This window comes from Oryzias latipes, chromosome 20 (genome assembly GCF_053564925.1).
Source record: "Oryzias latipes strain Hd-rR chromosome 20, Olatipes_Hd-rR_3.1".
In the NCBI taxonomy this organism is placed as follows: Eukaryota; Metazoa; Chordata; class Actinopteri; order Beloniformes; family Adrianichthyidae; genus Oryzias; species Oryzias latipes.
In genome coordinates this window covers 16,297,056-16,418,951 of record NC_136256.1, presented here as the reverse complement: position 1 = coordinate 16,418,951, position 121,896 = coordinate 16,297,056, and the positions used below count along the sequence as shown (strand labels likewise).

General features: G+C 40.0%; 3 protein-coding genes and 1 non-coding gene across 6 annotated transcripts; 3 read left to right on the top strand and 1 right to left on the bottom strand.

Moving 5' to 3' along the window:
- Positions 1–359: 359 nt before the first annotated feature.
- On the top strand, positions 360–18,139 carry slc22a17 (solute carrier family 22 member 17). Of its 2 annotated transcripts, none has more exons than XM_004081209.5 (10): positions 360–861; positions 3,782–4,282; positions 9,535–9,638; positions 10,813–10,967; positions 11,457–11,622; positions 12,937–13,061; positions 13,397–13,502; positions 13,639–13,862; positions 14,979–15,090; positions 16,497–18,139. In XM_004081209.5, the coding sequence occupies exons 2-10, from the start codon at positions 3,812–3,814 to the stop codon at positions 16,771–16,773; spliced, it is 1,740 nt and encodes a 579-aa protein (XP_004081257.1). In that variant the 5' UTR covers positions 360–861; positions 3,782–3,811; the 3' UTR covers positions 16,774–18,139. The 2 variants fall into 2 exon arrangements, with proteins under 2 accessions (XP_004081257.1, XP_011487099.1); XM_011488797.4 differs by having other exon boundaries at positions 390–861; positions 3,779–4,282.
- Positions 18,140–29,833: 11,694 nt separating this feature from the next.
- LOC101156287 (myosin-7) lies at positions 29,834–41,725 on the top strand. Of its 2 annotated transcripts, XM_023950243.2 has the most exons (39): positions 29,834–29,852; positions 29,931–29,977; positions 30,399–30,610; positions 30,682–30,825; positions 30,909–31,065; positions 31,147–31,174; positions 31,252–31,357; positions 31,438–31,530; positions 31,873–31,936; positions 32,041–32,139; positions 32,219–32,322; positions 32,398–32,536; positions 32,622–32,740; positions 33,429–33,578; positions 33,653–33,823; positions 34,011–34,320; positions 34,411–34,487; positions 34,558–34,763; positions 34,848–34,971; positions 35,050–35,186; positions 35,267–35,522; positions 35,602–35,844; positions 35,930–36,106; positions 36,182–36,327; positions 36,425–36,515; positions 36,590–36,979; positions 38,104–38,230; positions 38,742–38,860; positions 38,949–39,145; positions 39,259–39,442; positions 39,536–39,701; positions 39,795–39,919; positions 40,002–40,310; positions 40,383–40,586; positions 40,656–40,952; positions 41,024–41,128; positions 41,210–41,305; positions 41,386–41,520; positions 41,605–41,725. In XM_023950243.2, exons 3-39 carry the CDS (start codon positions 30,407–30,409, stop codon positions 41,623–41,625), a joined length of 5,820 nt encoding a protein of 1,939 aa, XP_023806011.1. In that variant the 5' UTR covers positions 29,834–29,852; positions 29,931–29,977; positions 30,399–30,406; the 3' UTR covers positions 41,626–41,725. The 2 variants fall into 2 exon arrangements, with proteins under 2 accessions (XP_023806011.1, XP_078794308.1); XM_078938182.1 differs by having other exon boundaries at positions 41,024–41,305.
- A 1,304-nt stretch (positions 41,726–43,029) lies between these two features.
- On the bottom strand, positions 43,030–56,992 carry zmp:0000000991 (uncharacterized). The gene is made up of 5 exons (XR_013652033.1): positions 56,844–56,992; positions 52,228–52,340; positions 51,933–52,110; positions 50,190–50,235; positions 43,030–49,610 (listed from the first exon to the last, which is right to left on the bottom strand). It is a non-coding gene; the product is annotated as an uncharacterized zmp:0000000991 (transcript).
- A 2,466-nt stretch (positions 56,993–59,458) lies between these two features.
- Positions 59,459–93,720, top strand: LOC101156047 (receptor activity-modifying protein 3). Its single transcript, XM_004080950.5, has 4 exons — positions 59,459–59,825; positions 87,095–87,124; positions 87,391–87,550; positions 91,910–93,720. Exons 1-4 carry the CDS (start codon positions 59,774–59,776, stop codon positions 92,163–92,165), a joined length of 498 nt encoding a protein of 165 aa, XP_004080998.1. The 5' UTR covers positions 59,459–59,773; the 3' UTR covers positions 92,166–93,720.
- The last annotated feature ends 28,176 nt before the right edge of the window (positions 93,721–121,896 follow it).

Genomic DNA, 121,896 nt, shown 5'->3' with positions numbered 1-121,896 from the left:
TAGACCACTTTCCGTTTGTGGCAATAACAAAAAGGAAACAAAACCAAACCTGTTCACCAAGTAATTACTACATAAGCAAATTTTCCATATTTACTCTACATTACTTTACAATAGATACAAATAAAACACACCTAATTGCTGGTTCAAGTTACTTAATTTTCTCTCTGTTTTTTTTTTATTGACCTTATAACAGGTGAATTATTAGCTCCATGAAAAGCCTCCGACTTAAAAAAAAATATTCTCTGAAGTCTATCTAGCAAAATGTGCTTAAAAGCTTATTTTAAATATGATATTTTGGTCGAGAAGACGATTAATTATTTCTCGCAGAGTGATTAGTGGAACTTTCCCACACGATCTTTGTCAGCAGCCGTTTTTTTACGACTCCTTCCGATGTTTCCCGAAGTGCTCCGCCGTCGCCGCTGTCGAGCTGCTCCCAATAAACACGCAGCAGTTTTCTCAGCCGGTCTTTGTCCACGAACCGCCTCCTTACGACGCGTTTCTTTTCCGCGTAGTGCTGGACGCAGACATGGGTGACTTTGCCGCTTTGCGTCATAGCGGAAGTCAAAACTTGGACTAAAACTGTGACATTGACGAGGTGTTGAGTCCGGGCAAAGCATCCCTTCCCAGCGCGCGGGCAGCATCACATGTGTGGCGGAGGGCTAGCTACGCTCGAGAAGTCCTTTACGAAAACAGCGTCCGGCGGAGACCGCAGCTCTTCCTCGAGCTAAAGATGCTATTCGGTGTGTCACACCGCGCAGGGGCTGAGGTGACCCGGTAACCGCGGCGGAACCACTACAATGTTCTGGACGTTTGGAACTAACGCGCCGGCTCACATCTAACCACGCAAACAAACGAAGAAGGGTGAGTTCCTGTTTTATTTTCTTAAATAACTCAACAGTTATTTTAAGACCCCCCCCCATGTCTCTATACCGCCGCTGGTCTCGCGCTCCCTCCCCGGCGTCTGTTCCCATTCCTCACACGTCCTTTCCTCCTTCATGTTCTTATGTAACCCGGCTGTGAACCCCCCCCCCCGCCCTGAAAACAAACCCTTATAAGTGTACAGGCAGACCACTACACTCCAGCCCAAAACTCGACCTGATTCCTTCAGTGTTCAGACTATTTCAGATGTCTCTGTTTTGATGACCGCAACCGGATGTGGAGAAATCCGATTTCCACCTTAATAATCGGACTTCTTCCTACCTGTATGATATTATTTTACACCTGAATAAAATAAAGAAAAAAAAACCACAGTAAAAGTAATGTAATAAATCTACTAAATTTAGTCATAGAAGACCACAAAAAAAAAAACAAGAAAAAGTTTATTATTTTGTATTTGTTTATTGAGGAAAAACCAGCAACAGGGGGGATTCAATGCTCAGACGCTGCTGACCTTTCTGCGTTACAGGTCATGATGTTTGCAGACGATATTGTGATTTTAGCGAGAGCAGGGAACAGGTGGAGAAGAAGCTAGAGAGGTGGAAGTTTGCCCCGGAAGCTGCAGGAAGACTGAGTACACGAGTGAGAGGGACCTCAGTGGAAGAGCGAGGTTACAGGCAAAAGAGATAAAGACAGTGGAGGATTGTAGGCATCTCGGGTCAACCACTCCAGAGAAATGGAGAGTGAGTAAAAGAAGTGAAGAAGCGAGTGCAGGCAGGTTGGAATGGGTGGAGAAAAGTGTCAGGAGTGATAGAGTTTCAGCTCAAATAAAAGGAAAGTTGTAGAAAACTGTGGTGAGAACAGCCATGATGTTGGACCTAGAGACACTCAGGAAAAGACAGGAGGCAGCAGAGAAGAAGATGCTGCCGTTCTCTTTGGGAGGGACCAGGATGGATAGGGTCAGGAATGAGGACATCAGAGGGACAGAACATGTTAGAGGGTTTGGAGATAAAGGGCTGAGATGGTTCGGACACGTCCAGAGAGACGGTAGTGGAGGAAGACCAAAAAGGAGGCTTATGGATGCAAAAAAAAAAAAAAGTTCTCCGAAACCTTTTTTCCCCAAGATTCCTCAGAGTCTTAACGGTAACCTCAGATATTTTTACAGTTTTCAGAGAAGGGGGCAGTTTAAAGTTTAAGGCAGATGATGAAAATCCTTCGTTCCTTGATGCCATTATTAATTTCTTTGCTTTGCTATAAACCTCCTTCTTTTCCCTCCAGGTATAATGATCAGGTTAGTTATAGTCTTGAAAGGCCAGCAGTGAGATTTATCATAAAGATTTAAGATCAGAAATGTATGGAAGTCCTGATGTCTAAGCACTTATGCAAGAAAAATGCATCATGGGAAATGTAGGAATACATGTTTTGAGTTAAAACCATCCAGAACAGCAGATGTCATCAGTATTTACATTATTATACATTAATACAGATCTGAAAATACATTCAAGTCATATATATTTCTCCCTTTATTCATACGAAAATATTAATACAATATTTTACAAGAATAAAGTCAGAATTATGAGCAAAAAGACAATATTTTACGAGAATAAAGTCATAGAATTATTTCATTTATTCGTTTATTTAACAGGTACAGTGCACATTAAAAGCATGGCTGCAATGTGCCAGAATAAGCCCAAAGGCTATTTTTTATCTGTAGTCCCCGGTAAAAAAGTCAGTATTTTACTGCAGTAAAATTATAAATTAAGAATTTATGAGATTAAAGTCATAAATTTATAAGGCTAAAGGCTGTTTGCTAAGAAAATTGCAAAAGGCAACAACCAAAAAACAAACTAATGTCATGTTTCAGTATAAGCTTATTGCCGTCACTTTAGCTTTGGTTTCTTAAATAAAGAAATACTAAATCTTTTAGCAAGCATATATCATATTATTATAAGGACACTAAAAAGAATTAGCAGGAAACCGGGCCTCTTCAGAAGATTCTTGACCCTCCAGTAGTGGATTTGTGGCGGCTGCACCGTTTACGTCGTTGGCAGTAGAGGTCCAAATGCGTTATGGCTCAAAGATTCCTATGATAGACTAAAACCTCAGAGCATTGCTATGAATGGCTGTGTTGATGGATTTAGTCAGTATGTAATGTGGATGGAGGTTTACACCAACAACTTAATAAAAAGGCCTTTTCTTTGTAAAATTACGACTTTATTTCTGTATAATAATTTCATTTTTTCCTTTTATAGTGGCCCTAATAGTCTGGCGTAATATAAAGATATTTCTAATTTACAGTCTGCTTATTTTAGATGGAGAGAAAATTAATTTATTCATCTTCCCAGGTCTTCAGAGTCAAATAAACGTTCAGATATTCTTTCCTATTCTCTGAATGACTTGCTGGAGGCTGGAGATGTAAATACATGTTTATAAAGTAAAAGTTATAAAGAAGCTAATTTTAATGTAAGATTAAAAAAACCCCAAAATCTTATGGTTTTTGTTAACTAATGTAAGGTAAAGGCTGTGGGAGATGATGCTCTTATTTTTTTGTTCTGTCTACCATCACTGATGAGAACAGTTAGCGGAGGAGCTGCGAAAACCGAGCTGGTCTACAAAATAATAATAATAATAATAATAATAATAACTATTATTTATAATCATGGCTCATAGTGAAAAGCAATTCTAAGTCTAACATTTAAATATAGTATTATTAAAAGTTATGAATCAAAAGACTATTTTTGAAATCTGGTTTGTTTTGGTAAGAAATAGAGAAACAGAAATCATTGTATTTTGGGGGGGGGGGGGGGGTTAAATGGGGGGTTAGTGTAGCCCCCCTCCATCATGAATATGATAACATGCGTGTTCCACGTTTGCATTGATTCATGTTGTGTTTGATTCCCAGCAGCTCTCCTTCTGTCAGGAGCTCAAACCAGCGATGACGTCCCCAGACTCGCCCCCTTTGGTCTCTCCATCGCCATGCCCCCCTCCCCCTCCATCGATCCCCTCCTCACCCATGCGGTCCTCCCCGGCCCCGTCCTCCTCCTCCATCCCCGGCCCGCCCTCGCTGCCTCCAACGGGGGAGGTGATGGTGCTGGCTCTGGGCAGGAAGAAGCAGAGGGTGCTGATTGCGCTTTCCATCCTTCCCAACCTCTTTCTGGCCTTCCTGCTGTCCTCCGACCCCCTACTTACCCTCTCTCCTAAACACCACTGCCACCTGCCCGGGCCCCCGCCTTCCCTGGAGATGCTGAATGCCACCCTGCCCTGGGAGAAGGGGCAGAAGTCCAAAGAAGGAGGCGTGTCCCAGTGTAAGCAGTACACCAACCGCAGCCAGACAGCTGTGACGGACTGTGAGGGGGGGTGGGACTACAACGTCACGGAGGGCCTGAAGAACAACATTGTTACTGAGGTAACGCAGCACGTGCACACACGAAACTGCACCTTTCACTGTCCGTCATACATTCAGGTCCACGTAGCAGCAGCTTCATGCCACCTTGGGTTTGTGGTGTTGCAGAAGATTGTTCAGATGGTGATGCCTGTTTGAATGAGCGGCCCCCACATTCTGCATGTGTGCGTCCCCTGATCATCAGCAAACCTGAATAATTCAGGATGAAGGCTGCGCATGACTCCCCCACCCCGATGCTCACACGTTTGGTGTTTTATTTAACCATTTCTTGACCTACTCCAAATCAATCCACTTCTCATTTTAAGTCCCACACACTTTCCCTGTGGTTTTTTATTTCTGGTTAACCCGTTTTTACTGTTTTGAGAAATTCACCTCTGAGTTGTGGGCAGGACTGTTGGCGCCCCCTTCCCCACCATTAATCTGTTTATACCCTCTCCCGCTAGCTTACAGCCCCTCAACCTAATATTAGCGGTGTAACAAAAATGGCGTGCAATATAAGGATTATCCCGACGTACAGTTTTGAGCCAGATTCCAGCTGAGACGAGGAAAACAAGGACGTACAAGTATCTATTTGTCTGCAAGTGGTTTAGGGAGCTTGAGGCCCGTCTTCTACGTCAGTGTTTTTCAACCTTTTCTGAGCCACGGCACACTTTAACCTTAAAAAAAATCCCGCGGCACACCAGCATCCAAAAAGTAAAAAAAAAAAGGAGAAACTCATAGTCTGTATTGATCCACAGCCCCTCCACAATCTCACATGCATTTTTGAGATATTGTTTGATTGTTGCAGAAAAAGCTGGAAACTGCAGCTGTTTTTTTTCTAAAAGATGCCATGAAAGTTAAGTTAGAAGATTTAAAAGCAGTTTGATGTGTGTTCGTTGGTGTCAAGACGTTTAACAACAGATCTCCTTGTGCGCTGTCACTCTCACAACCCAATGCATCATGGGAGATGTAGTGCATAAATCGGCCGGAGATCGGTTTTCGGAGCTTCATTGTTTTGTTCACTTGTTCCACGGTCTGATACCGGATTCTGTGGAAATCTACACCGCTAAAGACGAGCTTTAGCTGCTATTTTTGGTAGAACTGAGAGACTTAAATCGGGACAAGGAAGTGAAGACTTTAACCACTTCTGATTGGTCAGACTGATGACATGTGATTAAGCCCCCCAAGAATGATTGGTGGAGACAGTTAAAGGGACGGGACTTTTCCAAAATACAGCCGAAGGTGCAGCTGAATCGCGGTACCGTCATTCTTATCAAAATGTCTTTAATAAAATAAAATAAATGCAAAGAAAAAGTATTTTACGATCTTTTATATTCCTAACTCCTCAGTGTTTTATCAGGGTCTGTTTGGATGAACACAGAGCTGAAATCCTGGAGATGGGAAATGTTTTTAGATCAGTTAATGAGGGCAATTTCCCACGGCACACTAGTGTGCCACGGCACACTGGTTGAAAAACACTTTTCTACGTCACACAAGCTTGTTCAAACAGCATTTCATTTGCTCCTGAGTCACAACGGTTTAATTAAAGAAATACTCAGAAATGCAGTTTTAAGATTAAGTTTCTTTATAATATATATCAGGAAAATGCCACAAGAGCATGTTAAAAAAACACCTCTCATCAAAATAGGTCTTTAAGAACTAAATTATTCATTCATTTTTCTTCCGTTTATCCCTTTCGGGGTCACGGGGCTGCTGGAGCCTATCCCGGCCACTTATGGGCAAAGGCAGGGGACACCCTGGGCAGGTCGCCAGTCTGTCGCAGGGTCACACATATCACACACCCATGCACACTCACATTCACACCTATAGACAATTTGGAGTGACCAATTAACCTATGAAGCATGTTTTTGGACGGTGGGAGCCGGAGACCCCAGAGACAACCCATGCATACACGGAGAGAACATGCAGACTCCACACAGAAAGGTCCCCCATTGTTGTTCTGTTTCAGGTCCCCCAGCCGGGACTTGAACTTGAACCAGGGTCCTTCTTGCTGTGAGGCAGGAGCGCTAACCACTGCGCCGACTACTAAATTAATTAAATTATTAAATTAACTAAATTAATAAGCAAAATATTTTCTACACTTCTAACCCTTTCCTTTTTTAAAATGAACTTCTGCATCCCTCTGTTGCTGATTATAACTAATATATTATCCCAAATGCTTCCATAAGTTGGCGTTCTATCTCTACGACCCTCTGGTACTTTTTGCTTTGTTTTTTTTTTTAAATCCTGCATCTGCAGTGGATTCTTGCTGAGCACACAGTCTCGTTTGTGAAGCACGACTCTAAAGCGTGACTCAGCTGGATGTTCCTCAGAATGAACAAATAATCTCCTGGTGGCCACTTAGCAGCTCCTCTGTGCCTTTTTCTAACGCTTTCATATTCCACAATCCAAATATTAACCCTTAGCTGTACAATCATGGCTGTTCATTCATCTGTGAATGAGGAAGAAATGGTCACCTGAGGACGGAGTTGTCTTTATGTTTGACTTTAGTGATGATGGAAGAATCAAAGGCTGAAGTGGTGACTGAGCATCAGTTTCCCTTTTTATATGTTGAACATGAGTGAAATGACATTCTGTCACAATAAAAGCACCGGTTAGATGTTAGGCTCCAATGCTGCTTCACACACATTCCTCCAGAACAACAGTGATGCTCACAACATTGTTGACATTCATTTCTTATCTGCTTTAGTATACGGAACAGGTAATCTGGTGGATCACCTTGGTTAAGGAGCCTTTTTTATTTACTGTGAAAAAGTTGTAAAGACAGATTTATTTATCCTCCTTGAGTCGTGTAAAAATAACACTCCGCCTTCTATTTATTCTGAAATGATGTGCCTCAGGTGACATGAATGAAATCAGCCAGTTTGGCTTGATCTTTACTTGCTTCTCTTTGATTTATGGTTGTGCCTAATTAGCAGTTTGCTGCTTAGTTTAAGAACATTTTAGAAATGTTCATCAGGGGGTTGAGCCCAATGTAAAGATCCTGGAGTCGGGGTGAACAGTGAGTCTTTCTGAAAGGACTCTTTCTGAACGTCAGCGTGTCGGCCTGAAAGACAGGAAGTTCAGAGAGGAATGTTTGGAATGTTGAGAGTTTCCTTCAACTGAAAAACTTCAACAGTCTCTGCCCAAAATCAAGATCACATTAGTGACAGAAGGAGAAAACGTGGAAATGACGCAACAGCTGTCTGGTCTGTCAGCTAGTTCTGTTTTGACTTCAGGAGCACAGATTTAAAACTGTGTTCATTAAATCCAACTGCATGTTTACCTGCTGCAGAGGAGGTGAAGATTAGCCACTCTTATATACCCACAATGACAAAAACAGTATTTCTGGTGTTTTTAACATGTTTTTTGTGGTATTTTTATGATGATGGAGGACATATGTAGAGAAAATTATGCATAAAATTCATTTTCTGGGTATTTTTATATTCAAATTGTTGGGAATCAGGAGCATATTTGTTATTTAAAAAAATACAAGCTCCCTGCTCCGCTCCATTCTGCTGCATCCACTCGCAGACAAATGGATCCATGAACGTCTTTGTTTTCCTCGTCTGAGCTGGAATCTGGATCCAAACTGTACGCATAGATAGCTTTGATATTGCTCGCCATTTTTGTTGCACTGGTAATGTTAGATTGAGGTGAGAGAGTAAACGGAGAACTGAGAGGAAGGGGGCGGTCTTAGTCGTCCCGCCCACAACTCAGAGGTGAATATCTGCTGTTGGTCTGCAGAAACTATGTCCTGAAAACCAACTGAGTTTTTTTTTTTATTTCGGTTTAAATCAGCATTATCATAATTAAAGACCACTGGGGGACATTTTTACAATAGATCTAAAGATGATTGTAATTAGGCCTGCACAATATACCGCAAATTTATCGTTATCGCAATATCCAGCTCTGCAATATGCATATCGCAAAAGACGGCGAATATCGCAATAAATCGCAAACCCAAAATGTGTTAAAACAATCTTCTAGCAGCTTGAAGCATTTAACGAATCAAATAAATCCCTTTATGCTTTGACCAATCAGATGGACGCCTTCCCATTGTTGACCAATCAGATGGAGGCCTATTATGTTAACCCTGGTCCTGAAGAGTCTCAACCCTGCCTGTTTTCCAGCTCTCCTTAACCAGCTTGCTGTTGATTGGCTGACTCGAGTGATTTCACATCCTGATTGACTGAACACACCGGATTTTGGTTATCATTATCGAGCAGTCTAGGGAGAATTGGAAAACAGACAGGGTTGAGGCTCTTGAGGACCAGGGTTAGCCACCCTGACGTTTGTCCCCCATGTCGATGAGGGTCATTTGGAGTATAATTTTTAAACTGTTGCAATGAAATGGGAATTATGTTTTTGTTTATTTTTCTATTTGTTTATTTACCGCAAATTTATCGTTATCGCAATATTGATCACTAATATCGCATATCGCAAGTTTTCCTCATATCGTGCAGCCCTAACTGTAATGGAAATTTAAGAGAAACGCTTCTTGTCATAACACCCTTTTGTGAACACGCTTCAGTGTGGAGCCTTTCTTTCTTCCTGAGGATGCTCGTCTTGGGTGGGGGGAACAACTTTGCGCTAATCCACCTGCAGCGCTGCATCGAGCTGACGGCGCTCGGGAACTGCCAGGGAAGCATTTAGGCAGAGCCTGTTTGAAAAATGCATCAGTGTTGTGAAAGCACCTCATCAGCATGAACAGTGCAGAGATGCATGAGCGTGCACGCTTGACTGTGTCAGGTAGCAACAGAGATCCCATCTCAGCAACACGCTATTAAAAAAAAGATCCTGTTTGTTTGACTGTAGGAAGTTTGTGCTAAAGCCTCTCTTTATAAAACTTTGTTTTTCTGAAATCATCACTTATCAAACCAGTTTGACCACTTTTAGCAACTTGTTTGTGTTCATTCCTGCTTAGTGCCTGCAGGGACTGCTGGGACATTGTCTCCAACCAGTGGGACGGCTGGTATTGTTTGACGGCGTTTCAACTCTTCCTGCACACCTACCGTCATGCTTTTTTTTTTCTAGCTGCCGTCCCGCTTCACATGGGTTCTTTAAAACTAATTTCTGTTGATCTAACACACCCAGGAGATCAGCTTGAAACTCTGATCTAACAGCAGTTATAGTTTTTCTAGGTGCTTTTGCAACCTGTCACAGATATTTGACTCTTTAATCCAAGTAATTACTTATCAGTAGAGCAAATTGCAGCCTGGACTCATCTGTCACATGTTGAGTGACAGACTCTCTCTCTGCTTGTGTGTGTCCAGTGGGATCTGGTGTGTGCTCGGTACTGGCTGGTCCCGGTGGAGGAGGTGTGCTTCATCCTGGGTGTCCTCACCGGCTGCCTGGCCTTGGGCTTCACAGCTGACCGGTAACACACCCACACACACACACACACACACACATTGTGCTACGTATACACTCCGGGCAGGTGATGCCTGTTCAAGAACGCACCCTTGAAAACGCATCACATGCGTATTGTGCACAGCCTACAGTTGGAAGAGGGTTAGTGCGAAATGTCAAAGTGGTGCAAATGTGGTGAATTTTGCCCCAGGCTTTTTCTTTCACAGCTCGATTCCGATAAATTAAAGACTTTGTGTCATAGAATTCCATCCGGGAACAAGCCGGAATTATTAACTTCTCCTCCATGATCAGTTTTTAAACGGCCATGCGTCATTAGCAAAGCCTAGTCCCTGATTGGTCAAAGTTCAAATGGTTTCGCTTTCAATATGTGTTCAATGGACGCACATTTCATACTAGAGCCTGAAAAGGGGACTTGAAAACTGGCATCGCTATGCGTAGACGTGAGAGTTTTGAATGTGGAAGCCCCAAACACACATTTACATCCATTTGTGTTCAATAGAAGTGGTCGATCGAACGTGTGTTGCAGAGGGCGTTGTGAACGTAGCATAAGGCTCCTGCGTTTTACAATTTCCAGTTATTTTTACAATCCCAGAAACATGACAGAGATGAGGATTAAAAAAGCGAGGATGAAGATTGGAGTTTGCAGTCTGCTGCTGCTGCTGTGCACTTCAGGGAGCAGCTGGCGTTTTGGGGTAACAGTCAGGGAGAGGATGCCGTTGTAATCAGCTAACAGCACTCTGCTGACCAATTGAGCGTAGAGTCTGTTTGTGAACACCAGCGAGTTAATGCCGCCTCCCAGGGTTTCACGATGAAGAAACTGCAGGGAAAGAGAGGAAAAGAAGCACTGCTATGCCTACATGCAGCTAAGAGGGGCTAATTATTCCTGGCGTTAACTGTAATTATTGATCAGTAATGCTTTAAGCAGTTCCCAAGATTCATTTTTCATTTTCTGTTAGGCTTCGGGGAAGCAGATTGTCTTTTTTAGACCTTATAATAGTCAGCATTAGCATGGGGTTTTTGAAATAAAGAGGAAAAAAGGCAGGATTGTATTTCTTTGTAATTCTTTCCTATCCTGCTAATCCTCCTATCCTATGCAGCTACTTTTTATGAAACATACAAAAAGGTTAAAGTATTGTGTGTTCTCTGCCTCTGTGTTTTAAGCTGGTTGTGTTTCCCGGCAGGTTGGGCAGGTCCAAGGCCCTGCTGATCTCCCTGACTCTGTCGGTGGTGTTTGGAGTGCTGGTGTGCGTCTCCCCCTACCCCTCTGTCTTCATTGTGATGCGTTTCTGCCTGGCAGCTACAAGTGCCGGAGTTTATGTTACTCTTTATGTCTCCCGTAAGTATTGAACAGGTCACACACAAAAGGAAAAGAGATCAATTAAGTCTGTTTTTGTCTGAGTACTTTGCTGCATCTCACTTCATTCACATCAGGTTCTGAGTGTGAGAGTTGATTTATTGTAGAAAAAGACTTTATGCATTGGTCAAACTTGTTCATCAGGGTGCAGCTAAGGTAAACAGCAGCACACTTGTATGCACACTCACTATGGACACTTCTAGTTATCAATTCTTTGCTCTGAGTCTTGAGGAAAACCAGGTTTCTTCTTTGCTATCACATTAGAAGCAAAAGCACAACATGTATGCATTGTTTCTGTTTTTCAGTGCATCTTTATTATTTTGCTTTGAAAGTTGACACTTTGTTTTTTTACACTTGAAAATGCTCTAAATGTGTGGATATATCCACACAGAAATATGAGAACTATTTGTTTTTCTGTTTTCGTTTAGGTTTTGAGTTACAGGCTTGAATGATGATGTACTTGTGTGTCAGGTCTGGAGCTGTGTGAGCCGTCTGCCCGGCTCGTGGCCACCATGCTAGCTGGACTGATGACGTGGGCTGGAGAGCTGCTGCTGCTGGCTGTGGCCCTCGGCTGTCGGTCCTGGAGGGGCCTGCTTGGAGTCGGAGTCGCCCCCTTAACACTGTTTCTCAGCTACGGGTACAAACATGTGCTTTTTGCTGTACATACATTTTGTTTATGACTTCAACAAGTTTTTTAAATATGCCACTTAGTTTAGTTTAATAGTTTAGTTTATTCCCCAAAAATGATATATAACTTGATTCATTATATCTATGTGGGAAATAAATGCTATGTTGCTAAAAATGTTTGTGCTCATCTTAAAAATGCTGCAAAGTCAGTGAAAGAATTTGCAGATGCGGAACAAACTGTTAGAAACCCAATCAAACCAAAATGCTAAGAAAAAGTTTAAATGCTTGAATAGATAAACAGTGGTAAAAAAAAAGTCAGATTTTACTCCATAACTTGAAATGACGAAAACTGGAAAACAGGGAAAACGCCAAAATGACTCAAATTAGCCTAATGCTAAGTTTAAAATCTATGGAAATGCTGAATTAGCTTAATTACCTTGAACAGTGCTAACGTAAAGACTAAATCCCAAAAAAAGAGTCCAAAATAAATTCAGTTCATGTGGACGATGCTAATGTAGAAAAATGCAAACAACAATTAGCTTTAAGAAATGTGTAAATAAAAAAAATATTTAAATAACCTTAGAAAATACTAACATAAAAGATAAATGTTAAAATTACTTAGAAACCAGAAGTAATGCTAGCTTAAACGGCTCAATGGTAAATTGTTGTTAAAATGCTGATTTGGCCTGATGACACTGAATAAAACAAATACAAAAGGTAAATGCTAAATCGCCCTAAAATCTGCAAAAGTTATTTAAATAATGTCAAGCAGGAATGGTAAATTGGATTGACAAACCTGTAAGATGAACTTCTCCCTTTGAGCAAAACCGTCTGGGCTGATTAGTATTTCAACCTCAAGATTCAGAGTTGAAGATTTACAGACTTACAGAGTAATCCCTACAGGTCTGTAAAAAACATTTATCACGGTTTCCCACAGACCTGAACTTCATCTTGATTTGAATATGCCTCATAATGCCTGATTGGTCATTGAACGGCCTGTCAGATCGCATTGATCCAGTGTTTTCTAACACCTTCAGTCAGCTGTGTTACAAACTCCCTGCCATATCTTCAAGCCTTCATTAATGTTGCAAAACCAAATTAAAGGAGATTTTAGGCAGATTACTCTCAGTAAACTGGAGTCTTAAATAAAAGGATTAGAGAATTCTTTTACTTTGTGGTCCAAATTGCTTATTTTCATGCTGAAGGGGCAAATCTGGGCCACAGCAGGTAAATCGTCTTAATAACCGAGGTTCTCGGTAAAGGTTACCTCAGATCAAAGTGCGACTCTAAGCTGGCTTTACGTTTTGCTTCCCTCCTCCTGCAGCGTTCCTGGTGTATTTCCAGAGTCTCCTCGCTGGCTCCTCCTATCAGAAAGGTCTGCAGACATGAACTCCTTCAGCGAGAGAAGAAACTCCAGTAGAGACGTGAGGGAGGATGAGAGCTTCACAGGTGCGCTCAGGCGGTCGGATGTTCACATTACCATCCCTGCATTATTAATGTCTTTTGTACTGCAGGGGAAGAAAAAAAGCACAAAAAGACTAGATTTGAGTTCTAGTTGATTAAAAAACAGGATCGCAGCGTGCTAGATTAGAGAACAATGTTTTTGGAGACTGTTTAGGTGCAAATGAACTAAATTCCGAGACTGAACGACATGTATGGCTTTAGGACAACTCAAAAACATGCTGGGTCTGCACAAAGATCTGCTTGAACACACGTTTTATTCTTTGTTTTTGTGTTTTGGAACCTTCTTCTAAGTCTTTGCCACTCTTATTTGTCCACTGCAGAGCTGGATTCAGAGCCCGCCCCCTTAGCGCGCCCTCACCTGTCCCTCCCCGAGCTCTTCCACAGCAGGAACATCTGGAAAAACTTATGTGTGCTTGGCTTCACCTCGTAAGTCAGCCCTCACTTTTGGCACCAATGCCGTCCTTTTCTCCGCATACTTGCCGCATCTTTCGTCTTCTGGAATGACGTTCACCTTTACCGTCAAACCTGCTTAAAGGATCTCTGTGTGCCTTTTTCCCTCCAGATTCATCTCTCACGGCATTAGTCACTGTTACAGCTCATTCCGAGGTGATGTCAGAGGCACTGCCTCCAGCTTCTACTGGACCTACCTGCTGTCTGTGTGTGCAGGGGGAGGGGCTTGGCTGTTGCTCTGGGCGACCGTAGACAGGTGCGGTCGCCGTGGCATCTTGCTGCTGTCCATGACGATGACGGGTTTGGCTTCTTTGATCCTCCTCGGCCTCATGGAGTGTGAGTGTTTTCACAGCACGGATCAGGGATGAAATGGGCAAAGTCTGCTTGTTTTCTCAAACACCCCTACAGTGAAAGAAGATATTTGGTGACGGTTAAGCTGGGGTTGGATGAGCCGGTCTGCCGGTTTTTCATGCATTATTAAGTGGGTCAAATGTAAGCACAGCAGCTGTGTTTATGGAAAAATCCACCGGCCTTTTTGTTTTCTGAAGCATTGTCTCCTCAAACACATCCGCTCTTTCCCCGGCCTACGGCTCCCCCTTGTGGCCGAAAAAGATCTGTGTTAATGTAGGCCACTGCAGTGACGGAGGAGTCTGAGCTCATCGATGGTCTCCAACCTTTTTTAGGCCACGGACCGGTTTAATGTCTGACAATATTTGTCATGGACCGGCCTGTTCGAGGCTGAAGTGGGCGTTGGAATTTTTTGTCCAGTTTCCCTTAAGTTTTGAGGGTAAAGTTAATCTTCATTAAACATCTGCATAGGTTTAAGGTTTATATGTACACTAGATTTCTTGTAGGAAGCATTAAATGTGATCTACATTTTCCCTTAACTTATGCCTGTAAAGTAGATGCTAAAAAACAAGCAATCACTAAAACTCATATTTTATAAATACAATAATAAACAGGAATCTACCATTTGAACAACTTTATTAGCAGCAGCATCTTAACATTAGGCAGCCAGTTGCCCCATATTTTGCATTATTATCATTGGATGTCGAAACAATTACTGCAATAAATCCATATCTGGAGTAAAGGCTCCTGGTTTTTGTTTTTTAAATACAGATGTCTTTTATTTTGAAGTCAAATGCTCTAATTCTGTGAAAAGAAACTTTACTAATATACTTATAGCTTTGGGGTTTAAATTTCAAGTCGCTTTAAGAAAGTAGCAGATGGATTTTCACAACTTGACTGAGCGTCGAGAATGAGTCGGATGAGGCGGAGAGAAGTTGTTTTCCAATTTAAAACTTCTTTCAGAATCAGATTATAAAGAAAACTGAAAAAATGTGTGTTTTTTTATCCCCTCTATTTATTATTATCACTGTCCCACAGATGGGTGCTGGTCCGCGGCCCACAGATCCTATTGAGGTTAACCTACTTTTGTTTTGTTTTTTTTAGATCTGAGTGAGATGGCCATCACCATCTTCTCGGTGCTGGGGCTCTTCTCTTCACAAGCCACAGCCTCTGTGTGCATCCTCTTCACTGCAGAGATCATGCCCACCATCATCAGGTATCCCAACAACACTCCCCACTCTGAGGTTCCTTAGAAGGTCAGGTCAGGTGAGGAGCCTCTGGAGGCCCTTAAGTCAGTCATCTCACTACAGAGACCTATCCACATCAAAAATAAAGACACTTCCATCTGTGGCTGCTAGTTAACCAGAGGATCAGATTCAGAAAAATCCACAAATAAGTGAAGCTGCTTTAAAACAGCTGAATACTTTCCTGATGCTGTATGTCAGAATTAAAATGATGCTGATTTACCTGCACAGTTTATATGGATGCACAGTAAAGCAATTACTGAAAATAAAAATGAAAATAAACACACCAAATCCTTACATATTTATTCTCAGATGCAACCAGTTGGTTTAAACACAGAGCAAAACTATAAGCTAAAAAGAAAGTTAAGAGTTATAAACTATAATTTTGTTGTTGTATACCCCTTTAAGGCACAGTGCTTGCACAAATAAAGTTGGATGTTTTTAATTAAAATAACTTTATTAAAACGGATTGAACATTAATTTATTCATGTGTTTATTTTGGCAGTGTCAGAGTAAACATCTCCTTGCCCTAAAGACCTTGGCTCTTTTTTTCTTCAATGCGTTTTTCTGATGCAAGGCTTTTTTTGGGTTTTTTAACCTTTTTAAGGAACAGCGTGTTTGTAGCTTCACAGTTTGTTTTTAATGATAAACAAATTAAGATGGAATTATTTGACTTAAAAACGAAATAATTTGGTTACTCTTTTTATTAATAGAGACACTGTTTATATAAAACACCTTTTAACTTGAACTTGAAAGAAAGCAGACAAAATGGCACCACCTAGTGGTCAAATATAATAACAGCACCCCCTAACAGAGCAGCTGTTTTTCATGTGCGTCATTGTAAATTAACCTGATATAAAGATGTTTTTGCTTTGTTTTATATAGGAAAGCTTTAGGATTTTTAAGTATATATGTTATGCCGATTTAAATAACTATTGGGAATGTGAGCAATATTAAAGCCTAGTTGTTTTTAGTATTCATAAATTATTGTATTAATTTTCTAATTATTTAGAGTTTAATAATAATTGGTACTTTATTGATCCCACAACGGGGAAATTCTTCTCCGCATTTGACCCATCCCCTGGGGGAGCGGTGAGCTGCAGCCTAACTGCGCTCGGGAGGCAGTAGCGCTAAGGGTCTTGCCTAAGGACCCTCACTGGGTGATGTTCATTGCTCAATTGATATGGTAATTGACTCAGTACCATTGTTTATTCCCCTACGGGAATCGAACCCTGGATTCCTGCGTAGGTAGCCGCTCACCTTACCAACCGAGCCACCCAGCCGCCGTATTAGTTGTAATTTTAACACTACAGACATATTAGTTGATGTTGCTTTAACAACAAAAACAAGGTGAAAGTAACAAACGGTGTGTTTGCAGGGGCAGCGGCGTCGGCGTCGTCCTGGCTCTGGGTTGCGTGGGCCGCCTGAGCTCACCCATCATGGACCTGCGAAACCACTACGGCTACTTCCTGCATCACGTCATCTACTCCTCTCTGGCACTGCTGGCCGTGCTCTCCATCCTGCTCCTGCCCGAGAGCAAAAGGAAGCCGCTGCCCCAGACGCTGGCCGACGGGGAGCAGTACAGGCGGCCGCCGCTGGGCAGGAGGCGGAGGGACAATGTGCCGCTGCTGGCCACCCCGAACCCGGAGACCTGAAGGAGCCTGCGGCGCTGCGACGGCACAGGTCGTCCTCTGCCTGAACCTGCAACATCTTCATGCCGGGAGAGACTTAAAACAGAAGAAAAGGGCTCAGACAAACGCCAAGCTTCTTACATATCATCCTCCAGTCTTTCCAGAGGCAGATTGCGCCACTGATGAACAGACTAGTCTAACTTTCACAAAACCTTCATCTCACTGTGGTCTCTTGTTACGACACCAGCATCCTCTGCTGCCCTCCATCCTGTCTGCTGTGGAGATTAGAGATCCCGGAGTTTCTTAGCATTTGTCTTGACTTACATTAGAGCATATTTTGCTGTTCTACTGTGGGCATCTACTCAAAAAGTGCTACGACAAGAGCAAACTAGAATTTTTGTATAGTTTTCTGTACCTTTTAGTAACAACTTGTTGTGCACAGGCAGGAGGAAGCATTTCACTGACATGTAACTCTGGAGCTAATCATCAGATGTCCTATAAGTGACGTAAACTCTAGTTTCTTTTATTTTTTTTAGCATCTGAGGTTTATTTAAGCAGACGTCGAGGCTCAACCCACATAGACAAGTATGCTAAGCAGTTTGGGGAGGGGGTGTAAGGCCCTTTTTCATTTTCTCTTGACGGTAGAAGCATGTTTGACCAAAGGCTTAAAATTAAAGGGAAATAATTTTAAACTTTAATCAGTCAGAAAAGCTCAACATTTTAGCATTTCCACTGTGTCAGTCCAGTTCCCTGAAGCTGGCCTGGAGTCAGCAGTATTTATAATCCTATTTATGTTGTTATTAATCACTAATTTATCCCGAGTGCTGACGTTTTTAAGATCGACTTAGATTAGAGGGTTTTGTCTCCGTTCTCCATGTCTCTGTAGATCAGGAGTGTCAAACTCCATGTTGGACAGCATGGCCTGGATTCTGACACCCCTGCTGTGGATGCAGTCTCGTAAAACCCCGCGGGTTGTGCTAAAGAGCAGATTTCAGACATATTTGTGCTTAATGTTGGTGGGCGGGGCCTGATGAGTTTGCTCTCTAACCATGAGCTAAAGAGGGGCCCCGAGCTCCTCTGCCTCACACTACAATATTTGCTTTATTGATCCAGATCTTTTATGTTTCAAAATAAAAGCATGGGTGAGTTGGAATGTGTTGCAGCCATTGGGTTGTGTTCACTACTTTTTTAATGCTAATAGGAAACGTCTGATGGAAGCTAACATGAAAGATGATCATCTTTGCTGACGACTTTAGTTTATTCTGGATAAATGTAATCACTGATTACGTCTTATTATTGTCTGATAACACCAAGCATCTGTTGAATGACGAGTTCAATGCAGTTGAATGTTATAGCCTGATTTCTTGTACAATAAAAGTGGGACACTTAAGAGGAGGTAAGTGTTTTTATTTGGGGAAAATTATGGGATGGATCATGTCAGAATTAATTAAAAGACAGCCGTTTTTGCAGTAACAAATAGGGATATGTTGCCATTTATCAGGTTTATTGTTATTTGTAATTTAAAGGTAATTTTTTAAAGAAAAATGTAAGCAAATTTCATGTCTAAAACATGTTTATGAAGAAAAGCTTAGATTATCTGGAGCGTTTGACCAAACTAAAGACCAGAAAAGATATTCAGTAGAATCACTAGAGTTTATTTCTGTTGCTGCTCAGCTCTTCTGTCAAACATCCATCAATCTCAATAGTGATGTTTCCTGTTAGAACCCTAAAAACTCAATAACATGTTTGTGCTCAATCATTAGTACATTAACTGATAGTTATGATCATAACCAGGTCAGAAGAACGTAAAACATCCTGATTAGGAAAAATCTAGCAGCAGGAACGGCTTTAAAAAATGGACCTGCAGGGGATTCAGGACACATTTAGTGATGAAATGAAGCGTCTCATCTTTATTACATCATTTCTAGACCCTCTAGAAATGTAATGTAAAAATGTAAATGTAAAAATGTAAATGTAAGAGAAGTGTAACAAACTGGGGGCTCGTCCGGGATGAATTTGGTTTTTGTGATGGATTGTTTTTGGTGGGTAGTTTTCATTTTTGTTTTATGACATATAGCTTGCAAGTTGGCTCTTTGTCAGGGTTCTATGAGTAATATGGTTGATAGTTTTTGTTTTGAGAGTCCTTGTTGTTATGGCTTTTGATTTGGAGGATTTGGTTTTGGCTCTGTCTTTGGAGAAATAAAAGCTGACTAAATAAATAAAGCCGACTATAATAAAATGCTGCCCTGGAGGTCCTCGCCCATTCTGGTGCTCTGAATAATCTGTAAACAAAGATGGCAGAAGAAAAGAAAGAGACAGAAAAACCTCCCATTCCAGTGGAAAATATAAAAAAAAGACAGAAAATATAATTCAGAAGTAGAAAAAACACTAAATTACAGTCTCAGCCTTAATAGTTGTGGAAACCTGCTTTCAAGTTATAAATCTGCCAAAATAAAAGAATTTAGATTGAATTTTAAACCAAAAGATTTTTTCATAGAGTTGGATAAAATAAAAGTTTTTTTTTTGGTAAAGTTTCTACTAAGAATAGGCTATAGAAACCCTTTAAAGTGTTACTTTTTAAAATCTGTTACGTTCATCTTCAAAGTAAAAAAAGGAGATCAAATCTTCCTGCACTCCTTAGCTGAGTCCAGCCATCCATTAGTCTGCAGAGCATAAAAACTGCATGAACCATCTTCTTAGATTAGTTAGTATTTCTGGGAAGGTACTGGGCCATAAACTTCCAGGAATCATTATATAAAACATTGAACAGGTGTGCAACGTCTGAGTTCATTAGAGGACAGAAAGTATTCATGTTTGGGATTTTCTGCTTTGGGAAAATCCCAAAGATATCACAGAGAAAAGGTCTTTCCTAACAGCAAACATCAGGTTTCTTCTTGGTGAGTTGCATATGTGATTCAATTTTACTGCCTGGAAACGAAAAGACTTTCAAATCAGAGATTCAGTCTGTCAGATCAGTATTTCGGGCCTCATATATGATCACTTTGTGAGCCTCAATTTTAAGCTGCTTAATGTCATTTTTTCCACCTGAACAGTTATTCTTGCTGTTATTCATCATAAATGAGTTACTCTATTAATCAGAGGTTTTTAAGATATTTTAGAAACTGATGCCAGCCTGTCACCTAATGCCCAACTAACTACGACTAACTAGTCAAACACATATTGTATGTTTAGAACATTTGTGTGAGAAATCAGGGAAACTTTTGTTTTCTTGTTACAGTTAAGTCTAGTTTTATAGTATTTATTTTATTTCAATGGCCCAACCATTATCCCTACCTCCCCTCCTCTGCTTGAATATCTTGAATTGAATTATAATATGATCTTTTTACGTTTGACAGCAGCACATCCAAGTCCTTTTCAAAATAAAACACATCCTGTAAAAAAAAGATCATTCTGCTGCAGCAGATTTGATTGATTTAAAAAGGTACCTTCATCCTTTTTCTATTTTTACCATCAAATATGAATATGACATTATGACATACTGAATAGTTTTAAGAGACTGTTGTGCAGCAAAGGATGAAAACTACCAGCTTTTAGCTTATTCTAATAGAAATACTAAACCACTCGAATCCATCATTTAACTGACATGATAAAAATCTAAACATAGAATGAACTAAAACTACATATCTATAATTTATTTAGTATTTTTCTTCATAGCCAAAGAGCCACAATGGAGGGATAAAGGAGCCCCATGTGGCTCCAAAACCTCCACAGACCCTCTACAGATGATTTTTGATTTCTCAAAGGAAAATCAAATTCTTTGGATGTGAACTTCTGCTGTAACCTTTCCCAGGTTTCAGGCTTTCGAGAGTTACTGTGACCATACACCTGACGGAGTTCATCACAAAAAGGTGGACAAGATGAAAATTTAAAATCTGTGAAACCTTAAAAATGCTGCTTTTTTTCACAGTTTTACAACAAAAACTGAACCTCAAGAAAGTCAAATAAAAAAGAATCTTATCAAGTAAGTTGTTCAATAACAAAATAATCTTAGTATGACAAAACATGTCTTACTGACTAAAAGGCTTTTTGTTAAAATCAGAATTCTTGGTAAGACCATTGTCCAGACTTTTTTTGCTTATTTAAAGAAACTCTGCTAATTGGATAAGAACGTTTTACTTATTTCCGGTCATTTCTGTCTTTGCGATGCAAAAACCTTCATTTTGTAAATAATTTGGTGCTGATTTGAACTCCCTGCTCATGCGCTGCAGCTCATCATCCTGCAGTGATCACGCCTTGACGTGTGGAGGAGCTGCAGCAGAGCGGACAGCTGAGCATGGCGGTGGGCCTCCTGCGAGGTGACAGCCCAAGCCGAGGTGTGAATACCTGACATAAGGAGCTTCTCAAGTGGCGCGTGGAGACCCCTCCAGAGGAATCCCCCCAACATGAATCACAATTAGCACCTTGAAGTGAAAACGGTCTTCAGACAGCAGAGGCCTGACAGCTATCTTAACCTGCTCAAAGGTTACTCAGCAGCTGGTTTCACCTCCGGGATCAGTTTCAGTCTCGTCTATAATTTAATCACTTTATGCTGTAATAAACAATAATTTGATCATCCTATGTAGACAGTTATTTATAAGAAGACTGAAGTTTATTAAAAATGACTGATTCTGAAGTGGATCAAGTAAAAACTTTAATTGTAATTAAACTTAAAAGTAACCCTTGTGCTATCCTTGGCACTTTAACATTGGGAGTTGGGTCATCTAGACCCACTAGACAGTGCGCTGAACCTTTTTTCTTCAATGATTTGTGATCTTCACTGGTGTCCATGGATTACATGAAATCTTTCCACCTTTATCCACCTTTGTCATGGTAGGGAGAACACGTCAATGTAAGGGTGGGGTCATAGGATAGCACAAGGTGCAAGATGCACTCGGTTCCCAAAAGGAGCTACAAGTTGGCACTGATACAATCAACACAACCACTTCTCAGAATGGTATGAAGTAAACATCCATCCATTTTCCTAACTTGTTATCTCCCTTTTGGGGTCACAGGGATGCTGTTGGGTGAAGGCAGGGAACACCCTGGATGGGTCATCAGTCTGTCGCAGGGCACTCTATCACGCCCACACACACTTTAGAGAAGCGATCACCAAGCTGAGGGCTATTTTATGGGGTCTGAGCCGGACGATGGGAACAAAACCACAAACTAGTATAGCAATAGTGATGATTAATTATAGTAATCATAATTAGCAGCAGTTATTTATACACTATGAATTGATTGTCAAAAGTAATTATTTACGACAATCCTAATCAATGATTTACGCAAGAGTAACAACAAGAAAAACATGAATCATTGATTTATTTCTGTTTATCTGCTCAAACATTTGTAAGTCAGGAGGGACACTACGAAATAATAAATGTTTTTTGAACAGTTAATAATTGAAAATCTAACATTTTGGGCAACAATTTCAGCTTAGTAGTGTTTATATTTTCAATAGATTTGTCTGCTCATTTACTATGTCGGTGGAAGGCCTGCATTAGAGGCCTGACTGACTGTCTTTCTTGTTCTTTATCGGTGCAGCTCTAGACGAAGCTTCAGCTGCTTTCTGGGATTCTTTCTTTCTCAGGCCTTGTGAAAAAAGGCCGTAATGCAATGAGACATGGCATCTTGAAAAAAAACAACAACAAAATACTAATTTAAAAAGTAAGAGAATCAGGGAATGTTAGAATTTACTACCTTACAGTCTTTTACTGTGTCCCCTGCTGACAGAAAGCCCTTCCCACTAGTTAAAGAGGAGCAGCAGCTAAATAAACCGAGTCTCTCATCTTTTGCGTCCTCTGTGATGACGTGGAGGAAAGCTTTTAACTAACTTTGGGTTGAGACACTTTTGAGCAAGCATCAAGCAGCAACTTAGATGTACGTTAAAACAAAGACAGTGAATGGGAATTTGACGCGCAAATTGCGCTTGGTGTGAACAGTGAGTTCATTTAACCCTTGTGCTATCCTAGGCACTTTACCATTGGGAGTAGGGTCATCTAGACCCACTAGACAGTGCGCTGAACCTTTTTTCTTCAATGATTTGTGATCTTCACTGGTGTCCATGGATGACATGAAATCCTCTTCATCTTTATCCACCTTTGTCATGGTAGGAAGAACACGTCAATGTAAGGGTGGGGTCATAGGATGGCACAAGGGTTAAGTAATAAACGTGCGAGTCGTGGGTAATTCGCGGTACTCGTGTGCCTGAACTGTGGCTAGTGATCCGTTGCACTCCAAATTTGTTCCAAACAAGAATAAAACTTTAAAAAATTTGATTAAATTCCATTGTGATCTGTGATTATTTTAGAGCATCCCTTTAAGTGGTGCTCGTGGGTCACCTTGCGCCTGCGGGCACTGCGTTGGTGACCCCTGCTTTAGAGTAACCAATTAACCCATCAAGCATTTTTTTTTTTTGACTGTGGGAAGAAGCCAGCATGCCCAGAGAAAATCCCCACATGTACAGGAAAAACAAACTCTGCACCGAAACATTCCAGCTGGGATTTGAACCAGTGAATTCTGGTTTGTAGCAAGAGCGCTAACCACTAAAAAAACATATTTATGATTAACATCAAGCTAAAACAGTGCAGCATCGAAACGGGACATCTTTTCTTCTTTCCTTTTGTTTCTGTTTCAAAAAGTTTGAAATATATCCATGTTTCATGGCGTTCATCACAAAATCTGGGCCGGGGGGGTGGACGGTGGGGTTGGGGGGGGGTAACCGCTGGACGTTGCAGTACAGACCAGCTAACCTGCTCTGTCTTTTAAGACAAGAGATGTGTGATGACAGCTGAGAATGAGGTCGCTGTGGTTCATGAGGTGTGAAGTCAGAAGGAACGCAGGGCAAGAAGGTGATCGTACTTTTTCCAGCAACACTGGATCCCGTCATCACCTCCTGGAGAGACTGCCGGGTCTGAAGTCTAACTGCTAATAGCTCCTCCATCTCAACTGTATGTCTCCACATTCTGGACTAAATGTCATCCAATTTTTTTACCATTTCCACAACTCCCCCCCATCTTCCCTTGAGTTCAACCATCTGCCAGTGGAAGCTGATGGAAGTTGCTCACTGCAGACAATCATCGTGAAGCTGTCAAAAGCTGTGCTTTTTTGGTTCACAGTGGGTGCAAGACGGCTGAGGACGACAGTGAGGAAGTGAGAAAAAAATAAGAGGAATCTTGGAGTTGACAAGTGCTGCAAGAGCCTTCAGGGACAAGATCCTTCCCAATAGTCAGCTGGCAGGAGCCCAATATTTGACAGATTTTTTACGCTTGACACATTTTTTAAACGATGAAATGGGTTAAATTTAGCAGTTATTTATGGTTTAGCTTGTTTTTTTTCAAAAGTACAATTTGGAACTATTTATACTATGTTTGTGATTTAATTTTGTAAAACTGCATAAATAACAAAACAAAAAAACCAACATTAGTTTTGTGACTTAGATCAAGATAAATGTAAAATCATCCTTTGTGTTTCTCTCCTATAATAGTTTTAATTTTCAAAGATGGGACCCGCTCTGCTGTCCATGCACACAGTCTTACGCAGGTAGAAATTTGTAAGATACAGAAGGAAACTGCTTTGCAGCTTCAGGTGAAACTATTCAATCTTTGTGAACCCTGTAATCACATTTACAGTAAAGAAAGCTCTCGGCCCACTGCCCCACATCAGCGTTACAAAAGAAAAACTGAAAGCCAGCGTTTATCGTGTTTATTTGTCTGTTGTGATACATCGGGAATATCAAGCAACGGTGGCTTTGTGGAATTGAAGAGACTGTTTTGTTTGAGCTTATTGTAACTTTAGTAACTCGTCAAAATGTAAATATGTGTTAAGATACAATCTAGTATGGACGTAGAACATTTGTGATCCGACACACAATTGTTTCCTCAAAACAAACTCTTGTTACACCCAAAACTCTGCTCACACATCATGAAAGCAAATTCATTATTTTCAGCAGACTGCTGGCCAATTTAACCCTTTAACATCAGAGATAAATCCTTCCAACCAACACTCACTGCGCATGTGCAGACTGAAACGATGTCTTGGATCTCGTGGTTACTATACTGTTCTTTGCCGTTTTTGTGACTTGAGATTACTTGTAACCCTTGTGCTCTCTTAGATGACCCCACCCTTACATTGACGTGTTCTCCCTACCATGACAAAGGTGGATAAAGGTGGAAAGATTTCATGTAATCCATGGACACCAGTGAAGATCACAAATCATTGAAGAAAAAAGGTGCAGAGCACTGTCTAGTGGGTCTAGATGACCCAACTCCCAATGTTAAAGTGCCTAGGATAGCACAAGGGTTAATTGTATGCTTTATGCGACTAATGCAATGCTACACTTGTCAACTTTGCTCTGAATTTTTCGGCTAGCTCCCTACTTCAAATCTGGGTCTCATAAATTGTTTTCACACAGCATCATAATTCTGAGGCAAATCCCCTGTATACTAAATGAGTTGCATTGAATTTTGATCTAGAGCCTTTGTGCCACCCCTTGTTTCTATCTAGGATTAAATGTGCAGCCTGAAAAAAAATTCTTTTTTTCTTTTTTTTTCTTAACTTGTCCTGTCCAACAGCTAGGCAAACAGATGAGAGCTGAGGGCCTCTTGTGTTGGACATATTTTATTTTAACAAGAGGGGTTATTCATCTTCAGACAAACCAAAGGTATGTCTGAATAAACCCCTTTTGTAATTGAGGCCAAACTTTATTAATTTCAATCATGTTTGAAAATCTTTGGTTTTGGACCGGACGGAAAAGGAAAGAGGGGAAGAAGAGAGAGGGACGTTAGAGAGAGGGGGGGGTAGGAGGGTGATAATAGGAGGGGAAGGGGGGGTAAGACCATGAAGCAGCATAGAGCAGACAGGTTTACTGGTTGTTTATCACCACAGTGCGGTTCAAATGTAGTACAAAAAGGGCGGGGCCTGTTCACACACACTCAAATATTATCAACACACCTGCTAGCTGAAAAATGTCCACATGTCAACATGTACACAAAACAGATAGTGTTCACGAACGCATACCTATGCCTTTAAACCAACTAGTGTGAAATCTTTCATTCATTCAATCATGCAAACTATTAGTGCAAAGGTGAGCTAACACCTGTGCTCAAGTGAGTGTTTATGTTCTTCTAAAATGGATGGTGGAATGTGAAAAGAAGGAGGAGGAGCGCCCAGCCACCCCCACACCCAGACCCCCGCCGCAGCAGCAGCGGCAGCCGAAATTCCCCCAACGCCACACGGGAACAGGCAGGGAACAACCGCCCCCCGGGCGACCAAGACCGGCACCCAGGCCAGGGCCAGCAGGACCGCCGCGAGGCCCCCAGAGCCAGAGAGCAGGGAGGCGCAGAGGGAAAGAGAGCGCCGCCCCAGCCCAGCCAGGAAAGCAGCCCCCCGCCGCACCGGAAGAGCCCAACGCAGGGGCCCACCGGAGAGGGACGCCCACAGCCCCAGACGAGCACCCCACCACCACCCAGGAGTTCCGGGCATCCCCCCGCCCCGACCCCAGGTACGAGCCAGGACCCCCCAAGGGAGACCCGCTCCGCACTCCAGGCAGCCACTCACCCGGCCCACGGTTGGTCCAGGTAGGAGCAAGGCAGGGGCCCGCCGCCCCCGCCCAGGAGGGGGGAACCCCGGGGAAAAAAGGGCGGCCCACAAGGGGTGTTATAAATATGGCCCGACCAGGCTCGGCCATGTTGGAAGTTTGGCGGGGCCCAGCGCCCAGGGGCAAGGACCAGGACCCACCCCCAAGGGACACGAACACCCCCGGCTCAGGTGTAATATGAACCCCCCCACCGTGCGGAGAGAGCACCGCCGGGCCCAGGGAGCCGGCACCCAAGGGACACGGCCGCCATCGCCAAGGGGCCCACACCCCCCACCAGGGAAGGGGTAGGGGACAGATGGACCCAGGTCCCACCTTCCTTGTAAAATGTGTGTGCGTGTATGGGTGTTTGAGAGGGTGTTTGTGTGCATGTGTGTGTGTTTATGTTTGAATGTATATATTGAAGGGGGAGGGGTGTGTGTACTAAGGGGGGTGCAGTTAAAATTGGCGAGTAGGGCACTAAGGGGACATCTCCTGATTACTCACAGTGATGTCCCCTCACCCTCCACACCAAGGGACCCTAAATGTCTAAGGTGCGGTTAAAATTGGCGGGTAGGGTGCCAGGAGGACATCCGCTGCTTGCTGGCAGTGATGTCCAAGCACCCCCCCCTACCAAGGACCCTACATGTCTAAGGTGCAAATAAAACCGAAAGAGGGGGGGCCCACTCCATACGGCAACCATAGGAGGGGGGCCACTCCCAAGTAGCCCCCCCCCAAGGCGCATCGCAGGCTAGACCCCCCACCCCCTCACCCTAATATGAGGTTATATGAGGAAGGGGGTAAGTTGGGGACAGCTGGTAGACTGTCCCCCGGTGGTCAAACAGCCGTCCCCCAGCCCACCACCAGCAAAGGGGCCAGGGCCACCCAGCCCAGGGGCCCCACCCCTGGAGGCGCCGACACCCCAGGCCCGGCACCACCCACCCCACACAGAGAGAGAGGAGCCAGAAAGCGCCGCCCCCCCCGGAGCAAGCCCAGGCCCCCACCCCCAGACGCCGGCCCTAGATGAGCTCTGGTCAGGCCTCGACGGGACCGAGGAGGCCAACCGGCCGAGGCAACCACTGATTGCCTCAGCGGAGACTGAAAAAAAATTCTTTTTATGGCAATAAAATGATTCCAGGTTTGTTTAAATCAAAGACACAAATGAGCCTAAAGACCCACTGTTTGCAGGAGAGGTGACACAGCATGAAGCCTTTGTCCGCTTAAGCCCAGCAGAAGGAATCCAAAAAGAATTTCACAGGTTTATCTTTGTCCTCAAGGGTAAATGGAAGGGAAACAATGCTGGGGCAACAAGATGTGCAGTATGAAGTTACAGTGTGAGGCAGAATATACCGCGGTGACCTAACAACAGCTGCAGACATGGTCGTACCCTAGAGAAATGGATGTGCTTAGGAAGATTTACCATGAAAACAAGACTGTAAATCAAGGTCTGACTCTCAGTAAAGTGTGGTTTATTCAATTTCAACTGGATTCCCAATAAATCAAGGAATAAATAAGAGAAAAAGTCAATGGGATTTTGTGGGAGTGGTGTAAATAAATAAATATAGTTTGACTTGACCTTTGCCGTCAGTGACATTTAAAGTGGCATTATTGAAGTCACGTGGCTCGGCTCAGAGCTTAAGAACACAAGATCGTGTTGTAAAAACCTCCAGTCCTCCGTTTTCATGGCATGCTCAGGAATCTGGGCAAACACCCAGAACTGAAGAAGAACAGTGTAGAACAGCTGGTCTGGAGAAAACATCCATCTGATGCCTCAATGGGAAGTTTGATCAAAAGTCTGTCAAAATGTATGCTCTTAGGACATCAAGTATTGTAAAAAACTCAGAAATACCTTACTGGAGCAACAGAATGTTTTTTTTTTTTTTTTATTTAACACCACAAAAAAAGTATCTCTTCAATATATTATCTTAAAAAAACATTCTTATACTGTTATTTGCAACATGTGTAAAAAATGACAATGATTTTTTTGTAATCATACAATTGCCATTTAGGGTTCCATATTAATTCAGAAGTAAACATTTTAAAGACTGTTATAACTGCGTTTGTATTGAAGCATATTGCTATGAATGAAAATTCAGTAACACTTTCTTTTACAGTACAGTATTTACAGTGTACTTAAGTGGTATTTACTTGGTACTTATTGTGTAACTACTGGGTACTTTCCTTGTGTCCTGCTTGGCCTACTGTATTCAGGGACTTCCTGTCATTATCAGGGGTTCAGACATGATGAAATGACACAAAGTTATTTATTGATGCAAAATCTGAAAAACACAGAAAACTCGATTTTCAAACCATATTTATTACTCACAGAGAGATACTTGGCTTCAAAAGATTTTAAGAGGTTTCCTTCTGACTTTACTGACATATCAGGAAATAGTTGATATCTCTTGTTTTATTATTTCAACACTAATTGGGGTGTTTATTTACAACACGTGACTTGTTGAACTATTGTTTTTTTGGTTCAGCTCAGGTTTAACTCCGAAAGATTTGTGGTCTAAACAAGAAGCCTCCACATGACATGATGCAGACGGGCAGAAGACAGCTGAGAATGAGAGCCTCTGGCACCGACTTGATGTGCTGAGGAGCGGCATACAGGGTGCAGACAGCCCCCCATCATGAAGTTAGGGCCAACCTGAAAGTGTTAGGCTGTTAATCTCAGCAGAGCCTTGTGTGCTTCTTGAGTAGGTCTTCAGGTTGTGCACCCAATAAAAACAAGGCTTATGGATCTCCTCTTGTTAATGTGACACTTGTTACAAATAGTGACCCTGCTGTTGGTAAAAAATTTAAACAGGGGAAGGGTGACAACTGCTATGTATGTACTGTTTATTTACAGACAGGGCGCTGAAACCTTTCAAAGGAGGCAGCTGTCGTACTTTTGTTGCAGATTAAGGGGCGGTCAGCTGAGGTCTGCCGGGACGCAAGGAACAAGGCGGAAAAAGAATCTAGGTCAGAAATTCACGAGGTTATCTTTGTCATCCAGAACAATGGAAAAGGACAATGGGGGGGCAGAAGTTATGCAAGCGGGAGTATCAGAGGGTCTTTAAACTCAGAAATCAAGAAAATACATGTAATAACAGCGTTTATAGTAGATAATTTTATCACAATATGCACAATATTACCTAATTAAAGGACAAAAATGGCAAATAAAATGACACATTGTTGGTGTTTACGAGCTTAGATTTAAATGATTCCCAACACAAATACCAATAGTCTACCAAAAATGCTTAATATTAACCTAATCGAAAAAAAATTCTGTTAGAGTTATATTACTAAAGTCGACTCTGATGCCCAATCAGCTAATAATAGGCTTCAACATCAATATGCAGTCTAGCTGCTGGATAGTCATACTTGTTGTCAACAAGTATAACTATCTGTTTCCAAACACAGATGTCACCTTCTTTGTGTTTTGGCTCTGTCCATGTAGGGCAGCTGAATGTGCCAAGCTCTGCCTCCTGGATGTATAAAAAGGGGAGTTCTAAAAAGTGAGGCAAGGACAAGACAGCGGTACCTGCAGGTAAGCATCCAAACATGACTTCACATCACATCACATCACTGATCACATCTAAAAACTGTCTGTCTTTTGTCCTCACAGAGACCAACTGAAGAGAATCTGTCATAGAGGAGAGAAAAGAAAAACAGGTAAAGAGATGTATGATACCTCCCCCCTCAACACTGAAAAAACATTTATATTCAAAACTAAAGTTAAACCCAGTTGCATACAAATCTAATTATCTGCTCTATTATGCTCATGGTATTCATATTATTATTATTCCTTGTATTATTATTGTTGTTCTTTTGTTGTTTGAAAGCCCAAAAAGGCTTCAGATTTAAACACATTGATGCATTTTATGAATACCATTTCTAGGGAAAAGTACTAAAAAGTCAATGTATAGAGACTACAGATAATAAACATTATATCTTTTAATGATTTTGAACTTTAAAATATTCAATTCATAATTATTCTTCATAGTCGAAAGGCCTTTGAAAGCACAAGTTAATATGCTTAAAAGTGATTTTAGTAAACTTATATCACATTTAATTGCTACATTTTGCTCCACAGCTTTTAAGATGGCAGGAGAAGCCCTCATGGCGGAGTTTGGGTCTGCAGCCCCCTTCCTGAGGAAATCAGAGATGGAGCGCCTGGAGGCTCAGACACGCCCCTTTGACATGAAGAGGGCTTGCTTCGTACCCGACCCGGAGGTGGAGTTCGTCAAAGCCACCATCGCCAGCAGAGATGGTGACAAAGTCACCGTCGAGACTGCAGATGGAAAAGTACGTTTGAGCACTTGTGGTTTCAGATTAGAGGTATCTAGAAAGGTAACCATGGCGGTAAATCTTCCCAGACTGTCACTGTTAAGGAGGTTGATGTCCACCCCCAAAACCCGCCAAAGTTTGATAAAATCGAAGACATGGCGATGTTCACGTTCCTCCATGAGCCCGCTGTGCTGTTTAACCTCAAAGAGCGTTATGCAACATGGATGATCTACGTGAGTGCGGACCCTTTCATTTAATGACACATCTTCCTTCACTCTGGTTCAAATAAAGCCATCCTGTGTGTTTCCATCTGCAGACCTACTCAGGGCTGTTCTGTGTGACCGTCAACCCCTACAAGTGGCTGCCAGTGTACGACAAGTTGGTGGTCGCTGCTTACAGAGGGAAGAAGAGGAGTGAAGCTCCTCCTCACATCTTCTCCATCTCTGACAATGCTTACCAGTATATGCTGTCAGGTGGGTTCAGCTTGGATGCAGCAGTTTGTGGTGCAACCAAAGCATGAAAGCTAACACCAATCTTTGTCTTCAACTTTACAGACAGGGAGAACCAGTCAATCCTCATCACGTGAGTCCATCTCTATCCTGTTAGGAACCATTTTTGATCTCCAATGTGTTCATGCCATTTGTCTTCCCTTTTCTCAGTGGAGAATCTGGTGCAGGAAAGACTGTAAACACCAAGAGAGTCATCCAGTACTTTGCCAGCATTGCAGCTGCTTCTGGCAAGAAGGATCCCAGTCAGGAGAAAAAGGTAAGTGCATTTGACTTAATCCTGCAGTATATTCAAAACCACTTTAGACAATGAAATAGGACACATCTTGATGTGTGCAGGGTACTCTGGAAGATCAAATCATCCAAGCCAACCCTGCTCTGGAGGCTTTTGGAAACGCCAAAACCATCAGAAATGACAACTCCTCCAGATTTGTGAGTTTCCTCATCATTTTTATTCAGAAAACAGAATTTTTTAAGTAAATTTGCTTTGTTCATAATTGAACCAATTATAACCCGAGGTGGTGTCATGGTGCTGAGTAAGAAAGTAAAACTGGTTCTGATAGAAAAACTTTGGAAAAAATTAAGATTGTTCAAACAAAAATGAAGAATAACCCCTCCAATGGGGCAAATTATTACTATATTACAATAAAGTATTTTGGTGAAGTCATTCAAAAAACTGGACAAACAACCAAAAATATATACCGGTAACATTTTTTAATTCAAAACATGAACATTGGACAAAATCTTTCATGTTCAAATAAATTGTGTTTACAGGGTAAATTCATCCGAATCCACTTTGGCGTAAGTGGGAAGTTGTCCTCTGCTGACATTGAGACATGTGAGTAGAGCGCTGCACCAACTCACCATCAGTTATGTTTTTTCTATCCTTGACATATAAATAGTTTGAGAATTTATACGATTCTTTGATTTTTCTATTTTTAGATCTGCTGGAAAAATCTCGTGTCACCTATCAGCTGAAGGCTGAGAGGGACTACCACATCTTCTACCAGATTCTGTCCCAGCAGAAGCCTGAACTTCTTGGTGAGAGAAAGTTAGATAATTGTCAAAGTGCAACAAAGATGCTGATGCAACACAAAACCATAAACTTTATCTTTAACAGAAATGCTGTTGATCACAAACAACCCATACGACTATGCCTACATTTCCCAAGGAGAGACAACGGTTGCGTCCATCAGTGACTCAGAAGAGCTTATGGCTACTGATGTGAGAAAAGTTGGTTGAATGAGAGGAAGACCACACATGCAGATTTGCTATTAACTTTCGATTCTGTTACTTTAGGAAGCTTTTGATGTTCTGGGCTTCACCCAAGAGGAGAAGAATGGCATTTATAAGCTAACTGGGGCCATCATGCATTATGGAAACCTGAAGTTCAAACAGAAGCAGAGGGAGGAGCAAGCAGAACCTGATGGCACAGAGGGTAAAAGCTCATCAGATCTCCTTGTTTGTGTCTGTCAACAGGATATTGTATAAAAATTCCTAAATGAGACAATATTTTACTACAGATGTCGACAAAGCGGCATATCTCATGGGTCTGAACTCGGCTGACATCATTAAGGGCCTATGCCACCCAAGAGTGAAAGTAGGCAATGAGTGGGTCACAAAAGGTCAAAGTGTACAACAGGTAAACTGACAAAAAAGCCATTGACTGGGAATGGGAACTCGACTTAGTGACCCCACCCCCCAAACAGGAAGTACCTACTGGTTCAAACAAGCCAAAATCCCATAGACTTTGTTTTAAACAAAGAGTAAAATACGTTAAGAACCTTTACACGTTTATGAGAAATAAACTATTTATCAGAATAACCATTCTTACCCTTCTACCTTTTTTAACATGTTCTTGCTAAACCTAATTTTTTTTCATAATAATTATTCTGTAGTGAGATTTATTTTAGTTATAAACTGGCCAATCAGATGCCTCAATGAAAGTATGGGAGCTCAGATGAAATGTTCAAAGACTTTGATTGACAGAACATTCTGATCCCACTTCAAGTGTTAGGGGTGTGGCTTTCCAACAAACTCACAACTGATTGGTAAGAGTGGTTGTCATAGTAGTTGACTCATATAGACTTGAACCAATCACTGCTTACTGAAGATTCTGGTTTCAACGTGGTGACGTGTTTTATGGAAAAATGGTGACAGAATTGACTTCATTTCGTTGGAACTGGAAGCAAACCATTTTCTATGGGTGACAGCACACTCACTCAGTCCAGGTCTCATATACAGCCAATGCAAAACACACAGAATGTACGTTTTGTGAGGTAAAAATCCACCCTCTGCACTGTGAATGAGTTTGCGGTCTCTGTTTTTAGGTGTACTACTCTGTTGGCGCTCTGGCCAAGTCAGTGTATGAGAAGATGTTCTTGTGGATGGTGGTGAGAATCAACCAGTCGCTGGATACCAAACAGCCACGTCAGCACTTCATTGGCGTGTTGGACATTGCTGGATTTGAGATATTTGAAGTATGTTCATGTTTGCTGGACATCAGTTTCTCATTGAGACTTTGCATCCAATCCTCTTTGCTTTTGGTTTCTAGTTAAACACCTTTGAGCAGCTGTGCATCAACTACACTAATGAGAAGCTCCAGCAGTTCTTCAACCACCACATGTTTGTGTTGGAACAAGAAGAGTACAAGAAAGAGGGTATCGTGTGGGAGTTCATTGACTTTGGCATGGACTTGGCTGCCTGCATTGAACTTATTGAAAAGGTTGGTGTCTTCCAGACTTTGAGATTCTTGGCATTTGAAAAACTATATCTTCATGTTTGCAGTAAACTGTCTTACAACTGCTTTTTAATGTCAATAAATGGGATAAATATTTTAAAAGTCATTGATTGGTGAAAATATGATTTAATTGATACCTCATTTCAACTGTATGTATCACCTGTTCCTTCAGCCCATGGGTATCATGTCCATCCTTGAAGAGGAGTGCATGTTCCCAAAAGCCAGTGAGGCGACGTTCAAAGCCAAACTTTATGACAACCATCTGGGGAAAAGTCCCAACTTCCAAAAACCCAGGGCTGTCAAAGGGAAAGCAGAAGCTCATTTCTCCCTGGTCCACTATGCTGGTATTGTTGATTACAACATTTCTAACTGGCTTGAGAAGAACAAAGATCCACTGAATGAGACAGTGGTTGGACTTTATCAGAAGTCCAATCTGAAGCTGCTGTCCATGCTTTTTGTTGGCTATGCGGGAGCTGACGCAGGTAAAGTGTCTTTAAACCTTCGGATCCAAATGATTATCTTCCAGCTGATGAACAAGAAGCAAAATCTGAATATTAAATTCTCTCTCACAGCCCAGGATGCAGGAGGAAAAGGAAAAGGAGCAAAGAAGAAAGGCTCTTCCTTTCAGACTGTGTCTGCTCTGCACAGGGTAAAGCATCTATAAGTGTCGGCACATGTCGTAGGTTGAATATTTAACTTATTTTGGAATATGTTCACAGGAAAATCTCAATAAACTAATGACAAATCTCAGATCTACTCATCCTCATTTCGTGCGGTGCATCATCCCCAATGAGACAAAGACTCCTGGGGCGATGGAGAATCCTCTTGTCATGCACCAGCTCCGCTGTAACGGCGTGCTGGAAGGCATCAGGATCTGCAGGAAGGGATTCCCCAACAGGATCCAGTATGGGGACTTCAAGCAAAGGCAAGACAATACATTACAATGCTTTAGCTCACTTTGCACTGTCCTTGAACTGCTTGTAATGATGTTGGGCTCGTGTCATTTAAGATACCGCATCTTGAACCCCAGCTCCATCCCTGAAGGTCAGTTCATGGACAACAAAAAAGCCACAGAGAAACTTTTGGGCTCTTTGGACATTGATCATGAACAGTACAGGCTTGGACACACAAAGGTTGGTTCAGTTCCAGGTTGAAGTGCCTTTATGTGTCCGTGTTTTTAAGAAATTACGATTAACCCTCTGCAATATCAGGTGTTCTTTAAAGCTGGCCTGCTTGGTCTTCTTGAGGAAATGAGAGACGATCGTCTCGCTCTCATCATCACTAGATTTCAAGCGAGATCCAGAGGTCTTCTTGCCAGGATTGAGTTTCAGAAAATTGTTGAGAGAAGGTAGGTGTTAAATTTTCCCAATAAACATGAACTTTTTTTTTACTAAAAACGTGACTCAAAGTCCCTGGTGTCATCCAAAGGGATTCCTTACTCGTGATCCAGTGGAACATTCGTGCCTTCATGGGAGTCAAAAATTGGCCCTGGATGAAGATGTACTTCAAGATTAAGCCTCTGCTGAAATCAGCTGAGACTGTAAAAGAGATGGCGAACATGAAAGAGGAGTTTACAAAGCTCAAAGATGCATTTGCAAAGTCTGAAGCCCGCAAGAAAGAGCTGGAGGAAAAAATGGTTACCTTTCTCCAAGAGAAGAATGACTTACAGATTCAAGTCCAGTCTGTAAGAGTAATCACACATCACACCATGCAACACATACACGCTGTTGAGACCTAAAACAGGTTTGACTTCCCCTTTCCAGGAGCAAGACAGTCTTAATGATGCTGAGGAACGTTGTGAAGGTCTCATCAAAAGCAAGATCCAGCTGGAGGCCAAAGTCAAAGAGCTGACAGAGAGAGTGGAAGATGAAGAAGAGATGAATGCAGAGTTGGCCGCAAAGAAGAGGAAGTTGGAGGATGAGTGCTCAGAGCTCAAGAAGGACATTGACGATCTGGAGCTCACTCTGGCTAAAGTGGAGAAGGAAAAACATGCCACTGAGAATAAGGTATGAGACATAATATTTGAATTTGCTTCTCTGGAGACACCAGATTCAGAAATGAATGGCAGTTGGTGTATATGTACTGGTATAGGTTAAAAACCTGACTGAAGAGATGGCAGCTTTGGATGAAATCATTGCCAAGCTGACTAAAGAGAAGAAAGCTCTTCAGGAGGCCCACCAGCAGACGCTGGATGACCTTCAGAGTGAGGAGGACAAAGTCAACTCTCTCACCAAGGCCAAAGCCAAGCTGGAACAGCAAGTTGATGATGTGAGTTTCATTAAGGTTCAGTATGTGAAAGGTCAAGATGGAGAAGGAGTAGACAGAGTAAATGTTGTTTTTCAGCTTGAAGGATCGTTGGAGCAGGAGAAAAAAATCAGAATGGATCTGGAGAGAGCCAAGAGAAAACTGGAGGGGGACTTGAAACTTACCCTAGAAAGTGTCATGGATCTGGAGAACGACAAGCAGCAGCTGGAGGAGAAACTCAAAAAGTAACATTTTCTTCATCTTTCTCAAACATAAAAAATTAAAAGGAAAACTTCATACTGGAAATGTTTTTTACTTGAATCTTTTTGTCTTTGAATGCAGGAAAGAATTTGAGCTAAGTCAACAGCTCAGTAAAATTGAGGATGAACAGGCAATGGCTGCTCAACTCCAGAAGAAACTCAAAGAGTTACAGGTAAAAATAGATTTGCACTCACTGTATTTTGTGACAATATTTTTATAATATATAGCAATTTTGCGAACTCCAAGGCCCGCATTGAGGAGCTGGAAGAAGAGCTGGAGGCAGAACGAGCTGCTCGGGCCAAAGTGGAGAAGCAAAGGGCCGACCTGAGCAGGGAGCTGGAAGAGATCAGCGAGAGACTGGAGGAGGCTGGAGGAGCCACCTCTGCCCAGATTGAGATGAACAAGAAACGGGAGGCCGAGTTCCAGAAGATGCGCAGGGACCTCGAAGAGGCAACTCTGCAGTATGAAGCCACGGCTGCGTCTCTGAGAAAGAAGAACGCAGACAGCAATGCTGACCTGGGCGAGCAGATCGACAACCTGCAGAGGGTCAAACAGAAACTTGAGAAGGAGAAGAGTGAGCTCAAACTGGAGCTGGACGATGTGGTTTCCAACATGGAGCATATCGCCAAAGCCAAGGTAAGCCCTTCCTTACAAATGTGTCAACAAATCTTACAGACTGCTTTTTGGTTTGGGATTTATCATGAGATTCATGGTTAATGGAGCAAAAGATTCTTGCAACTTCCATATAAAACCCAAACTATTAAAATGTAATTTCCCAAAATTATGTTTACCAGTTTGAGCCCTTATTTCCATAGACTTCTGTGTCAAGAAATGTCTCTATATAATTTTATAAATATGCTAGAATTCCAGATTTACACCAAGTGGCTTGAAAATGTTACATAATAATTACCGTAGATTTACCTTTTCATTTTACGTCTTTCACCGTTTTTCATAGTTTTGTTGCATATCAGCTTAACATGAACAACAAAATCACAGGTTTTCTTAACAAAAACAGAAATGTTTGGTCCTAGCCTTTAACCCCAATGTTTCTTAAATTTTAACTTACAATTTTATCATAAACATTGACAACCCTGATATTTCTCATCCATAAACGTTAACATTTTACCATAAATGTACTGTGTTTCTAATATCCACATTTTCGTAACATGTTTTTAAGCATTGTTAGCTGTTAACCCATTTACCCACACTGATGCAAATATGAACCAAACCACTCCAAATGAACCAAACCATTCCAAAATAACCTTAATTTAGCATCTACTTGAAACCAAAACATAAGTGACATTTTTACTATAGCTGGAAATACATTGAGGCCTCAACAGCTTAAGACGTCTATTAGAATTCCGAAGAGTTTCTATTATTAGCATGCAACTTATTGTTTTGTTTTTTAACTATCATTCTAGCTTAATATATTTTTTTTGGCATGAAAGTGCATTATTCTCAACATGAACTATAAAAGTAGCCTGACATTTCCATCATAAATACCCTGAATAATTTAAACATTAGAATTTAGCATCACTGCATACATCATTTCCTTCTTCTTCCACACAGATATCCCATCCTTTTGCATTTTTGTTGTACATTTCATCCACTTTTCATATATTAATTTTCACTACTTTGTTTGAATCCGTTATTAGAATTTCCAAAATACATTTCTCCAATCATTGAGAAATATGGGGAAAATACTAAGAACTGTGGATATTTTTTTGTTCGAAGCTGTAACTTGAAATCATTTCCTTCAGACCAACTTAGAGAAAATGTGTCGCACTCTGGAGGACCAAGTTTCTGAATATCGGTCTAAGTCTGATGAGGCCCAGCGAGCAATCAATGACTTCACCATGCAAAAGGCAAAGCTTCAAACTGAAAATGGTAACATTGTATTATTTCATCTAATAGTTTAGCCATCACCAGGCAGAAGCTCCGCTGTCATCTGCTCTCTCGCAGCTCCCAAAGCAGCAGCTTTTTGTTTATTATCCAACAGAGCAACACGAAAACATGTAAAATACGTCATAAGATAGATTCTGTGTCAAGCAAGGAGATATTACCGCACCAGTCAAGGACGACCACGCCTGCAAGTCTAGTCTGCAATCCAAAGGTGTCTCTTCTTCCATAAACAACTCAGCACAGAAAAGAAAACATGACCCCAGCACTTCTTATCCGGTGATGCATGCAGGTTTCACTGTTCACTTTGCAGCAAGCAAGCACAGGTGTTATTACAAGACACCTGAATATAAAGAATCAAGTAAATGCATTTAAAAAAAAAAAGCATAAAAATATTATGGAATCCCTGATCACCTCCACAACACTATGCAGTTCAGAAATCGGTTTCTAGGAGCTTGGAGATAAATTGCCACTTGGAAACTATAAAGGTTTCTTGCAGGTGAGCTTATCAGGCTGATGGAGGAAAAGGCCTCATTGGTGTCCCAGTTGACCAGAGGAAAGCTATCCTCCACCCAGCAGGTTGAAGATCTCAAGAGACAGTTAGAGGAAGAAGTGAAGGTACGTTTCATTTCAATTTTTGAAATTTTTAAAAAGGAAATTTCAGTGTTCTCAAGAAGAAAATCAAACAAATCTATTGTACTTTAAGGCCAAGAATGCACTAGCTCATGCAGTGCAGTCTTCTCGCCACGACTGTGATTTGTTGAGGGAGCAGTTTGAGGAGGAGCAGGAGGCCAAAGCCGAGCTCCAGCGCAGCATGTCCAAGGCCAACTCAGAAGTGGCTCAGTGGAGGACCAAGTATGAAACAGACGCCATCCAGAGGACAGAGGAGCTGGAAGAAGCAAAGTAGGGCCTTGCTGGAATATAATTACAGATAATAAAATGCAATTTTATTTCGATTCGCCATTTGATGCGGGGAGAAGCTATTAACAGTTTCTTTTGTATGATTTTGCTGTTAGAAAGAAATTAGCTCTGCGCTTACAGGATGCTGAGGAAGCAGTTGAAGCTGCAAATGCCAAATGCTCCTCCCTGGAGAAAACCAAACACAGGCTTCAGGGTGAGATTGAGGATCTGATGGGGGATGTGGAGAGGTCTAATGCTGCTGCTGCAGCCCTGGACAAAAAACAAAGGAACTTTGATAAGGTAATTCTACAGACTACAGAAAATTAACCTTTTGAGTTTGCTTGGGAGTCTTAAATGAAATAAATCTGATAATATAAACGGATGCTTGACCAGGTCCTTGCCGAGTGGAAGCAGAAGTTTGAAGAGTCCCAGTCTGAACTGGAGGCTGCCCAGAAAGAGGCTCGATCCCTCAGCACGGAACTTTTTAAACTGAAAAACTCCTACGAGGAGTCTCTGGATCATCTGGAAACCATGAAGCGAGAAAACAAGAACCTCCAGGGTGAGCAAATGACCCTCACAGGACTTTTTCACCGATTAAATTCTATAAAAGAGGTTTGTAAGACAGAAAAATCAATGAGTTTGTTTCAAACAGAGGAAATTTCTGACCTCACCGAGCAACTTGGTGCGGGAGGAAAAAGCATCCACGAGCTGGAGAAAATCCGTAAACAGTTGGAGCAGGAAAAGGCCGAAATTCAAACTGCTCTGGAGGAAGCAGAGGTACAAAATACTCGCAAGGATTGAGCTGCGTTTGAAAGGTATCCACGAAAAGTGTACATTTTTAAAACTGTTTCATCAAAAGGGTTCCCTTGAGCACGAGGAGACCAAGATCCTTCGAGCTCAGCTGGAGTTTAACCAGGTGAAGGCAGACATTGAGCGGAAGATGGCGGAGAGAGATGAGGAGATGGATCAGGCCAAGCGCAACCACCAGAGAGTGGTGGAAACTCTGCAGAGCTCCCTGGAGGCGGAGACCCGCAGCAGGAACGAGTCTCTCAGACTGAAGAAGAAGATGGAGGGAGATCTCAATGAAATGGAGATCCAGCTGAGCCAGGCCAACCGGCAGGCAGCAGAGGCTCAGAAGCAGCTGAAAGGAGTCCACGCCCACCTCAAGGTGATGAGCGGAGGATGCACTGTGACTGGAAGGGTCAGAAAGTTGCATCATTGAGAAATGTTGCTGTTACAGGACTGTCAGCTGCAGCTGGACGACGCTCTCAGAGGAAATGACGATTTGAAAGAAAACATCGCCATCGTTGAGAGACGCAACAACCTGCTGCAGGCTGAGCTGGATGAGCTGAGGTCTCTGGTGGAGCAAACCGAAAGGTGCCGCAAACTGGCCGAACAGGAACTGCTGGACATCAGCGAAAGAGTCCAGCTGCTTCACTCACAGGTACATCCCCACCCCTCCAACCGTAGATGCATCCTCACTCCCCGCTGATGCTTCACAGTTCCTCCACAGAATACCAGCCTTCTGAACCAGAAGAAGAAGCTGGAGACTGATGTGGCTCAGCTCCAGAACGAGGTGGAGGAGGCTGTGCAAGAGTGCCGAAACGCTGAGGAGAAGGCAAAGAAGGCCATCACTGATGCGGCCATGATGGCGGAGGAGCTCAAGAAGGAGCAGGATACCAGCTCTCACCTGGAGCGCATGAAGAAAAACATGGAGCAAACCATCAAGGATCTGCAGCACCGCTTGGATGAAGCTGAGCAAATCGCCATGAAAGGTGGCAAAAAGCAGATCCAGAAGCTGGAGACCAGGGTAAACGCTTCAGTCTTTAGAGTTCAGACATCCGAGCCACTCAAATCTATAAAAGATTTTACCTTATCCAGGTGAGGGAGCTGGAAAATGAGGTGGACATGGAGCAAAAGAAAAGCAGCGACTCCGTGAAGGGAATTCGCAAGTATGAGAGGCGTCTCAAAGAGTTAACCTACCAGGTAAATTCCACAGCTCCTCTGCAGCAGATACCACATGATAAAAAAAGTCATGCCTTAATGAGCAATGACACTTCTGAACAGGTGGAGGAGGATAAGAAGAACCTGAGCCGCCTGCAGGACCTGGTGGATAAACTGCAGATGAAAGTGAAGTCCTACAAGAGGACTGCAGAGGAGGCGGTGAGGAAAAAATCCTTAGTGCTGAGCTTTGATTTGGGGCTTCAACAGACTTTGAATTGCTCCCTAACTGTTATTTTCAGGAGGAACAATCGAATGGAAATCTAGCTAAGCTGCGGAAGATGCAGCATGAGCTGGAGGAAGCAGAGGAGAGGGCAGACATAGCAGAGTCTCAGGTCAACAAGCTGAGAGCACGGAGCAGAGATGTTGGAGCCAAGGTGGGGAACTATAGATCATGGTGACATTTTCAGAAAAAAACAAAACATCAGTAGTAAGTCTAAACTCTTCTCTTTTTTTGACAGAAATCCCGTGAGGAAGAGTAAAGTTATGTGCCAGGCTGACATAAGCACAACTGTAGAGTAGTCCATGTTCTTTTTTTCTTCGTGCAACACGAGTGGAATAAAGAACAGAGTTGCAAATGTACCATTTTTGTAGAGTTATTTCTTTCAAAACACTTATCTGAAAGACAGCATATGGTTTGACCAATGGTGTATTCCCCCATAAAATCCCAGGGCAGCTCCCTCCACATAAACATGAGGAGAAATCTCTCAAACTCTAACTATACCAATAATTTGCTGATTTTATAACATTCATGGTTATTAATGCCAAACAGATTGGTTAAATATTTCACAAATAGCTGATTGTCTGGAATCTCCAAACTCAACAACTTCTAAAGTTTATTGTGAATAATCCAAATATCTAAAAATACAGAGCGCGAAGATTGTGTGGCCAAAAATATGTCGTTGGTGTCAAAGGTCAAATTTTAAAAAGCTGCGCTATAATAACTAAAAAGGAGCAATTACTTAGACTACTAACCCCCCCTAAAACAAATCCTAAAGTACCAAGTTATAGACTTCAACCTAATATGACCCCAACTACCTCACATAATTTTTTCATCTAAAAAGTCGTTAATGTGTTTAAATCAGTTGCAGGTTTGAATTTTTTTCTTGCAGTAATTCTGCACCTGATGAGCATGCACACATGATACCCCAGTGATGTTTGAAGCCACTCTAATTAAAAAACAAACTTTTTTTAATTCAAGAAACCGCAGCAACCTTATGACTTCAAAAGAAAATATTTAAACAAGGTGGGTTTCTCTGATTTCAACAGCAAACCAAGTTTCCTGTTTGGTATGCAGGTTTTTTGATAGCCCACTTCCTAATCAACAGCACACAGTGTATCAGCGTTTAAATATTGACATTTTTGATCTTTATCCGGTCGGGAAACAAAAGCCAACTCCACAAAGTTTCCTGCAGGCCTTTATACCAGCCGCCCATTGACTGACTCATATGCCAATAATCACCATGGCTACTTTTTAGGATGTGTGTTCACAGGGCTGGGCTGCACCACATCTGTACATGTTATCAGTGCTCTCTTTTCCTTTGGTGAGTTAAAATGGAAAAAGTGCTGCTAGTGTCTTTCTCTGATAACGTCAAGCTTAACAAGACAAAGCGGAATGTGCTGCCTCAATGTGAAAGTCTCACGCAAGGTTAAAAAAACCGGAGTTTACTGCCAGTAAACATGACACACTGATTACACTCGCAGGGCAAAAGGAGGGTTTATCCTGCCGTCTCCATAGCAGGTCATCGGTTGCTAGTAATGCAAACACACAGTTGTAACTCCAGAAAAGCTGCATCAAATTGTCGCCTTAAGCAGCTTTGTTTTCCATTCCAACTGACATTTTAAAAACAAAATGGAGTAAAAAAGAAAAAGAAAGCACAAGGAAAGTCATTAGAAACATCACTTTTATTATAAAACAGATATATTAAGATTTGAGATCATCTCTACACATAAGATTAGGCACCAGCATTTTATATTTTAGCAAATATTTAATTATGTTGTCATTTCATCCCAATGTACAATTTCTACAACAATATTCCAAAGAAGGAGTTTAGAAAATATTTGAGTGGCTATGCAATATTTGGAGACAGATTCTGAAATGGCAGAAAAAACAAACCTAAAGGTGACGGGGGTTGAGTTGAACAAATCTTTGCTTTTCAAAATAACTACACATATATTAATATTTATATGTACATACATGTGGGCAAAGAAGTACACCCTCTTTAATTTCTGAAGTTAAATACATCAGAGCTTAACATCTTGTCCTCACTAGGTCTTTAAATTAAACAAATAAAAATATCATTAACAATCTTTAAATAAAATAGACAACTAAGCAGATGTAAAAAAAAAGTTTTGATTTTATTTTTCAAAAACACCTCTTGAAAAAATATTTTTGTTTATTTATCTCTCGCATGATTTTGGAGAACTATGATCCACTTCTCTGTTCAAGCCCTAGGTCAATCTGTGTGAACTTTTTCCATCAAAGTTCACCGAAGTGCTGTAGACTGACCTCAAGTCAGGTCTGGAGTTTGAAAAGGGCAACACCCTGTTGAGCTGCTAGATACAGTTATTGTTAAACTCCCAGTCAGATGTGACTGTTTTTTTAAACAAAATACTTTGAATCTAGAATATCTAAAATAACTTAATCCAAGTTTTTTATATTGTGTAGCTTTAAATAAATAAAATCCCTATCCCAAATCATCAGCACTCCACTACTGTGCTTAACAACTGGTAAGAGGTGCACACTATCTAGTTTTCAACAAATGCATCCAACAAAAATGGACACAAATTGATATTGAATCAACTGGGTTGCATCCAAATTCAAAACAAATTGTCTTTCAAAACTTAAATGAGTTCGGTGTTCTGGTAGTGATACAGTGGGAGTGTTTGTTTGTCTGGGAACACAAACATGAGTAGACTAAGGAGAACTCTGCAGTAACCAACAATTTTGACCAGATTGTTCTGAATGTTCTTCAGATGTTTCTCACAAGTTTATCCTCGATTTAACTATTCATAAGGTCTGCATTATTTTCAGAACTAAAATATGATGCAGTCATATTAGATACCTAAAAAAACAACCTTAAAACGATTTAAAAAAAGTTTTACACCCAGCAATCTTAGCATCAAATCAGCAGAGTCTAAAAGTGATGACACTTGTGCCATTTATGCTACTGTAGGATCCGGAAAACCTGGATCAAATCTTGCCCTGTTATATTCCAACAAATTAAATCTTAATACCTCTTTTGCATAGTGCCATGCAACCAAACCTAATTTGTCAATTATAAAAAGCACAAATACAATCATACACAAGTACAGTGTACATACATAAGCCCGTCCAACCAAGAATCTTGCTGAGCTTATATCATGCTTTTTACTACAGTAGGACTATAAGGAAAGTAAGAGCATAATTAAACAGTAACCAAAATTTCCAGTTATTAATTTAGATATTTTACTTAACCAAGACAAAATAAAAGGACAGAGGTAATTACTGACAAAAATTAATACCATCTTTCATGCCATGCCATCGCTTATTTGAGCATAAAGTCTTCTTCTATCACAGCTCTGTCTCCTTCTCTCCATCATCATCTGGTTCTAAGTAATATTCATCATCTGTTGTGGTGTCGGAGCTGCTGTCAGAGGATTCGTCAAAAGTGCCCAGGCTTGCCATGTAACCTTTGGAGGGCAAATTTACTCTAGAAGGTTGGCCATCTGGCTGCTGCAGGACTCCAGATGTGCAAGGTAATGTAGGAGAAGGAAGGTTGAAAGCTTTGGACATGCATTTGGAGACTGGTGAGAGGGGAGGGGTTGGAGGAGGAGTAGGGGGACCCTCTGTATCCCATGCAAAATGACATGTGTTAATGCTAGGACCCCGAAGGCGAGCTAGTTTCGAGGTGGTAGCGGGTTGAGAAGAAGGTGCTGCCATGTTACAGCTTGATAAACATTGGGTCCAAGATCTAGGCAGGGACCTAGATCGCATTTTGTCTGGATCACTGTAAAACTTTGACATCTGACGGTAATGCTTTGTACCCAATTCTTCAGTCCAGTTTGGAGTTGAAGGTCCCTGATCCAAGCCTGTGCCACTAGTTCCACAAGACAACCCAGACTGAGAAAGATCTCCCACACTCATAAACCTGGAACGAGTAGAATTCCTTTCAGACTTTGAGGGACGATTGGAAAGAACTGAGCTAACAGAAAAGCTTCTTCCGGGCTCAATCCCGTATTTCAGGTCTGCATAAGAAGAAGTCAAAAGGCTGCTGTCCAGGACTGAATTTCTTGGAGGGCCAGTGGAAGCCCGTCTCCTTGGACCTAAGCTCATTCCTTCCCCTGGTTCACAAGTTGACTCCCTGTGACGTTGCAATTTTGGGCTGTAAAAGACATTGTCATCCATTACATCAGATGGGGAAAATGGTGAGAGAGGAGTAAGAGTTGTAAAGGGGGAGAAAGGACTCCTGGGGCTTCTGGGACTGGGAGTTGACTTGCCACACTGAGAAGCAGCAGTGGTTATGGAGGCCATACCAGCACTAAGGTCTGAGTCAGACTGGATATTTTCTGGATTTTGGACTGTCAAATGAACTTTAGGTTTAGAAGTTTGCTCTGTGCTAAAGTTATGTTCATTTTCAATAGAAGATTTTTCTGACTGAATGGCAAACTGGCCTCCAGCTGATTTTCTATCATTTGGGACAAGTGAAGCAAATCTTTTTTGTGACTTCTTACTTGTGGCCTCTGTACTGTTAGGTACCATCTCTGTTTGCTGGACCTGCTCCTCAAGTGTTTTAGTACTGTCGGTACTGTTGTCACTGACAGCGCTCACATCACTTAATCCACTGACAGAAAGGGTTTGAGAGGCTCGCCTCCATTTCCATGGAAAGGATAAATCCTCATCAGACCGTTTAGAACTGAATCTTTGCTTCAGTTTGTTTAACATCTGATCTACTTTGTTTGAATTTTTGCTGGTCCTCTCTGACTCTGAATTTGATGAGTTAGGGTTTGGTAAAGTGAGACTTTTTTTCATGCCCGAGTGGGTTTTTCTAGGGCTCTGCTCATTGTTGACTTCCATAGAAATGCTTTTACCAAACGTGCTGTCCTTCACATTTTGATGGCTACATTCACTAACAGGCGTTTGACTAGCTTTTGAGCTGTGAAACAAATTACTTGATTGATCAACTACTTCTTCACACTGGACTGTCTGGGTCTGTTTACTAAATCTGGGCTCCACATAAACTCCTGTATTTTGTGTGTAGTTCAAAGGTTTGGGTTTGGCGTTTCTTGGGACAGCTCCATCTTTATCGACTTTGGGCTTAACCTTATAAACCAATGTCTCAGTTACACATGTTGAAGAGGTGCCGTCAGCTTCATCACCTGGTGCTGAATGTAAGGTGATGTGAACTCTGTTGTCCAGGAGTTGTAACTGGCTGTGTGGTCTCGAGTCTTGAGTGTTGTCTTTGCTATGGTTGTTGTTGATATGATCAATATTTGACAGTCTACTTGTTGAGCTTTCTTTCAAGGTAGTTAAGTTTTGGGGGGGTAAGGAGAGAGGCAGACTTGGCCTTACGGGTGACATGGGGCGGTTAGACATTTTTGTTGTTGTAGAGTGCTCATGTTCTAATGCATGTTGTTGCATAAAATTTGAATGAGTAGGTGGAGAAAAAAGTGGGAATCGGTTGCGTTTGGCTTTGGGTCTTATTTCTTCCTGTACCTGTCTGCTAGACATGAGAGTGGAGTAAGGTGTGGTACTGTAACGAAGGTTATAACCATTTGAAAAGTCATAAGATTGGGAAGAAGAGGAAAGTTGACTCTGAGTTATGCCTGACTCTGCCGACAGTGTCCGTTCTTGCCTATAAGTCTTTAAATCTTGTCTTTCCTGCTCAAAGGTCACAGAGTCTCCACATCTGTATTTGCCACTGGCTGCCAAGTCAGCACAATCAGATGATAGAGAACGATACTTTCCCCCAACTTTATCCTGTATGCTGGACATTTTAGAGCTGGGAGAAATGACAGGAGATGATTCTTTTTCTGAATCAGCTGATTGAGCAAATGGAAAAAGGGTTTGATTTGACATTGAGTGAGATGGTAGCTTTGGATTTAGCATATTTTCAGAATCTAAAGAGTGTACATCCACTGGGTCCCCCCATGTTACTCGTCTCACTCTTTTACCCCCCATCTCTGCAGTTGATTTCTTAGGTTCTTGTTCTCGGATTTTGCAAGAAACACTTTCTCCCTTGGAGATGGAGGCTTCTGAGTTGGGGCTTAGAATGACTGGGGTTAAAGGTGGAGTCAGTAAAGTGGATGTGGTAGAAGTGGGTGATGTGGCTGCATGAGAGAAAGAAGGAGATTTGGGAACACTGTACAATGTGATGGAACTGACAGATACAGAGCTACCATTCATTTTTGAGGGAAAGCTGAATGTCGGAGTATAGCTGGATGGATTTTTAGAAGAATAAAGTTTGGGGATGCGAGCATAACTTCGTTCAAATCCAATAGGAGTGGGATTGCTTGTAACTTTGGGTGCTTGTGGTGAAGAGGGTTGGGCAGGAGTCTCAACTGTGTACAAATGGAAAGAACATATTTTTCTGTTTGGAGAGGAAGCCTTAGAAGCAGCAACTTGGCTATTAACAGTAGTGGGGAAACCATAAGACTTGGCAAACTTTTGTGAGTCCATGTTTGGAGACTGTAGAGTTGAGGTGTTGGACAGACAATCACCAGTTTTGTGTCTGGGATTGGTTTCTGGCATGGTATCAGACCACTTGGGGGTCATCAATGTCGGTGGAATTTTAATCACATTTGCTTTAAAGGAACTATTACTTACTTCAAGCTTCGGGAAATCTTTAGTGTTCTTTGGCATCAGTGGCACAGTTGGTCTGCTTATTCTACAGCTCAATACATCTGGCATGCTGTAAGATTTATGTGGTTCTTTGTTCACAACTGACGCACACTCCTGTTTGTCCGGTCTCCTTGTGTCAGTTGACAATGTCTTCACAGCAGAGATCACATCATCTTTGAGTAGCAACTCTGTTGGGTTGTTGTTACTTGAGATATGATTATCCAGTTGCTTGTTGTCATTCAGATTTAAATAGACCATTTGGTCATTATGATTAAATGGAGGAACCACAGCTGTTTTTGACTGTTCTTTGGTTGTTTTATCAACGGCGAGATAATTTCCTTCTTGAGAAACTTGTTTCCACCAAGAGGTGGATGTCAGAGTGGGTCGTCTGGGAAGAGAATGAGTTTTTGTAATGGTAGTGTGACCATATAAGGACTGGCTGGATAAAGGGGAGATGGAATTGTCCAAACAGGATTCTGATTTTTTTTCCAAAACTGTGGAGTTTTGTTGAATTGCTGAAAGTCCTTTTGTCTGAAGTGAGTGACTGAATGGTGCAACAGTGGTTAGATTCTTATTTACTGCATTGGGTTGTTGGGTAAAGGCAGGATCCTCTGCCTTGTGTACAACTTTCTGACTGAAAGACCTTGGGGAAAGGACAGGTCCAGTTTCATTAGTCCTATAAGAACTAGACGATGGAATAAAAAGGGATTTCTGTCTGTCTTCCTCATTTGTGTTCTGTTGAGAGTGTTGCTTTGTCAGCATGTTTTGGTTTTGATCATTTGGAAAACCTTTTACACGTGAAAGGTTAACCACAGGGAAGGCAGAGGTTTTGTTGGAGCTTCTGTCGTTGGAATTTGATTTTCTCAATGACAGAGGCAAACTGCTGTTTGCCAGTTTAGAGCTTGCAGATGAAAGTGCTTCTTGTTGGCCAGTTTGGGGATTCCTCATTGGTATATTTGGGTCAAAGAAGTATGGCACTCTGGTTGATGGAGTGGTGCTGGAAGAGCTTATAGCACCAGGATCCAAAGACACAGAGTGACTCATTTCCCTTTTAAATCCCAAGTTGAAGCTTGATGGATCACTTTTAGATGACCAGTCTACTGTAGTCCTCCTAATTCCCATTGATGGGACTGTTCTTGGCACATGTGATCTAGCATTCAAGGGACTTTCACCACCCCGGTTCAAAATATGCTCACTGTATGGATAGTCCTGCGAATTCCCCACAGTTTCTGAACTCAGAGTTCCGTCAAATTTTTTGGGTCGCCGCACTCTTCCACTCCAGTGAGGAGCAAGAACTGTTACCACAGTGGAAGACAACATGGCAGTACAGTCAGAAACCTTCCAAAGATGATGCTTATTGAAGACTGTACAATCTCGCTGATTTTGTTCTTTCTCAGTTCCACTTACAGAGCAAGATCTTTCTTGCAATTCACATGGAGAAGTGCGTGAACCACCATGAGATCCAAAGTCACCATTTGGCAGACCTTCAATAGAACTGAAGTCTGTGGCATTCCCCAAATTGTTATTAACAGCATCTGGAATGATATGTGCCGCACTCTTCACTGGAAAAGGAGTTTTCCCTGTTACGGGACAGATCCTGGTCAGCTCTGCAGACGTGCCAGGCGGTGATGACCTCAGTCCATTACCCTGTTAAGACAACAATTGAATTACTAGTGCTAATATGCTGTGAACTTGTTTATGGTTTACTGACCAATCACAAAAGATATTTGCGATCTACTTTCAGACCAACATTTTCATAAATCAATAAGAACCAAACACATTTTAGTGCTAGCAGTGGAAATTCTGAACAAATAAACAATGAAATGTCTAATTTTTACAAAAAAAAAGTAGATGTGAGGAAGGAAGATCTGCAATGAGAACACCAAATTGCATTCTGACAGGAGCTAATGCTTTTCAAATGACCGAGTTCCCATGCTTTGGCTTTTCAACTGGTTGCAGTCTTGACAAACAGGTTATTTTGAAAAACTGAACATGTGCAGAGAAACACACACAACCTGTCTCCTTTAACTGTTAAAATCATTGTTAGCAACAGTTGTTTGAGGTGTCACCATCATCTTTAAAGAGACAACAAAACCAAGTGGTGGATAGTTTGAAATGTCTTGTCATCACATCTGCCCTATTTAGATCATTTTAGTTTACTGTTATTTCATTACTGATTTTATTATATAAGCTAGACTATCTCATTGTGACCATTATGATATTTACCTCAGAGATAGCAACTTTTGTCTCTTTCACTTGTGCAACAGTGGAACTGTAAACAGCAAAGAGAAGAAGGTGAATCAGAAAGTAAACATGTGAGGTTAAGGTTATTTTTTTTTTAAACCTTTGAAATGACTCATCCCAAATTCAGATATTTCCGATTTCCTAGTGAAAGTATAAAACAAGGGCACTGAATGACTAAACTAAAGTTATTTAAAAACAAAAAATAAAAATTGAGGATTCACCAACATTTTTACCAAAATAACGTAAAAAAACAAACAAACTATGGATTATCTCAAAACAATCTCTAAGACTTTTTTTGGGAAAAAGTAAAAGTCCCTTTTTCAACGGCTTTACAGCAATGCCGATCAACGGGATCATCGACATTCCGATTTTTGTTTTCCAGCCAAACATTTTCAGAGGTAAACATGCCCTAAAGTAACCAGCCATGGATAATAACTCCAGCATTACTGAAGTATTTTTTTCTCTTTAGTTTGGTACATGGGTCACCAATGCAGTCGCGGTACAAACGCTGCAACAGAATACACGCCCTCATTTCAAGATGTCTATATAAGGAGATGCTGGCTAAGTGCAGTCAGATAAGGCGAGTCTATCCTGAACTAATAGAGCCTGTTCTGTCAGTCACAAGCCTAATGTTGGAGACCTCTTAATATAGAAGGGATGTGACCAAAAAACAAATAAAAACCTGAAATTTAAACACATTAGAACAAAAATGAGATATTTCCACAGAAAAACTCAGACCCAACAGTAACATGGCTTGCTGACTAGCTTGGGATATTTTTAATTACCCGTATTTTCCGGACTATAAGTCGCTCCGGACTATAAGTCGCTCCGGACTATAAGTCGCACCAGCCCAAAAATGCATTATAAAGTAGAAAAAAACACAGATAAGTCGCACTGGACTATAAGTAGCATTTTGAATGGAAATTTATTTGACAAAATCTGAGACCAAGATACAATAACTTGCACAACCTCATATGACAAAATCATAGCAGACTGTTTATCTCATAATTTCACAGTAATTCTTTCTCAAACCTATTTATCTATTCTTTTCATGAAGCATCATTAGCCAACTAATACTCTGTCATCCTGTATTTGTAGAAACAGTTGTCATTTTTATTGCATTTCTGAATCTATGAAATCATTGGAAAATAGAATATTATGTTGTTAGCCTTCAAGATCTTACTGTAAAAAAGGTTTTCTGATTCTCTGAGTCACTTAACATTCTCTTAACACTTAACATACCTCATACATCAAATTGACCCAGGAACATCATCTTTGTTCCTCACAAATGAACACAACAGGAGGGTTAACAATGTATTTATTTCAATTTATTTCTAATATAAGTCGCTGCGGAGTATAAGTCGCACCCCTTGCCAAAGTATGAAAAAAAGGGCGACTTATAATCCAGAAAATACGGTAAGTTATGTACATGTTTTTTCTAGATTCTAGATAGTTTAATTTTTTACATTGTTTTTAACTGCTAAATATCCTTCTGAGAGAAACTTTCGGTTCTTTTACCATCAAGACTCTTTCTTGCCTCCAAACTAATAGCAATAGCTTTCTTTAACCCACCAACAAAAAACAAATAAAAACAAACCCCTTGAATTAATTTTTTTATTGATTTAAGATGACTGTGTCATGCAAAGTGCTACAGGGTGAAATATGTTACCAGGTTTTACAGTACAACAAAGATAAAGAACAGACTCTGAAAACTGGAAAAGTTACCTGGTCTGCTGACCCGACCTGGCATCTGAATTCTCCTGAAGCTGTAACTTTGATCTGGACAGTCTTAAGGAAAAGCAGGAGGTGAAACTGGGCCCGACAGAGCTCTGGATATGCACATCCAAAAGCTCTTCATGTGATGCTGCGTCTTTCCTAACCCCATCTGCTTCTGAAATTAGCGCTGCAACATAATCAGAAGAGAAACACGCTCTGGTCACAGATCAGATGGAAGGCAAACAGACTCTAATATCAAAAGATTTGTTAAGTTTTAATTGTGTGTTGAGTAAGTGAGCTTTACGTTTGTGTGTTTCTTCATGTCTGATGGCACACTGATCTTGTTCAGCTGGACTTGTGTCACCCTGATGAAGGTCACGCAGGAATCTTCCATCAAATGTGTCTCGCTGGTGTTGCCTTAAGAAAAAAGTCAAAATATTTCACTCAAACATGGATTGTTTTAACTGTATTTTAAGTTCTTAATAAATGACTAGATTTTTTTTTTGATTTTTTTTACTTGAATCATAGATTTTATTGAGTCTTCATGTTGTCAGGGTAGCAGGGTAGTTTTCATTCCAAGCTGCCAGAAAGGGAATCAGTGCAACATGGAGATTACCATCCTGCCGGAGCGCTGGGTTTAATTTTAGCTTGTGATGTACTGATGTTTCAGCTTTTTATCATCACTGAAAACGCCTGAGTTCCGGAGGTGTAGCATATGTCTCTGTTTGATAAAGGGACACTGAGTGAGAAGTGGGATGTTTGAGTCATTTGAGAAAAACTGTCGTTTTAATTCTTCCATCTTCCGTTTCCGCTCAGGGTCATTGGAGGATGCTGGAGCCAATGCCAGCTACCGCAGGGTAAAGGCAGGCTAAGTCCTGGACGGTTCAATTATCTATTGTGATGGTGCGAGAGATTAAAAATAAATAAAGACTTTTGTTTTTGGTTACAGTTTCAATTTAAATAATAATTAGTGTACGTGTACTAAATGCTGGTTAACACTTTTAAAATGAACTTACCCCCTAAAACTGTTTTAAAAGTCATTTTATATTCATTATGTTGCATTTTAATCTACTGTAAAAGTGATGAGTCACAGCAGAACAAAGCAGAAGAAATAGTTTTTATCAAGGCTCCATTTTTCCATTCTAAAATGATCAGCACTGGTGTTAGTCGGTGCCTTATAAACACCAACTTTTCTAAAACTCTACAGACACAATGAGCACACAACTCCCCCCTCAAATGTTACCATGGTAGCGCAAGATTTACATCTGAAGTCAACTGTTAATAATTACAGGCTTTTACACCCATTGAGGGGTGAATTGCAGCTTCGTGGCACAAAACGCTTCCTGAAAACAGAACATTTGGACATAAAAGTGAAAAGTGCAGCTGTCCTGAAGAGCTCAGCTTGTTTAAGTTCTATTTTAGCACTTCCACTTCCAACAAAAAAACTCATATTAGCTGTTAGTAAATGTCTCTTTTTGCTAAAAAGTTCGAAGTCAAAGGGATATATGCAATCAAACGATTCTTTAACAGCTCACACAATGTTTTATGCAACATAATGACTTCCAATGTCTTCATTTACTGCTGCAGAATCTTTTCTAGATGTTGCTAAGCGCAAAACTGAGACTTAACAACAACACATCAGCTCCTCTCATCTCATCATTCCAACAGTGCTGGCCTGATAAACAGAGCTTATGTAACCAGTCAGCACTTTCTCTTCCAACCAGCTCCCACTCACGATTCCTGAAACATGCATATGCACATTAACTGCTGCTGAACCCTCACTGCTGTGCCAAAATCCCTTTCCCCGTGACGATGGCAGCACAAAGATGAGTCCTTATCTAAATTGGGCTGGATGTGTCACTGTAGCAACAACCTTTGCTCAACAAACAGCACATGAAATGAAAGCGATCATCTCTTAATGAGTATTTCAGGGCATCGTTTTCGTTTTACTGTAGAAAAGACAGTTTAGAAGTGCACTGCAGCTTCTGGTTAGTCCATATGCCACCTGAGTTACCCTCTGCTGTCACAAAGTGAAGCAATTTTCATTAGCTTGCATTGCTCTTTCCTAAAAACGTGCACAGTCTTCTGTACCTGCCAGCGTGCCGCCTTGCCTTCAGGGGCACCTCATCTACCTCATTAGAGCACATTCTCCTTTCAAGCTTGCCACGACAAGACATGAGAGAGAAGCGCAAGGGAGGAGAAAACGCCTTACTCTCATTTTCTTCTAAGAAAACACACCCTAATAAGCGTGTTTTTTTTAAAACCTTACTTAGCCAGAGGCGGCAGAACAAATCTTATCTCAACAGTGTAATATGTTAGCGCTGGCAGACCTGAGGGGATCCATGTTCATTAAAGAGGAACCCTCAGAGAGTTTACCTTATAGTGACAGTAACAAGAGCAGACAAAACCAGACGACAGAATCTGACTCAATAAGTTGATGCTTTAAACTAAACTGTCATGAGGTGATAGGGCAAGGGATATGCCTTTAAAAGGGTGGTGTGCCATAAAGACAGTCATCATTACAATATCTGCACTCTTTAGTCAAGATTTAAAAACTAACAGTTGATCATGAGAACCCAATGAAATGGAACATTATTTAGTAAATAAAGCAAACTCTCAATGATCATTTTTTTAAATGTTTTGATTTCTCCTGGCTTTTCAGCTGAATGCACTGTAATCAGCCGCTGGGACGAATTTCGTTTCACTCCTGTGGTGAAATGAAAATAAATCTTTAAATCTCTGTAAATCTAGAATAAATTTTGATTCCCAAACGTTCCAAAATTTTTACTGTTTTAAACAAAAACCTCAACCTCAGTGGTAAAGTTCAAATTTTCTCTCCGATCATCTTTTGATCCTCTTAAAAAATGTTCACAGTGGTCTTTTAATTACGATTATGGCATTTTAAGACAAAATCAAAAAACCTGTCTTGTTTCCTAGGACATAGTTTCTGCTGAACTGCAGTAGTTCATCTGAAATTCACCTCTGGGTTATGGGCGGGACAGCTGGCGCCGTGTAAGCCTGCCAACACTTCCTCCTCGGAGGCGCATCCCTTTGTTCAGATTTTTTCCCGCTAGCTTACAGCCCCTCAACCCCCCAACATAACATTAGTGGTGCAACAAAAATGTTGAGCAATATCAAAGCTATCCAACCGTACAGTTTTGAGCCAAATGTCAACTCAGATGAGAAAAACTAAGACGTACATGGATCTATTTGTCTATAAGTGGATGCATCAGAATGGAGCGGATCTGGAAAGTTGTAGCTTCTACAACACAAATACGATATTTATTCAATGGTATTTTTTTTGTCTGCTCCGAATTCACAAAGATTTGAAAAACGTAAATACTCAGATGTAATTTAAGCTGAACTTTCTTTATATTTGTCCTCCATCACGAGGAAAAAATCCACAAGAACATGATAGAAAACCTCTAAAACACCATTTTCATCTGAGTGAATCTTTAAAAGCAGGTAAAAGGATCACAGCCCACTAATCAATTCAATTTCTGATTCAACAAGATTTGATAAAAATTGGTAGAATTACCCTTTTTTAAAAACCAATTTCAAATGAAAATAACTTTTTACCTAATTGCAGATTTAAAATGCAGAAAAGGTAGAATTTATGTTCAAAAAACGATGAAATCTGACTTTAAAAATCATCTATAAAAGTGCATTTTTTGAGTAAAAATCTGTGAATTTTTTAAATAACCCAGCTCTGACAGTTATTTGTTTGGGATTACTTTTCAGGGATTAATAATTTGTTTGATCAGTTTGATCATTTGACCTTGCACTTGCTGAAGTGGGAGTGTTTATCTATTTGATCAAGATAAAAACAGACAACGCTGGTATACTTTTGGCTAACATTTTAAATAAATACTTAAAAATGAAAATGATCACATGTTTCTAGCAAAATAAAATAAAATACTAGACGAAAAGAACAAAATAGGTCTGGCGTGCGGATACGCAAACCTCAGTGCGACGCCTGACATGTCAGGAGAAAGTCACCTGCTCTTTCATCTAGAGGTTTTTAAGATAATGATTAATTTTTTGGCTCAGAGAGGTTGCAGCTTTGCATTGGATTGCTGTGTTCTTGGCTTCCTCAATGTGGGTGTGCGACCATTTACAAGCCAGTTACATAATCCAAATGGATCCAGCCTGAACCTCAAGTGTGGGTGTGAGTTCCACACAGAAAAACACAAAGTCCAGAAAATGACTTCCTCCTTAAAAGCTTTGTTAGTGGATTTTTGCCAAACAAAAGATGACAAGCAATTACAAAAGGGGTCAGGACAGATTGAGACTTGTCCTGATGCCCAGACGCATCCGTCTTCCAGCCTGGCATACATTGCAGGCACAGCCGGGGGGGTTGTGTATGCATGTATGGCTCAGCTGCACTGCAGCCTGGAGTGAACGTGTGTCAACCTGCCTGCCAAAACAATGGCACTGAAGTTAAAGCAGCACCATGTTCATGGGGGTAACTGATGAGTTACATTTTAGTGCCACCATAGCGAAAGACATTCTAAAATCCAGCAAACACCACAGCTCAGGCTAAAGTAACTCCAAAGTAAGCTAACTCTTGTGCGTTCTAAACCCCCTCACATATGGCAGCAAATATTCCGAAAACAAACCTAAATGTTTTAATAGGAGTGCAATGTCAAAGCCGAATTTGCCAAAGTGACGTCACCTATCGATATATGGTTGAATTATTTTGCTGCGACACGTTTTCTCATCTTCAAAAACGGTTTAGACCATATAGTGCAGTTTTTTGAACGCGGTTCGGAGGGCTGGCTCCCCGAAGGAGAAGAACGTTTTTGTTTTAAACCAACGCGGAGGGATATAGAGTCGCGTTGCGTCATAAACGAAGCACACTTTTCTCATAATAACAGGACTATGTGGAGTAAAGTGAACTTTAAAGTGGTTAAAATCTACCGTGCGCTGGTTGTGCTCCTCGGAGGTGCTGTCCCGCGCTGAATCGCCGCTGTCTCCCCTCCTACAACTCTGAGCTCCGCTTCTGCTGCGTCATTTGTTGACATCCTATTCCAGCCGGTTCAGGAAGCTCTCCCCTTTTAGGCCGGCGCAGCCAGGCATCCTAAAAATGTGCGGGGGAATTTGCCGAGCCGGTGTCAGCAAAAGCGTGAGATTCTTTTTAAAAGTCACTTTTAGAGTAAAGGTCAGCAGCAGCACCTGTGCTGTGACAGACACGGCAGGTAAAACGGAGCTGCGGTGCTCCTGGTGCAGGTGATTACAGCCAGTCCCGGCCCCTTTCTTGACCTTTCGAACCACCTTTCCCGCTGCCTTCACAGGTCACGAGGCCCGCATTATTACCACGGAAGTGTTATTAGCGCGCGCTCAAAAATCAGGCGCGTGCAGATCAATAAAAGAGGTTATACAGGATGCTTAAGTGACACTTTTGTTTTCTTTTTTAAGATTAATTAATTAAATTTGCAAATCTTTGTTATTAATTATGAGTTTTTGTGCACATCGAATAATAAGAACGTTTGGCAGTGTTTTTTAATGAATAATGTATTTTTAAATAAACTTAAGAACAATCATAATTTGTTTGGATTTTTTAAAATAAATGAATTACTGTCAGATCATCTGAAGTTGTTACAGTTTTGTATTTTTTATGAAACGTTGATTGGAAAAAAGATGTATTTATAAATGAGATATCTGTTAAGCATGAGATTTTAATTCAAAATTTTACTTGATACGTTTAAGTATACATTGCATATCTTACCTGCATTGTTTGTTCGCATAATGTACATTGAACACGTATTATACATGACTATTCATAACATAGTTATCAGGAAAGTTTATTATTCTTTTCCAAACAACCCTGTCCTTGCAGCTTCTCTTTGGAGTACACCTGACTCAGGTAAAAGCTTTTTAGAACGTTGCTGCCATAGTTTGGACAAGAAGCACCAGAACTGAACATATAACTTCTATTCTTAAGTCCTCACACTGCTCACCAGTTAGATATATATACTCTATAAATTACTTCACAGTTGAGGATGCAAATACTTGTCAGATCATTGGTGGTACACAAACCCAGCAAAGGTCTGAGATACCAAGAAAGCTACCAGCTGGTAGAGCCCAGAGCTGGAACCAAACAGAATGAAGCTTCTTTCAGCTGCTCTGATGCACTGGCAAGACCAACAGAGAGGTAGAATAAAACATATTAATAAGCAAAGGTAGTAGAACAGGCATGGTGCATTTTGAATGAGTGAAAATTACAATTCATAACATGAATTTAAAAAAAGAGTTGGAAATGTGTTGTAGTGTTGTGTATGGTACAGTGAGGAGGTAAAAACGCTTATTTATTTATATAACCGCACAATGGACTGGTGACCTGTCCAGAGCGTACCCCACCTTCGGCCAACAATGGCTAGGATAGGCTCCAGCAACCCCCAAAAGCGATTTAGTGGCTTTGGAAATTGGATTGTTAAATGAACGATTTACATCAGAAAAGATCGACAGAACTGTGCTTTTTTCTTCTTTTATTTTATTTATTGTACTTGTTAGCTTGTTTCAGCCAATATTAAAACTAAAAGGGACGTGCAAAAGCAATATATACATAATGCGTGTAACAAACCAGCGGAAAAAAACAAAACAAAAAAAAAACCAGTAGAAATATTTAAAAACAAATACATTGATTTTTTTAATATCTATCTTTTATGTAAACATAAAAAAACAACAGTTTTTAAGGTGGACTTAGGTAAATTGTTGAACTTCTATTTCCAATGCAAATTGTGTTAAAAATGGTAATGATATTTTTAAACAAATACATAAAATTGTTTTTTTAATTATTACTATATTGATATTTTCTATGTCTATTTTTTAGGTAAATTAAAAACAAACAAACCGTTTTTTAAGCCCGACCTTAAGTGAAATGTAATACTGGCATGGAATTCATATTTCACGTTCAAAATAGTTTGAAAAAATAGTTCAAGAAAATTGTAAACAAATGAACTAATTGATTTCTAATTTTTTTCAGTTAAAAAATCCTTTATGTCATTGCTTTCATATGAAATTATTGGAACCAGCAAAGTGATTTGATGCATTTTTGCATAAATAGACATCTATACATTTATAAATGAATAAACATTTTTGCAATTCACATATTTATGTGTTATCTGTTAATTGAATATTTTAGGGGAAAAATAGACTGACAATGTCTTTTTAAATTAATAAATAAGTCATTTACCTTGAAACGTAGATAAGAAAATGATTAACATGTTTTGCAATTCAGTTTCAAGTGGTGCAGTCTAAAGATCGCCACATGGTGGCAGGGTTGTTACATAAAAAACTAGTTTGAATCCGGTTCATTACATCTTTGATATTAGGCACATTTCGGAATTATTGTTTGACATTTTCAAGAAAATCTGGTATAAAATTATCTAAACTATTAATTAAAATGTGATTAAATAAAGTAAATGTTAGAAAACATGCTGAGTTTAGCTCTTTAGTGGTAAAAATCTACAGAAATTCTTCTTTTTCCCCCTCTTTGTTCCCCCCCTAAATGGTAAACCTCCATGTTTGTCCCGAGAGTTAAATGTTGGATGCATCTTGACAATTGTGGAGGGACTCCCCCCTCCCACATCCCCTGCCTCCCTGCTGAAGGATGCAGGACGGTCCTGAGCTCTGACTCCTGTCAGCTTCGCGCAGAGAAGCAGCCGCGATCGCAGCGGAGCTGTGGATCCATCTCCATGCTCATGAGCCGCTAAAACCTCCTGTCTCAGGTTAAAATGAAGGACCGCTTTCAGTCGGGATAAAGTCAGCGATGGCTCGCTTTAAGGGGGGATTTTCCCGGATCTGCCGATGAGGTTTCATTCTCAGTCCGACCGGATTCTCCCAGCGTGATGGATACTAATGAACTGCCAGTGTTTAAACTTTTTTTTGTTGGGCTTTTTGGTGAGTATTTTTTTTTTCTTAAAAAAAAGCGCTTTAAAAACCAAGACTCCAAGTTGTCAGTTTGAGCTATAATGAGTCACAAATCCAAATCTGTTCACATTTGTTTCACTTCACCAGCTGATCAGATTTGTCTTTTTGCATTTTTCATCCTTTAACACATTTTTTCTGCACCGCCCAGCCTCTATAAATAGTGAGTTATCAGCAACAGCAGTTTTCTTTGACAGAGCGTGCACTCATTGAGGGTTTACATTGTGGTTTCATGCCCCAGTGGACCCTTCTGACCGGGATCCAGTGGGAAAATCTGAATCTGGCTCACTAATCAGGTTTACAACTGTTTCTGATTTAGGAATGACTTTTGCTAGCCAGACCAATGGTCAAAGCATGAATTTTTACAGCCTCTCGTTATCTTTAGATGCCCCATCATGGCCTGTGAGTGTGGCAGAGGTCTTATCAGTGGGGTGAGGGGCTCTGGGAAAGCAGATGATGGTCGGTCTCTGCACCATCTGGTTTTGGTCTGATTGAAAATGGTTGGCTTCCTCCAGCTGACAAGCCAGGTGGGAGTCTCAGTGTGAGGTTCTGTGACTGTTTTCTCTGGGAAAAGCAGCATCCTGGCAGAGGTGTTTGTGTTGTATCTGCAACAGCATCTGACCCAGCCAGACTACTGTCACAACATGTTACAAAAAATCAAAACACCCGAGATTGTTCAGACCTGACGGTGTGGTCGGTTGCTGAGTGATGAAATGAAGCGCTGCATGCTTGAAATGAAATAAAGGAATAGATGGTGGAGAGAAAGAGCAAAGCATGACCTTCGCAGGACACGTTTGTTTCGCAGCTGAGGCAAGAGATGATGCAAGACATTTGTATGTGTTCATCACGGGGGGAAAATTGCAAAAGCTCTTAGAGTTTAAACAGGGGATGTACAAATATTGAAATTCAGCTCCATGATAAATGGAGTTGGCCACACAGACGACACATGAATTTAAAACTTATATCTGCAGTTTTGTTTATTTATCCTATATGTCATATAAAGAAGTAGTGCTATCATGGTTTGGGCCCCGTGTTGCTTTGTTTTACAAAAAAAAAGAAAAGAAAAAAAGAACTTAAATTTAAAATGTTAGAGAACATACCCGAAGTGTACATTTACCCAAATGACATTTGTCCTTTTTTATTGTTACAAATTGTTGACTGGCTGATAAAAAACATATCTTCTTTTTTTGGAAACAATCAAAATTGCATTAAATGAATAGAAAAAAATATTTACAGTTAATGCATTTTGGCCCCAAGGTTTTGTTTTTGTCAGACAACATTTAAGGTAACTCACATTGGTCGCTTCCACCATGATGCATTCCTGGCCTCAATATGTATCTGAGAAGGTAATTTAGTGTCGCTTTTTCTACTTTTCCTTTCACATGTGTCTGTTTGGTCTGCTTTGTTCGGTAAAAAGCTGTGTGCAATTTGCACAAACAGACTCTGGTAATTCTAAAACCAGGGGTTGGATTCACTGGCTGTGGTTTACTACCAGACTGATGGAAGGGCTTTGCACTTTTGCAAAAAAGTGGCATAGCTGAAATAGAGATGTATCAAGGTAAAGAAAGTGTATGTTCATATACTATGGTCAAAGGACCAAAAAGATAGCTCACCTTCTTCTTCCTGCATTTTTCTGTCCTGTTTCGGTTGCTCAGAAACCCGCAGCTATGGTAACTTTTGGATTTTTTCAAGCTAAAGTGTTAACATTTAAAAAACTAAAATTAAACAAATAAAGATTTAAATGTTTTCTGCATTCCCAGCCCCTTTACACAGAGTCCGAAGGATCCTTGTACCTTTGGTCCTCAACACAGAAAACAGCAAAAAACAAAGCAAAATAGGGAGGGGTGGAGGAATCCTGCAACAGGACATGCTACTGTAAATGTTCCTTTAAATAGAGAAAAAAGTTAAAGACGGCAAACAAAAAATAGATATCAGCAAAAATATATAGCTGCAGTCACTAATTTGAATTTCAAGAATCTTTATCTTATGTCCAAAATAGAACAGAGTAAGATTTTTCAAGCAACAACAAAAAAGAAACAATCCCAATGTTGTTTATTTAAGCAAATCTGGCAACCCAGTTTGATCTAAAAGGACAAATTACACTCTATATGTGGAATTACTGAATTTGAGGTGTATTAGCTAATTCTGCAAACTCTAAATATAACCATAAATGTGAAGATCAGCAATAACATGACATTAAATTTCAATATGCGCAATAGTTTAGAAACCTCCACCAAAGAAATTGCATCCCTTGCAGAGAAAACAATGGCTTCTGCTGCTCTTCTGCTTAAAGCATTTAGCACAGACATCCCTAAAAATGTATTTTTCACCACAGAAGTTTGTCTGAAATGATAACTTTATACCCTGAGCATGTTTTTATCGGGATTCTCATTCTTAGTCGGTTGAAAAAAAAAAAGGAGTTGGCAGCACAGGTGACATGTGATAGCGTTTGTGGGGATGGGGTAGTTTTCACATCAAGATCCTCAAAGAGCGCTCACAGAGAGAAGGAGGTTATCTCAAGGGGACTCGTGCTGCGTTGTTGCTTGTCAGTTTGGACCTTTGCGGTCGATCCTGTACAATTTCAGGTCTTTTGCTGTCTGACGGAAAACGAGAGACTCCCCATGAAGCATCTACTCCCTCATGTAAACAGTGTGCTGCTTTTGGGAAGGAAATCGCCCTGGGAGGGAGGGAGGTTGTTCTGCTCCTCAAACACCTGAAAAAACAGAGCTGTAGAAATGCTTATGAGTTCTATTTATAAAGTTCTATTTATTGCCCTTTGGTGAACAAATACTTTTTATGTTTTGGTTCAGTTTCAGTGACAGAAAAATTACATTATATAGGTGTAACCCATAAAAGAGCTGGGATGATGACATTTGACTGGATGTACTTAAATAACTGTATTTGAAGCAGGTTCAAAATAAAAATTATCAGTAAAGCAAAACACTAAACTGTAGTAATTTGGCCGTCAAACATGATCACTCAAAAAAAATAAATAATAAAATCACATCACTTTATTACTGTTTAAGATCCAATCCAATGGAAATCTGTTTTAGGGTTTTTTTATCGTGTGGGATGGGGCTGGAACCAGAAGCAGGACAGAAACGGAAGATGGACGAAAGAATGGTCTTTTTTGAGTTCGCAGAAGTGGTGGAGGGTTCTGACTTGAAATGCACGTGGCTTAGTGGGTGATGAAACGGATGAGCTGCTGGTCTGGTCGAAGCTGAGATGACTGAAGAGTGGAGCCTTGATTGGTGTCCCGTTGGATGACTAGTGGTCGACAGTGGTGGAGATGAAGCTCGTAGTAATTCCTGAAGGGGCAAAACGGAGAGTGGGTCAGTGTGGAGGTGAAAAATGTGGCACAGCTTGGCTTGAGAGCTTAGCATGAGTCAGTTACTCAACCGCAGGAAGCAGACAGACTGACGTGAGGAGTCCAGATAAAGGCTGCAGGCTGATGAGCTGATAGGTCACAGGGAATTTTTCTCATGATGGATGAGATATATATATAAACATTATGCTCAAAATGATATTTCTGAGCATTTATTTGCTCACATCCTTGTGAATCAGTGGGAAAAAGATTGTCTCTGTGTTGAAGAAAATCTCCTGGGTGGAACACGAGCTTCCTGCTCCGCTCCATTCTGATGCATCCACTTGCAAACTAATAGATCCATGTACGTCTTAGTTTTCCTCGTCTGAGCTGGTATCTGGCTCCAAACTGCACGGCTAGATTGCTCCAATATTTCTTACCATTTTTGCTGTACCGATAAAGTTAGATTGGGGTGTGAGGGGCCATAAGTGAATGCTTTTGCTTGGAATATGCTGCAGAAAGACTGGAAACTAACTGAACTGGTATCTTTAAATGTTTTTAAGAAAAAGCTCAAAGCATCAGAGACTGAAAAAATAATGTGCAACTGTTTTTTATGATGTATGTGGTTTTAATAATGTTTGCTTTCATGTATTCTTTGTATTGAAATGTGCTGCCTTTGGCCAGGACTCCCTTGGAAAACAACAGTACCGGTCACAACTCAGAGGCTAATTTCTGATGAACTAACCCAGAAACTATGTCTCAGCAACACAGGTGCTTTGATATTGTCAAAAAACAGCATAATCATAATTAAAGTGTTTTTTAAAATAACTCTAAAGATGATCGGAGTGAGTTCAAATTATAAATAAATCAAAAGTTACACCCATTTTTTGATACTTTTCTTCTGGATTCTGGTTTTCTTTTTTGTAAAAAAAAATTAATTTTGCCCTAAGTTGTTCATCAGAAGTCATATTTAACCTTTGGCCCTGATCACATGAGGCACTTCTATTGCTAATTTCTTTTACTAACCTTGTTTTAATATAAAAACATATTATTAGAAAAAATTTGCTCTGGATATACAATTTTTAAAGCTACATTAAATGAGGAAAAGTACATTTTGTGATATTTTCCTTTTGTGTTTGACCTGCTTCTTTATCTGCAGTGTTATCAATATGCAAAATTGTGATTTAAAAGAAATGTAGGAATTCTATTTTGTAAATAACATTAAGAGAAGACATAAGTAGCAAATCGGCCTATGAAGGCAAAAGTGTTTCCACTGTTTCAATGCACAAAATGTAAAAGTAGGTGAAGGCTGAGAAAACTCCTTTGAGACTGACTCACAGGTTGACTCATCACGATACCACTGAATGTAATATATTACATAAAGCCATTCTTTTCATTTTTATAAAAAAAATATCTGATTGAAAATTTCATAATTATTAAAAAATAGCAACAAAGAAAAGAAACGTGATCATAAGATAAAAACATTATTACTACTAAAATATCAAGGTGGATCTCATTCAGCGCTTTGTGGTGTCAGCTTCAGTGATTTGAGTATCTCCAAACTAATAGTAAAAACTGCAGACAGAGAACTGGTCTGTATTCATAAATAGTACTATCCGTCCCAGTCTTCCTCCTGAGGAATTTCTCAGGTTCTCACTCATAATAATAATAAAATAATAATAATAATGGATGCAGACAGAGCATGTAATAATTGCTTATGATAAAATTTTACACATCTCCAAATGTAAATGTATAAAAAATAAGATTTTACTGCTAGAAAAAGGGTTTTAGGTTCTTGCTATATTTCCTGAAAACAATGTCAGTTTTTTGTTATTTTTTAAAAATTCTTTTCAAAACTGACAAAGTTTTGGTTTTACTTTTGAGAAATTTGCAAACGTGGCGAACGTCTTGATGAATGCCTAAAATGTCACACTTTTACTTGTTTTGGACCCTATTGGTTCTCTTAACAGGTATTGAAGAGCTCCTCTGGCTTTTCAGAATCAAATTTTCACCAACAGGACATTTCAAAACGTCTTTTTTTAGGGTAATTTTTTAGATTTAAAATAGGGAACACATAGCCTTAAGCCTTAGTCACAACGGCTCTTACAGGTGGATATTGGCTGTCTGCCAGTGAAAAGTGGGCAAACTTGCACGGGACCCTCAAGAAATATCAAGGTCGTAGATCGCTCGGTGAGCCTGTAGAGCAAAAATGTTGATGAGCAATTTTTTACGGGCATGCTGCAGGCAACAGGTCATAGCAAATACTCAAACAACACAAAAGGGTAATAAGTAAGTGTGAAGTAGTGTGTCACATGGATTTTTCATTTTTTTCTAACATACCCCAAGTCCTGTGTACTGCACAAGAAGCCCAGTAGTGATGTTCAAATGAAAGGTGTGCTGTTCTTGTGTGCAGCCTGCCTGTTAGAAGTGAGGAAATTAGACAATCTTGGCGTAGTTTGAGTGGACATCCTACGGGCACTTAAGTATCACACCCCGTGGTCAGTAAGGAGCCAGTACTCACACCTTACTGGTGACCAGAGTGTAGCATATCCGACAACATGACTGATACACCGTAAATGCAACTTACATTAAATAGCCTTCTGAATACTTCACTACACAATCTACACTACACAAGCTTCAAAGGACCTGCTAGACACACCTGCGCTCACCTTCAGATGCAGCCACATCTCTCTATGACCCTCAAAGAGCCTGGACAACCCAAAAAACAAAGTACCCATGGGTGCATGTGACTGAGGCTTTAGACACGGTTTGATTGGCTCAACATCAACCTTTAAAGTCTTGTTGCCCTCAGGTACAGATTCCTGTGATAATTTGACCTGGATTTCTGAGATTCTTCACGTTGCAAAATATGTGCATTTATTGAACGAGACACATCAAGGTTTACTTGCAAGGGTTTTCAAGTGGACTAAACTCTGCTGGTTTACTCCCCAGCACAGTTCAGTTAAGGACTCACACCTGTCCAATGAAACATACTGCCTGAGAAAATGCATGTTCGTTCTGCTCAAACAACTGGTTGAAATGATCAGGATGACATCAAACTCTGAAATCCTGAGTGGTTTGCGTTCTTTTGCCTCTCTTAGCAGAGCACGTCTTGAAATGTGACTAATATTCTGATGCTGAACCAGAAGCCTGCTACTCCCACGTGTGCTGCCCAACACGGAGGCAGGACTATCTGGAGTTCAAAGATCTGTCAAAGCGGTTGTTGTAAGCAAGGCTTTGGTTTTTACAGGTCAGCGTGGTAACGAGTCGGTAACAGTATTACAGGTGAACTTAGGGGAGCTCGGCAGCATGGGAGATTTGTTAAAAGCATTATGAATCTTTCAGATCCCTGTAAAAGATTCATGCTGCAGAGGTGGTGTGAACTTTGTCTGTGCTCATCCTGCACGCATGGCAGCCTACTTTTGGAATGCACTGTAGTTAATGTTGATGTGTTTTCACCTAAGTCAAGCACAAACCCCCCAAAAAATGATAAAAGGCTTAAGTGAATAAACATTTATTTATTAAGCTTATTCACAGAAAGTACAAGTATTTTTTCAATGTGTAGTGATTCCTTCATTAGTGGAGAAAACAAACCATTAAATTATACTTTTAATGAGTAAAAAATAGTTCAGGGGCTCCAGTAATTAAACAAAAAGTCTTCAGTTCTCTGCATCTGCCTGCAGCGCGCCAAGATGCAACAAATTTCGTTTTGTTGCACCAAAATGCGACATGTAAGTTGGTTCTGCAGCATTAAATTCTTACAAAAAAGACATATGTTTTAAAAGGAGCAACAAAGAGCAGAAGTGAGGCGATATTATTCTGACAGTATGATAATTTCTGTCAGACGGCAGTCTTTTTTGTCCGATTTCTGGTTACAATACATAACATTTGCAAAACAGAAAAAAACACATTAATATTTACGGGCTAGATCTGTTGTTAAAGCCTTAGTCACAATTGCCCTTTACTGGTGGATACGGGCTGTCTGTGGGCAAAAGATGGTCAAACATGTATGGCAAACAAAGTGGCCCACACAAAAAAGCAAGGTTATAGACCTGTGATGTCATAGTCTGGTAAGCTCCAGGGCTGAGCGAGCCATGGAGCAAAAATGTTCCCACTTTTGGTACGGGCATACTGTGGATGACAGGTTGTAGCAAACGCTTATACAACACGAAAGGGTGAGTAAGGAGGAAGTAGGTGAGATGCCGGCGTGTTGTAGAGATTTTTCATTTTATCAAGACGTCAAAACATATATCAGACTATGTTGTTATACATTTGCAAAAAAAATCGAAATAATTAAATAAAAAAAATCCACATTTATATAATCCATGCCATGAAAATAAAATAAAAACAAAAGATGCATTTATCCTAAAGCACTTTAAGTCATTATAATCAAGTATAATTATTGCATTGAGTGGTATGACTGATTTCTGCCTCTTGTGATTGAAAATGTGGACAACTCACAATTAATAAAGCATATGCATGGTAAAGGCATGCAAAGTTTTGTTTGAATTACATTTATAAATAAAGCTTATAACAGATTTTGGATGAAAACAGATGACTGATTATCTAAGGTATGTAAAATGATAATCCCAACAATCTGTTCAGATTGCACAGTTAGCTGCTTTTGGTAATCTTATTGTTTCAAAACTAGTTGAACTTAAGTTCTCCAAAAAACGAGAATCAGCTTTTCCTATTGTTTCTGAACCAACCTTTCTCATTGGTATCTTCATCAAGTCAAATGCTTTGGAATGCAATGAACGAGTCCCCCTTGTGCTGCAGCAGCTCTTGATTGCACTCACGTGACAAATGCAAAAGATGAGATGTGTGGGTGTTGGAGCTCCAGACTTAATTAAAGCCTCATTTTATGGATGAAAGGAAAAAGTGATGGAGAAAAGCTCCGTTGCTGCTGCAGAGTTAATAAAAAAATCACATTGAAATGGACAAAATGATTAGTTGTTCACCTCAATTTAGTCAATTCAACTCATTCATGTGTTGACATTGCTTTGGAGTTTTATGGAGAATTGTTGGATAATGCAGTGTAAGGTGAGTGAACATTGAGTCTACCAGAAAACTCCTTCCTTTTATTGCTGGAATAAATTCAGTTCAGGTTACCAGAAGTGCGTAAGGCATCTGAAAAAAAGGGACAATCCTTAGGGGATAGAGGAGTGTGAGATGGGTGAATAATGTGGTAATAAATAACGCATACCTGAGGTTATTTTACTTTCAGATATGCAGTGTCAGATCCCATTTCTTTATTATGCTTTAAAAAAATCTCATACACTACTTTTAATAGGAGAACCAGTATGATTTTAATGTTTTTTAGCAAAATATCTTGAATATTTACAATAGGCATGGTCATGTCTGTGGTAAAGCTGTACTTTTCCAGCCACACTGTGTTACACAGTTTTTGTTTCATGCCCGCCAAAACTCAGATGTGTCAATTTACCAATGATAACCCAATCAAACATCAAGCAAAACCTTTTTTTAACTTTAAAATATCCAGGTGATTTTGCAGAATTTACAGAAAAACCTTAATGTAGATGTTTTTCCCCCAAACAACTCCAAAAGGGCTGAAAAGTAATTTCATTTGTATGGTACCCCATAAGGCTGCACGGTGGAGCAGTGGTTAGCGTTCTCGCCTCACATTGAGAAGGTAAGAAGGCTGGTTTGAATCCCAGTTGGACGTTTGATCTGTCAATCAAACGTTTTGAACATCTGATGCAAGACTACATATATTTATTATTGGTCAGTTTATAACTTACAATAAAGAAAGAAAAATCCTAAAAAAAAAAGATTATTAAGAAGTTATTGAAAAAATGAAACAGAGCAAGAATAGTTATTCTGACAAATAGAATGACTGCATAATAGCTGTTTATTTCTCTATAGAAGTGTATGGGATTTTAGTTTCTTTGGTTTCAGGTACTTCCTATTTGGAACATAAGTGGGGAGGGGTCACTCACTCCAGTTCTCATATACAGTCAATGGTTATAAAACACGGAGTGGTACTTTGGGGGTAAAGCATTAAAAATAGGACTCAACCTCCATGTTGGTTTAACCAAGTGGACCAGGTTCACATAAAGGCTCTGTTTTATACCTACTGCACATCGTTGTGCTTGGAACCATCACAAAAACTCACAAATACACCAATTTTAGGGCTTCTACAGCGTTTGTTGCTTTATTAATAATGATCATCAACCTTTTAAAACCTTGTTGGACAGCTACTGTCATAAAAAATACATAAACAAAACAGGAGCTGCACAACCCAATCGTCACAATAACAAAAAAAGGTCGAATAAATACAGTACAACAAAGTGAGTTCACGCTTCAGTCCTGAGAGGCAAAACTGGTTACCTCATCATTAAGGGACACCTGAAAGCGCCTAATAAAACAGCTTCACCCCATCAACCCTTGGACTAAATCAAAACAGTCAGTTTAAATCTTAAATTTGTTGTTTCACATGAAATGCCATGCTTTTTTTTTCTCCTGCCCCCCCATCCGATGTTGTGCCTGATTGGCTGAGTTTTCTTCTACTCCCTGACAAACAAACAAGCAGCTCTGTGCTTTAAAATATGTGTTAAATCCTCAAGGCACAAATCTATGTTTATTGTATTTCTTAAAGTACATCTTGATTAGATTTAATTAAGAGGAAAATAATGCATTTCTTCTTTAGAACCTTCCAAAGTATTGCACCTGAGGGTGATGATTAATACTCAAGGCTCATTGGTATTCAGTATTTGTCACATCGGTTGTTCGGTTGTGCTATTCACATCACCCAAAGGGATCCGTTCATGCATTCATTCATTTAGGCTTTTAGAAGATACATAAAAGGAAGACTAAGACCTACACAGCCAAAAAAGACTTTACTATTTTTTTCCCCTAAGAAAATCCATCCTATTCAAATCTGAAATTATAGCTTTTACTTGGCCTAGCAACGATTTCTCTTTTCAGGAAAAACTGAAACACATTTGAAAAAATACAAACCTACAATTTTATTTTGCTTTTTGTTGGATTTAAATGTTCCACTGGAGCTTGGTCTGGGTTTTAGCAGAAAAAAGGGGCAAGAGGGGCTTATTTAGTTTCTTTTGTACTTTCAAATTAAAAGCTTCTTTCCAATTTGGGGAAACTCTATAGAAGTTTGAATGCAGTTGGCAATAATACTCCCTTTCCAGTTGATTATTTTCCTCATGAGGAAGAGCATGTGAGCTGATTGTGTTAGCACAGAGCCACTGCGTCCAGGTTTCTTATCTTCCCCCAACAGTCGAAGCAGAAAGCCGTCTGTTCTCAATAAATGCAGCGCTTTTGTTCTGAAAAAAATAAAATAAAATCCCCCAAATTTCTTTAATCAAAATCTTTTGTTTAGACAACAGGCAGGCCCAATGTTTCTTGGTACAACAACGTCGATGGCTCACAGACACATGGGCTGGCTCCACGGCGGAACATTCTGCTGATGCTTGCCTGTAATTTTCCCCTCCACATGGTAAATGGATTGTATTTGTATAAAGTCATCCCAAAAGCCTGCCATGATGCCTCTCTTTCACCCACGACAAACCCCTGCACCACCTCAGCTGCTGTCATCCTTCATCCACAGATTGCCAGAGTTTAAAAAGCGCATTCCTCTCCCCCTATCATCCTATCATGGGTTTTCTCTTCTGGCACTTTATTTCTGTCCATCTCCGTCATGGTCATCCAGTAGTCCACTATTTTTCCTTCCCCTCTTCCTGCTTTTGTTTGCCAAGTACCCAGAGTCCCCTCCTGTGTGTCGTTCCCCAGCCTTCCTCTCCGCTGCCCCCTTGACCCCCAGATCCCCTCTGTTTCTTTGAGACCCCGCTCTGATAAATGCAGTCTTCAGTTCCAGTCACAAACGCGGTTTGTGCTGTCTGGCTAAGTGTGTTAACTGGATCCAAACCCTCACAACCCCATGAAAGGTCGACAGTCAGACAGAACACACAATTTCATTATCAAATAAGGATGACACAGGACGTCTTCTCAGGAACTTATTTCAGTTGGGCCGAAAAACAGTCCTCCAGGCAGATTAAAGAAAAGTGGATGTAAGGTAAAGCTTGCTGTGTGTGTGTTTGGGGGGGGGTCTGAATGTGCCAGATAAGTGGGGTTGAAGAAATAAGGGAAACACAGCAACTCACTTATTTCTGGCCACAGCGGACCAGAAAGGTCATACAACCTGTGAGCCAAAACAAAAGTTGTTTAGTTATTTATCACATACAAAAAGCAGACACAAAAACTCATTTGTGGCTTTTTCGTCACGGTTTATTACATTTTTTATTTTGTGCAGTACAAAATACTGAATATACAGAAAAATAGGGTTTGTTTTGCACAAAATTGGAAAAAGAAAAATCCTAATAATAAAAAAATAGCTTTAGCGACCTGTTTAAAATGCTTTTTTGTGTATTCTCAAGTGAATCTAGTAAGTCAAACGAGTTCACATCTTAAACTAAGACACTTTTCTGAAAACCCTTTCAAAATAAAGGTCATATTTTAAAAAGGGGTCGCTTTTGGCATTTGAACTCCTGTTTGCAAAAACGTTTTATATAGTTTGGTTTAAATATATTCTCTGTAGTTTCTGTTTATTTTATTACACATTTTTTGAACGGTTAGTGTACTGAATGTTGTATGGATGGGAAGACAAAATTGATGCACCAAACACTGTCATCAGTCACAGTCAGTGTAATAAACTGCTCATAAAAACATAAAATGGAATATAACGAAAAACTTTAAATATGTTTTTAGGACGGTTTTTGTCATGACGTTTATGATAAAAGTGACATCATCTGTTGCAATCTCTCCTCCTTAAAGACTTAAAGAGATCTGACATTTCACATCACAGTCTTTAGAAGTTAAGATTCATTTTATCTTTGACTTTTGTTCCTGTTTTACAATAGTGTTCCCATTTTTAGTTAAGCAAGACTCTCAGATCTTTTAAAGCTTTGGCATTTTTTTTTAACTAAAAAACAACAAGATGCTCCCATATGTGACAAAGTGTATGTTTTTATAGAGATGTATCAAAATAAACACTGGACTGGTTAAAAAGAAACATTTGACAATTTTAACATCCTTTACATTATACAGAATATCAGTTAATTTGAATTAAACAATCTCAAACAAAAGCAATCTGAATTGTCAAAGAATGAACAGTAAAAAAAAGCATTCATATTGAATTATAAATGTCATTTAAAAAGTGTTTTTAGGTCTGGAAGAATCATACACTTAAATTAAAAATGAAATATTTTGCTTTTTTTCTTGCAAAATTCGCTTTGAGCTCTGAGCCCATTTTCATTTTCATTTTCCCAGTGCAGAAAGGCATTTCCTCCCAGCACCTCTGCTCAGTCTCCTCCACCATTTTCCTGAACTCATTTATTTTGCCGTCAGCTGGTAGATGAATGATGATCGCTCGCAAAGTCTGTCTCCTTGACTTTGCCTGAATGTGAACCCAGCAGATGTGTTTTAAAGAGTAGTGGATGAAAGTAAAATTGATCATGCAGCCTGGATTCCATCTTTTTTTTTTCATTTATGCTTTTTGTTTTATTTTAAGGGATACTCTGTGACCCACAGAGGATGTATTTCAGAAAGATAGTGTCATTGTGACATTGTCTCCTGAGAACAGGTTTCTCTCAGGCAGTCACAGCAGCAGCCAGCTTTAAACCAAACAATTAAATGTATTGGAGCAGGACACTCCATCATTAACAGATAACCTTTCACACTTTCAAACGATGCCTTCTAACCTGTTGTTTAAGATAGATAAACAACATTCACTTGATAAATAAGGTTATTTCCAAAAATGTATAGACCCACTCCCACTGGAACAAATGTACCTTAGACATGTACCCCATTTATTTTCTGTATTTTCTGAAGTTTAAGTTGCAGGAGCCAAAAAAAATTTTTTTAAAGAAGAAAAAACATATATAAGTCACTCATGTGCAATAACTGGTTAGCAGAAAACCAACTCGAATGCTGGTAGGATGGACCAATGAAATCAGTTTCAACAGAAGATAAGCCAAGTGTCACAACCCAGCTGAAGCTGTGACAAAGAAAGAAAGTCACAGCGCTTTGGGTTACGGTTAAAGGGGTTTGCTTGGGTTTACCATTCTCAATATCAATAAATGACAGCTGACAGACACTGCTCTTCCTCCCTTCCTCATCACCCTCGCACTGCCTTGTCAAGCAGGCGTCTCATCTCCTTCCGTTCCCACTGTGCTCCTCAGACTCCAAGTATTCGCCTCAGGTTCTGGGTATCAACCAGGCCTGGATTTAGCCAGCCCTACTATGGGGTAATGGCAGGGGTGAAAGTAGACTTTTGTTTATGTCTATGCTGTAAAGAATTATGTCACCGCAATCTTTTTAATAGCAGTAACTGCAGATAAGGGGTGTAATAATTAATCGATGAATAGATTTATCCAGCCAGATTGATCTGTCTGAGGCAAGTTGTTAATTGAATTGAATCAAACTATACCATTATAAAATCGTTTCAAAATAAAATATATTAATGATCAAGAATGATCAAGCCATCATTACAGTCTAATGAGTGGAAACACTTTGAATTTTGCAAAGTCATGTGACCATACAGTGTGGTTTAATGTTCTAATAATGTTCTGTTTGTATAATTTTGATGTGGAAAAACAACAGTGGGCTGAACTTTCGGAAACTAAAATGTGAATTGATTTGCCATCAATTCTACACATTTAATTTACACTTTTATCTTGCAAGAAATACAAGGAATCTGGAAAACGTCACCTGGTTGAGGACCCAGGTATTGATCTCTGAGTCCTCATGTAGGGTGTCATATCCTTCCGAACCCCTAAAATGCTTAGAAAATCATCACATCCTTCATCTGTAACTATCTTGTCCTTTAATCTATTTGATATTGTTTAAAAGTTTTATGTTGAATGCTCTTCCTGACGCTACTCTCTACATTTCGGCTCCTGGAAGGGCGGAGCACAGAATGCAAACCACAGTCACAGCAGAGAGACGCAGCTTTGGGTTGTATCTCCAAATCCCAAAAAAGACTTAAGGGCGACTTCTTCGATGTTCCGCACCTGATTGGAGGCTGAGACAAACCTCAGTCTTTAATCAAATGTTGACAACTGTGACATTTGGAACTATTTAGCATTTATACAAAGGAAATGACAAATACAATGGAATATATCAGTTTTTTGTAAAATGATTTACTTGATTTTATTTTTCTTTAAAAACAACTACCTGAGCTAAAGGCAAATCCAGTTTTCGAGACTGGGATATTCCACAGCTTAATGGGTTTGCTTGTCCACATGAGCATCAGTAACAACAACCTGTACCTCTTTACTGTGACTCTGGGTCAGCCTCTCTGTCACAGCCACTTCCTGTCCCCGTTTTGTTGTCACCTCAGTGGCTACTTAACATCAGGCCTCTCCTAGAAGGTCATCTATCTTCCTGTCAGGGAGTCCTGTTGATAAAAAGAAAGTCTGAGAGCACAGCTACTTGCCTGCCGGCATTACTGATAGAGGGTCAAGCACCAATCTAATAAAGTCACTGCTTTTATTTCCATGTTTACGTAATGTTATAAAGGTACTTTTTGTACATAACATAGATGTACATAACAATTAAGATGAGATTAATGAAAGTGTGAGGAAACCTGGGGGCTCATCTGTGTGATGATATTGATTATTCTGAAAGAGCCATCAATTCTTAAACATTGGGAAGACTTTTCTCTATTTTATGCATAACAAAAATATCAAGTTTTTTTCTTACTGGTTTTTTTTTAAGTAGGAAAAAAAAAAGTCAAATTTCATCTTTGCAGTTTCACATCCAGGGTGCTCCTCTGTTCCCAGTTCCAATGCTGCATCTAAAGCAAACAAAGCCCTCCCTCAGTTGTTTGCGTCCGTGTTAGTCTCGTTTGCACGCCTCTCCTGTGCACAGCGTGTGAACGCAGTGGGCAGCGTGGCTTAAAAAGCAGAGGAGGCCATTATCTTCAAAGAGCAAAGATCGGTTAAAACTGAGGGGCATTTGAAGACTAAATGAGCCTGAAAATTACTCTTACATGCAGGTTTTTCTTCATTTAGACCACCAATCTTTAGTTTGCTCATCAACAGAACAGTGTTTATACACAACTTGGAAAGTGTTTCAAAAACAGAGGCAGAGACAACTTGTTGTGAAGCTCCTGTGATGAGATTTTCCCAGATGAGTGATGACAATGGTGATGAGGCAGCTTGAGTTGCCGCTTCACAGCAAGAAGGCTCCTTGTTCAGATCTCAGCCTCCCTGGGTTGTGTTGGCTCTTTCTCTCTCTTATATTGTGTGTTTTTCTGGGGAACTCTGCCCCCCTCTTCAAGAAAACATCATTAATTATTTAAATTTGTGTGTTAGCGTGCATAATACATTAAACTTGTGAGCTGCAGGATGTACTCAATAGAAATATGTGTTTTACTGTGACAAACTTGTTTAAATGATGCACACCTGAGTCCTGTACTAGGACTTCTTTTATTGATATTGAAGCAAACAGCAATGTTAAGTTAAAGATAAAGGCAGTTGTTACATTTTTTAAACCCCTTCATGCCTGAATTTATTTCCAATTATATACAAAATTATTTTTCAGTGTTTTTTTCCTTTTAATGTGATGCTAACATCAACCGGAGCTTTGGATTATACGGTACATTGCAAATTAGCGACATGTAGCATGAAAGGATGAAATATTTTTAATTTGAAAAGGCTTTTTTTGGACACTAGAAAAACTGTTTCTCCAAACTTTTTGAGGAATTTTATGAGAGATAGTCTTGAAATCTTTATTTTTGCTAAAAACAAAACAAAACTAAATAAGAGGACCTGGTTGTAAACATCAATGTTCAGAACCAAAAGTTCCCCCATATCGATAGAAAAAAAGTTGATTTTAACTGGCGGCTCCAACAGTTCGGCTATATCTTACTTTATAATAATTTTTTTTCTACAATTCTAAACACTTTTGGGTTATGGCTAGAGTATGTTTTATAATTCCGGCCGTTGATGTCAGGCGCCATCTTGTCTGCATCCAGGTCCCTCTCAAGAAAAAATAGCTTGTTCTGCTTTAAAACATCACCACAATGTTTTAAAACAATGTGTTTTGTTGAACATTTGAATTGTAAGAGAGTAATATTGATGACTTGGAATTATTGAGGCCAAAAAGCAATCAAGAGGAATTACAGAACATTTAAAAGTTGAGGTAGTTTCAGCTTCCTCTTGCTTCCAATGGTACGTTCACATCGCCCACGGCTACGCATGGTCAAGCGACCACTTTCAATGAAAAGTCTATGTAAACACGCATTAAGTCGTGCTTCAGCCTTTCGTGTTCAAATCTCACGCGTTTGCATGCAACTACTCAAGTTTCTACAACTGTTTTCAGGCTATATGCACAACAGGTGTGGCCAAGAAACTGATGTTGAAAGTTAAACCAGGCTGAACTTTTACCAATGAGTATTCAGATTTGGTAGCGAAGTATGGATGGCGTCACTTTTCATTCACTGAAGTGCCGACTTTTTGAAAATTGATCATGGAGGACAGATTAATTAATTGTGGTTTGTGCCCGGATGGAATTCTATGACAGTAAGTCTTTTTTATATCGACATTTTGCACCAAAGGAACAAAGATTCCCCTCCCTTCCTGTGCAGTGTTAACACCATGGCTTATATGCGCCTTTAAGAACACATTCAATGTGTTCATGTGTTCTCTTTGACGCTTTCCAAAAACGTTTCTCTTGGAGGCCATTTGGGAGCATTTTGTCTCTTTCACTCTACATCATTTTCCATCTGTCTACAAAATCCCCAGCTGATTTTCAGGAGCTTGGTCTATTAACCTGTATGGAAAGACAGAGAACCGAGGAGGAGTCAGATGCTGCTGCAGGAAAACAAAACACACCAGACCCCTCCCCCCCCCTATTTAATTTCTTTGCTGAAGTTCTAAAAACAAGTCTTTCCCGCTGTCGGCTGATCCAATGGCTTCTGTGGGATCTTGTCCTACATTTGGAGCAATAAAATATTTACTCAGAGTTGGAAAACCCCAATTTGCAGACAAATGTAATATCTTTTCTTACTAATGAACTTACACCATTATCACAAACCGCTTTTTAACTAATTGTCCTTTAGAGGCATTTGAAGAGGGATAAGATGCAGACTGCGGCCCCCTCTGCTTCCACTTCACTTAGACGGCACAGATGCTTCATCTTCCTCCTTTCACTGTGTTTTTCCTCTCATCTATATTTATCTAACAGCGGTGGATGACAGTGTGCAGGTGCGTGAGCTGCTGCTCAGGTGGCCTGCTGCCAGCTCACATCATCAAACGCCGCGATGTAGTTTCCCCCCATCTAGTCGAAAATAGCTCAGCTTGCTCCATCTAATTCACAGCTTTAATTGCATTTTAATGCAGAAAACACAATGAAAGCAGCATCTCTGTTTGAGGGGAAACCATCGTCAGCTCCCAGCTTTTATCTGCTAATGTAGGAAGTGCCGTGACAGTTCTTTAATGATCATTGCTTGCAGCATCTTCCGAGCTCTGAAACAGGGTTTTACGCATTTCTCAAGTTCATAAGTGCAGCATTTTGCTCATTTGAACTCCCACACTGAAAATCAAATGAGCTTCCTCCAAAATCGGTCGGTCCTTGAATTCTTTGATGAGAAACACAAGACTTAATTAAGCCGTTTGATTATATCTTCAGTAAATTCCTGTTTCTTTGACGATCCACTTGCCATATAAAGCTCTTGTGGTGTATATTAAAGTACTTTTCTTTTTGTAAAGTGAAACCCCTCCATTCGTCTGTAAAGATCTCATTCAGTCAGCTGTTAAAATGCTAATATTCTGTCTGATCTATGAGCTTTTAATGGTCAGATGCCAACATGCGGCAAGATTCCTCTTTCATCATCACTCCTGATGTGATTATATGATGATGAGCTGAGCTTCAATCATGACTGGCTCTATTCACAATGGCCAGGAAAGGCCTCATTAGTGCAAGTGTGAGTGTTTGTCCCGGTCAATCGTGTCTCAGCAACAGCTGTGGCAGCCTCACAAACCTCGGCGAGGAGGAAGCCTACTGAAAGCTGGATAACCTGTGATTGAGCAGAAGGCTGTCCGAACAAGGGAGAATGAGATGAAAATATATTCGCCTACATTTGATGCCAGTGCAGAGCCACAATTGCTCAGAACCAAGTTGGCTGCAGCGTAAAAAAAACATTCTACACAATCCCTGATCTACAGTTGTGCAGACTCAAATAGCAGAGGCAGCTGCAGATTAATTGCATCCTCTCTGTGGATCTGTGGTCGGGAAGCTGTTGGAAAGTTGCCACTCAATGTTTGTTGCAGGCTGAGCAATGTATCTGCATGATAAAGGGAGCTGCAGCTGCGCAGATGCACACAGTGCATGCAAAGTTTAGAGTTCTCTGTCAAATGAGCCCAGCCGAGGGATTGATCAACAAGTCATGGTTTTAGGATACGTCTATCTGTAACTCTTGTGTGTGTTTGAGCAGGAAATCAGTGACTAAACAGCAGGTGTAGTCATGTGACCCTTTGGTTTATGTTTAGCTGGTTAGTTTTTCCAGCTTGTTTAGGCAGGAACGGACACCACCGAGGCTGTTCCATAAATGTCAAAAAGGTGGGGGAAAACAAGTTTTTGAAACACCGCAGTGTTCAGGCTCTACAGCACTTTGTGTGTGATTTTTCTTTTTGGTCAAATAGGAAAGTAACAATTCAATATTCACAAAAACTCAATCCGGGGGCTTCAGCTCCTTCCACAGTCCAAAAACATGCTTCGTAGGTTAATTAGATACTCCCAGGGTGCACCCCACCTTTGCCCAACAGTAGCAAATGCAAGAGCAGGATGGGCTCTTGGACTAAATATGTTGAACCATGCAGGGCAGAGGTGCCCAATACGCTAATCGTTGATGGAAGTGTTGGTAAATCAAGGGCCATGGCAAATACAGACATATATTTTTAAATTTATCAGCCAATCATCACTACTAAGTACATCAGTTAATTGACATGCAGAAGAGCCAATCAAACAACTTCTGAAACAGTGATCTAAAACCCTGTCCCTTGTGAGCTAATGCCTGCTTGCTTTTTTAACCCTCCTTCAGTAATCACTGCTCATCTGGATCAGGTGTGTTCAGTCAATCAGAAACTGGGCTCACTCAATCCAGCTAATCAGCAATTACTGAAGTGGGATTGGCTGCAAAACAATCAGGGCAGTTGCTCACAAGGAGCAGGGTGGAATTGCCTGCAACATATGAGAGTGCACAGTCGTGCAACTGAAATTCAGCGCCACACTATGCTAGCAGATAAGGAGTTTTTCTTCCTCCTAATCTGCAGAAAGATGTGAGCGTTTAGCAAGAGACTCCTAAATGTGAACGTAGCTGCAAAAGGGCTTTATTTTTTCTTGACTGGCCCAAAGTCAGGGACTCAAAAAGAATATCGGTCAGAACGTTTGTTCATGGCACTGACACTGCACCTTTCAGCTTCGTTGTTAACACACGAGTCCCCCTCAAAGACTTGTTGAAGGAAAATGCCAGAGGAACTTTTTATCATGTTGTAATCTGACATATTCATCTAAATTTACCAATTAAATAATTGTCTAATTCACTTTAAAATCTGCTTTTCGTAATGGGTCTGCGTATATAAGTACATAAATATGAACATTTTTTTAGGCTGAGTTTTCTACCTTTGTCTCTTCATTTTTTTGGCATCCTTCCTTTCTGTGCTGTGATTGTCTGTCTCCTTGTGCTCAAACTTGCCACCAAAACCGCATTTTCCTCTGTTTTGAGATGGACCAGATTCTGTGCTCATTAGAAATCAGATGATCTTTTGGACTCTTTGGATCCTCTTTCCACGGGCCATCAGGGTATTAAACACGCATCTAAACCACAAACTATCCCAGCACACACTAGCTTCAAACCTTAACAGCAATACCACCCCAGTACTGTAAAGGCTCACTTTCACCTGAAAACTACTTTAATTTCTTCTGCACAACGTGCAAAACCATATCACGTGCAACATCTTCTGTAATTCTTCAGGCTGTAATTCCTTCTATTTTTATTGATCACCTTTTGTCTTGCATTAATTACCTGTTTTCATTTATTTATTGTATCATCTCCTACTTTACTCTCATAAATATGTATGCATAGTTATTTAAAATATCAGACTCATGAATCATCTTTCAGATAATCATAGCTGTCACGCTCTCATATTTTACCCCTGCTGGCCCTCCTGCTGGTGCTTCCTCAGCAGGACAGGCTTCATTTCACACTTCCTCCTCCTCCACTGCTTTGCTAAGCTCATGATGAGGGAATCCTGCTGGTAGATTGTTCTTCCAGATTCATCATCAGTTGCTCTATTCCAGTTTGCATCTAGTAAACTGAAATGCAGAATTCTCTGCAGCAGAATCTTAGACTGCTAAAGCAAGAAAAAGCACCAACAGATCCATTTATAAGTAAAACGTATACATACAGGGTATGTGACTGTTGCCTTGATCATTTATCACTTTTACTGTTTACTGGACTGAAAGAAATGCTCTGCATTGCAATTCATTGACTGAATTAAGCTCAAGAGTGAAACATTTGGCAAATATCAGACCAGAACTATGATTTCAAATGAAGCCAGACCCCTATTTGAAATGTGTCAGAATTTTGTCGATGCACTAATATTGAAATAATTGGTTAATTAACTTTAGATAATAGTTTGGGCTCCTAAGCATTAAGTTTGGGCATTAAGCAGGAATTTCTGTCTTAATGAAAGGGAACGGTTTCAGAGTGGCCACGTTGCGAACTATCGAGGGGAAAAAAAGGAAAATATATTAATTAATATATTTATCCTGAAATTAAAGTAGTATTTAACACTGTCATTGTGTGCACTACAGCAGCAGACAGTTGGTACAGTCTTTCTGTCGCAGAGATCAGAGCAGAAAATCACCTCCAGGGATTAATAGACTGCTTAAAATGCAAGTCATGCTGTAACTCTAATGTCGCACTTTTGTAAATACTCAGCCTAACTCCCCTTTAAGAATGTACAAGTGTTAATTATCTAAAAGGAAAGACTGCTATTAATGTACAAAATGGATTTTTAATAGCAGAGTTAAAAAAAACTGTTTAAGAACTGAATTTCAGCTTGTGTGACTAAGAAATGTCAGAGATGTTGACTCTGTTTAGGAAATAAAACATTAGGTTGTGTATTACTGAAGTAGAAATAGTTTAACCAAAAACAGAACTATTTTTCTTCTTGATGGGACTTAGCTTAAAGTTCAATGTGGGGATGAAGACGGGTTTCTCTTCTGAGCTGGTTTTGAGATGAAAATTCTCTGAAAAATCGGAGCTGTTCATTGAATAAAACATTTTTATTCCACGTCATTTAATTCAGAGGCCTGGCCTCTTCAGACATAAAAATAGTCTCTAGAGGAAGCATAAAAATACATTTTTGCTAAACTCAGGGAAGCAAAGTTCTTTTGCTCTTGTAACTGCTCTGAAAATGGTCCATATGTTACTTTTGGGCACTAAGAAAATATTCAGTCTTTATTTTTGACAAGCCAAAAAGTTTCAAAACAGCAAAGTGATTGCACAATGTGTTGCACAAAGCCGTTCAGCTGCAAACACTCTGATTTCAGTGTTGAGGACTTTAAAGAGACGGCGGCTGCACCAGCTTGCTTTGAAAAATGTTGCATAAACTTTGAATTTATTCAAACTGTGAATCAGGTCAAACATTTTTAGTGACGCTCCAGGATAAAGACAAAAAGTTAAAGCAAACACAACAAAGCCAGCCCTTTTCCTTGTGCTTGAACATTTTAAAAACATCCACTGATGATAAAGTAGTTTTGTAGACAATAATTACTCTTTGGAAAAGAGCAGGTTAAAGCAGCAATTTATAAAAAATTTAGGATTCATGAAATTAGTGAGGAATTTAAATGACGATGTGAAGGCCTGATCACGTTGGACGGTTAGTTCTGCTAAGTCCATTCATTTCTGATAATGGACACCTCGAAGGGCATTATCCCGCTTTTACCATGGTCATGTACGAAAGAAATTAATATGAAATATTAATCAATTATTAGTGCTGTTATTTTTCAGGCTTAAATGGTTTTTCCCAAGAAACTGAATTTTGGTACAGGGTGTAATGCTTAACAACTACTGAGCCTGCACTGTCCTCCATCTGTCACAACCAAGGAAATTGGTATATATATGCTAAACGTCAAGTGATAAAAACCATCATTTCAGAGGAAAGGTTCACCTCTTACTGCTTGCTTATGACCCGATGATGAAGCAAGAGTTTGTTTCAAAGAAACAAAGTCCACAAGTAGTTTCATAGATTGCTTTTTTTGGAAGAAATTTCCACCATTAACTCTGATCATAAATAGACAGATGATAGATGTCCATCATAGGGACATTTGAAGGACAGAGATCTTTTCTACTGTCTTGCTGTTGTGATAAACCGTGAAATAATTCCACCTACATTCCAGGTTTCTGTTGCTCTGGTCACCCGCTAGAGTTTATAATATGGACCATCCAGGATATGTGACCAGAACTTCTTCTCCAGATGTCTATTATCCCGTTTTATTTAACAGTTGGACAGAATCTAAATATGGCTCAAAAACACTTGATGACTATGTTTGCTTACAAAATTTAAAGGACGCTATTTATGGAGTTTTCTTTTTGGTGTTTATGCAGCACAAATGAGGAGACAGACCTGTGGGAACAAGACGGCGGAAGGCTAAGTTTGGAAGTCCGAGAAGGAGAGCTTTTAAAGAATGCAGTTTTTCTAGTGTGCTCCTAATCCCCATGAAATTTCTACCAGCGTGCTGCTCTGTGGATGGAAAAGACTCATTTTCTTTGTGCTGTGATTGGGAAATTCGGAGATATTGTCTCTGTGTGCAATATTACCCTAATGCTATGATTCCATCTTAAGGAGGGGGCAAAAAGCTGAATCTTTTTGACCCTGTCATCCTCTGTGGAGTGTTTCCATTAGTTAAAGTAAAGTTGGGAGTTGCTGCTCGTAATTTATTTGTTTGATTCAATACCTTAATCTTCATCTTGGGTAATTTCTTCAACTGATGTTCCTGGTTCTTTACTTCTGTTATTTCAAAGATGAGATTTGTAGTGCATCTGTCGGATTTGTATGAAAGTCCTCAAAGCTATTCTTTGCTCTAGAGCTTCCATGCAGGCTCACAACAGGGGCTTGGTGGCTAAACGCTCTATCTCCAACCGTACTTTTACTAATTCTAGGAACCACATGCAGTCCTGCATTTTGGGAGCCAAGTGTTCTATTTGGATGGTAAGGCACTATGAGGTCTTTAATATAGGATGGGGCCATACCGTAAGGCCTTATACATTAACAGGAGGATTTTTAACTTTATTCTAGAATAAACTGGGAGCCAGTGAAGTGAAACTAACACAGGAGTGATGTGATCTCTTGTGCTAGTTCCTGCTAACAATCTAGCTGCTGCATTCTGAACAAGCTGGAGACTTCTTAAGGAACTCTTAGGACACGCTGCTAACAAAGAGTTACAGTAATCCAGCCTCGACGTAACAAACGCATGGATGAGTTTTTCAGCATCACTTTTAGAAAGTATATTTCTGATTTTAGCAATATTCTGCAGGTGAAAAAAGGCAGTTCTACATGCCTGAGATATGTGAGCCTTAAATGATAAATACCTGGTCAAATAAAAACCCCAAAGTTTCTAACTGTGGAATTGGGGGCTATATTTATGCCATCCAGGGAGACTATCTGATCAGGCAGAGCATCTCTGAGGTTTTTAGGACCTAGTTTAATGACCCCTGTTTTTTTCTGGGTTCAAGAGGAGGTAATTAATTGTCATCCAGGTCTTGATGTCTCTGACGCACGCATTCAGTTTCTCTATATTGTCATTCTGGCCAGGTTTAATGGACAAATACAACTGTGTATCATCGGCATAACAATGAAAATGAATGTTGTGTTTCCTGATTATGTTTCCTAGGGGTAGCATATAAAGCATAAACAGGATGGGTCCTAAAACTGAGCCCTGTGGGACTCCATAGTTAACTCTAGTGCACCAAGAAGAATGTCCATTTACATTAACGAACTGGTACCTATTGGATAAATAGGATTTAAACCACTGGAGGGCAGATCCTCTGATCCCTATGTCATGCTCTAATCTTTGGAGTAAAATACTGTGGTCGATAGTGTCCAAAGCTGCACTGAGATCTAACAGGACCAGAATAGAAAGTAGTCCCTTTTCTGAGGCCAATAACAAGTCATTAGAGACTCTAACTAGAGCAGTTTTTGAGCTGTGGTGGGGTCTAAACCCCGACTTAAAGTCTTCAAAGTGGCTGTTGTCCTGGCAGTCAAGCTGCTTAACTACAACTCTTACTAGGATTTCAGAAATAAAGGGGAGGTTTGATATTGGTCTATAGTTGGCCAAATTGCTAGGATCTAAACTGGGCTTTTTCAGATGATGTTTAATAACTGCATATTTAAAAGACTGTGGCACGTAACCCGTTTCCAGAGAGGTATTTATTATCATTAATATGGATTCATCAATTAGGGGGAAGGTTTCTTTAAAAAGTCTGGTGGGAATTCGTCTAACAGACAAGTTGAGGATTTGGAGGACGTAATAATTTATGCTTTTTCCGCTTGATCCACAGCAGTGAAGCAGTCTAATGTTACAGAGGTTTCTATGGATGCCTCCAGTTCTGTCGCTTCAGCCTGCTCTGGGCTGATAGTAGGAATAACTTGATTCAACTTATATCTAATATTTGAGATTTTACTATCGAAAAATGTAAGAAAATCATCAGAGCTGAGAGAAACAGGAACATGTGGTTTTACTGAGCTCTGACTGCGAGTTAATCTAGCAATAATGCTAAAAAGAAATCTTGGATTATTTCCATTCTCTGATATTAAGGTTGAATAGTACTGGCTTCTAGCTCTACGCAGAGCTTTTTTGTAATTTAATAGGCTATGTTTCCAGGTATTCAGAGACTGCTCTGAACCGGAGCGATGCCATTCTCTTTCCAACTTACGGATTACTTGTTTAAGAGAACGTGTTTCAGCGTTAAACCACGGTGCTACTCGGTTTGTCTAACGAATTTAGGTTTCAGGGGGGCAACAATATCGAGTGTACTCCTGAGGGCTTGTAAGGCATCATTAACAAACAGGTCATTTATACTAGGACTTATGCTATGGGAGCTGGTCTCAGAGTATTTGCTCAAAATGTGACTAAGTATTGGTTGAACTGTGAGTTTAAACACAGACACAGAACGGTGAGATAAGGTTCTTCTAAGCTGTTTCTTATTCACTGTGGCAGTAGCATATTCTAATGTAAACTGGAAGGTAATCAGAAAGTGATCAGAAATGATGGGGTTAAGAGGAAGGACACTCAGCTGGCCAATCTCTATACCATGGGTTAAAAAAGCAGCTCTCAAAAGCAGCTTCCTTCCCCCTATCTTCCATAAAACTGACGCATCTTTAGTCATTTCATACATTAAGTGGTCAGATTTTTAATGTTTTGGTAGATGCTTGTTTTTGCTCTGATGCTAAATATCACATGACGTTAGTATCTGCAGTTTATTGTATATCAGCTTCTAAATTACTTTTGCTCAAAGGTAAACTTAAAGAATACTTTTTCAATGTATCTTTTTCAATCAAAAATTACAATTTGTTGAACTATGTAAAGTAATTGTTAATTTAAAAAAACACAAGAAGCTAAAATTTACGATCAAAGTCCAACTCTGTCAAACAGGGAAGTCTCTATATTTAGAAGCGTGGCCTGGTGAGAGTCTTTGTCCTGCAGGACGTCTATCGCCACGATCCTCCTTCGCTGCTTCAAAGGGAGATCCACCTTCCTTCCTGTGCGGCGGCATTTTTAGCCTGTGCCGCATTTGCTTTGTGAATTAATTTCTGATCAGAGAGCAGGAAGCAGAGAAGTTTGTCCGAAGCCTGCTCTAAGGCGGCGGGTCATCGAGGGCGCAATTCTTCACCTGCTTTAACTCTGCCGCAGTTAAATTGAGATATAGAGACGATATGCAGGGCAGCAAACGGGATAAGTAATTCATCTTTCAGTATTAGGTTGTCAAAAAGGTCGGGAAAAGCTGGGCAGGGATGCTGGGACTCTGAGAGAGTGTTTGCTGAGTGACCTTTGAAGAACAGCTGATTAAAGATAAGTCCTGGTAATTAACAGTGACAAGACAGTCACCTCTATCAGGAGTTTAAACTTCTCTCTATGGAGAAACGTTTTAAAAAGAACATACAGGGAAGTGTACATTTAAAAAAAAAGGTTGGTGACTTGTAAAATAATTGCAACTGCACTGACTATAGATGCTTGAATACATTTCCAAAGGAGATGAAAGCGCTCCGATACCCTACACATCTTGCTTCATCTTTAGAGTGACAAAAAGACAGTTGGGTAAATGACCGTGGACTATTTTTGACCACTTTTTAATGGGTTTTCTCAGTGCTTGGGGATGGAGTTACGTGCTGAAAACCATGTGGGAAATGGAAGAATGCCAAGAAAAGAAAAAAAAAAGACATTTCCTGTGAAAATGTAGTAGTGGCTGGGAGCAGAAAGCTTTCATCTTACCCAGCTGAAGGAGTGAAAGTCTCCGCAAATATGGCAGAAGAGGAAGAAAAATCACAGGTTGGAAATAAACACCCCAAGTAGAACGTTATGACCATCTAAATAAATAATTTGACAAGCTTGGTGCATGCTTGATTGTGAAGCCTTTTGCGTTTGGCTGCTTTGTTAAAAGGCAGCTCTTGTTGAATACTCAGCTGACATTTATCAAATGTCAGCAAATATCCTTTTTTGGAGAGCTTTTAGTATTCATTGAGACCACGGGCCAAAGGTCCATCACAACAAAACCTGACAACCAAGAGAGTGGCTGTAGATGGAGGGGGTGTCAAAGCTTGATGCTAAGGAACGAAAAAATCTTCCTAAATGTCTGTTCTGATTGTTTTCCTGTGTTTTTTTCCCTTCATAGTTAATGCTTGGATGATGAGAGGGTTATCAGGTGAGCATCTCCACTCTTTGTTTTGACAAATGGAAAGGAAATAGTTTGTTCTTTGCACAATAGAAAAACAGGTCTTTACATACAACAGAGACTGTAATCCACAGCTGTATCACACATAATGACGAGAAGCTTGTGAGGAGAAATTCATAGAAAACACAAAACTGAAAAATACATCAATGTCTGCCATGTTACACCTCAGAGAATGTCTTCCTTATCCAAAGTCGCACACAGCCTATCTCAATTTTCTATCATTTTCTTTCTGACAGCCACAGACACTATCAGTGTTGAGCCCACCTCCCCCTGGAGGAGGAGAATCTGCAATGAGTCTCGTCTACAGTGGGAGGTGGAGGTCTGCGGGGAGGACTTCAAGCGAAACATGGCCCACATAGATCCACAGCACTGGTGCAACCTCACGCACTTCATCAGGTAGGAACCTACGTGCAGCCTGATGTCTGGAAGCATTTGAAACCAAATCTACATTTTTGGTTCAAGTCACTTCAGACACGCGATTTAGGAAAAGAACACATTACACCACAAAATTAAAAGATGTAATGTCTAAAAAACTGTAACACAATCATTGTAGAAAACAGTAAAAAATAAAACTGGAATTTGTACCCTTGCAGTGAAATATTTGGACAAAAATAAAGCAGAACAGGAAACTCAATGGTGACAGTTCTAATATCTATTACTGCTGTAATGTTTTCCTCTTTGGCTGGATAAAATTACTGGTAAATTAGTCTATAAGAAAGAGAATCAAGCAGGTTCTGAATAGTTGTGGGAGGAATTTAAATTGATTTGTCAGCCAGAGTAGATCTCAGCTCAGTGCGTGTCTTTCTGTTGAAAATGAGAATCAAAATGTTTCTTTTCTTGCAATTTGAATGTATTGATAATGCCATTTATATAAAAGAAACATGCAACTTACTCTAAATTTAAAACAAATAATAGTATAAAACCGCAATGAGATGGAATCAGGTGTTGAGGGTTAAGTTTTTTTGTACAAGCTGCAAAAATACAAAGATGGCTTGTTACAACATTTAAAAAATGAGATAAGCTGTTTCCTTTGGCTCTTTTCTTATTGCAGGAAACAAGTGCCAAAATGTAGGAGAGCCTATGAATAGCTTGTCTATAAAACAGCTATATTCAAAGACTCTCGTAATGCTTTTCAGCGAAAGAAATGAATATGTAAAAGAGTAAGCTCTGCAAGTTCTGTGATCTGATACAGAAACAGTCACTCATCCTCAGCCTTCCTGTGAAGCCGCCTTTAAGTTGGTTGTAAAACTGACAATGTGAAGGCGGCGTGGGGCTGGATTACATCAAGATGGGAAGCAGATAGAGTTTATGACATGCTAAATTACACACACAGTGAGATCCTGGTAAATCTTTACAGTAATGTGATCATTGCTGCATGTCTCCTCCTGACACTTCCTGTCATTTTTTCTAATGGAAGAAAGCTAAAAAAATACTGGAGATCTGCAGAGGTTTACAGGACTGAGACTGATTTCAGCCAAACGTAACACTTGGCACTGATGAAGTAATCTTTCACAGTGTTTTCTTAAAAAAATCAAACAAGAAACAATTTTAGAGTTGTTCTGACCATTGCAACATTTGTTTGTGGATTTTCACCGCTGTTGACGATTACGACTCAGAGACGTCAGTTTCAAATTGTTTTGACTGAAAACTGTTGCTTCTATGATTTAAAAAGTGTTTATATACTCCAATAAACGTTGGTGCAGTTTAGATTATTTGATAGATTTACACAAAAAATGCCAACAATCTTACATGGGACTACAAGCCATCCAGCACCTCACACATTTTGTCTCCCTTATTTTAGTTTGTGACAGTGCAACACAAGGACGAGGATGATCCATCCTTAGGGTGCAGTGTGAGTGAACCTAGACCAAAGAATGGTTTCAGTTATATTACTGCTGATTGCACACGTAAAAACTCAAAACCCACAAATCCTAAAACACCCCTGTGTATTGAAGTGTTACACCTGAGGGTACAATATTTGTTCTTGACATGTGACACTTCAACTCAGTTAGCTGCAATCACTTTTGCTGCTTTTAACAAAAAAATTAAGAGACAGTTGACTTAGATTTAATTTGCTTTTTGGATGACTTTGTTGCTCCATGCTGTGGTTAGGTTTATTAGGTGGAAATTATCTTCAAAAACTTCTGTTTTAGCTCCTGCGTAAAATAAAAAACCAAGTTCCATATTTTCCACACTATAAGGTGCACCTAAAAGGCTTTTGACAAATAAGTATGTTTTTCTTTTTTAGAAAAAAAAACAGTTTTCGTTTTTTGTTCCTATCAGGTTTTGTGTTGACTAAGCAATACATTTATGTAAAACTGAGTTGTTGTTAAATTTGTGTGCTATTACAACCTTAATGGAACAGTGATAAATGTATTTTCACTTTTATCCATACGATTGCTGAAAAAAGCAGCCAAAGTCAAAACCCACCTGAAGCTAAAAACCTTTTCCTAAATTCCCATCACTCTTCCCTCTCAACAACCGGAGCCTCCCAGTCTGAATATTTACATAACCGTTACTCCTGAAAGGAGTCATCCTCTTGAAAACCCTGGCACCTGGAGGAAGATCAAAAACTTGAAGAGTTGTGTCTCCCCTTTGTCTCACCTCTGGCCTCTCGTGTTTGTCTTTTCCCTCTCACTTCAACTGCAGAGTCAGAAGGTAACAGGGTGTACTTTGACGTAGCTGTCAAGCACACGATTTTACACTCCAAAGTTTAAATAATCCTCTGAATTATCTGTTGGCAGGAAATATTTGAACTTTTCCTGATTTGCAGCATGGCAGGTTAAGTGAATCTTTTGTATGGTAATATATAATAGGCAGTCAGAAACTGTTTATCTTGCCCAACTCCAAATGTCTGTGAAGCCATGTGGGTCTCATCTCAGTTATGTGTGATGCACATGTCTGGCTGTAAGGGCAGATTGGGCGTTGCATGTACAAAATTTACGAAGAATTCGGAATGAAGGTATAAAACAAAAGATGTAGGAATTATAAGGATTCTGTAAAATGAGATGTAATCCAAATTTAACTTCTTTTCGAGCCCAAAATATTCAGTCTTTTTGTTGTGTTTTTACAAATGTTCAGGGTTGTTGGGATTATTACAAGAAATGCACAATGTAGGCTTCATATGCATTAATACCAGTTGTTTATTTATTTTGTTACCTATAGTTTGTTTTGCTTTCTTTCTGTCATTTACCAAATAATTACTAAGCTTGTTTGGGTTTGAAGTGTTTCTGCCGTTCATGTTAGACCTTTCAGACTGCTTTGGAAGGAGTATTAGAAAACATCAGGGAGAACTGGAACAGATCAATAATTGCTTGTAATTGCTTGTTTCTTGCTATTTTACCTATAAGGAATAAAATGTTAGAAAATAACTGTTTCTAAAATACAATTAATGAAATTTCTTAATTATAGGCAACCACATTTAGAAATAACTGACAAACTTGCCAGTGTCAGCGTTATTACGATATATAGCTGATATATATAGATATATATTTGTACTGTTTAGAAACACCTTTTTTTTTTAAACTATTTTTTTCCTTATTTCCTGTTTCCCTTTTCATTTCCCATGCATAACATTTCCCAGGTTATTTTGTAAGAACTCTTGTTTTAAACAAAAAAAATAAAATGAAATAAATGAATTTTCAGATTACACCTTGCTTGTTAGTTTTTGGCAGCCAACATCAATATTTTCATTAACTATTTTTTTAGATTCCTAAAGTATTGATGTTGAAAAGAAAATTGCAAAAGCATCAAAACAAAAGTGTTTTTGCTTTTAAATGGCTTATTTTTTAATGTCTGAACTCTTCCTTCCTCCTGGATTTAAAGATTTTTATTTGTTAAAAACATTTTTTTTATGATAAAACAGAGGTCCGTTAAAGCTTTGACCTAACCTCCATTCTGTACAGATGTTGGGAGTTGTGTTTTTCTAGCTTGTCTTACACACAAAAATAGTTTTACTTTCACACAAGACAAACGTTTTTTCCCCCCACAAACTTTGCACCAATTGACTTAAAACAAAAGGCCTCAAAGAAATGGAGAAATCAATTCATCTTTGCCTGCCATGTACAGACTGCAGGACAGCAGTCAAAATATTTTAAGCCAAACTACATCTTCATCATTTCATTTGTCTTACAAAAAAGGGAAAAAATATCATCATCAAGAACTCATTGTCGCATACAGGTCAGGTTAACTCTGCAAAATTTGGGGAACTTCTCCTTTGACATTTATGTGAACAATAAGCACAATACCATAAATCCAGGCGTGAGGAGCATTTCATCTTGAGACTCTGATCCGACTGGGGGGGCACAGGGTCAATTCACTGCTGAGCTGGAGCCGCGGCATTTATTCATGAGAATCTAAGATGGACTTTGAGGATAAAGAAATGAGGATGGAGGAAGGGGGATTTGGCTGGGCTGAATGTACTCATCAGAGCTGAGCTGTGGTGCTGCAAAGATCCAGGGCAGCGCTGAGCGACCCTACTCAAATAAAGTGTGGTAAAAGGCTGAAGAAGTGAGGAGGCGGCAATGGATCTTTGGTCACAATGATGGATTACTAGCCCAATCTCAAAGACTTAGGTTATTAATAGCCGAACCACAGCAGGATTGAAACGCTTCTTTTGCCATTAGAGACCCTTGTGACGTGACAGGAAATGACTCACTCCACAACAGTTCTTCATTCCATGTATTAATGTTAGAAAAAATACATGCTAAGTCTCTGATAGAGTTTCTAATCCTCTTCTCTTGTCTGTCTCCTCAGTGAGTACCACCTCTTCACCCTCTGTACAGAGAATAAGTCCCAAAATGTCAACTGCTACTGGCCCAATCCCCTGGTGGAGAGCTACATCATCCGCATACACAAGCACTTTTTCTCTAACTGCACCTTGGAGCAGGTGGTGTGGTTTGACCCCCCGGACGACACCCTTGCCATCCTCATCCTCATCCCGGTTTTCCTCACCTTAGCCATGATAGCTCTGGTTGTTTGGTGCAGCAAGAGAAGCGATATTCTGGCTTAGCTCACCTAAGAGGACAAGAGAGGGTGAATTGAAAATGTCACTTTTAAAGGACATCCTTCTGCTTGGTCAAATTATCCTCAAAGGATGTGGATGTTGTAGAAAAAACGAGAATCAAAAGCTTTTTCAGTGGAGTTTTAGTACAGATTAATGTGTCATTTATTCGCTTAGTGTTCAACAAGTGTTTTCAACACAATATGTCTCCACACACATCTGATGTGTCAAGATATCATATCATTCTGATGAATTAGTTGATGAATTACATCAACTAAGCTTAGCATGATTAAAAACAAAGTCACTTAACTCTCCTGGTTAGCTAAAAAAAAAAGCCGTAATCCTTTAACACCAGAGATGTTGCCGGCGACACCTAAAAAAAACATGCTCTTTGACCTACCGTAACACATGATCAATGGAAATTAGCTGATTCTGACCGATAAGTGGCTTTTTAGGTCAGCTTTGCACCAATATGTAACACATTACAAATGTAAAGTGTTGCAAAACGGCACAAAAAGGCTTTTTGTCCATGACAGAATCAGCTGGTTTACGTTGCTTGCATAAACACTTCACTACTGTCAAGTGTTTAAGGCTGCTTTTGGGCTGGAATTACATTAATTGCGTAAACAATTGAAGAGTTATGCTCGTCAAAAGAATGTATACACTGGAGCTAAAGCTCTGGTGTTAAGGGGTTAAAACGATCGTCTGTCCAATAAAGGCTTTTCGCTTGGATTGAAGAGGTGGTTTCATTAAACACATACATCTGAGAGTTTTAAAAAGCCTTTCAAAATATGTCCCCTCCTCAGTCATGCTAGCTTTTCTTTCCATCATTTCAGTGTAAATGCTAAGCTAACTAGCTGCAAGATGCCTGTCGCCTCATTTGTCTTCTTGGCAGGAAACAGACTAAAGTACTGCAATGCTTCTTTGAGAAACTAAAAAAAAACTTTTTTTGGTCTAATTCCTGGGAGGATTTGACCAGCTGGACAAAACTGTGATTCATCCCTGAAACTTTTGGATCCAGACTTCAGACCTCAGAGATTCCTGTCAGAGCACTGTATCTACGCTGAAGGCCAAAGGACGCCTGGTGTCACTGATTGAACTTTAAAGCTTTGGGAAATAAGACCCAATGAGATAGTTGTAAAACACCCCAAACGGATGGTTACCACTGGAATAGTCACACTGGCCAAAGACGTCTGTACTATTCCAATACTTTCAGGATTCAAACTTTCTGCGCTCCCCAAAGGACTGTGTCTGAGGAGTTTAACTTATAAAATACTGTTGTTAATAAACTGTTATTAATTACATGTGGGGTTCTCAACAGATGCAATAATTATGAACTGACACTGAGACCTCATACTGTACAGTTCTGCTCTGCGTCTTCTGCTGTCTGCTGTATCTGTGTTTGCTCTCCAGTACCACTTTCATTCATAACAAGTTAGAAAAAATCTCTGTGTTTTATTGCTTCTTTGAAACACTGCCTTTTACTTTCTATTGAACCATCACTCCATCTGCCAACTCGCACCTACGTATACTGTTAATAAAGGTGGTTTTGTTAATAAAAAAATGTGTTACCGGGCTGCACGGTGGCACAGTGGTTAGCACTCTTGCCTCACAGCAAGAAGGCCTCCGGTTCAAGATCTGGCTAGGGGCCTTGAAACAGAACATCATTGGGGAACCTTTCTGTGTAGAGTTTGCATGTTCTCCCCCTGCATCCGTTTGTCCTCTCTGGGGTCTCCGGCTTCCTCCCACCGTCCAAAAACACGCTTCATAGGTTAACTGGCAACTCTAAATTGTCCATAGGTGTGATAGTGAATGGATGTGTGATATGTAGCCCTGCGACAGACTATCGACCTGTCCAGGGTGTCCCCTGCCTTCACCCACAAGTGGCCGGGATAGGCTCCAGCAGCCCCGTGACCCCGAAAGGGAATAAACGAAAGAAAATGAATGAATGACTGAATGTTACCACCTGGAATTGGGTGGTGCGTGCACTGCATGAAGAAAAAAACAGTACCGGTAAGTGTTATGTTTTGGAAAAAAGAAAGCAAAAATTGGTGACAAGTTGGTAAATGATATCCAGACTCAAACGTGACACAATCTGCCACTCCAGCAAAGATGTTAATGCTCAACAAAAAAACTCGTATCTCATGAAATCATTGGAGAAAAATGCAAAAACGAAAACCATATTTATTAGCTTGTACTGTTCTGATGTGCATTCCTAAGTCTGGAATAAATTGTCTTAAAAAAAAACACCACATGAAAAAAATCTGGAACAAAGTGAAAACATTTCAATTGACCATGTGACAGATTACAGGGGGTGATGACAAGTTGCAAAAAGCATTTGACCCATAATTTGTTTCATCGGCTTAGAGTTCCACGCTGGGTCAGCTCTTGATCTATTTTTTAAGTGTCCTCAGTGGTCTTTTGATTATGGTTATGCCGTTTTAGCCAAAATCAAAAACCTGTGCCATTTTCACGGAAATAAATTCTGCTGAACGAAATGTATCTCTGCTGTGTGGGCGGGGGCGCTGGCACATAGTAAGCTGCCCCCACCTGCTGGCATCCATTTGTAAACATACTCTCTCGTTAGCTCACAGTCCCTCACAACCCCAGACCCAACATTAGTGGTGCAACAAAAATGGCGAGCAATATTGGAGCTATCCAGCCGTAAAGATTATGAGCCAGATTCCAGCTCAGATGAGGAAAACAAAGACGTACGTGAATCTATTTGTCTGCAAATGGATGCAACGCAACGGAGCAGAGGAGCGAACTTGTGGTCTGCTGATGGTATTTCTACATCCCAGCTACAGGCGTTTTCAACCTGCATCCTTTCATCTGTTTCAGATTCACAAAAATTTGAATAAAAATACAAATGAAATAGATTAGAGCTTGTTTTCTTTATAATTCTTTCTTTATAAAGAATTATTTTTCCGATTTGGATCCCTTTTTTCACAAAAAAACGGAATATTTGTTAGAACAACGCGCCGCACCACCGCTGCAGTCAAGATCGGCGATTTAAAGCGAAATATATATGTTGATCGTCACAATGGGTAAAAAAAAGCATCAGATCAGAGAGAAATTTTACCCCTTACCGCTTGCTTTTGTCCAGATGAAGAAGCAAAATGTTGTTTTAAAGAAGCTATCGCAGTGATACAAAACATTTAAGCTATGTGACAGGAACTTCTTTTTTAGGCATGTGGTTATCCTGTGCGTTTTCCCTTTTTAACCCTTGTGCTATCCTAGGCACTTTAACATTGGGAGTTGGGTCATCTAGACCCAGTAGACAGTTCTCTGAATCTTTTTTCTTCAATGATTTGTGAACAGCACTGGTGTCCATGGATTACATGAAATCTTTCCACCTTTATTCACCTTTGTCATGGTAGGGAGAGCACATCAATGGAAGGGTGGGGTCATCTAAGATTACAGCACACCCAGCAGCCAATCAGAATTGAGTATTCACCCGGACCATGGTACAATAATCATTATTAGGCAGGACATCAAGGTAAACAAACAGATCAACTGAATGTTTAGGGTTATGGCCAAATCCAGTGCTTCTAAATTAAACAAGTAGTTTTAATAAATACAATCTCCAAAACCAAATCACAATTTTAATCTGATTGTGTCATGATCGGACTACTAGGGAGACCCAGATGCTGGAACCCGGAAGAAACTCAGGAGACGAGGTAGAGTCAGGAGTTTTAATCAGACAAGGGGGGGAAGTCGTGGATGCAGGAAACTGCTGGGAGCGAGGTGGAGCACCGAGGACGGCGTAGACAGTCTGGAGTGAGTGGAGACGCCGAGGACGGCGAGACAGGAACGAGGCGAGGAACCAGCGTGACCAGTGGAGAGATGACCTGAAGGCGTGAGACAAACAGTAAGTACAAGGCTTGGATTTGCTAGAGCGAAGTTACTTGACTTGAGGCCAGACGTAAGCACCGGAGTGAGTATAACGGACTGGCGTAGTATGCTGGGATGGATCTCCTTACGAAGGTCTGCCAGGTGATGAGGTGATGAAGGCCAGCTGGTTCCAATGAAAGAGCAGGGAGGGGGGAGGTAGCAGCCGGAGGAACCGTGACAGATTGGTAAGACACATAGATAGTAGCAGAGCTGGTTGGGTTTATATTTCAGAAAAATGCCAAATTTGGTGCTTTTACTACAAAATGCATGCTTTTAATAACCAGCTCCACCATCAGTGGTGGCTTTAAATCAAAATGGCTGTTGCTCTATTGTTTAATCTGAAAAGGGGCAAATGTTAGTTATTGAACTTAAACTCCAAGTTATTCCTTAAAACTTCGGTTTTTGGAACTAAAGCCGGAGCTGTCACCTGTTCTGTTTTCTGTCATACTCTTATCACTCCAGCTTGTGAGCACGTGCAGTGGGCTGCAGAACATATCAGTGAAAAGCAAACACATGGAGCCACTGACACGTTTATACTTGGATCTGTTCAATCTTGGCTGTGTCACAGAAGCATGAAATTAAGCTTCGCCTCAAGTGTAAAAACTGTCAAAAGTACGCTAAACAGATCAGCCATAAAACTGCAGTACAGGTTTGCAGAATAATACATTTAAACCTTTTAAACAACAATAGGCTGGTAGATTTGTTTGTTTTGTGTTTAATTCCATTATGAAGTTTTTCTCTCGGTTCCAGAAGATTCTGGCTCTTAAGAGTTACAGTATGAAAGGAAAAGCTGGAGAGCCATCACTGATTTTCTTTAGTGTATATAGGTTTGTTTTCTGAGACCTAAAGACAAATGTTTTTGTACAGTTATTTATATCTCAAAAGTTAATGCCAACATAAAAGCTGCCTTAGAAGTTTGAAAATATTACACTGTTCATTGGAGTGGGTCTTTAAGTCAGTCAGTACTGACTTAAAGACCCACTCCAATGAAAATTGTGTTTTTTTTTTTTACCATGCTCTTTTTACAATTTCTCACATGAAATAGAACATACATAAGAAAAATTAAGATTAAAATGGAATCAGGAGCAGACAAAAAATGCTGTTTTAAAAAGCTTGTAGTTTCTATGTGTAAACTACAATCAGTGGGTCACAAGCTTCCTGCTCGATTCTGATGCATCCACTTGCAGACAAGTGGATCCATGTATGTCTTTGCTGTCCTCGTCTGAGCTGGCATCTGGATCTAAACTGGATAGCTCCAATATTGATCGCCATTTTTGTTGCACTGGTAATGTTTGGTGGGGGTTGTGAGGGGCTGTAAGCTAGCAGAACAGCATGTAAACAGAAGGATAATGGGAAGGCTTACTCTCCACCAACTGTCCTGCCCAGTCCCGTCGCAGAAAACAACACAGGTTTTTTGATTTTTCCTAAAAATGTCAATGTTATACTTAAAGAACCCTGGGAACATTTTTAAAATAGATTTAGAACAGATTAAGATGATTGGAGTGCGACATAAAAGAGTTTTGTTACATCAAAGAACAAAACTGTGGTAAATCAGATCTGTTTTTCTTCTTGTTCTTTGCCAAACCTCACATTTTATTGCATTGATTGCTTTATTAAGTGTTTTGAAAGCTGGAAACCGAGAGCTGCTTATTTTGAGAGGAGGCGAGACTTGAAAAAATGGGTAGCAGATGGAACGTCTTTGATCACTAAAACCAGCTGCCATGACCAGTAGTGATGGAGGACCCAAAAGAAGGGGAGTTAATGGAAACTAAAACAGTCAATTTACCAAACCTCCACTTGACTTAAGATGTTTTACCCAAAGACTGCACAAAACATGGCAAACACAAGGGCCAAAAAAGGCGTAACTTTAGACACAACGTAGACATAAAACAAAAAGTAAACTAAAACAAAAAAAAGCAATCTAATGATTAAAATATGTCACCAACATCTTGAAAACTAGTGTTGAAAAGGCACTTTTGATTTTTCTTATATAAAAACAGCATTCTTTATATTTTCAACAGTAAATATATGGATGATTACGGCTAGATACAGTACAGACAGAACGTTTGGAGACACCTTCCCATTCCAATAAATGAAAAGGTGTGTCCAAACTTTTGGTCTGTGCTGTATATGGGAAAACCTGTACGAGGGCCAATGGCCCGCACAAAACATCAAGATCGTAGAGTGCTTGGATATCTCTTAGAGCGAAAATGTTCATGCACATTTTTTTCTGTGGGCATGTTGCAGGTGACAGGTTGTAGGGAACAATGAAACAACATGCAAGGGTAAGTAAGTAGGTGTCTGCAGCACGTATCTATCTGCATTCAGATCTTATTCCTGTTATCTCAGTCTATACACACCCAAGCAGAAGTGAATCCGTGGAAGATGCGCTGTGTAAACCATCGAAACAATGCTGTGAAAAGCAGGCATACAGCTGCGAGTCTTATCGTGGCATCATATAAATAAACTCACTGTTAAACAATGCCTTCTTCACTGTCAGTGATGGTCAACGGGGTTGACATCGCTGTTGACAGTAGGTCCATTCTTCGCCTAAGGGGATTGTGAAACCCGACAAACTGCACCACCGCAAAACAGTGACGGTTTCATTATAGACTCCACCTAAACAAACAAAGTGCAAGATATCAGGCGGTATTTATGTTTATGTAATGATGTCCAGGAAACAAAGCAAATGGGTTTTTTGTTTCTTGTTACTGGCAAAATAACAGAGCTGAGAGATACAAATAGAGAAGACAATAGTTCACTGAATGGAGCATGGCCATTTGCTCATAAGATGGCTTTTAACAAGGCTTAGTCTTGGATGCAGGAAGGATATTAAAGCTTTTTTCCCAGAGTTGACAGAAGAATACAGGGAAGTGGGTTGACCCAGTGGTTTTGAGCAATAGTAGTACAGGAAGTGTAAGAGTGCCAGGCATCCATTCAGACCAGCACTGTTATGATGGGCGAGATGATGGTGAGGCACAAAGCAAGTAGCTTTTCAAGGTTGATTTGAAGTTTCAGTATTGTAATAGTGGCTCAGGGCAGCGTCTCTTAACTGAACTACGGTTGAACATATCTATTGTTAATAGTGTTTTTTTTTTACTTATTGTTTTTATTAGTAGCTCATTTCTTCTCACTGCATTTCATTAATGTCAGTTCTTGATGCATAAGCTTGCTGATCTGTTCTAACTTAGTTCTGGTTTATTTCAATTTTTTCATAGCAACAGCTGTTATTACACTTTATAAATGCAAAGAACTGACTTTTCTAGATTATTTCATTTTTAATAAAAATCTTCTTGGAAATAAACTATTTACTAATGGAAATTTTTTTTTTATTTTTATTTCATAATTATATCACTTTGTAAAGGACACACATTAGTGTGATGTACAGCAGAGCAAAGTATGTTGGTTGCTTACATCACTGTTTTGGATTGTTTGGGTAGACAGCTGAAAATCATGTCTTGAAAACCTTGACAACAAGTTTGTAAAAAACAAAAAAACAAACAGCTAATAGTGCCCAAGTGCTGATATTAAGAGGAAGAAAAGTTCTTATTGTTCATTATTATTTCGTGGGATGCCCACTTTCCCCACTGTTTCTGAGAACCCTGTTACTCAGAACCTATACTCAATGGTTTGCAGTGACCTGTTCTTCAGAGTTCCCAAAGCTGCCCATTAGAGCTCATAGCAGGGAACTGATGGCTACCAGGAACTCTAAATGAGCCAACAACAAGGTAAAATGTGAGCCATTGGAAGAGAACATTTGGTTAATCTTTAAGTCACATGCACCCGTACTCGTGCTGCAGGTTTTACAGTCATCCAGCCTGAGGAGGGCTGCAGACAGCGGCCACATCTCAAGGGGAGAGCAGGTGGGTCGTTCAGTTCCCTTAAGGTTTGTATGGCCACCTTAGGAAATGTCATGAAAATGAATCGTACTGTTGTCATGAATGTGGTAGAGCTGGCCAAAAAATAAAATCTCTGATATTTTTTACACCGAATTCGGTTTTCGATTTTAAAGATTTTTTCCCCTCCTTTCTTACTTTCTTTAACAAAAAGAAAATACAAATGACTGAAAATATACAACAAAAAACTTTTTTTTTAACATTTCCTTTGGAAATGTGCTTAAACACAAAGTTCAACAAAATACAAGCTGTGAAAAATGTTTGTAGAACAATGAAGCAGATGTTTTGTGAGTTACTGCCATCTAAAGCATCTCATTAAGAAAAATGCTTCTCGGACTCCAACCGTTTCTGTTTCAGGTGTTGAAACAAATTTGCTGTACTCCCACTTTTGACAGCTACAACCTTCAAACAGATTTTGCTGTGTGTGGTCCAAAATCACAACCCCATTGGTCAACATGTAAATTTTCACTCACCAGCCAAGTTGACTGGTAGCTAAAAAAATCAGCCAACCCCTTTTTTACCGGACAAATGATTACATAATGGAAAAACTATAGGTGTTATTTAAAAAAAAAATGATGTGATGTTGAATGCAAAGAGAGAGGAAGCCACACCATACTGAAAACACAAGATAAAAATGTTTTAAGTGACTGATTTCTAATCTGTCTTTGCTCTCTGCTTTTGGCGTTTTCCCACGATCTATTTAGTGTTTTATTTTTTATCACAGATGGGTTGTTCCTTCTCTTTAGCACAGCTAAAAAGCCCCCCTGTACCCCCTATAGGTGCTTGTAGGATGCCTGTAAGATGTCCGCAAAAACTATACTTCTACTATCTACTTTCCACATTTTTAAGCTGCAAGCACTGAATGTGTTCGTACCACTTAAGCAGCACTAATGGGCCTCTTTCACAGTGTTCACTTCAACCTGTCCGCCCCGCAGCTTGCCGTTAAAAAAAAAGAGCGTGAACATTTTTGCTCTCACCAAATGGTTTATGGTCTTAACATTTTGTGCGGGCCACCTCCATGCGCTTTACAGATTTTCCCATTTTTTGCCAGCACACAGCCCGTATACCCGTAAGAGTACTTGTGACTAAGGGATAAGACTTTACAACAGGGGCGCCCAAATCTAGGCCTAGAGGGATGACCTCCTGCTGGTTTTTCCAGAAATCCTCCCTTATCTGCTACCGATTACCTCGATCAGGTGTGTTAAGCCAATAAGGAGCAAAAATGTCAGGATGGTTGGAAATCATGTAGGACACCGGCTCTGAGGCTGGATTTGGGCACCCCTGCTTTAAAATAAATAACATCCTCTGCTGTGCTGCTAAATACACAAATACAATATCTAAACTATTGTCAGTTGAGGTTCAGCACTTGAAATCATTCGTTAAAGAGCCAGACTGTTGTGATCCAAAGAAAATATGTTTGGCTGTTATTCAGAAATGGATGTCTCCTATGGCTATGAAAGCTTCTCTAAAGCCTGCATTGTTCAGCCTTACAGTGACAAATCCATTGAGAATTTGTGTTTGTTGTCATTTTTTTAATATATATAATCTTTTTTAGAATGTATAAAATCCAGCACTTTAAATTTATCAAATTATTCTTTGTCATCCATTGGTATTAGTAAAGTTGTCATAACTTAACAAATGACAGTCATGAAAATGTTTGTTTTAATTAAATCACATGAATGCCAAAACATTTTATCGGATCAATGGAATTTAGGTTATTCTCTGGTGTAATTCCATGTATTGCACAATACTTTGAATTTGACATAGCAGGCTATTAGCTGCAGCACACAGAAATCAGATCAAATCAAATTGTATTCATAGGAGAGCTTTTTATTCAGATTAGGGAGCTCAAAGCACTGTACATAAAAGCAACCTACAAATATGTACTTTCTAAAACTTTCTAAAACATGACAAGCACCCTCCCCACACACACACACATTAAAACTTTCATCCACTTTGTTTCACCAACATGACCCTCAGTCTGTAATATTTAATCTGAGACATGAAACCAAAAAAAAAGTAGACATCAGAGAAACATCTGGCTTGGCTTTACTGTGATGCAACTGTATTTTGTTTACAAAATTTACAAATTAAGCTTAATTCTTACCAAGCCATCTATAATGACACTGATCTTGATTTTTTTATTCTAATGGTTCTTCTGTCCAGGTTTCATTCATTGAATCCAGGCTTCCCTCACCACTTGTTGCTTGCTGCAGCTGCTACACGTTCTCCTCATGATTAAGTCTATCGTCATTCCTGGGTTTGTTGTTTTCTGGATTTTCCTCTATGAATTCAACACCTAAAGTCATCAGGCTGAACCAAATTTGCACAAGTATTCTCGGACATGCGGACACAGAAGAACAGATCAGACCAAGTGATAACTCTTTATTTTGTCTAACTTTAATAACCAGCTATGGGTCCTTCCACAGTCCTGACACGTATCCTTTCACCTTAGTACATTGTTGTCAGTTAGAGTCACCATTTTCAAGCCTTGAAGTCATCTAAAAACCACCAGACCCTACAAACAATGCCCATAAAAATTCATCAGTGATTAATCAGCTGTAATTATTCATTCATTCAAAAAAATCCATTAGGTCTATTTATTATTTCCTGTTTTCATTAAAAGTCCTACATTGAGATATCTTTTAATGATATAAAATATTTTTGCAGTTAGTCAGGGCAAAACATTAAATAACGGAATCCTATTGAACATTATTAGCAACAACTGAAGAACAAATTTAAGCTTGCATGTGCCCTCCTTTCCTCTTTTCCCCCCTCAAATATCAAGAACAATTTAAAAAATAAAAAAGAAGTGAAAAGTCACAATCTAAACCAGGTGGAAACTGCCCAATCTGGCAACGCTTACTTAATAATAACTCATAGTTCACATTTTATTCAGTTTTATAGGGAATTAAATATCTTTAGTTTTCTCACTGGCTGGAAAAGTTAAAAAGTTTGTGAGCCTCTACCGATTTTCAAAACATTCCAACCCTTCCATATGTATCTCTCCCCAAAGAGCAGTGTGACTTGTCCCTGCTGGGGTCACACATTCTGTTTTGGTTTTCTAACTAATGAGCAAAGTTCTTGTGCATTTTTGCTTTTCTAGAGGCCCAGAATGGGGAGGTTGTTCTTCACTCCAGCAAAGCAAACATGACTGACTGGGTTTACGTGTTTGCAAAGACATGAGATTGATTTGTTGCAGTTTAAGATGGTTTTATATTTGTAATACAAACCTAATAGTTGTGAATAAAACTTTTAAATAACAAAAGAGAAATGTCACAAAGCTCACACATTTTATTCTTTTTTTTTTTACAAAAAAAACAAAACAAAACACACAAAAACACCCACGCAGACACACACTTTCCCACAGCAAAAGCACTGAGGCACATGACCCAAACAGGACATCCTCTCCATCTTTTACCCTTTAGAGTTCCCAGTCTGCCTCTCCTCCACCCCATAAACCACTCTTTCCCTTTTTTTTAGCTATGTATTCAAAAAAGCTCGCTGAAGGATTATCATTTTATAAGCAGTTCTCTGTTCCTGCAGGGTATTTAGCACATAATGCAGTCTCCTATCTCATCTCCCCCTATGAGACCTCCTTTTTTTAACAATGTCGTCCTGCAATCTTTAGGTATGAGATTATATCTGGAAGCAAAGTGAGTAGGCGAGTCTGACACATTGTTATGGAAGATGCTGGAAAAAAGAAAAAGAACAACTTTAGGCTGGAGAATGAGTTCTTATAAAAATGCTGATGTCTGACAAAAAAAAAAGTCGTACTGAAGACTTTTTTTAACTTTAAGTCGCTGACATGACAAACAGAAATGCTTTTTGTTGATATGATACACAGTAAGAACTATTGTTATCATCATGCATTAACACAAAAGCCTAGAGGCCATAAAAAGATCTATAATGATGCGTTATAATATGATATTCTGGTTGAATAGGGAGAACAATGCTATTGTATTGGTGAGTTAAAAAATCTGAACTTTGGCAAAGACGACCCTTTTACGTCAACCAACCAGGGACTCAGATTTGAACCTTGACGTGTTGATAATCAACTGGTGCTGTCCAAAACTAACATGGAAGAAAATCTCATTGTTCTCCTCCAGAACTTTTATGATATTTTTCTCATATGCATCAATGTATTATTATTTTTGCTTTTGCTTTTTCCCTCCTCGGACTAGTCCGGGACAGTAAGCCTTCAAACTGGGGCGCAGAGAAATGGAAGTACCACTGAAAGAATTCAGATGCTGCTCCTGCAGTAGATGGTGAACCTCACCGAATACCCGGAGAGTATTGAATGATCTCATAAACCCAAACATGGAGACATGATTACCACCACCTTAGTAGAGCGCTTTAAAATAAATAAACTTGACCTCTCAACATCATCTGTGTCCTCCATGTAGTGTAAATTAGATTAACAGTCATTGCTTCCATGTAGCGATGAGGCTAAAAACTTTGGACACTAGCTCTTCCCACATGGGTCTGGACCATCAAATTTATGAACATTTATGGAATTTATGGAAAAGGGGTGAGCAGCTAATTTGACTCAGCGATAGAGAGGCTTCCAATGTGAATTAAATGTCAAAAATCGCATTCGGTGTAAAACAGCATTAGCAGTGTGATCTTTTTTCTCTATGAACAGAAACACAGAAACTTCATGCTGTTTATAAACAGCATAAAGAATTGGTGCATTAAATTCCTTTGCAGTTTCAGATGAAATAGTTTCACAAACCCAACAGTGTAAAGGTATTTTTAAAAAAGAAAACATAAATGAAAACTTTGTAAACCACCAGGGTGTTACATGAATCTGGCTGTCAGATAAACTAGGGCTACATTGATGAAAGTAAAGACATTGTAGCAACTATATATTTTCTGCCTTTCTCTGGTTTTTAATCTGAAAAGTTATATAAAATTGTATTCAGGCTCTGCAGCAACTTAGTTTCTCTGGCAAAAAAGAGAATTTGCATTTAATATTCTTGGCTAACTTACATCCAGAAATCATTACAAATTCTTTAATGTATATGTTCCCAACTCTATGAGTAAAGTGACTCTAAATTAATAGAAATATACACTTGTGCTTCCTCCCTGCTGAGTCCACCTTTATCTGTTTGCCCCCCCCCCCCCCCCCCCCCCCCGTTGTTCCTCCTCATCCCATCGGTGTTGACATTTTTGCATCCTGCTCTAATCCTTTCTCCTTCTTTCACCTTTCACATGTTTTCTTTCTCCCTTCTCCTCCCCTCTCTTTTCCCCCAGTGATCCCTTTGCCCTGCTCAGCCGGACTCCCCCGCTGCCGTCCAGATCTCCACATGGCTGGATTCCTTTTCTGTGACACACACAAACTACCCAAGAGGAAGTCTTAACCAAACTTGGTGTTTTTCCAATAAGCACAGCCATCACTGCGTAAACAGCCTCACGCTTGCAATTTATTCCAACTTCTTTTTTCTAAGTGTCACAATGGAAGACCTTAAATTCTGTCTAAATGTGTATCTGATAAGTTTCAGATTGTAAACTAGAAGCATCTTTAAATGTAATCACAATCAAACTTTTGAGTTTCAGTTTTCCATCATATTACTCATTCTTCCACCTTCAAGGTGGAGCAATACTACCTTTGCAATTCTCTCTGCTCCTCTCTGCCTGTAGAAAATGTTTTATTCCTGTCAAATTAATTCTATTTTTAGTTATTGGGATGAAAAAGGAAAGTATTCTGTTTCATGTGGTGGTTATGACACCTCAATTTATTATTCGCCAGGTAAATATATCATTTACAACTCAGCTGTATAAAGGTTTCATGGAAAATCACCACTAGATGAGGTAATAAAAGGGTGACAGCATACATTTGAATATGTGAAAACTGGGTCATAGCCACTTTAAGAGGTGATCCTGTTAAAATACAGATTGAATTAACAGATTTAGGCTGACTTCTTCTTAATTCCAAAGATGGGTCATTGGGTTTTTTCCGACAGGTTTACAAGCGACTTCTACTCAGTAAGTGCTCAGCCATGTCAACACATCCTGCAGGTGCAAACTTGTTTTCATGCTGCTGGAGAAACCTTCAGTAACCTTTGGTGCAAGAAGGAAATTAGGTGACTCCAAACAGGGCTTTTCTGTTCACACTGTTATAGTAAAATGCAAGCGCCTTTTTGCAGCGTAAGCACATGGATTTGAGTAAAAATGATGTCCGAGTTTGCATGGAAATCAAAGCTTTAAAGAGGAAAATGCAGAATAGAGGAAGAAAGCCATGATGTCTGCACTTTGTCCACAGCTGAACTTTCACTCACTCTGTCACAGGATAATGTCAGCTGGGAGTGTTTGGGACAGTTTGGCAATGCTCCATTGTGAAAGTTCAACATCTCACCAGAGGTTCACATGAGGCAAAACCTCACAATATATTCATTAAGCAAAGAAGATCCTCCCGTAATAATGAAGATTTTAATACCTTTGTGCCCTAGACCAATTCTGCAACTGATAATGTGTTAGCAAATACATGTAAAGAATGTTAAAGTGTGTGATGGTGTTCTGATTGTATTTGGTTTATTCACAAACAGCTCAACAACACCCTCTGTTCTGATGCACAGTTTCAAATAATGTAGTGAATATTACTGTAGATTGAAAATAAAAACACCAAAACATAAAAAAAGCTAAAACTCAGAAACAAATATGATATAAAAATAAGTCCCCCTCTTCTGATTTTTATATTTTAGGTAACCATTTTTAGATAACCAAGAGAATTTTTATTTCAAACTATGACAACACAAGTACATGAAAATTCAGTTTGTGAATCAAAGTTCTTGTGATTGAAAGGGGGAAAGAATCCAAACTTGCATGACTTTGTGTAAAAAAACTGAACTTCATAGCTGGTTGGGCCATCTATTACCCACCCTAACCTGTGAGCTCTTTCATGCCTGAAACGATGAGTTCTGAAGTGGATGAAATGAGTTTCCTCCACAGGGTGGCGAGGCACTGCCTTGGCGATGTGGTGAGGAGAGCCCCTGCTCCTCCACTTCAAGAGAGAGGGGTCAGTTAAAGGTTGCTAGGGCATCTCTTTTGGATGCCTCCCTGAGGAGCCATTCCTGGCATGTCCCACCAAAACTTCAGAGATACTCAGTAGTCCCTCTCCAAAGACTGAAGGTCTATGCAAAGGCGAAGGCGGAAATGCCTTTACAAGTTTATCCAACCACTGTCGGGCACTACGCACAAAATGCGTGGCCACTGAACGCGTGTTAAAAGTATGACAAATGGATATGGTCACTTGTAGTCAATCATGGAAGTGCAAACTGTTTGAAAATTGATTATGGAGGAGAAATGAATACTTGTGGGTTGTGCACGACTGAAATTGAATCGGTTAGTTCAAAAGGGGTCCAAGTCCAACAGGTTTGTTTTTCCAGGAAATGATTTTACTTGCATAGCTTAAAGGGAGGCTACACCAAATGATTAATACTTTACATAGATTCAGCACCAGTTCATAGCTTACAAATGGTATAATATGAAGCACCTCACTGTTATCATTTCAGAGGACTAGCAAACTAAAGTCTCTGGACTTGGGCCCTTCTTGAATTAAACAGGGGGGCTGCCATATTGGATAACTATTGCTGCCATCTATGGGATAAAGCTAAACCCATGCAAGAGAGGCCCAAATCCAGGAATTTTGCACTTAATGCATTTTAAATGTCAAGCATAGTCAACACATTACAACGGACTTGGGACTTTTTTTTGCACATAATCAGATAGCTTTTCCCTTGGAGACCTTAGAACATATAATATCTCTATTTTGAAAAATTGTGGACTTGGGCCCCTTTTGTACTAACCGATTCAATTATATGACACCAACTCTTTTATGTATAGGAATAGAGCTGTGAAAGGAAAAGCTTGAAGCAACATTTGAACTGTTTTGACATTTTGCACCAAGCCTCTTCCAACTGTAAGTGCCAGACATGCACTAGTAAAAGTAGAAAAAGAAGAAAAAACCCTCCCTGCTTGACTAATATGAACACCAAGAGCTAAACACAAATTCAAGGTGTTTAGCGTGTTTTTGAACGTGTGTCAAATGCCCAGTGTGTATGTAGCTTAAGACTACTAATAAAACGGGAGGAGATGGATGGATGGATCGTTGGCCCACTCTTAGCATCAGCATCAGTTGCAATCAAGCACTGGCAGGAATATGACCCACATCTCTTGATTAAGAGCCGGTGTGGCAGTAATCAAGCCTGAAGGTAGCGAGAGAAATATCATTGAGATTTTCAAAGATGTGATTAATCAGTGATTTACAGTGCATTTCCACCACAAAGACATCATCCCTATTTTGCTTTAGGCCATGTAGGTTTGTTTTTATATTTTCCCGAATACCACTTTAATTTAAAACCAATCCATGCGCTGTGTTTAATTATGTTTTTGTGTTCTAATATTTTAATTAGTCGGATGAATAAATAAGAAATCAGCTTTTTCTCACTGTTTACTGTTAATATCTGTGCGGTTTATGTTTCTTTGCAGGCTTCTTCTTTCTCAAAGAATAATCCTCCTTGTATTTTTGTGTCTTCATACTTCCTTTTTGGGTAGCATCCTGCTACAGGAAAATAAATTAATTTAGAGGGCCTTTTTCTAAAAGCAGAGTCCATGTCTCCTTGGTACAGTATGTTCCTGTTTATATTAACTCAATGGTTGGTCAAAACAACTCTTTCACATACTTAGCTGCAGAATGCACACTCATAAATTTACCAGTGTGTTTTGTTTTGGGGTGCATAACAATATTAGTATGCACATAACCTGGAGGGAAGCTCCGGCACACCAAGCAAACTGAATCGTAGCAGGATTTCCTCTGACGTCAGATCTCCTGGATCTCCTGCAGCTCCTTTTTAAATCATGGCAACAAATGAAAACAAACTCTCTGTGATACCCGAGGCAGTTTCAGTAAAGTGTGACAGTAAAACCTGATACATACATAAGATATTAAACTTCATAATTTTTCTTTTACAGACTAAGTCCTTCTTGAAGTTACAAAAAAAAGAAGCTTATTTTGCTTTCAAAATGCATTTGTGCACAAATGATGACATTTTTTATTGAAGAAAACATAAGGAAGTGAATTTAAGGTGCCTCTGTGGACGGTGGAATTAGGCGAGACAACTGCATGTTTTGTTTGACATCAGCATCTGGGATCTCACCTCTATCAAACTTTGTCTCCAATATCAATAATAACTATCAAACTATCGAAGTGAAAAAAGGAGGAATCATTCAGCTTCTTTCAAACATCTAAAAAGAGTTTGCATTACCTTTAAAAATAAAAGCAAATGTTATGAAAACAATATCACAAACTTTTATTTATTACCTCTGGTTTTATTTTTGGACTTTCTCAAAAAAAATCAGATCCATTTACTAGTGCTTAGAACATAGTTTTTATTTTCTCCAGAGACTAGACTTTAGAGGTCCTAAAATACAGAAGATATAGGTTCAAAGTTTGCAAAGCATAATGGGATTAAAGGCAGAGACGCACAGGGGGGAAAATGTTTTTGTCACCCATCAATTCCATAAGGTTTCCCTTAAAAAGGCTGCGAGAGGTCTGTAATGTTCATTATACATAACAAAAATGATTCCAGGTAATCACATTAAGATTTGTTAAGAATTTGTTTGTATAAATGGTGCAGGAAATAAGTATTTAGTTCCTACTAAAAATCAAGAATACTGTCCCTCACTGACCTGTTACTTCCTCTTTAAGAAGCTCTTCTCTACTGGCTGCCTATATTAATGCCACTTGTTTAAACTGGTTATCGGTCTAAAAGACACCTTTCCACACCCTTTAACAGTCAGACTGCAACCTCTCCACCAAGACCAAAGAGCTGTCTAAGGACACCAGGGACCAGATTACACTTCTGAACAATACTGGGACGAACCGATCCACAATACGCAAGCAGCTTGGTGAAATCAATTGTTGTAACAATTATCAGGAAATGGAAGAAAAACAAGATCCATCCATCTTGAGCTCTGCGCAAGATCTCTCCCCGTGGGGTCAAAAAGATCTCAAAAATCCCCAAACCTTAAACGGAATGACCCGCGGAGAGCTAAGCCTAAAGTAAAAAAAAAGACAATCAGTGACAAACTACACCGACAGGGACTCAAATCCTGCAGTGCCAGGAGTGTACACCTGCTCAAGCCAGGAAAAAAACTTTAACTTTCTAACTTTAGAGGCTGTTGAAATGTATTCTCTAGGGTCACCAGCTTCTGGTGGTATTTTAGGCATGTGATACTTCCAGGGTCACATCAAGGTCCTGAACAGAAGGTAGAGGCTTATTTGGAAGTGTGTGTGATCTGTTGGGTGATGGAGCAATAGACTGCCATTTAATTTTCCTTGGGAAAAACAACTCATCTGTTTATCTGAAGCGTGCTCTTCTCAACACTTCTGCAGTCACCATGTTGCAATCTTTTCTAAGTCTGTAAACAGGCCACTTCTTTCAAACACAAAGTGAGGTTTAAAAGTCAAGCACTCAATGAATCTGTCCGAAAAACACAAAACCAAGAAGAACAGTGTTAGGAAACAGAAAAATGTGCAGACTCTTTTCCAAACAATGGAATATCATGAAAAAGTGTATTCATTTCCATAATTCCATTAAAAAAATAAACTTAATATAGTTTCGGGGCCCACTGTTTATTGATTGCAAGAATGTATTTATTTATTTTTACATAAATTGGGGTTCCCATAAAACCCACAAACACTGGTCAAACGTTTTTGCTATTTTAATTATTTTGGAAAGAGTCTCTACATGTCACATTAAGGCAGGTATAAACCAAAAAGAGAGGTCAGGGCAAAAAAACAGGTCAAAATGCACCACAAGGTCAGACACAAAAGCTGAGCAAAAGCTCCAGAAAGTCTGAATGAAACAGCCGAGTTTAATTGCTGTGAAAGCAGTTGCTCTAAATGAGTGTGATTAGTGTTAGCAGGAACAGGAAGTCTGCCCAAATAAGGAAAGATTCTAAGAGAAAGAGCAGAGCTGAAGCTAATCATCTTTTAGTTACAAGGCACAGGAAAAGTAGCTTCATTTAAGGGGCACCATTTCACCCTAAAGTTAATTATTAATTTATGCCAACCCATTAAAAAAACTTTTTTGGACATGTATGGCTAAGCCAAGACACTAGCTATTGGAGAAGTTAGTCACAAATCATGAATTTGATGTGGGACATCTCTCAGTAACTAATGCACAAGTACCTTTTTAGTAATCTAGAAGTATTAGATTTGAGTCACAACTCTGAATGTGCATTAAAACCAAAAATTACTAGAAATTATGCTAAATACAGCATTAAGTACTGTTTGTTTGTTTGTCTGTCCACACCTCGGCACATCCCGTTAGGAGTTGCCACAGCCAGTCAGCCATCACTGATTCGATTTGATGTTCCTGGTATAAGTTTCCTTGAGCTAAAATCAACAGATGAATACTTTTGAGCCCCCCCCCCCCCCCCCCCCCCCCCCATTAGTCCATTGTTAACTAATCATGCTTCATCTAAAGAAAACTGGTTTATGACTAAGACAGTTGATGATTAACCTCCTGGTATTTACATTTTTTTTGGTTCTGTTTAGTGCTCCTATAATAATTATCCAAAGATACATTGTTGTGGCTTTAGTTCTTCCTACTATCTTCATAAAAACATGCAAAGAGTAGGAAAGAAGATTTTCATGATCATTTTCTAAACACCAAAATAACAGCAAAATATCACTCTGGCAAACAGAGTGTCTGTAGGATTAATTAGTTCCTATAAATGTATAGAGTCTTGTCTGTTAATCCTTGCAGTTGTTAGTGGAGCAGAAACGACACATCCAGCTGTCGCTTCAGGTGCCGTCTGCCTTATTATCCTCGAATAAAACCCTCATGAAGTTCTTGTTGCCAGGCAACTGGGTCTATTATGAAGTGAAATGGTCACTAGCGGATGTTTTGTGCCACTTTGAGTATCAATGTGTTTTAGCAGCACTTCAAAGAAAGTAGCCACGGCTGCTAGTGATAAAAAAAAACCTTAAAGGTTTGAGGAACAAAAAACAAGTGTCAAACCGACCAAATGTAAAACCGATTTCCTTCACGATTTCAGCAGAGCCACAGTAGTCCCTGCTCTCTGACAATTTATTTTTGTTTGCACATATGTCAGGTGGCACTAAAATTAGCAGAACATTTCCTCTTTCCCAAGTGAGTAAAAGATTGCCCCCGCTTGTTTGGTGTTTTTTAAGATCCATCATGTTTTCTGAGTATGCTGTTGGGGTGTCCTTATAAGGTTTGCCGGGGCTGCACAGTCTGCTATGAATGCAATTTGTTAAATACACAGAATAGGTTGTGCTGACCTTCAGGAGCTCACACACACACACACAGACGGTTTAGGTGGACACTTTACCCTGATGGGAAAGAAGCAAAAAACTTTTCAGGAATACAGAGCATGCATCTGTTTCACCTCCCTCCACCCCCCGGGAATTAGATAGTGTAACTTGCTTTGCATTGAGCTAGAAGCGCCAGGGAGGAGAGGCAATCATCTCAGAAGCTGAAGGTGATCTCCCCACAAAGGGTTCCAAGCAGAACAGGAAACATAATCAAGTCAAAACATTCCTTCTAATCTGGCATAAAAGATTTTGAATATGAAGAATGCTGGGGGTGTGAACCCACACCTGACAAACATTACAGCGTGTGCAAAAAGACAAGCAACAGCACCAGTGAAGCTACGTTCACACCGGCCTGCAACTCGAGTTCAAGCGGTCGCTTCCAGTAAAAAGTCTATGTATATGCGTATCAATGTGTGTTTTAGGCCTCAAGGTTGAACGTGTTGTGCGTTCAGAGATGCTCTTCTGTAGACCTCGGTTGTAACCAGTGGTTATTTGAGTTTCTGTTGTCTTTCTATCAGCTGGAACCAGAATGGCCCAGCATGTCCTCTGACCTGGCATTTCTGCTCACAGAATTGCTGCTCACTGGATATTTTCTCTTTTTCTGATCGTTCTCTGTAAACCCTGGAGATGTTTGTGGGATAAAATCCCAGTAGATCAGCAGTTTCTGAACTACTTAGACCAACCTGTTTGGAACCAACAACCATGCCTTGTTCAAAGTCACTTAAATAACCTTTCTTCTTCATTCTGATGCTCAGTTTGAACTGCAGCAGATCATCTTGACCATGTCTACATGCCTAAATGCACTGAGTTGCAGCCATGTGATTGGCCTATTGGAATTATGCATTAACGAGCAGTTGGGCAAGTGTGAACACTAAAGTGGTCAGTGAGTGTATATTTAAAGCACAAATAACTAAATCTCATGACTTTTTCACATGAATGATTCCATTATCCATGGTTCCATGGACTCTCTATTGGGCTACAGAGAGGAAGTACAGCAAAGACAGGAAGTGATGCTAGCAATGTGCATTTAAAATAAAAGTACAAGAAAAAAAGCCTGACTAATATAAAGAAGTATAACATTGGTTTTATGTACATATTTCTGGGGAATTAGACACACATTCCCCCAGGAAATTTGCTCTTGAAAGTAGTAGAAAGCTTTTTAGACCATCTTAAATTCTTGTAAATATCTGGATGCTTCAGTAAACGTTACTTTTAGTTATGTTTGTCTTTAATAACATTTAATGATTTTGTTTAAATCTCCCCTTTTTTAATCAAACAGATACGTTTATCAGGCTGCCAGTGTATTTTCTTTTAATATTTTGCAAAAGAAGGCCTTCCATGTTTAGAGTGAATTTACAAACCTTCCGTAAAGAAAAAAAAAGAACAATTTCAGGCATGGCAGATTGGTAACTTTGAACTAGTTCAGCCACCTGGGTTGTGCTGCAATTTTTTCTGTAGAAAATGTGTTAAAATGTCCATCATTCGAAATCACAGGGCCGGCTGAGCACCTTGGTGACAGCAGTGAACATTTTTCAATAATGTGGTCTCCTTTCACCCTTCTCAGTTCAAAAACCTGAAAAACAGTCTTTAAAAGCAGGATATTCCAGAACAGAGTCCAGGAGGCAAAGGAACAGGCTTTCCCATGAAGGACTCTGTCCAACAGTTTGGCATAAAACATTACTGTATTGAAGAAAATAAAAAGAACTACAACTGTCATGATCAGAACACGAGACGGACCCAGATGCTGAAACCCGAAAGGAGGAGACAGGTAAGTGGTTGGTAAGTAAGATGATTTATTTTACTGATCCAGGCAAGACTGTAGATAAATGTGGCTGTAGATCTTGGCTGGGAAGCCTGGCGCAGAGTGTGGCTGGCAGTCGAGACGAGGAGCGTGGCTGTGGTTCTTGAGAGAGGCGAGGCTGGAGTTCTTGATGACGTGGCTGGAGTTCTTGAGGAGCACAGGTACTGTAGCTCTTGAAGGTGGAAGGCGTCAGCGTGAGTGGAATGAGGCTACTGCTCGAGGTGGTGTTAGACTCAGGTGACTCACGAGGTAAACCTGAGGCATAGAAGACAAGATTAGCGAGGCACAAGACAAGGGGAGCCAGACGAGGACCTCAGTGAGACTAGGCACCATCAGGGTTAACGAACTGGCGATGAATGCTGGAGCTGGGTCTCCTTATGAAGAGCAGGTGGCTGATGAGGTGAGTAGTCACAGCTGGTGAGTCTGGAGTAGAGCAGAGCTGGGAGGGGGAGGAGCACTGACAGAGGCACCATGACAACAACATTTTTAAAGTAAATAATTTCATTGTTTAATCAATGGATGCTGTAAGTGCTGCCATTGTTTTAACAATGCAGGGTTTTAATGCTGCTGTTTCGAACCAGCAACTTTAAAGGAATACAAATTTACATAAAAAACACAATTCATTGCTTTACAAGATAAGGAATATTGACCTATGCAAGTATTAAATAAATAATATCATGTTTTTTGTTGAAAAATGACCAACAAAGCCTTCAGTTTATCTTAAGACTGATAACTGTGCCATGTGAGGCACAAAAATAAAGATACAACAAGGTGACACCATCATGTTTGTGTTATCCTCATTTAAATGTTAAACTCTTCACTGCTGCAGACTGCTTTCAGTCCATTCGTATCTGACTGATCATAGCTTGTTAATTTGATTTTCAAATGTTTTCAACAATGCTTTTCATGAAATACATTGTTTAAAGGTTTTGATTTAAATTTTCATATGGAGAAACCAACTTTATTGTTTTCAAATCAAAATAATTTTTAAACCTAATGCTTTTCCTTCCTTTTTAAATGTGGATTACCAGAAAACAGGGGATTTTTTTGTTATATTAAATAGTTTTTGGACCAAATATTCCTACAGAAATACACTTTTTTTTTAGAAAAACTTTTTTAAACCCCTTTTTTTTTCTATGTTGCAACAGAACAAGCACATGCAAAGACATTGGAGTAACAGCAACATGAAAATAAAAGACAATCCTGCTGATCATGAAAAGCACATCCTTAATTGTTAAATTACACATTTAAGTGAAGCTTTCTTAGTTTAGTTCAAGATTTCAAGTCAACGGGGATTTGTTTCAAAGTGATGTCCCAATAATTTATGTTACTAATTCATTTAAAGTCCCTCTCCGATCATCTTTTGATCTTTTTAAAAAGCATTCCCATGCAGTGATATTTTAATTATGATTATGCTGTTTTTAGCCAAAAATAGATAAAAGTGTCATTTTTAGGACGTTGTTTCTAGGACGAACTTATTATAAATTGTGAATTATAGTTATGCAGGTTTTATTTTTAGTGTTGTTTTCTAGGACATAGTTTCTGCAGAGCAGGAAGAGTTTATTAGAAATTCACCTCTGAGTTGTGGGCGAGACTGTTGCCGTGAAAGAATTTTCTCCTACTTCCCGACATCCATCTGTTTACGTGCTCTCCTGCTAGCTTACAGCCCCTCACACCCCCACCTAACATTAGTGGTGTAACAAAAAACGGTGAGCGTTATCAGAGCTAACCAGCAGTACAGTTTTGATCCAGATGCCCGCTCGGACAAGGAAAACGAAGACGTTTATGGATCTAGTCTTCTACAAGTGGATGCAACAGAATGGAGCAGAACAGGGAGTAGTTGCCTGCCCAGCATATTTTCTATGACACAAATAAGATCCTTTTCAAATGGCATTTTTTCATCTGCTTCTGATTCCCACTGATTTGAATAAATAAATACTCAGAAATGCCAAACACAGTTTTCAAGGAGTGGATCTTGATGTTTCATTATATACTGTATATATAGATTTCAAAATGTAAAATGTTAATTTTCTGGTTCAGGAAGTCTTTGGCCTTTACCTCATGTCCCAGTCTGGACTGATTCCCGGATCATGGCAGGTTCTGAAATTATTAGCGTCTAATGGGATTACAGGATTACAAGAACTACATAGACTGTAATTCAGATGCAAACATCCACACCTCTCTACCACTCTTTCAGTTCTGCATTTCATTGGACGGATGTTTGGATTTATCTTGTGTTTAGGCCAAAAGGTCCCGTGGAGATTTGTTGTGTATACACGCAGATAGCGCTGTTTGGTTTGACCACTAGCCTGCTTCCTGCCTGACCATTACTAAACACAATGGAGGCCCATTCATCGGATGCAGGGGGCCCAAACTGTGTGCCTTTCCCCTCCCTGGTCCTATTGAAGCTGCTTACTCTTCTCGTAAATTCATAATTGCTAATTTTATAGTAAAATGCAGATGGATTTGATATTTTAGCTCCTTTATTATTTGTCTTATTTAAAGGTCAGCATTTTGTGGGGTTTTTGTCTTATCATGATGATATTTATTGACTGACAAAGAAAATAAGAAAAAAAGGAGATAATGAGGTATTGAAAAAAAAACAGATTGAAAAAAAGAAGTAAACATGTGTTTCATCTCATGAGCCCCTAGAGCCTTTATGTAATGTCGTTAGCACAGATATAAACACATCTAAACACTGATCCAGCTGTAGTATATGGGATTCTTCTGAAGGTCGATGTGCGCTGACCAATTTTCCAAAACGTTGTAAAAAGCTTTAAAATTACTCCCATTGGGGGAAGATTATTGGCACAGTGGGGAATCTTTAATATACGGGTCTCAAAAAGGGATAATTTTACTTCATGATCGTTTAAATTCCTGCTGTAATAAAACAGTGGAAACATGCTTTTTGATCATGACTTTTAGTTTCAGATTGCTTGAGGTAAAAATAAAGGAGTATTTTCAAAGTGGCATGCTATGAGGTAAAAGATAGTTGATCTTAAACCACCAAATGGTTACAGAGAGTTGTTCCCTCAAGATATCATTAGTTTAGCTGGATTAATGTAAAATTTTCATGAATCTAAAGGGGTTCAAAAGTTGTTTTCGGTTTACAAAAGATATAACACATATTCTGGCCTCTAAGCGCTTTGACAGAATGAAAATAATATCAGAAGTTTTGTGAGAAAGATACATTTGAATCTTGTTGATCAGGACTGGAGTAAAAATAATAGATTTCAATCTTTAAAATATCATCTAGTACCGTTTAAAGTCTAAAGTGTAAAATTTCTAGCTGATTTTTCCATTTTTCGCCAGTTCACCTTTCATTTTCAATACACTGGCTGTTATGCGACAAAGTCCGTAGATCCTGGATTTAATCTGAAACTCAATGTGTGTACAGTGATGTGCACATGTAATGGTTATATGTTCTTTTGAATATAACCAGCTGCTCAGCCCACAAAGGCTAATGGTTTGTCTTTGTCTGTCTTCTTTTCTGCAGCATATCGTTCTGGTTTTACATCCATTTGTAAATCAAATGTTCCGTAAATGTTGTAGATCCTCATATTTGTTGCTGAGCCAGCAATACCAATATTGAGATGCTCAGGCATTGGTCAAAGAAGCTGCAGAATATATGAAAATATGCAACCTTGAATCTAACCGAGTAAAGTTTTTTTTCCTTTACTTACCATAAAAAAAAAACACACTTTCGTCACTTTAAGAGGTATATCCCTGCTCAGTAGAGGATGACAGATGTACATTAGATTGTCTCAGAGTTGAAGGCAATCAAGCCTGCAAATTAAATTCTGTTTTCTCTGTGACTGATTTTGGTTTCATGACATCTCAGGCACAGAATATTATATTAGTCTACCTTTACTGCAGCCTGATAGAAGTCTGGTTCTTGGTTGATTGACTGCATCCTCTTGATGCGTTCCATGTGCATTGTGCCAGAGGAATCAGCTAGCAACCCATATGCACAATGCTTAACCATTGAACACCCCAAATGTCGCCGGTGATCCCTTAAATAACAGAAAATTTTTGACATACCATAACTCTTCGACCATTCACGAGATCGACATGGATCACCTGATTCTGAAATGGAGAAACACAGCTTTTCACGGCTTTGCACTGTTATCCGACGTACACACCAGGTATGTGGTGCATGCTCAAGAATGTGCCAAATGAGTATATTCTTGAATGCGCTTTTAGCAGTTGGTATTACACTGGACTGCTGCTACCCTATATTAGCGCAAGTACATACAGTTGGAAGAGGCTTGGTGCACAATATCAAAGCGGTGCAAATCTTGTCAATCTTGCTTCAGGCTTTTTCTTTCACAGCTCTTTTCCAATATATGAAAGACTGGGTGTCATATTATTCCATCTTGGCACAAACCACATTTATTAATTTCTCCTTTGCCATCTCTTTTCAAATGGCTGGTACTTCTATGTTTTGAAAAAGACACCATCCACACGTCACTAACAAATCTGATTCACTGATTGGTCAAAGTTGAACAGGTTTAACAGACAAAAAAATTTGGTGTGACCGCAAAAGTTATGATCACAGAAGCCCGAAACACCCATTTACGTGCGTTTCCATAGACTTTTCCATGAAAGTGGTGACTTGAACATGTATTTCCAATCCTGGTGTGAACATATGGAAGTTGCTTTATGCAACACATTGCTAATGTAAATTGTTGAATCCGCCAGAATTGTGTTAATTGAGGTTAAAGAGTTACGGTTGTCAAAAGAATGTTAATACTGGAGCTAAAGCCCCTGCGTAGCCTTCCCCTTTAGAGTGACCACCTAAAAGGGGGTGCTTTTTACTCCCCTTCTGTGAATTAAAATTCATCTCTTAATTGTGTTCAATTTCCAGGAACACACTGATTGAGTATCATCAGTATAAAATTTTACTTCTCAAGATCTGCTGTGGTCTGGTCCTATCTTTTCGGAGGAGCGTGCATCGAGGTGTTTCGGTCGAGTGAACGCAGGCGCGTCTGGCAGCCGCTGCTCCCTGGATACTACAACTCTAACCAACCAACTACCAACAATGTGGATTACTTTAAATCTTGTGTGGATTTTACTCACCTGGATTATCCTGTCGCTTGTCCAGCAATTTTCGACAGCACTACAATACTCCGCTGACGAACTTGCTAACCTCCGGAACTCTCCAACGGGGCCTCCGCCGTTAGCCCTACTACAGCATCCGGACATCCTTTACGTGCCCCGCCGGAGATACTCTCATCGAGGATCACGTCGGAGCTACCAGTACGACAACACCTCCTCCATCAAGTCATTCTGGTCCTCTGCTCGCCGTCCATCAAGACACATCGGTCGCCAAGTTAACCGCAGCGTCCTAGCTCCTGTTGTTCGCCTGGCTAACAACATGGCTAACAATCTCCCCCGCATATCTGTTAACGTTGGTCTTCTGAACATTCGCTCCCTCACAACAAAGGGAGATCTTGTCCAAGATCTCCTCGTTAAAAACGAGCTGGACTTCATGTCCCTGACTGAAACGTGGCAAAATCCCCGGATTTCTCTCCACTGAATGATGCCACGCCGCCGGGGTTTGTTTACATCGCCAAACCACGTGATTCGGGCCGCGGGGGCGGTCTCGCAATGATCTATCGCGAGAACTGGAAGATTGTGCCTGTGACTGCTCCTGTGTTTGGATCCTTCGAATCTTTAGTTTGTCAATTCTCTGGACCAGTCCCAACTATTGTTGCCACCATCTATCGCCCACCTAAACCCAATAAGGAATTTATCTCTGACTTTTCAAATTTTTTGACACACCTCTCCCTACTCACACCAAACATTATACTTCTGGGTGACTTTAATATCCACATGGACAGATGTAATAATTTAGCTGCCAAAGATTTTATATCCTGTTTGGACAGTTTTGGTATTCTTCAACACATCACAACTCCTACCCACATCAAAGGACATATTTTGGACCTTGTCTGCTGCTCAGGTGTTTTGCCAAATGCCTGCAAAGTGGATCCCCTTCCTCTCTCTGACCACTCCCTAGTAACCTTTAATGTCAATATTACATCCACTGGGTCAACCCCCACACGCAGCATCACCTACCGTAAACTTAATAACATTGACCTGGATCATTTCTCATCCCACATCACTAACCTTCACGACACCGACACCCTCCACACACCTGATGAATTTGTCTCACATTACAATAACAATCTCCGCAACATCCTGGATATCCATGCTCCGCTCAAAACCAGAATGGTCTCATTTTCTCTCACTGCTCCCTGGTTCACTCCCTACCTCAGACAACTTAAAGCTAAAGGGCGTGGACTGGAAAGACTCTACAAAAAAACTGGTCTCTCCATTCACAGGGAAATGTACTCCAGTCACCTCTCCCACTATAAGGACTCCATCTCTAAAGCCAAGACAGCATACTACTCCACTTTAATAAATACCCGTGAAGGGAATTCTAAGGCCCTCTTTTCCCTCCTTTCCAAAATTACACAGCCTACTAACCAACTACCTCCCCATCTGTACTCCTCTGACTTCTGCGACACTTTGGCTTCCTTCTTCAATTCAAAAATAGAGAACATCCATCACGAACTACTAGTTAATCCTGACCCTGATCTAGCTCCCCCAATACTGTTTGACACACATCATCATTCATTTTTATCATTTTCTCTACCATCAGTCAACGAAATTGCTGAGCTCATTAAACACTCTAAATCCTCGACCAGTCAACTTGATCCACTTCCTACAGTTCTGGTCAAAGCTACTCTTCCCTCCCTCTCTCCTCTAATCACCAACGTGATTCAGTCCTCTCTCACCACTGGAATTGTTCCCACCAGTCTCAAAAAGGCTGCTGTCACCCCAATACTCAAAAAAACAGGATTAGACCCCTCAAACCTCAACAATTTCCGCCCCATTTCTAATCTTCCATTCATCTCTAAAATACTTGAAAAAACCGTTGCAGAACAACTCCGCATACATCTATCACAGAATAACCTATATGAACAATTCCAGTCCGGCTTCCGTCCCCTTCACAGCACAGAAACAGCTCTCCTTAAAATCTCCAATGATCTCCTCCTTGCTGCTGACTCTGGGCTACTCTCCATTCTCCTCCTACTTGATTTAAGCTCAGCCTTCGATACAATCTCCCATACCATCCTCCTAGACAGACTGTCCGCCATAGGTATCAGAAACATACCTCTCAACTGGTTTCACTCTTACCTCTCTGGTCGCACCCAATTTATTCAATTAAAACAGTTCACTTCCCATACAGTTCCTGTCACTACAGGTGTTCCCCAGGGCTCCGTCCTGGGACCCCTGCTATTTATCATCTACCTTCTCCCTCTTGGTCAAATCCTCCGTAAATACAAGATTCACTTCCATTGTTATGCAGACGATACTCAGCTCTACATCTCCACCAAGCCAAATTCCTCTCTACCTCCCACTTCCCTCACTGACTGCCTTCTTGTAATAAAATCCTGGTTCACTACTAATTTCTTAAAACTAAACAACGATAAAACTGAACTTCTCCTTCTCCGTTATTAACAGCATCCAGAACTTCTCAATTCCCTTTGAAACCTCCTCCATTTCCCCCTCCCCTCAGGTTAAGAGTCTGGGTGTCATCTTCGACACCACCCTCTCCTTCACTTCTCACATCAATAGCATCACCCGGTCTGCCTATTTCCACCTTCGCAGCATCCGTCGTCTTCGCCCTTCCCTCAGTCCGCATTCCACAGCTGTTCTGGTGCACAGTCTTGTCACTTCCCGTCTGGACTATTGCAACTCCCTTCTTTTTGGTCTACCACAAAAAACTCTACGAAA

Excerpts from the sequence above, each read along its gene's own strand:
- slc22a17 (XM_004081209.5), top strand. The coding sequence starts at position 3,812 with ATGACGTCCCCAGACTCGCCCCCTTTGGTCTCTCCATCGCCATGCCCC. Across the intron at positions 13,062-13,396 it reads GGAGGATGAGAGCTTCACAG|AGCTGGATTCAGAGCCCGCC; the intron begins GTGCGCTCAGGC and ends TGTCCACTGCAG. Across the intron at positions 13,863-14,978 it reads CCTCCTCGGCCTCATGGAGT|ATCTGAGTGAGATGGCCATC; the intron begins GTGAGTGTTTTC and ends TGTTTTTTTTAG.
- LOC101156287 (XM_078938182.1), top strand. The coding sequence starts at position 30,407 with ATGGCAGGAGAAGCCCTCATGGCGGAGTTTGGGTCTGCAGCCCCCTTC. Across the intron at positions 31,937-32,040 it reads CTCTGCTGACATTGAGACAT|ATCTGCTGGAAAAATCTCGT; the intron begins GTGAGTAGAGCG and ends TTCTATTTTTAG. Across the intron at positions 39,443-39,535 it reads AACAAAGGAACTTTGATAAG|GTCCTTGCCGAGTGGAAGCA; the intron begins GTAATTCTACAG and ends ATGCTTGACCAG.
- LOC101156047 (XM_004080950.5), top strand. The coding sequence starts at position 59,774 with ATGGATACTAATGAACTGCCAGTGTTTAAACTTTTTTTTGTTGGGCTT. Across the intron at positions 59,826-87,094 it reads TTTTTTTGTTGGGCTTTTTG|TTAATGCTTGGATGATGAGA; the intron begins GTGAGTATTTTT and ends TTCCCTTCATAG. Across the intron at positions 87,125-87,390 it reads GATGATGAGAGGGTTATCAG|CCACAGACACTATCAGTGTT; the intron begins GTGAGCATCTCC and ends TCTTTCTGACAG.